This window comes from Loxodonta africana, chromosome 4 (assembly GCF_030014295.1).
Source record: "Loxodonta africana isolate mLoxAfr1 chromosome 4, mLoxAfr1.hap2, whole genome shotgun sequence".
Classification (NCBI taxonomy): domain Eukaryota; kingdom Metazoa; phylum Chordata; class Mammalia; order Proboscidea; family Elephantidae; genus Loxodonta; species Loxodonta africana.
Genome location: NC_087345.1, coordinates 151,661,236 through 151,805,414, shown reverse-complemented (window position 1 = coordinate 151,805,414; position 144,179 = coordinate 151,661,236). Strand labels below are relative to the sequence as shown.

The window sequence follows — 144,179 nt, the reverse complement described above, 5'->3', positions numbered from 1 at the left end:
TTATGTGTTCGCTCTCTTTCTTTGTGTCCCTGTCTCTGTGTGTGTGTGACTATGTGTCTCTCTCATTGTCTTTCTGGCTCTCTCTCTTATTGTCTCTCTCTTCCTCTCTCATTGTCTCTGTGTATCTTGCTCTCATTGTCTCTGTGTATCTTGCTCTCATTGTCTCTGTGTATCTCTCTCATTATCTCTGTGTATCTCTCATTGCCTCTGTGCATCTCTCATTGTCTCTGTGTACCTTGCTCTCATTGTTTCTCTCATTGTCTCTGTGTATCTTGCTCTCATTGTCTCTGTGTATCTCTCTCACCGTCTCTGTGTATCTCTCATTGTCCCTGTGTTTCTCACTCTCATTGTCTCTCTGGATCTTGCTCTCTTGCTAACTCTCTTACTCTCCCCACACCTCACCCCTGACAAAGTTCTGTATTGACCCAGGCCCCAAAAGACATTTTACAAAATTCAGGTCAGTTCTCCTGAATGGACTTATATCGTTGACAGAAAGCCACTCTCCTCTCCCCAAGTGCCATCTGAGAGAAGTGTCACCTTCCGCACCCCACCTGGCCTGACAGAGGAGCAGCCCGTGGCAGCACTTAGGCTGGCTGGGTGTTTGCTCCATTGATTTTGGCCGAGCCCACCTTTGAGTGAGCGTGGGTGAAACGAGTGGACAGAAGGAGGGGAGGATGTCATGTCCAGTGACCACACAACAGTTTTTTAGTTCAGCGCTGATTTCAAACACTCAGCCCCACTGTTCCCGAAAGCAGCTCCTGGGTGGAGACTATTGATTTGGAAAATGTGGTCAGTGGGGGCAGAGGCCCTCATGCTCCTGGCTTTTGGCTTACTAAAGAAATGAGCCTATCTAAGGATTGAATGGCCTTTGTAGAAGAAGAGCCTTACTCCTGATACCACAGAATCCGTGTCCATTCTTAGGGTCTGCCTTATTCCCTTGGTGTCAGTGTGGGGAATTTAGGTCTGTGCGTCTATGTGTGTGCAGGGGAACATGTGTGTGTGCACAGTAACGTGTGTGTGAGTGTGGCTTGCATGGAAGCATATGTGTGTGTGCATGGGAACATGTGTGCATCTGCATGGAAATGCATGTGTGTCTTTGCCTTCCCCCTACTGGTCCCACCTATGCTTGATATGATCATGAGCTGCACAAAATCTGTTTTAATCATCTTTTGCATCCTCTTTACCAATATCCAAGAAGCCCTGGTGGTGCAGTGGGTTAAGTGCTCGGCTGCTAACCAAAAGATTAGCTGTTCGAACCCACCAGCCACTCTGCAGGAGAAAGATATGGTAGTCTGCTTCCATAAAGATTACAGCCTAAAAAGCCCTATGGGGCAGTTCTACTCTGTCCTACAGGGTTACTATGAGTTGGAATTGACGCAACAGCAATGAGTTTGGTTTGGTTTACCAACATCCAACCCAGATGGAGACAGGATATGTGGATGATGCCCTTTTGATGTGTCTATTCTGAGTAGGGAAACCCTGGTGGCGTAGTGGTTAAGTGCTACAGCTGCTAACCAAGAGGTCAGCAGTTCGAGTCCACCAGGCGCTCCTTGGAAACTCTCTTGGGCAGTTCTACTCTGTCCTATAGCGTAGCTATGAGTCGGAATCGACTCAGTGGCAGTTGGTTTGGCTTTGTGTTTATTCTGAGTAGCCATTTGACCCTGGAAGGCTGAGATGCAGCTTGGCATTGGTTTCATCCCATTACGTGGCCCAGGGGCCTCCCGCCCCACGTGGTAAAGCATTGAGTCAAGGGTGTGACCGCTGGAGTTAGATGACTGGTTTTGTGCCCTGTCTCTGTCATGTGTTGACTCTGTGATCTTGAACGAGTAACTTAGCTCTCTAACCTTCAGCTTCTTCGTCCTTCAGTGGAGATAATGATGGAACCCACGTCACAGATTAATCATGAGAACTAATGGAGATAATCCTCAAAAATTGCTTAACATAATAAAACCTGCCGCATATTCGTCGCCTGTGTCCTGCTACTGATTATCAGTCTTGGGCCTCGTCCCATTGCTCATCCAAGGGTAGGAGTCATGACAAGTCAGTGATGGCTGCTGTAGGTATTACTTGGAATGGAATCAGCACAGTGCATCTATATTTAGACAGTAGAAGCAGTAGAGGTTCAGTGGTAGAGTTCTCGCCTTCCATGTAGCAGGTTTGGTTCCCGGCCAATGCACCTCATGTGCAGATACCACCTGTCTGTTAGTGGATGGAGGCTCGTGTGCTGCTATGATGCTGAACAGTTTCAGCGGAGCTACCAGACTAAGACACACAAGGAAGAAAGGCCTGGTGACCTACTTCTGAAAATCAGCCAGTGAAAACCCTATGGATCACAACAGTCTGACCTGCAACTGAGCATGGGGATGGCACAGGATCTACAGCATTTCATTCTGTTGTGTGTGGGGTTGCCATAAGTCTGGGGCCTAGTCATGGGCGGTTCACGACAACGTGTTCAGACAGGGCCATTTGCTTGTGATGGGGTTCCGGGTCTCGTCAAATTGACTGAGTCAGAAGGACCTGCTTCTGCAAAACTGTGCCTTAGAGGGAGCAGCTTAAATAAGTGGGCTCCATGCCGAGGTCTTCAGCAAACTGAACCCCGCTCCCCTGCCGCCAGGTTCCCAACAAGCCCGTAGACTCCCCAGACTGAAACGTCTCTTGAGGTCTCAGTGATGAATGGCTGCTCTAAACTCAAACAGCCACTGTCAGGAGCCCAGCTGTGTCCCTTCCTCGAGACCCCTGCCCGAGAATTGCACACACTGACCGCAGATGAGCAGCGAGGCCGGCTGGGGGACAGGAAAGAGCAGACCGTGCATCTCAAGGGCCCTGCTTTCTGGGCCTCCGCAGGCCTCTGGTGTCTGGTTTTAACACCTACTACCAGTTCCTGTGGAGCCTGTTTTGACTCATGGTGACCCCGTGTGTGTCAGAGGAGAACTGTGCTCCACAGGGTTTTCAGCGGCCTTTGAGGAAGGAGTCCCTGGGTGGTGCAGACGGTTAAGGGCTGGGCTACTAACCAAAAGGTCAGAAGTTGTAATCCACCCAGAGGCACTTCAGAAGAGAGTCCTGGTGATCTGCTTCTGAAAGGTAACAGCCTTGAACATCCTGTGGAGCACAGTTCTACTCGGAGACACATGGGGTGGCCATGAGTCAGAACTGACTAGACGACAACTGATCTGATTTTTGGCGGAGGAGAGGGGGTGGTGCTTTGAATTCACAAGGCCAGGAGCCATGATGCCATTTCTGGCCTGGCCTATACATCACCTTTTGGGTGGGTCTGCTTCTAGGGCCTCCTCCCTGAGGGTGAAATGACAACAGGGAGTCCAGACAGCCCAGTGAACCGAGACTTAATAAGGAGCAGGAGGTGCCTGGAGCTCAGCAGATGAGAAATGAAAGGTTCCCAGAGGAAGCTGCCCAGGCCGATAATTACAGTGGCCTGAGCTCCCTGCCAGGTCCCAAGAGGGTCACCTCTCTCCCTCACCACCCCACCCTCTCCCTGGGGCTTCACCACCTGCCACAGAATGCGTCTCTCTCCTGGCAAGGGTCCTCAGAATGGAATGTTCTGGAATGAGCAGGCATTTAACAAATACTACAAATGCTGGCTCAGTGATCTCAGAGGGTTGGGGCTGGCCCTGAGCCAGACACAAAGAAGTGACAGCTGACTTTGCTAACCTCAGCTTCCCTCCTTCCTCTCTCTTCCATCTGCTGCCCCTACCTGTCCTGGTCCTCTTTCTTTCTCCTCTCTTCCCCTCCTTAAAACTTTCCTCAGGAAAGGAGAGTGCATTTAGACTAGAGTGTAAATAACTGATAGCACCTCAATGCTCTGTTAGTCCCCTTCCTCTCTGTCTTTTTAACAAGCTTAACATAGCCTGCATCTTGGGCTTTAGAAACTGGAATCATGAATACCTGGGGCTACCTAGAGATGTCTCAGAGGGTAAGCAAAGCTATAGTATAACATGGTGCATCTTCCTGGCACATCAATTTTATTAGATGATAAGAAAAAGTAATCATCTATTAAAACAAACAGGTATGAAACAGAACAGAAAGCAATTGCCCAAACCTTAAAGACAAAACAAAAAGTCTTCTCTCCATATACAACAGTTAAATCTGTTTCCTCAAGGCTTGGAGGAGGGTGGTTCCCACGTGATTCCTCAGCCAGTGACTGTACAAGCATCCTCCGATCACATGACAACCCCCCATCCTTTGTAATTCTGACACTGACAGACAACATACTGGTATACAAGACTTACATGCTTTTCTGAACATTTTCATTATATTTTTGAAATTAAATTTTACATTTCTATAAATGTAAGTCCATATCACCCAGTTTTGAACCTAAAACGGAGCTTAGTGGACATTTACAAAAACATGCATTTCTGAGCATTTAGTTAAAGGCCTGAAAGTTTTAAGAAGGGCAGACATGACTGAACCAGGTGTGAAACTGGGAAGAAATCACAGGGTGGCGGGCCCAGGCTACAAAGACAAACAAAACTCTACAATGATGATAAAAATGAACTGAGAATGTTAAAGAAGAATGTTTGGGAATGAGAAGAGATAAACAACACTAGCAGGTCTCACGGAAGTGCTAGACGGAACAATCAATCAGCCGTGATCAATGTTATTAGAGGGCATGTCATGACTGTGAGCTCTGCAATGACCCCAGAGCCTGTCCTCATTCCACGCACACTTCTTGGGCCATTTGTTACAAACATCCTTTCATATTTAAAGTTCCGTAACATCTACTAGGAGTCCTTGGGTAGCCCAAATGCTTAAGTGCTCAGCTACTAACTGAAAAGTTGGCATTTGAATTCACACAGAAGACCCATGGAAGAAAGGCCTGGTGGTCTGCTTTTGAAAAATCAGGCATTGAAAACCCTATGGAGCACAGTTCTACTCTGACATTCACAGGGTCACCATGAGTTGGAACTGGCTCTCCACAGCAGCTGGTGGTGGTAGGTGTTAAAACGGAACTAGTTACCGTGGAGTTGATTCTGACTCATGGTGACCCCATGTGTGTCAGAGTAGAAGCTATACAGGGTTTCTGATGGCTGATTTTTTCAGAAGTAGATCACCAAGCCTTTTTTTGTCCTGAGGCACCTCTGGATAGACTCCAACCTCCAGCGCTTCAGTTAGCAGTTGAGTGTGCTAACCGTTTGTACTACCCAGGCACTCCCCCTAACATCTATTGTTGTTGTGTGCTGTCAAGCCCACTCACAGCCACCCTATATGACAAAGTAGAACTGCCTCCATAGGGTTTCCTAGGGTGCAATCTTTACGGGAGCAGATAGCCAGGCCTTTTCTCCTTGGAGCCACTGGTGGGTTTGAACAGCTGACCTGTCAGAGAAGGAAAATTCAAATACTTTCCACTAAAGGGGGTGATAGAAAAGTGGTAAGACTGCACCTTGTCAAAGGTGCCCTGTGTGTTAGAAATACTGTCCTCATTTATATGCATGAGGAAACCGAGGGTCTGAGGGATTAAGTAATAATGGTGGCCGATGTTTGTCGAGGGCTTCCTTCTTGCTGGATACTCTGTGTGTCTTATTCCATTTATTATTCCCAGTTTCATTAAAAAAAAAAAAAAATTCCCAGTTTCATTACACAGGCAAATTATCTCTATCTCACAGATGGGAGACCAAGACATGGGGACATCAGGTAACTTCCCATAGGCTCAAGCTAATAAATGTTAAAGGCAGGACTGGAATCTAGACATTCTGACTCCAGTGACCATACATTTAGCTCTCATTGTCTACTGCCCCTCCCAGGTGGCATAGTTATTAAGTACATGGGCTCCGAGTTCCCATGTCTTCTCCCTCTGCCTACACTGCCCTGAATCCTGTGTCTGAGGCTCAGTCACCTTTCCTCAGTACATAAAAAAACCAAACTCAGTTGCCATTGAGTTGACTCCAGCTCATGGTGACTGTGTGTGTCAGAGCAGGACTGTGCTCCATAGGGTTTTCAATGGCTGATTCTTCAGGAGTAGACTGCCAGGCCTTTCTTCTGAGGTGCCTGGGATGGCCTCAAATCTCCAACTTTACTGTTAGCTGCTGAGTGCTTAACCGTTTGCACCACCCAGGGACTCGTAAGATGCTCTAAACCGGTTCAGTTGAAAAAGAAACCCAGGAATGAAGCTTCTAGCCACATGTGCAGCCCGGATCCTCAGCCTGGCCTCTGAAGAAAGGCTTACCCAGCCATTCCTGGGGATCTGCCACCAACACTGGGCCCACTAGTGGGTGAGGATGATCTTTATCTTTTCCTACCTCCCAGCAGTGTTGGCTTGGGTTCCTGCCCACAGCCCAGGCTGCCTCAGCCTCTGCATCAGTGGGCAATGCCGAGGGCTGGCTGATGAACTTGGGGAGTTACCCTTGGCCAAGGGAGGCTCTGTTCCCCTGGAAGCCAGCCTTCTCTGGCCAGACTGAGGGCAGATAAAGTCTTATTGTACACTGGGAGGTGCCCTAGCAGCTTTTCCTCCCCGATGACAGAGCAGAAGGCCAGGGGCCAAGCCTACAGCAGAAAGAACATAAACCAGACAGTAAGGAGAGTGTGGAATGTTAGAGAATTTCTGGTCTGGCTCAGATCCAGCGTGCACTTCTGAGCGAAGAAAATTGGCTCACTGTGTAGACCCAAATATGCAAGGGCTGGAGGAAAAGACGTTCCTGTCCATTCTAAACAGCTAAAATCCACAGTTCGTGTGGCAGAATTTGCTAGTTGATGGCCTCATACACATTCTCTCCCTTTTGCGTGGTATTAGAATTGCTCTTGGAGCCTTGGTGGTGCAATGGCGTAGCTCGGCTGCTAACCAAAATGTTGGCAGTTCGAATCCACCAGCCACTCCTTGGAAAGCTTATGGAGCAGTTCTACTCCATCCTATAGGGTCTCTATGAGTTGGACTCGACTCAACGGCAACAGGTTTGGTTTTTTCGGTTTAGAATTGCTATAACAAGCCCTGGTGGCACAGTGGCTAAAGCACTTGGTTGCTAACTGAAAGGTTGGTGGTTTGAACCTACCAGCCACTCCACAGGAGAAAGATGTGCCAGTCTGCTTCCGTAAAGACATACAGCCTTGGAAACCCGATAAGGCAATTTTACTCTGTCCTATAGGGTCGCTATGAGTGGAATCGATTTGAAGGCAGTGGGTTGGGTTTGGTTTTTAGAGTTGCTCTCCACCACATGTCTGTCAATTTGTTGTACTGCAGTGGCTTGCTTTTTGCTGTAATGCTGGAAGGTTTGCCACCAATACTTCAAGTACCAGCAGATATCCGTGGTGGACAGGCTTCAGCAGAGCTTCCAGACTAAGGCTGACTAGGAAGAAAGGCCTGGCAATCTACTTCTGAAAATCAGGCAATGAAAACCCTATGGATTGCAACAGAACATTGTCCAACTCACTTGCTATGGACACATCATCAGGAAGGATAAATCACTGGAGGAGGACATCATGTTTGGTAAAGTAGAGGGCCAGTGAGGATGAGGGAGAATCCTGATAAGATGATGGGCACAGTAGCTGCAACAATGGACTTGAACATGCCAGAGATCATGAGGATCATGCAGGACTAGGCAACATTTCTTTCTATTGTACATAAGGGCTCCATGAGTCAGAGTCAACTCAATGGCATCTCTCTCTCTCTCTCTATCCCTGTCTATCTGTCTGTCTATCTATATATATATCTATCTAGAGTTGCTCTGTTCTTAGCCTCACTTTAAGTTAGCTGTGACCATGTGACAAAATTCTGGCTAATAGAATGTGAAAGAAAGTAAGATGTGTCCAAATTCTGGGTCACGTTCTTAAGAGAAAGTGGTGTGCTCTTGCCTTTCCCCACCCTGTCCCCCCTTCCTGCTGGCTAGAATGTAAACATGATGGCAGGATCTGAGCAGCCATCTTGAACCACGAGAGGGACGTACATGTTGAGGATGGCAGAGAAAATAGTCAGAGGGCTCCAGATCCCTGATGATTGTGGAGTTGCCATCACCCAGTTGAACTTTACACGACAGACAGATTTCTATCTTGTTTAACTGCACTCCATGGGGTTTTCAATGACTGTAATTTTATGAAAGTAGATCACCAGGCTTTTCTTCCTGGGTGGGTTCAAACTGCCCACCTTTTGGTTAGTAGTTAAGAGCAAACCATTTGCGTCACCCAGAGACCTTAAGCCAATATTATTTGGGTCTCTAAGAAACCCTTGTGGCATAGTGGTTAAGTGCTATGGCTGCTAACCAAAGGGCCAGCAGTTCAAATCTGCCAGGCACTCCTTGGAAACTCTATGGGACAGTTCTACTCTGTCCTATAGGGCTGCTGTGAGTCGAAGTCGATTCGACAGCACTGGATTTGGTTTGAATTTGGTTTTGTTAAGCAGGCCAGTTGACATATATTCTACTAATATAGCTCAAAGCTCCAAGATGGGATCCCTAAGTGCCCTCCTGTGGATGTGATAGTTTTGTAATTCCTGTGTGCATGAAACACACACTGTAGAGGGTCAGCATATCCCAAGCTTCATCTGCCTGGGATCATAGGGAGTAAATTTTGTGATGACTTTTCAGGAAAACAGAAGAAGGCCATTCCCAGCAGCCTCCTTCCCTGTACGCCCATGACCCCTTGCAGGCAGGCTGAGTATTGAGTGCTCCCAGATTGGTATGAAGCCAGCCTTGGCTCTGTTTCATTCAAGCTGAGGTTCTCTTGGTGCAAACACCTGGTGTGGGAGGAAAATCCCTCGAGGGCAGAGAGAAGAGATTGTGTTCTGGTTCTGACAAGGTGGTAACCGAGTCATGAAGTGTCTCTGTACCAGTTTCTCCAGAGGTAAAAGCAGAAATAAAAATGGCTGCTCTCCCCAGGACCCTGTCTCCATTATCTATCCCCTCAGGAGCCTGGGAAAAGTCTTTTTATTCCAGTCTATGGCAGATTGTATTTTCCAAAGATGGCCACCACAACAGATGCCATCCATGCACTCTTCTTACGCTGTGCAAGGGCATTTCTCCCACTGAGTGGTAGGTCTGCATACCCTCCCTCTTGAACCTGGGCAGATCTCTGTGACTGCCTTCGCCAACAGAGAATGGGGGAAGTGAAGCTATGGGACTCCTATGGCTAGATCATAACGATGCCACGCACATCCACCTTGTTCTCTAGAGATGCTCACACTTTTGGAACCCAGCTGCCATTCTGTGAGGAAAACTAAGACACATAGTGAGGCTGAATATCGGTGTTCCAGGTGGTATACCTAGTGAGGTACCCTTCCCAAGCAGTGATGCTGTGTTCTCATTGCATCCTATCTGGATGTGGTTTTTCACACACACAAAGAATCACAAAACTGCCACCCCAAAGAAGGGCCCTTAGGGATCCCGTCTGAGCTTTGGGCTATTCAGTGGAATATCTATCAACTTGCCTGCTCTAACAAGGACACCCAAATAATACTGGCTTAAACAAGATAGAAATCTGTCTGTCTGTCATGTTCCATCTGTTCCATCATTAATGGTGACTTTGACCACTCCATCAAGGTAATATCTGCCAGGCTTCTCCACATAAAGTTATTCTTTTGTCTTTTGTAATTATTAAGTATTTTGTGGGGGAGGTACTTTGAAACTATGTTAATACCCTGTTACTCATCAAGCTTTTAAAAAATTATTTATTTTTTGGACTCATAGTTTCCTATTTTAGTCAATGAGCTATACTTCATTATTATCATTATCTATTTTGAGCTCAAATTGTCCAAGATTTTGTCACTGGGAGACCATTCCAGTTGGCTTCTGTGTCCTTTTGACATCATTCTTTGAATATTTCTTTACTTTCTGGCACAAAAATATGTTCTGGGTTCATTTTGTAGTTTTCCTGCCTGTTATGGATTGAATTGTGTCCCCCAAAAATGTGTGTCAACTTGGTTAGGCCATGATTCCCAATATTGTTTGGTTGTCCTCCATTTTGTGATCTGATGTAATTATCCTATGTGTTATAAATACTAACCTCTATGATGTTAATGAGGCAGGATTGGAGGCAGTCATATTAATGAGGCAGGACACAACCTACAGGATTATGTTGTATCTTGAGTCAATCTCTTTTGAGATATGAAAGAGAGAAGTGAGCAGAGAGGAGAGGGACTTCCTACTACCAAGAAAGAAGAGCCAGGAGCAGAGGGTGTCCTTTGGACCTGGGGTCCCTACACTGAGACACACCAAGACCCCAGGGAAGATTGACGACAAAGACCTTGCCTCAGAGCTGACAGAGAGGGAAAGCTTTCCCCCGGAGCTGGTGCCCTGAATTCAGGCATCCAGCTTCCTAAACTGTGAGAGAATAAATTACCATTTGTTAAAACCATCCACTTGTGCTATTTCTGTTATAGCAGCACAAGATAACTAAGATACTGCCCAATGGAATCAGTCATTAATCTCAGAAGCCCTGATTTTTTTTTTCTTTTCTTTTTTTAGTGAAGAATGAATGGTATTTAGAAGCCAATACTTGGGCACTATGTATGTTCATGGATGTTAGAGTGTCACTGCTCCCAGGTCCCCTCAGTGAACTGTGCTAAGAAACATATGAATATATAAAGATACATGCATACATACACATTTTCACCTACCTCTGTTTATCTCTGTGGATTGAGACTATGAATTCACATTGATAACTGCAATTCCAATCCACCGCCAAAGTGTTTATTCCAGTTTCTTCTCTTTTCTTATTTGCAACCTCTTTCTCAGATAAGGAGAAAGCTGGCTCCCATTATCCTTAATGTATTGACTTATTTGATCACTTCTGCTGTATGTGACTAACTTCTAATCACCAGGCTGCCTCCTCAGTGAGGATACCATCCTCACCCACCCCGGCTCCCACACCTCAATGGGCTGCCCTCCCGTGGGGAAACCCTCCTCAGCACACAGGCCCTGACTCCACTCTGAGCCATGGTGTGCTCTCCCCCACACCCTCAAACACACACACCCACAGACCCTACATCATGGCTCTTAGGCCACACAGTGAGAGGGAGAAGGAAAGGAGGAAGAGCCAATGAGAGCTCTGGGGTGGCACAGAATATTCTAGTCGGTGGCGATAGTGGTTTTTGTCAATTAGAAACCTAAGATGCACCCTATGGCGACACCTCACACTGTTCCCTCAGGACTAAGGCTTTCTGGCCTTGGTCATCTGTGACCCAGTCATAACACTTAAAAAGAAACCCTGGTAATAGCACTCAAGGAGAAGGGTCCCACATACACTTTTACCACATTTGAAAAATAAAGAGCAACTTCCAACCCATGCTTGGGTTAAATTTTGATGATCCCACCTGCTTTGGGTCTGCCCAGAAATCTTTTAGCACTTTTGCCCTGATTACTCACGCTGGGGGCCAACACCTCCTTGTGAATCACCGGCTCCCTCCTGGGCAGCCCCCGGGCCCCACCCATGGCTCCAGATTCCAGTGTTGTGTTAACCTTGAGCTAAGAGGGATGCTGTTCTATTTTTGGATTTCCTTAAGACTCCCACGCAGTTTCCCTTTCTGTTCTCTTTCTCAGAGGAGAGAGATATATGAAGTGCCAGTGGACTGAAAAATACATGTTGAGCACTCACAAAGATGATCTGGGTCTGCGGGTACGCAGGCCGCCCCAGAGATCATCCACGGCCCATTTACCATAAGGCCAAAGAAGCTTAAAATCCAGGGCCCCTCACTTGCATGGGCCCTTTTCAAAATTTGTGCAATTGGTATTCACAGTTTTGTATTCTTTATCTTAAAGAAAGTGCCCCCAAATTGTTGAAGCTTCAGGCCCCACAAACCTGAGCCTTCCCTGGATCTAATGGCAAGGATGCACAACTCCTGGGCTTCTTGTGTACCCTGAGTGGTGGGGAAAGACTATGAACAACGTGCTCTGTATGTGGCATAGCAGTCCATGTCCTGGTTAACAGCAAGACTTAGCAGGTAAAAGTTGCCATGGAGTCGGCTCCAATTCATGGGCCCCCTGAAAGGGTAAGAGTAGAACTATGCTCCCTGGGGTTTTCAATGGCCGACTCTTTTTCAGAAGTAGATTACCATGCCTTTCTTCCCAGGTGCCTCTGGGTGGACTTGAACTTCCAGCCTTTTGGTTAGTAGTAGCTTTGCACTACTCAGGGACTCCAGGAGCAAGACTAAACTCGTTGAAACCAAACTTCTTTCTGTCAAGTTGACTGTGACTCATAGCAGCCCTATTGGACGCAGTAGAATGGCCTCATAGGGTTTCCAAGGCTGTGATCTTTACGGAAGCGGACTGCCACATCTTCCTCCCGAGGAGCGGCTGGTGGGTTCGAACCGCTGACCTTTTGGTAAGCAGCTGAGCGCTTAACCACTGCATTCCAGAACTCCTTAGAGCAAGACTACCTGTGTTCAAATCTCAACTCTGCCATTTATCAGCTGTGGGGTTCTAGAAGTTACCTAACTGCTCTGTGCCTTTGTTTCCTCTAACACTACCTACCTCACAAGGTTGATATGAGGATTAAATAAATTAATATATAGAGAGAGAGGTTGTCCTTAGAACAGCACTTAAATACACTATCCAGCTCTTTATCTCTCTTTACAAAATGCTGCCATAAAAGGCACCCATAGCACAGCCTGAAGAGCTCTTGATCTTCCCCTTTCTTCAAGGCCAAAGATTGTTCCCTAGCCCCTCAAAGTCTTCAGAGCATTTTGATTTTGGAATAGCCTGTCTGGGCTTGTTTGCGAGAGAGCAATTTGACCCCTACAGGCCACACCCGGGTGTGTGCACCGGCCTCTGGCTCTCTCCTCTGAGGGAAGGGACTGCTGTTTCCTGTCTCCATAGAGGAGACAGATGAGAGGATGTGAGGGCTTGGGAGGGATTAAGTTGCGGGATATTTGGGAAGGTGGTTGGGAAAGAGAGATGTAAGTGATCCGGTTTGTGGAAAAAACCATAAACACCAATCTCTGAGGAGACTCTTATCTAGAAGATGGGCTCTGGGCTCTTGGGCCTAGAGTTCTAAGAGTTCTACAGAGAGGCTACCTGAACTTGAGCATGTGAGGAATTTTGACCCCTCTTGCCACCTGTCCTGTGCACCTCTTCCCTTGGAGTCAGAAAGCTGATTGCTAAAACACTTGAATTTTATGTGTTTTTTTTTTTTCTCCTTCTTCCCTAGCCAGCCTTGCGAGACCACAAGTGAGTGATGGACACACCGGCACATCAGGGAATGTAGGGTTTTCTTTGTTCTCCTGGAGAAGGCTAGCCTGCCAAGGCCACTGGTTTTGGAGAGAGAATGCCCACAACTAGCCAGGCCACAGAGCTGAGCTCCTCCCTGTAAAGCCCTTCCTTGGCTCTAGCCTGTTGCTCTTAGAACCTTCCCTTCTTCTTCTGACTTCCCGCTCACCAACCCAGAATTCCCTCCTCCCACTCCCTCTTAAAACCAATGTTCCAGGGACTTTGAAGGGCTGCAGCTCCTCAACTATTATGGAGTGGCTATATAATTTGCAGGGACATTGGTGGTTCAGTACTAAAATTCTCACCTTCTGTGCTGGAGACCCAGGTTTGAATTCTGGCCAAGGCACCTCATGTGCGGCCACCCCCATCTGCCAGTGGAGACTTGCATGTTACTGTGATGCTGAACAGGTTTCAGCAGAGCTTCTAGGCTAAGACAGACTAGGAAGAAAGACCTGGAGATCTACTTCTGAAAATCAGCCAGAGAAAACCCTGTGGATCACAATGGTCTGATGCATAACTGATCACGGAGATGGTGCAGAACCGGGCTGTTGTGAATGGTGCTGTCATGAGTCGGGGCCGACTCCATGGCAACTAACAACAACATATAATTTTCATCAGAAACAGGGTACCTTTGAGAATAAAAAGAGACATCAGGGCAACAGACATAAATTGAGACCGTCTTGCAAGCTAGGCTATCTAGTAACCCTGTTCAAACACTGTTATGTCGTACTTCCCTGGCTCAGATATTGCTGTCCACTGGGCTATGCTGTCCTGCTTCTCCTTCCGGGATAACTCCGGTGCATCCTCGCACTCAGCACAGGCAGACCTTCTCTTACCTGACTCCTCTGACTTCTTCAAGAAGCCTTCCCTGACCTGTCCGCTGTGGTATGCTAGAGCTGGCTTGTACTGGCTGGTCACGCTGATTATTAAACTTCCAGGAATTTTACAAGCCAGTTGTTAAACACGGCCACCACTTTAACGGTAAATTATGTGGCCTTACAATTCAATAAATTATTTCTGAAACAAAGGTAATAAATACTCGAAATTCATCACTTCCTTTAATTACATGTGACTATTTTTTTTTTTTTCTATGCTTTCGATGTTATTTATGTCTGTCGTGTCTATATGGTAGAAATATTATATAATGGTTTACTATTGCACCTCTCTTCCCAACTCTGAGTTCAGTGATGTCAGGTTAATAACTTGAAATTGACCATGGAGTCCTTGGATCGTGCAAATGGTTAATGCACTCAGCTGCTACCCAAAAGTTTGGAGGTTTGAGCCTACCCAGAGGCGCCTTGGCAGAAAGGCCTGGCCTTCTACTTCTGAAAAATCAGTCCTGGAAAACCCTATGGAGCACAGTTCTACTCTGACACACGTGGGGTCGCCGTAAGTCAGAGGCGACTGGTCAGCAACCGGTGGTGGTGGTAAGGAGTATTTACACCGTTGACATTGGCAGTTGCTATAGATCAGGACTTGATTTGTTGTTTTGTTGATTGTCTATACGTCAGGAAGTGATGGACAAAATGTTAACAATGTAGTATTATGTCTGTAGGAGGGAACCTGGTGGTGCAGTGGCTAAGTGCTGGGCTGCTTCCACGAAGACCAGTGTTGTTGTTTGGTGCTGTTGAGTTGATCTCAACACAGTGGCCCAAAGTGACAGAGTAGAATTGCCTCCTAGGGTTTTCTAGGCTGTGATCTTTATGGGAGCAAATCATCAGGTCTTTCTCCCATGGAGCCACTGGGTGAGTTAGAATCACCAACCTTTCAGTTAGCAGCCAAGTGCTTAACCGTTGCTCCACCAGGGCTCCCTGTAAAGATTACAGCCTTGGAAACCCTGTGGGGCAGTTCAACTCTGTAACACATGGGGTCGCTATGAGGTGGAATTTACCTGACAGTAACAGGTTTTTTTTTTTTTTTTGGTTTGGTGCTACTGTCAGGTAAATTCCACCTCATAGCGACCCAATGTAGCCATTTGTGAACAACACAAAACATTGAGGGAATATTTTTCCAATATTTCAAAACTATTATCTGATTCCGCAGTCACTCACTTCATTAACAAATAAGTGAAGTTCCAAAACACATAGTGCTGCAGCTGAAAGAGGTTTCCGTTTAATGACTGTAATTTGCATGAGGATGAGAATTAGTTTACCAGCAGATCACATATCAGATTTAATGACAATAAATTTATTGAAAAAAGAGTTAGCTGAGTGGGATGCAACTCCATTTGTCAAATCATGGTTGAATATAAGAGTTCAGTTAAAAAAAAAATCAATGAACACATTCTGTGAGAATCAGTTGGCTATGTGGAATTTACAGTGGAGAGAATTGTATATTTTAATATTATTTGTAAATCGTATGCTACACATCCTCTGTATCAGTCAAACTTAGCATAAACATAACCAACAAACCACTGCCGCGTAAACATATGTATGTATCTATGTTTTTCCAGAGGAAAAAAAAAAAATGTTTTTCCAGAGAGTCACTACTAAGTGTTCATCAGCACACTCTGCCTGCTGCCTTTGCCCCAGACTAGGTTAGGTGCTTCTTTTTTCTGTTCCCACAATAACCCTTGTAGAGCTGTGTTATGGATTAAATTGTGTCCCCTCAAAATATGTATTGGAATCCTAACCTCTATACCTATGGGAATAGGATTGTCTTTGTTACGTTAATTATATCAACCCAAACAGGGTGGGTTCTAAATCTAATCACTTCTGAGTTATAAAAAGAGTGGATTAGACCCAGAGATACACACATACTGGAGGGTGGGAGTGGGGCAGGGGAGAGACAGACACCCTGTGAGGATTGTATACAAGCCAAGGAAACAAAGAACCCCCAGGATCAAGTACAAGGAAGGAATCAACACTGCCAAGACCCTGATTTGGACATTTAGCCTCCAGAACTGTGAGAAAATGGATTTATGTTCTTTAAACCCCTCACTTGTGGTATTTTTGTTCTAGCAGCACTAGGAAACTAAAGCAAACTACATCACTGCATGTTTTTGTTTGTTTCCCCACTGAACTTCTTGGGGGCAGGGAAATCTTTGTAGCTCCAACAATTAACATAATACCTGGCACATATTAGGTGTACCTCCCAAAATTTAATGAATGAATGAATGGATGGATGGATTTAACAACTGAGTGGGTGAAGATGATGCTATGTGCTCTCTGTTTCATTCCTTCCTCCTGGGAAAATGACATTTCCTGGCCCTCTCGCAGTTGGGCTGTGACCATGTGACTGAGTCTGGTCCAATGACGTGGTAGAAGTGATGTAGCCACTTTCAGATCTGGCCTTCAACTGTATCCCACAAGACCCTCCAGAGCTCTCTTCCTTCCTTTGCTGTAGGGACATCAAAAGCTACATGATGGAAAAGGACTGTCTCACCAACAAGGTGACCTTGATAAAATAAACTTTTATTTTGGTAAGCCACTAAGACCATGGGTTTTTTTTTTTTTTTTTTAAATTACCGTAGCACAATCTAATCTATCCTGATTAATACAGAGAAGAAACTGAAGCTGAGAGATGTGAGATGAGGTGACTTGGGCCAGGTTGCATAGCCTGTTAATGACAGGCCAGGCCAAGAACCATCTTCATTTCACTGCACGTACTGCCTCCTCCCACGCATTTCTTTCCTCTGGAATTCCTCCCAAACACATTTTTTTTTTTTGGAATACAGACTAAAGTGTGAATCCAAGATGGTTTTTGCACAGAGCCCCATTTCAGAGGCTACCTGGTTAGGAGCCACACATGGTGATGCCTCTGCAGGCAGCTTGCCCGGGAGGCACACCCACCAACACCCTCTTCCATTAGAGGAGGAGCAGGTCCGGCTGGTGTCTGGGATCCAACTCTCCCATTAACTGTCATTAGCCTGTTGGAGGTTTCAGCCACAAACACTCATCCTCAGCCCTGTCATTTACCACTTCCCTGAACTTACCTGGACCAGATCTGGTACTTGGACGGAGAGAGAACCAGCTTTGGAAGTGGCAGTCTCAGTATAGAACTAGGGCCCAAGACGCCAAACAGAGGAAACAGGGCTCCTCATTCTCAGCTGAAGGAGTCTTAGCTCAGCTCCACAAACGTGTATTAAGCCTGGATGATGTGTCAGGCAGTACGCTACTTGGGTGTAGAGTAGTACAGTATAGCATGGTATAAGTACTCTTTTTGTTTTGTTCCTTCCTACCCTGAAAGCTTGGATTATCCCTCTTTCTTTGTTTGCAAACTGGGATGCTGAAACCACCATGAGTGATGGAGTGATTTGAGGGGTGAGTTGGCACATTCATTCCTAACCCCTAATTACCTAGTGATGACATCAGCCTTCAACTTCCTTGGCCCCACTCATTCTCTCCTTGTCAAGGAATTCTACCGGGACTGCTGCTTAACCCTCTCTCCGAAGCACCATTTGTTTGTCTGTTTTCTGTCTTCTCCACTGGAGTATAAGCTCCTCATGAGTATGATCTAGCTTTTGTTTCATTTTATTTTACGCTATCCCCAGTGTGTAGAATAGTGCCTAAGTGTTTGTTGAATGGCCATGGACTACAAGGCCACTGTGGGCAGGGACCGTACCTCTGCCTCTGTGGCTCCCACCTCACATAGTACAACATTTTATACCAGAGATGTGGTACCCAACAGCCCCTACAGTGTACCCTCCAGTTCTGATCACACAGCTTTAACTTCTGGCTGCCCGCTGCCTGGAACGCACTCTACTCACCCTCTAGTCTAGCTCCTCTTATCTTCAAGCCTCAGCTTGGCCGTCTTTTCTGATGGGAAGCCTTCCCTGACCGCTGCTCCCTGCTCCATCCCCTTGGTGTTGTTAGGTGCCATCGAGTTGGTTCTGACTCATAGCGACCCTGTGTACCACAGAACAAAACACTGCCTGGTCTTGTGCCATCCTTACAATCATTGTTATGCTTGAGCCCATTGTTGCAGCCACTGTGTCAGTCCATCTCGTTGAAGGTCTTCCTCTTTTCCACTGACTCTGTACTTTAGCAAGCATGATGTCCTTCTCCAGGAACTGATCCCTCCTGACAACATGTCCAAAGTATGTAAGACGCAGTCTCGCCATCCTTGCTTCTAAGGAGCATTCTGATTGTACTTCTTCCAAGATTCCATCCCCTAGCCCTGTAGATTTTATTTCACAGTATTGTCATACCTTATTGTAATTACCTTATTTATTTCTCTGTCTTCTCCCTGGAGTGCAAGCTTGGGGGGGATGGGACTGTGTCTGCCCTGCTCAGTGCTATACCCTCAGCTCCTAAGATAGTACATAATGAATGAAGTGATGAATGGCTGACCACAGCTAGCATGTAACCTCTTGATCCACTCAACGGAGGCCCAGAAGTCATGGAGTGGGGATGCAGGAAGTGTGGTCTGTACCCTTGTCTAGATAATGGTTTCCACTGACCATCCTCCCCAAAGCAACCATAGTCATGACCAAGAGAGCAGCCCAAACCTACTATTTTCTCCCCCTCAAACAGGACTTTTTTTTTTAAATTATGAAAGTAACATACACTCTTTGTAAGAGTTCTGAGCTACTCTTGTTTTTTGTTTAGTGTTCACATAGCTATTCACTTTAAGAGCTATTTATTGAACACCTACATGTGCTGGATCAGCCACATCAGGCAGTGGGGATGCAAAGATAAGTGCGGCGTGGTCCTGGCCCTCAAGGATATTGCAGTCCCACACTTATTCAGCATTTAGGCTGCTTCTCCCAGCTATGCACCTTACAGTAGTCCCTGGGTGTTGTAAACAGTTCAGTGCTCAGCTACTAACTGAAAGTTTGAAGGTTTGGATGCACCCAGAAGTCCCTTGGAAGAAAGACCTGTTGATCTACTTCTGAAAAATCAACCATTGAAAACTCTGTGGAACACAACTCTACTCTGACACACATGGGGCCACCATGAGTCAGAATTAATGCTCCAGCAACTGGTTTTATTTTGTGCACCTTAGAAGGCCTGTTTTATGTCTACTAGCCCAGTGGTTCTCAAACTTGACCGTGCATCAGAATCACAGGGGGGACTTGTCAAAACCCAAATTCCTGGGTCTCATCTCCACAGTCTCACCTTTCTGATTCATTAGGTCTGAGGTGAGCCCTAAAACTTGCATTTCTAGTAAGTTCCCTGATGATGTTTATTGTGCTGGTTGGGGACCACACTTTGAGAACCAGTGCCCTAGACTATCTACTCTTACAGTTTTCAGAATGCTTTTCACATCCACTATCTCATTTAGTCTTTCAAAATCTCTCACTCAGTAAGTTCTGTAAGTGCATATGACTGGCGAGAGCCCAGGTCTTCCTTTGGAAGCTGCCCTCTCTTAGCAGTGCCAGGTGGCAGACGAGCAGTTCCTGATGCCATGGGAATTCTGAGGAAGCTAGGATGGTTCAGCGGGAGGCAGCAGGGTTTGGGCTGCAGGGAAACTCCGTGGAGGGTTTCTCAGAGGAAGGCCCAAGGAGGACATTTTTTAAAAGGAAGGAGGGTCTGCCACTCTGTCCTGGGAGGAGAACTGGCTTAAGGCTGAAGAACAGTAATTTGGAGGGGGAGCCACTGAATGCCTAGAATGCTATAAAGGAAGGTGGGGCGAGCCTGGGAAGGGGGCCCTAATGTATGGACAACTCAAATCACACCACCTGGTCCATTAGGGTCGCTCTGGCTGAAGAGCCCATTGTCCCTCCCTGAGGTCACCACAGCCTTTCAGATCTGTCCCAGCACCTGACCCCCGCCCCAGGGACTTGCTGGGAGTGAGCTGTGTTTGATGATGGAAAGTCTGAACCTGGAGCGCCCAGCCAGCCCAGCTCAAAATAAGCACTTCCTCCTCGCCAGCCCCAGGCAGCCAAGGGGCTCTGGCCGGACAATCCGCCAGTGTTCCCGAGGCTTTTGGGAACTGGGCTGGGCTGAGCAGGCACTTCCTCAACTGGGAGGAGGCCCCGGAGGTGGCAGGGAGAGCCCAACTATGGGAAGAAATCTGCTGAGAATTCCGAATTCTGTGGGGGGAAAGGAAAGGAGACCTGGAAAAGTAAGAATGCAGATGCATGGATTCCTCCGATATTGTGTATCTAAAGAGGAAGCTATGCCTACCCACCCCTAGAGAAGAAAAATAAACTCTGTATAGGTATTTTCAGAAAGTGGGAAAACTCTGTTTCTCAGTAGGCAATACAATTCACATCTAAAACTTGCCTTTTTTTTTTGCTAAAGTAGCCCCTGGATAGTATGTAGGAAGTATGTAGGCCCGTGGTGGCCTGTTGTGAATGTAACTATTTGAGAGGTGTCTGCTTACCCTCCAGGCTGCTGTTCTTGCTCAGAGCAGTTTGGGAAGGTTGGGTGGAATTTGGGGACAGCCTTGTGGTGGCGATGGCGGTGAAGGTGTGTGCCAGGCACAACTGGAAGTACTTGATGTATGTGATCTCATGATTAATCCTTACCAGAGCCCACTGAGGGACATACTGTTTATCCCTCAGAGAGGTTAAGTCACAGCAAATAATCCCTAAGACTAGGATTCACAGTCAACTAAGGCTAAGGTCCTAAGTCGCTGTTACATGAACCAAACGCAAAATCTCAGTGTTGGAAGAAGCGTCATTGGTCACAGTCCAATTCTTACCCCTTTTCTCTTTCTAAGCACTCACCTGGTCTCTGCTTACACACCTTCACAGAGAAGGAGAGCTCACTCCTGTGAACAGCTCTAAATGCTATGATGTTCTCTGTATCAAGCTGAAATCTTTCCATGTCATCTCTGAGGTCATACAAAGTAATTTATTACCACAGCCCTTTAAGCCTTTGGAGGCAGTTTTCAGACCCTCTCGAGACTGTTTTATCTCTAGGTTCAACATGTTCAGCCCTTGAAGCTGTCTCTTCTATGCTCCTCATAAAGTGTTGCAGGATTCAGGGTGGAATCTGAAATCAGGACGAGTACACTCTTTGAGGGTGGATCTGATTTTTAGAAATAGCAAACAGTCCTTTGGAATCAGGACTGGTGTATAAGGGAGATGATTGAGCTGAAAAAAATGTTGGTTTAAAAGAAGATATTGAGCGGTCTTCTTATCTGGCCCAAACTGGCACTGTACGTAGTTATTTCTAGAAGGAATTGCAAAGAATGATGTAAACAATAGCAACATTATTAGACTAGGTGTGGCACCTCCAAAGGGGACTTCTTCAAAGGCAAGGAGATGCTCAGTTCTTTGAGAGTGGGTGCATCCCAATAAAATGGTGGCAAATTCCAACAATGCCACTTACAAATACTGGCAGACTTGGTATAGTTGCTGATAGGACAAGAAGACCCGCCAGCTTGCATTGCACTTGTGTCAGGATTGAAACCTGGCTAGAAATTTAAAATGGTGAAATAAAATTGAATCCCAGCTCCCTCCCTGAGGAGGTTTTCAGCCTGAGCCAGGAAATACCATAATTTGCAGACTTGCACCTTCTTGGTGGACTGCAGGAGCAAGGTCTCGGTTAGGAGTCGGCAGCGTCCGCCCTGCCTCACACGTCTCCCGAGCCCTGCTGTTCAGCTGGAGCCAGGTCTGTGGACTTTCCATTAACAAAGTTCAGTTGCCTTTCCAGTAACAACCATGACTTCCAAGGGCTGCCAAGGAGCAGATTGGGCAACTTCCACCTGGTGAACTCATTTAGCTGTGTGTAGGAGCCTTGCACACAGGGTGTTGGAAACTACACTGGACAATTCTGGGTCCCAGAACCACGGCCTAAGGGGAGGCAGGGAGAGGGATCTAGCCAAAGGAACTGCTTTGAACGAGATTCCCCAAGGCAGAGGTCGTAGGCAACGGATTCAAGGAACCCTGTTCTCTGCTGACCTGGCACCCTCTCCAGCCCAGGCGAGAAGGCTTCAGGGACACTATCTGCTTCCCTTTCCTCCTTCAAGGTCGGGCGCAGTCCATTGGAAAGCTCTTTCCACCAAGCCTGCCCTCGAAATGAGACAGTCTTCATCTGGTCCCTGTTTGCTGAAAGCTAACTGCAAATCAGGGACGAACTGTGGGGGGTGGGGAGGTGGTGGTGAGTGAGGATAGTACAGGAGGTGACTCCATGGGAGACAAGAAAAGCGCCAGAGACACACCATGGCAAAAGCAAGTTTTCCTCCTCTTGACGACACTGAGGAGGCTCAGCCCTCTCCACACAGGTGAAGAGAAGGCTGGAAAGCAATACCCTGGCCCGGCTTTGGCAGCTTTACAGAAGATGGCAGGACTCAGCAAGTTTGGAGTCTGTGCAACCAGGGCAGTGGCCTCCCAAGAGGACCTTGTGAAGAGGAGATTCAGTTTTCTCATCTGTAAGTGGTTATTAAACCCCCCATATTGTAGGTAGTTGTAAGGAATAAATGAGATAATGTTTAACACCACTCAGTGTCTGGCATATAAAAAGTACTGTTAAAGAGAAAAATTAATAACAGGCATCTTGCTTTGATTTTAAGGTTTTCGCTATGAGTCGGCCTCAACTTGACAGCAAAACGAAAAACCAAACTCGTTGCCGTCAAGTCTATTCCGACTCATAGTGACCCTATAGGACAGAATAGAACTGCCCCATATGGTTTCCAAGGAACACCTGGTGGATTTGAACTGCAGACCTTTTGGTTAGCAGTCGTAGCTCTTAACCACTTCACCACCAGGGTTTCCTTGGTTTACCCACAAAACCAAATATGCACTGTAAAGAAATTCCTGACGAAAATTAATCCTGCCAGCAGATTTTCTTTCACCCAAAGTTGCTAATCTTTTCTTGGCTTTTCTCTCACCCAAAGTTGCTAATCTTTTCTTTCCTGTTGGAAGCCAGGCTTACCAAATTTGAATTTCAAAAGGCATGGGTGCAGGTGGGTGTCAGTGACGTGGGTTATATGAGGAATTATGTAATTTTATAAAGGCCACAGAGACCTGAAAGCATCTTTAGTAACAAGGGCAGCCTCTTGCTGCATGTCCCAGTACTCAAAGGGAGTATGTCCACATGCAAGGGAGCATGATCACCAAATGGAATCAGAGAATGTCAAGGACTGAAATCAAACCAGTCACCTAGAGGCAAGTATGCATGACCATGTGAGTGCGTGGCTCCTCTGAAGCCTTTCATGCCTGACACATGCATTCCTTATTCACTCAGCCCCACCCCTGAAAGGTATTTCCAGAATTTAGGTTACTACCCTTGGCAGCTTTGCTTCATACACAAATATTATGAGGTTAAAGTTTATGAAGTGTGACCTGTTTATCAGTGACTAAGTTCCATTAATCTCAGCTTCCAAGTGTGGATTCTTACCTATAGTCAATCATAGCTACTGCCCTCAGTGGTGTCACTGGGGGATTATGGGGGGTGCAGATCACATCAGCGGACACTGTCAGAGAGGGTGACACCAAAATGACAGTCTATAAAATTTCACTCAGTGTTTCAGGAAAATTTTATTATTTTTTATAAAAATATTCCTATAGTTAGTTATAACAACAAAAATATTTTTCGTAAGCACAGCTTACATGTATCAATATACCTACAAGGCTATAACTCTATGCTGATTTACTTTTGTAAACTTCTTGCTCATATGAAAGTTCAAGTTGAAACAAGAAAATTAGAACAAGTTCACGAGAACCAAAGTACAACCTTGAGTATAACCCACCTGAATTTAGAGACTGTCTCAAGAATAGATATGATGCATTGAACACTAATGACTGAAGACCAGATGAGTTGTGGAGTGATATTAAGGACATCATACATGAAGAAAGCAAGAGGTCATTAAAAAGAGAGGAAAGAAAGAAAAGACCAAAATGGATGTCAGAAGAGATTCTGAAACTTGCTCTTGAATGTTAAGTAGCTAAAGTGAAAGGAAGAAATGATGAAGCAAAAGAGTTGAACAGAAGATTTCAAAGGGTGGCTTGAGAAGACAAAGTAAAATATTGTAATGACATGTGCAAAGAGCTAGAGTTAGAAAAACAAAAGGGAAGAACACACTTGGCATTTCTCAAGCTGAAAGAACTGAAGAAAAAATTCAAGCCTTGAGTTGCAATATCAAAGAATTCTATGGGGAAAATATTAAACAGCTCAAGAAGCATAAAAGGAAGGTGGAAGGAGTACACAGAGTCACTATACCAAAAAGAATTGGCCGATGTTCAACCATTTCAGGAGGTAACATATGAGCAGGAACCAATGGTACTGAAGGAAGAAGTCCAAGCTGCACTGAAGGCAATGGCAAAAAACAAGGCTCCAGGATTTGACAGAATACCAATTGAGATGTTTCAACAAATGGATGCAGCACTGGAAGTACTCACTGGTCTATGCCAAGAAATTTGGAAGACAGTTACCTAGCCAACCAACTGGAAGAGATCTATATTTATGCCTAGTCCCAACAAAGATAATCCCCCCAAATTTGGAAATTATCAAACAACATCAGTAATGTCACAATAAAATTTTGCTGATGATCATTCAAAAGTGGCTGCAGCAGTATATCAACAGGGAACTGCCAGAAGTTCAAGCTGGATCCAGAAGAGGATGTGGAACCAAAGATATCATTGCTGATGTCAGATGGATCCTGGCTGAAAGTAGAGAATACTAGAAAGATGTTTACCTGTGTTTTATTGACTATGCAAAGGCATTCTACTGTGTGGATCATAACAAATTATGGATAACATTGGGAAGAATGGGAATTCCAGAACACTTCATTGTGCTCATTTGGAACCTGTACGTAGATCAAGAAGCAGTGGTTCAAACAGAACAAGGGGATACTGCATGGCTTAAAGTCAGGAAAGGTGTGCATCAGGGTTGTATTCTTTCGCCATACGTATTCAATCTGTATGCTGAGCAAAGAGTCTGAGAAGCTGGACTATATGAAGAAGAACAGAGCATCAGGATTGAAGGAAGTCTCATTAACAACCTGCAATATGCAGATGATACAACCTTGCGTGCTGAAAGTGAAGGGGACTTGAAGCACTTACTGATGAAGATCAAAGACCACAACCTTCAATATGGATTACTTCTCAACATAAACAAAACAAAAATCCTCATAACTGGACCAAGAAGCAACATCATGACAGAGGGAGAAAAGATTGAAGTTGTCAAGGATTTCATTTCACTTGTATCCATAATCAGCACCCACGGAAGCAGCGGTCAAGAAATCAAACGATGCATTGCATTGGGCAAATCTGCTGCAAAAGACCTCTTTGAAGTGTTGAAAAGCAAAGATGTCACCTTGAAGACTAAGGTGTGCCTGACCCAAGCCATGGTGTTTTTAATCACCTCCTACGCATGTGAAATCTTGGCGATGAATAAAGAAGACTGAAGAAGAATTGATGCCTTCGAATTGTGACGTTGGAGAAGGATACTGAGTATACCATGGACTGCCAAAAGAACAAATTCGTCTTGGAAGGAGTACAACCAGAATGCTCCTTAGAAGCAAGGGTGGCGAGACTACGTCTCACATACTTTGGACATGTTGTCAGGAGGGATCAGTCCCTGGAGAAGAACACCATGCTTCATAAAGTACAGGGTCAGTGAAAAAGAGGAAGACCGTCAATGAGATGGATTGACACAGTGGCTGCAACAATGGGCTCAAGCATAGCACCAATTGTGAGTGTGGCGCAGGACTGAGCAGTGTTTCATTCTGTCGTACATGGGGTCGCTGTGAGTCAGAACTGACTTGATGGCATCTAACAACAACAACAATGTGCTTCTATCAGAGCCATCATTATTACCCAATTACAATGATGCTTCAAATCACGTGGTTTTGTCTACATGTGCTATAAGCACGAGCTGTTGTTTTCATTGCTTCCGCTGGTGTCTTTATACTCACTGATTTTGTGAAGTTTTCCAATATTTTAGCTACCATATTGTGGTAATTAGTATTTGTGAACTTGTATCAATAACATTTTTGAGACTGAAGTAGTAATTAAAGGAAAAGAAGGAGTGATACATGGGAATTATGACATGAGTAACATTAGTACAAAAACAATTACTAAGGATTCTGTATGGTCTGGTATGGAAGGAGGTCCATGGGGGCAGGGGCGACACCGTGAGTTACTGCACAGGGTGACACCAACCAAAATATTGCTGGGTGGAAACCCCAGGTTTTGTTCAGAGTGACCAGGTTTTGGCCGAGGTGGAAGATTAGAAAGAAACCTTTATTTTGTTGCACAAGGAAAGGAATAGTCGGGGCTGCTGCTTCCAAGACTACTCATCGAGGGCGAGATGGAAGGTTACTTTTATGGGGTTTACAAGCAGGAAGTTCACACAAGCAACTTTCTTAATCACACTATGAAGGTACAATGGGGTTTACATATAACTTCACGCATTGTAAATTCAGAAAATGGTGGCTAAACTCCACCCAGAGGTGGGGAAGTTACTATGTATGAGGTACTCAATGAGCTAAAAACTTATCCAGGATGTCAATATGGCACCAGTGTCTCAGTCATCTAGTGCTGCTATAACAGAAATACCACAAGCGGATGGCTTTAACAAATAAAAGTTTATTTTCTCACTATCTAGCAGGTTACAAGTCCAAGTTCAAGGCATCAGCTCCAGGGGAAGTCTTTCTCTCTCTGTCGCCTCTGGAGAAAGGTCCTTGTTATCAATATTCCCCTGGTCGAGGAGCTTCTCAGGTGATGCACTCTGCTCCTAGTGCTACTTTCTTGGTAGTATGAGGTCCCCCTGTCTCTTTGCTTGCTTCTTTTATATCTCAAGGGATTGCCTCAAAACACAATCTAATCCGGTAGGTTGAGTCCTGCCTCACTAACACAACTGGGACCCATTATCGCTCATTAACATCATAGAGGTAGGATTTACAACATATAGGAAAATCACACAATACCGGGAATCATGGCCCAGCACAATTGATACACACATTTTTGGGGGGACATAATTCAATCCATGACACCCTGTTTCTGCTGATTTCCTCTAGTTTTTGGGCAGCAGTTAATGAAAGGGGAACCAGGATGTTAATATAAAGCTCTGGGGTGTGCCCAGCAAACTGCTTGAGGCAGTGGAATTTTCTGCAGGCTGGGGACCTCTGTCTTACTAGTGATGCCACTGGACTGCCCTTACCTCAGGCAGGGGATAGACGAGGGTGGGTACCCTGAGCTTAGAATTAGCTGGCTCACCGGCTCCTCACCTTCCTCCTAACCCACCAAGTTAGAAGCTCCAGCACTCAGAAAATAGACCCACTACAGTGGGTTTTACCTTCGAAATGCTCCCTGCCCTGAATGAACTTCAGAATTAATGTCCACCCAGGGAAAGATCTGGCTTCAAGGGTTTTAAAGTACGCTAGAAATCAGAACACCCTACGTTAAACTAGTGAAGCAGGTGAGGATTTTTCCTAATGGCTTTGTGTCTAAATCCTAGTATGTCCCCAAAGCAGAGGGCATATGTGGAGAAGATCTAGGGGACTGGGAAGGAACTCCAGAGGCAAATAAGCAATACTGGGCAGGGCATCCCCATGACTAAACAAATTCTCTCTGGAGGCGGGGGGTGGGGGGACACTGCTTCCACTTCTTGCTCTTCAGAGTGATTCATGTTTCTCTTCCCTTACTCCCTAGGTTAGAGAAGGGGGCAGTGGGTGGTTCAGTGGTAGGGTTCTTGCATGGAACACCTGGGTTTGATTCCTGGTCAACGCATGTCATGCACAGCCACCACCCGTCAGTGGAGGCTTGGGGTTGCCGTGATCCTGAGCAGGTTTTTCACTTCCAGGCTTAGAAGGACTAGGAAGAGCCAGGCAGCACTTCATTCCCTTGTGCACGGAGTCCCCACGAGCTGGGGGCAGACTAGAGGGCAGCTAGTAACAGGTCAGAGAGTAGGAGCTTGCCGTTTAGACTCTTCAGGTCAGAGAGAAAGTTTACAGCGTTTAGATGATGAGAAGGACGTCTGAAGTCAATGTTTATACGGCCAGGTTGACAGTGATTTAAGTTTCAATCATGGTCAGAGCCATCCTGGACTGTACCATGTAGGGCAAATTCCACCTGGCTCCTGGGGTTTTCAGGGCCTCCTAGAAGGATAATACCCAGGAAGGAGAGTGAAGTCTGCTTGTGGCTGAAGTGATTAAAATTTCTTAAGCCCTTTGGATTTGGAATGTGTGGAGAGTTTTTTGAAAAAGAGATCTTTTAAAAGGACTTCAACTGTCACGCACAAAGCCTGTCTGTTTTTATGCTAAGGAAGTGTGGGATGGCAAGTGCCCTCATGTCATCACCCTGCTGCCCAGCCTTTTCTCATTCAGACAACTGGATTGTTTTTTTCCCCAACAGTGCTATCACTGTGGAAAAAGACGGTGATTATGGTGGGTAAGGAAAAGGCATGAGCTAGAAAGGACTTGTGGTTAGGTGGGAGGCCAGCAGGTTGAATGGGATTTCTGGCAGTGCCTGTGTGAAGGCAGTCCCCCATTTCAAAATCAATTACAAAGAGTTCCAATTTTCCCAGGACATGGCAGCTTACAGCTCTGTTTTCTCTCTTCTCAGATATTTGAAAGCAGGGCTTGTCCAACTAGTAGATTAGAAAAGGATATGGAACTTGTTCCCCACACTTTAAAGCAGGAAAAAAAAAAAAAAAAAAAAAGCCTTGTTGTGAAGAGAAAACACAAAACCTGTTTGGTAACTTGTCATCTCAGTGAATGCAGGGGCCTTTCACAGGTGCACGTCCCCTGAACATTCCCCCCTCTGCCTTCCATCTCAAAGCCCTGGGGATCATGGGCAGAGGACAAGAAGAAAAACAGAACAAGAAGACCATTGCTCATTCAGATAACACAATTATTTGGTGACAAAAATTTAAGAACCCAAGGGTACAGTTTAGGGAAAAAGTTTATTAAACTTGCCATGTCACAGCGATAAAATACACTCAAAGGGAAACAATGCCTCCATTATGTATGCCTCCACTAGGAAAACATCAGCCCAGCAGTTACACGTTGTTTGATAAGAGTAATTTGTTTTCATATCTTAATTTCCTCTCTTCATTCCTCCTTAATAAATATTAAATAACTGATTTCTTGGATCAGTTGTATAAAAAACATTACCTCTGAAAGTTCAGAATCCTTATAGTTGGAGCTGTGGGAATTTAATAAAATACATTTCAGATTTTTTTAAAGTAAAAGAGTCAATCCTAAGGGTTCCATAAGACCTCATTTATTAACTCTGCTAAGCTCTTCATGAAAGGTAGTTTCAAACGGGCATCCTACACTGTGCTGGGATTTTCAGTGAAGAATCCTATATATTCAAAGTCAGCTGGGGCAGTAAAAGCAGGAAAAAAGAGAAAGACCGTAGCTCAGGCACTGAGCCCTCTGCTTTGTGCACCGTGACAAGACTCAGAGACCTCCAAGTGAACATCCCATCTGGGCCTTTTCTCCTCAACAAGCCTTGTACGAGAATGTGAGCTGGAGGGGGTGAGGGGGAACAAATGTCAAAACTTCTACCAATTTTCTCAAGGTAAGTATGCACACTGGGAACCAAATATCAGCAAGGGGATAAGGAGGTGGAGAGAACTGGAACAAATACTGTTACCTTGGTAAGAGCACAGTATTACTGTTTACAGATGAGACTCTAGTTTGGTCATTTGTATACACCTTCCTCGAAGCAAATAATTTTTTTTCTAATTCTCAGTATTAAAAAGAGTTTCCAAGGAATGGAGACTGATTTATAAGCATCCCATGAAAAGGGGGGAAGAAAAAAAAAAAAAAACTGGGCACTTAAGATTTGTCTTTCTTTTTCATTACAATTTGCCTTTGAAATATGGTCCTTAAAATTCATATGAACCTTTAAAAATGTCATATCACATAGTTATGGCAAGGAAACTAATGTCCCTCAGCAAACTGGTTTTTTGTTAACACAATACATATACATATAGGTTAGTTCAGTAGCATCTTTAATTTGAACTTTATATAGAATTTATGGCTCTAATTACTTAGAATTTGGGGCACAAGAAGTGACCAGAGTAACAGTCAGTGTAATTATCAATAAATACTATAAACTTATTATAAATAAATAGAAGAAAACAATACAACCATTTAAAAGAAATTGAGAATGTAGTATATAATGCAAAAACAAAGTTGCTTATACTTAAGATAAAACTCTAAATGTATTTTTCAAAAATGTCATTATGAGAACAAATATACTAATATACAGTCAAGTCCATCCTACTCACAACGAAATCACAGAATAAGGTAAAAGAAATAATCTTCTTACGTAAAGGATATTTAAAATGTTGGCCATATCAAGACCCTCTACTATTAAACACTGTGTGTGGCATCTCACTTTGTAAAAAGGAAATACAGCTCTCATAAATCCTCTACAGAAATCTGCCATCAACAGAAGTAATTACCTTTAAAAGCTGTAAAATTAAAGCACTTATTTCAATGAAGACCATTAAGAATCTATGAGATTATTTCATGAAGACAAGAGCTGGGTGAGACACTAAATACTGTAGTTTTAAGGAAAAAAAAATTACAATCATTTTATGTAACTTACAAGGCAAGTTGAATATTACGAAAAACGCCCTTCACAGCACATTAAAAAGTTTGAAGTCATACTCAACAGGAAAGAAACAGATTCTGTTACCATGATGGCTAAGACATAATAACAGAAGGGTGTGACTCCTAAGTGTGGCCCTTCCCAATCTATTTTTAGAGGTTTAAGACTCCAGCCTTAAATAGTTTTGATAATAATAATGCTTATGGCTACAGCTCAGCATGTGAGACATAGCCTGGGAGAGAACCGGTTCCTCTCATGGTGTGTAACCTCATTCGATGTTTTTTCTCCTTTTAAATTAATCCTGAGACCTTGCTCATGGAACACACTCAGTCAGGAAGGGATCTCTAAGAGTTTTTTGTTTCCTTCTGGTTCCTCGCTACTTTGGAACACGCAAAACTAAAATTACCTGCTAAATCAGAAGAGATGAACCCTTATGCATGTTCTTCACTACAAAAGGAACTATCTTGCTTACTTGGAAGCAGGGAATATAATTTCAATTGTGAACATTGTTAAGGAAAAAACACTTTTGGTTCCCTGAAATAGCACAGAAATGTGTCCTTAAAGGACTTCCATATTTGGAATTAACAGTTTCTTGTGTCATTCATCACAATGCCGAGTTGGCTGTAACTATCAATAGAAACACATCCTGTAGGGTTTTAAGAAGTTTCTATAGATGTGTAAATGAATGTGAGCGCGCGCGCACATGCGCGCACACACATACACACACACAATTACCTATACCTGTATATATTAACACACATACATCTATAAACATATAAATGTACATATACATACACAACACACTCATACACATATCTCCCAGTAACACAGACTTTGTAATATGAGTCTTTCTTCTCAAAATTACCACCTTTTCTAAACTCAACCTTTCTATTTCCATCAAAATTATAGTAACTCATACTCTTAATGTTTCATTTCAATTTTCAGTGAAAAAGTGATGCAAACTAAACAATATCAAAAATCCAAAATATATCTAGGGCTAAAGTACCATCCTTCACCCTTCAAAAACAAAAACTTACATTAAGACACTACAAAAATTTAACAAGCATTTCTTTTTATTTTCTTAGCAAAGCAGGGGAGAATCGCTTTCTTAGAGGATTGAGTATAAGTGATCTAAACTGGCTTTCATGCCATATACTTGGAATGAAAAGCTGGATTAGAGACTCAGGAGCCCCTCCCAACCGCCCTCCTCCCAAATCCAAAAACCATGTGGCATTTACAAACCACGGATGCCTACAGGTTGCATAGGTTATTCTCTGAGTTCTTGGAAAAAGGAAGACTATGAGATATGGGGCTCCCTGTTCAGATGTGGGATGCGAGGGGGCAGTACTTACTATTCTTTATTCACTTAGCCCAGACTACTGAGTTCTGGCACCTCTAATCTCTAATCCTCAACATGGCACAATAGTTGGGGTGGTTGTTACTACTCTTTAGGTATGTACGTCCATCTTAGGCCAAATAGCTCCTGGATTTGCTGGATGAGACAATTCCTGTATTAATGCTAATATTTCATTTCACCCCTCTTTTTAGGGTGGGAGGGGAAAAAAAAGTGTATTTTAGCCATTCTGCCAGATATGGCCAACGATCACACCTCTTCTAGCTTCCCTCACATATTCTCCATCACAAGTTTTCCTTCAGGAGGCCGAGCTTCCTCAGGGCCTCACGCCGAGCTTCTTCTGTGGAGCCTCGGCCAGAGAACTGAACAGTGATGCCCTGGGGTCTGAATCCAACAGCTCTGGGGAGAGAACCTGACCGCTTCCTAACATCCTGGCTATAGTCTGGCTGCTGGTATTCATAAAAGCTCTTGGTGGCATTCTGGCGTGTAAGTTTATTGGTAAGAGCCGGGTCTGGGCGGAAGGTGATAGTCTTTCCAGTAGAGCCAAAGGGACTAGGCTCACTCTTTAGGACATCATGGATGCTTTGGAAGCCATTGGCCAATGTTGGGGACTGTTCTGTCTGTACACCTTTGGACTGCTGACTACTGGGCTGCCCTCCTGTCCCTGGGCATAGAGCTTCCTTGACAGGGCCTGGCTTGCTTTGGTCACATATCACTTGCTCGGGAGAGAAGCTTCTCTGCTCATTGAGGGCACTCTTTTGGGACCGATCTTCTATTTCTCCCATGGTGAGGAAAGAGACACCATTAATGTTGGCTAAGACCTGGGCTTTACGCTCTTGTACATTGACGGCTGCTTTCGAGATGGTCTTATTGAATTCCTTCCCTGAACTGTTGGTCACGCTAATATTGCTGGGGAAACGGTGAATCTTGGGTGCAGGCTGGGTTACGTGTCTCTGCCAAAGGAAGTGGCCTCCATTTCGAGGGGCTAAAGAAGTCGGTGTCCTCCATTCTCCAGGCCTGCTCTCCTTCGAGGGGGATGTGGGGGAAAGTGCTTCATTTCCTGCCAACTTCTCGGAAATTTTCTGAGCGATAATAAGCGGAGTAGGAACTGAGCGGGGTAGTTTTGGGTGCTGTGCTGGAGGAGAAGGAGGCAGCAGCTCTTTCCTGGGGTGGGCTGGAGTTGAGGTGATAGGCGAGGAAGGTGGCAGAGGAAGGGTCTCTGGAACTGTGGAGTCTAGTGGTGGAGACTTCTCAGCATCTTGCCTCCTGCATTCCAGGACAGGAATTCCTTCCTTTCTGACAGGTTCCTCTTCTGAAAAGGGAGAGAGAATTCTCATAAGCTACTTTTTTTGTTTTTTCACCACATTAGGTAAAAGTAAATACATTACATATCCTATTCACTGAATTTAAAAGGGCCTCAAGGGACTTACTTCAGCTTTGACAGCACCTCCTATAATCTAAACTCTATTTCTATCCCTGTTCCCTGGGATAGTGAAAGAGAATGTAGTATATTATTCTCATAACAATATGGAGAACGAGAACAAATCAGTTAAACTGTGAAAGACTTGCAAGTCAGAGATGGTCAGTACCTAGGAAGCATATTGTACAAGTGGCTTCTAAGGAACTACCATCCTGAGGTGTGTAATACGAGGCAAAGAGCAACTCACCTCACTAGGGGATTTTACAAATTGGGAAACTGAGGCTGGAAAGTTGTGTGGCACACACCAACAACTCCATCAGATCTTTCTAGATGAAAGATATTTAGATGTGTTACATTCCTCTATGAAACAGAAATGTTTCCTGACACACCAGGTAGAATTTCATATACCTGCCTTTGAGCCTTTACTATAGCCTTAATATGTATCTATCACAGGCCACCTAACACTTTTCTGTATGTATTTATATTTACCCACCTGTCTCCCTCTACAAAACCATATGCCATGTCTTATTTATCTTTTTATCTTCAGAATCTCACAAAATGCCTGCCACAAAGTAGGCCCTTAAAAATATGTTATGAAAATGTCATGCCAGAGAATTGATGGGTGGGAGTGGCTTATTTTCAAAAAGTGTTTTCCTTGGCATGATTGTAATTTGACATTTTTAAGGAATAAGCTGGTTCAAATTAATTTTAGGATCTAGATACTTAAAGCAGAAGGGTAACGACAATGGAGATTCATATTAAAGCTCTTCTTTGAAGAGATGGCTGCAAACCAAGCTCCATGTTTGGAATACATATTCATAGTATGTGAAATTCTGAGTAATAAACAACTGTACTTATGAAGTATATACATACACATGTTTCTAGGGGATCACTACAAATAGCAGTTATGTAGTTACCAGAGTAAAAGTATTTTCCCTCCCATTTTTTCCTTATCTTTTCCAATCCTTGTCCCCTGCCCACAATTATTTTCGATCATCTTTTTCTAGTCAGGAAAAAAGTTGGAAGAAACTCTTCTCTTCGTCCACTTCCCTCTAGTTCTATCACAGAACTAAACCCCAAGCTCACTGCTGTGGAGTCAATTCCGACTCTACACAGAGTCCAAGGCTGTAAATCTCTAGGGAAGCAGACTGCCACATCTTTCTCCTGCAGAGCCCCTTGGCTGACCTTTCGGTTAGCAGTCAAGTGCTTTAACCACTGCGCCACCAGGGCACCTTATCGCAGGATTAGATGGACAAAAGCATACCCCTCCTTTGATGCCACTATGAGGTGAGCAAAATGTACAAAAGTAGATGCTAAGCCAAATTTTTATTCTGATCTTTTTCTATTCTCCTGAATCAAGCTGACTTGTCAGTTCATTTACTTCTACTTTGGAAAGTCATGCTACAGAAATGGGGATAAAATCTTGCACAGAAATCCAGATTAAACCTCAAGGGCTAAAATGTAAGTACCTCTCATTTTCTTTGTAGGGTAGAATTATTATGTGGAAACTATTTCCAATTTTCTTCTTCTTTTTTTTTTTTTTTAATACATAATCCATTTGTATGCCTGATTAGTCTCATTCTCTAATCGAGCCTTTCTGGAATTTCCCTCCATGTGTTTTCTAATGTACTATGAAAGCATCTATTTGGTTGGATAATCAAATTACCAAGGTAGTAAGGATGCTACTACCTACAAAAACCTGATAAGTCTCAACAGCTTCTATACTGGCAAAGGGAGGAGAATACAACAAAAAGAAGTGCCTTTTTGTCTTGTACAGCACTAACAAACCAAGTCACAGGTCTGGGGACTTGTGCTTCACTCCTCACCCGGCGTCTGAGTCACATCTGGAGGGCACTCAGGTTCCCCAGCTGCAGGTACCGGCTGCACTAAATCGATGACATCTTCTGGCTCGGAATGACTAGACGTGCTCTCTTCCAGAGATCGTGGAGAGTGGCAGTGTACACCGCTATCACACAGCACTTGCTCCTCAAAGTTCTCCTCCAAGGAATCAATAGTTTCTTCAAAAAACAGGATGACATCCTTTTCCTCATGTGTGAGGTGCTTCAGGCTCTCATCATCCTATAAGACAGGTTTGGGGAATGGGAATGGAAGAGAGGAAACAAACAGTGGTTTCACTGAGGTGGAAAACACACACACATACACCCCAAAACAGGGATCAATACAGAGTCCAGGGTAGAATTCACAGCGCTCTAAAATCTCCCTCTTAGGGAGAGCCTGCCACTTAGGTTGCCCAACTGACAAACCTGTACCAATATGTCCCTCACCATTTTGCCTGCATAAAAAAGGATACTATAAAAAAGATGTTGCAAATAAAGGATCTTAGAACCTATTAACTGCACTAGCCATGGGGGTCAATGACAAAAAAAGCAGTTCTCCTTCAGTATCTCCTAAAGGAAGCTGTTTCCAACTTACTGCTGAAAGCACTATCAGGCACACTTATCTTCCCCATAACAACAACAGGGGGAACTCTTGGTTAAAGCTGATGGATTGAACTTGTATATTTATCTCCTCTCCCTCCAGAAACCCCACTACAACAATAAAAGGTCTTTTTTTTCCCCCCTGAAAAAGGCACACATCGCAGACAAAAATAAGAGGGAAAGAGATGTCAGCAACAAAAGTTGGAAGTTAGTAGCAGAAAGACAGATGGTAACTGACTACAAGACCTAAGAAAGTTGAATTTTAAGTCAGCGGTTTAAGAAAGTCAAGCATCAGCCTGCTGTGGATCGTAGAACCTTCCAAAAGCTCCAAAGTTGGTGATACTGAGTAGCTCTGAAAGTGTGGTAAAGGTGACATTGAAAATAGAAGAAGCAATTGGATTACCCAGCATAAAACTAGACATTTATTCTTAAAGAAGGTAAAAAGATTCTTTGAACTGGGGGACATCAAGCAAAGTTGAAAACGGGAGGAGTAAATGAAGCCAAACTGATGCTCCTCAGACAGAAGATTTTAAGAGTCTTTTCTAGGGAATATGAATGGTCCCAGAGGCCAAAAAGACTGACATCAAGGGTTCCCCAATAAAACAGCTCAGCAAGATCACTCTACAAGTGAAGATCACCATAAACAAATCCCAGCACACAGCTGTCACTGTTTCTTAATGTCTAACTCTTCAGTATGTATAGATAGCTAATGATCACAAGAAAGCATCTGATGAAAATCTGTAACACGAAAGACATACCTAACAACAACAACAAAAAAAGGCAGCTTATAGGAAACAAACTTGCAGACTGATAAATATTTGGAAAAGGTTATCATTTAATATACTTACAGAGATAAGACGAGATACTGAATCCTTAAACAAGAATACAATGCTATTATAAAAAACTACAGGACAAAAAGGAGCTCTTAGAAATTAAAAGTATGACAGCAGAAATGAAAGCTAAACAAAAGCCTAGAAGATAAAGTTAAATAGCTAGAAAAATATAACAAAAAGTCAAAAAATATTTTTAAAAAAATAATAGAAAAAGAAATTAGAGAATAAGTCTCTGAGGGCCAATATCTGAATAATGAGAGTTCCAGAAAGAGAATTCAGAGAAAATAGAGGGCAAACAATTATCAAAATATGCAAATAATACAAGAGAATTTCCCTAAACAGAAGGATACAAGTTTCCAGATCAAAAAGGGGGTATCGCTGTACAACATAATGAACAAAAATAAAACAGACCCATATCAAGGCGCATCAGTGTGCAATTTCAGGACACCGAAGACCAGGGAAAGATCCCGAGTGCTTCCCAGACTGAAAAAACAGGTTACACACAAAAGATCAGGAATCAGAATAGCAACAGACTTTCAACAACAACACTGGAAATCCAAAAACAATGGAATAATAACTTAATGAATTCTGGACTAGATTCTATACACAACCCAATTATTCAACACTGGAAATCCAAAAACAATGGAATAAAAACTTAATGAATTTTGGACTAGATTCTATACACAACCCAATTACTCATTAAGAATAGAATAAAATCAAGATTTTTAAAAAAGAAATGCAAGGTCTAAACAATTGATCTCTCATGTATGTCTTTATCAGGAAGCTATTGGAGGGTAGTGGAGAAGTGAGGGTGTTCCCCTATAACAACGAGTCAACAAGGAAGAAGACATGGGACCCAGGAAATAGGAGAGTCAATGAGAGAAAGTTGAAGGGAATCCCAGGATAATGGTGACATCCTAGGATGTCAGCTGTGCAGTGAACAACCAGTTTAGATCGGAGCAAGCCAGGGGACTACACAGAAAACTAGGCAAGCAAATAAAACCAAGATAATTACTAACCACAGAAAGAACCAAAAGTTGTGAGAGAAAGCAATCTATTCGCAGAAATACACGTATATACATACATACACACAGAGAGATATGTTAATTATATTAGTATTTATAGTAGCAAGAAAACACAAGAACAAGAGAAGGAACAATCTAAAATATCCAACAGTAAGCGTGTGGTTAAACAAATCATAGTACTTTCAGATATTATAGAGCCATTTTAATGGTGTTTTCAAAGAATATAATGTTAAGTGAAAAAACGTAGACAGAATAGAGTTGTTTCAATTCTATTTAAATACATGCATACTTAATACATACACACACAGAAAAAAATACTGAAAGGATATTTAGTAAAATGCTAATGGGGGGAGGATGAAGGTAAATAACAAGTATGAGTTAAAAGTGGTTGCCTCTGGTAAGTAGGAAATGGGGAGGGACAGGGAGGACCGATGCTTTTCATAAACGTTATAAAACAAATTGGCTCTAAACTATGAGCGTAAACTTTGATTAAAAAAAGTATGGTAGAAGCAAAGGTGATTCAGAGCTGATCCATATGGTGCAGAGTAATGGTTTTCATATGCTGATCTGAGAGGTATTCAAACGCCCATCTATCCCAAAGCATCTAACTCCCAGGCCCATCACAGGAAAAGCCACAATTTTTCAGACTTTTCTTTAGTTTAAGGCATAGTATACACTTATTTCTGGAATGATTAACAAAAGAATACATTCAAATTCCTCAAACTAGCCCAGACACATAGCTTAATCCTGAAGGTATGGTAACTTAGCAAAAGAAGAGCTGTCTACAGCTTGGGTTAGGTAAACAGTTACAATAAAATGTTGTCAGGGAGAATGAGCAACATATTCCTGTTGGATACAAACCTATATACAATTGTTGGGTCATAAACTATGTGTTTACTTTGATACATATAGTCAAACCGTTTTCCAAAGTGGTTGGACCAATTTATACTCCCACCAGCAATGTATGGGTGTGATGGTTTCTCTACGGCCCTGCATGATAGGTATGTGGCAGTGTCTCATTGTGAGTTTCAATTTTATTTCCCTGAACACCAATGGTGTTGAGCATTTTTTTCACAATACTTATTGGTCATTTGGAGATCCTCTTTTGTGAAGTGCTTGATGAAGCTTTTTGCCTATTTTTCTATCGAGTTTTTTTTTTGTTGTTTTTTTACTAGTTTGTAGGAGCTCTTTATATATTCTAGATACAAATCCTCTGTTGGATATATTCATTGCAAATATTTTCACCCACTCTGTGGCTTGTCTTTTCTCTCTCTTAATGGGGATTTTTTGATGACTAGTCCTTAATTTTAATATAGTACAATGAATCAATCTATTCCCTTATGGTTAGAGCTTTTGGTGTCTTATTTAAGAAACCATTACATACTCCATGGTCATGAAGATATTCACCTATGTTTTATTCTAGAAGCACTAGTGTTTTTAACCTTTCATATATAGTGCTACAGTTCATCTGGAATGAACTTTTGTGTATGATGTGAAGCCAAGATTTACTGTTTTCTAAAGTGACATCCAATTGTTCCCAAACCATTCATTGAAAAGACCATCCTTTCTCCACTGCAGTGCCTCCTTTGTTGTAACTCAGGTGTTACTACATGTGTCGGTCTGCTTCTGCATTTTTTTTTTTTGGTTCATTTGTCTACTTCCCTATCCACACACTAATAAAACACTTGCTTTAATTATCACTTTATATTAAGTCTTGATATCTGATAGTTAATGCCCTCCAACTCTGCCGTTCTTTAAGTTTGTCCTAGCTTTTCTCAGCCCTTTTTATTTTAAAATAAATTTTAGTATTGGCTTGTCAATTTCCATATGCATACAAATACACACATGTTCTTGTTGGGATTTTGACTGGGATTGCATCAAAGGTCCTTTGAGAACTGACATTTTTACAATATTTTTCCAACTCCATGAATACTTTTCCAATTCACAAAGTGGCCTTTATTTATTTATTTAGATTAGTTGGTCTCAAATGTGGTCCCTGGGCCAGCAGCAGCAGACACTTGTTAGAAATATAAATCCTTGGGCCCATCCCAGATCTACTAAGTCAGAAACTTTGAGGGGTTGGACCTGCCAATCAGTGTTTTAACACGCCCGCTAGATAATTCTGATGCGATAAAGTTTGAGATGCACTGATTTGGCCCTTTAATTTTTCTCAATATCTTGCAGTTTCCAGTGTAGCGATCTTACATATTTTTCCATTATATATTCCTAGGTATTTGATGTTTTTTGATGCTACACTTTTAAAATTTTCTAGTTGTTGTTATATATAGAAATATAAAGTATACTGACCTTATAATAATTTAATAAATTTGCTGTATAATTCTAAATAGTTTATCTGTAGATTCTTTTCAATATTTTACATATACAGTGGTGTCTGCAATGACAGATTTTTATTTCCTCCTTTCTATTCTTTATGCCATTCATTCATTCATTCAGCCTTATACTGGCAGTGTTGTCCAGTCAGCTGAACAGAAACGGCATCTTTGTCTTGTTCTTAGACATGTCAAGGGAGAAAGCTTTTAATATTTCACGATGAAGTATAACGTTTGCATCCCACAATGCATAGGACAACTTTCCACAACAAAGAATTATCTGGTCCAAAATGTCAATAGTACTCAGACTGAGAAAACCTGATATAATGAAGATGATCATATACATTTGCTCCTTTAATCTGTTAATATACTGAATTACAGTGATTGATTTTCAAATATTAAACCAACTTTGCCTTCTGGGGTAAGTCCAACTTGGTTGTAACATTATTATCCTTTATGTATGTCACTGGATTTGATTTGGTAATATTTTGTTTAGAATTTTTGCATTATACTCACAAGACAGATTTGCCTGCAATTTTCCTGTCACTGTAATCACATTTTGTATTCTTTTTTTTAAATGTGATCTTTTGAAACAATATTCCCTAAAATTTTAGTTTATGGCGTATCTTTTTGCTCTATATTTTCTGAGATTTGGAGGGGCGTGGTAAGGAAGCCACACTGCCTTCAAGAATAACTTTTCTCTAGCTGAAATTAAGAATAAAACCAAAAAAACCAAACCCAGTGCCGTCAAGTCGATTCTGATTCATAGCGACCCTGTAGGACACAGCAGAACTGCCCCATAGAGTTTCCAAGGAGCTCCTGGCGGATTCAAACTGCCGACCCTTTGGTTAGCAGCCGTAGCACTTAACCACTACGCCACCAGAAATTAATAGCTTCATATGAACTAAAACCAAAACAAACAAAAAAAAACCCAAACCTGTTGACATAGAGTCAATTATGACTCATAGTGACCCTATAGGACAGAGGAGAACTGCCCCATAGGGTTTCCAAGGAGCGGCTGGTGGACTCGAACTGCCGACCTTTTGTTTAGCAGCTGAGCTCTTAACCACTGCATCACCAGGGCTCCACATGTTAACTAGAGCTCTGTAATTACTTTTCTCCATTTACACAGCTAGCAGTTCTATCATCCCTGAGAATTTCAATGCTCCCTCTAATAAAAGGGCCAGTATGAGGAGCCATTTAAAAAGCTGGAAGATACTACAAGGCAAAACAGATAGAAAGTATCCCTTACTTAACATTTTTTATTTAGCATCGGACCAAGAAAAAGAGGGGAGAAAGAACCACTATTGTAATCATTAGCAGTCCTCTATGTCTACAGAATATATGACTAAGGAAGTCGTATCTTATTCTGCAAACTTCAGAATAAGCTCCTACTACTTTTCAAATTTTGCTTCCTATCACTCCCCCCTTTATACTTTAAAAAAGGGGTGGCAAACTTTTTCTATAAAGGACCAGATAGTAAATATTTTGGGTTTTGTGAGTTTTGCTGATGTAATATGAAAGAAGCCACAGACAATAGGTAAATGAACAAGCCTAGTTGTGTTATACTAAAATTTTATTTACAAACACAGGCTGGTGGCCAGATACAATCTGCAGGCTGAAGTTTGCCAGCTCCTGCTCTACACTCTAATCACATGAAACTATTTGCTATCTCCTACATTTGATTCTATGTCAGCAATGTGCCCATTGCCACATCTTACCTACCCTTCATGGTTAAAGTGAAATGTCGCCACACCTCCAACCTATTCCCATAGGATCTACTGAATCATACATTCAAATATTTGAACGGTGACTAAGCATCAAACAGTACAAATACAACAGTGTAAATACCAATCTTGCTAGCTAGAACTTACTGTCAAATGAGGGTTTCAGATAAGAAAACAGCCAATTACATTACAGTGCAGAAATTGCTATGACAAACTCACCATGGATCACATAGCACGGATGTGGATTGTCACACTTTTGAGGAAGGGGATCTGATTAAGAAAAACATCACAGAGGAAATGATATTATTAGTTGGTGAAGGAAGGGGGTGGGAGTTAAGCAAAAGTGGATGAGGGAGAGGTGGTGTTGTTAGGCACCATTAAGTAAGTTCCAACTCATAGCGACCCTATGTACAACAGAACAAAACACTGCTTGGTCCTGCTAAACTATCCTCACAATCACTGTTATGCTTCAGCCCATTGTCGCAGCCACTGTGACAATCCATCTCCTTGAGGGTCTTCTTCTTTTTCAATGACCCTCTACTTTACCAAGCATGATGTCCTTCTCCAGGGAGTGGTCCCTCTTGATAACATGTCCAAAGTATGTGAGAAAAAGTCTCACCACCTTTGCTTCTAAGGAGCATTCTGGTTGTACTTTTTGCGAGACAGATTTGTTCCTTCTCCTGGCAGTCCATGGTATATTCAGTATTCTTTGCCAACACCATAACTCAAAGGCATCAATTCTTCTTTAGTCTTTCTTACTCATTATCCAGCTTTCACATGCATGGGAAGCGAATGAAAACACCATGGCTTGGGCCAGGTGCATCTTAGTCCTTAAAGGGACATCTTTGATTTTTAACATTTTAAAGAAGTCTTTTGCAGCAGACTTGCCCATTGCGTTGTGTGATTTCTTGACTGCTGCTTCCATGGGTGTTGACTGTGGATCCAAGTAAAATGAAATCCTTGACAACTTCAATCTTTTCTCCATTTATCATGATGTTGCTTATTGGTCCAGTTGTGAAGACTTTTGTTTTCCTCACAGAACAAAAGCGATAGTTAGAAATGTATTTTGAAAAGGTAATGCTGGCATATGTTGAATATGGGAAACAACTGAGGCAAGAGTGAAAGGTCACCTAAACTACAGTAGTGGTTATAAGAATAGAGAGAAGAGAGAGATTTAAAAATGTAGAATCAACTCCTTATATAAAATTTTGTCTTTTACTATAGTTATTCATCGCCCATGTTTTTCACCTCTACTAGATTTTACACTTAAAGCGTCTAGTTAAAGGATTCACGTCTTTAGTCTTTATCCACGGAGCTTAGTGTTGTCTCCCCTTTAGCAGGTAGTCGCTGTAACCACAATGCTAGCTGTCTCCTCACTATAGCTGTCTGTCTATGGTGACCAGAACATGAAACTGCCTTTATCATTTTCATAAGAAATTCAGTCACACTATTCATTTTTTGATTTTTTAAAATTTTACTGGATTTGTGGGATCCTCTGAAGGTTAACAATAAATGTTGTAGAACATTCCTGCCTCATCTTTTCTCCCTATTTCCTGTTCTTGCTGGATTATCCTGTCTCCCACCCACACAGCATTCCTCACAGGTCAGTCTCACTGATCTCATCCCCACTGCTCTCCCAGATTCACCTCAAAGCGTTTCAAACTTTTCTTCTACCTATGCAGAGTGGTTGAGCTCAGTGGTTCAACCCAAAAACCTTGTAAGTCTAATATCATTAGGGCTCTTTGCATAACAAAGTTCCCTCCAGTTAACAATTACAACAACCATCATCAGGATGACATGATAGCAGCCATGAATAAAAAGTCTAGGAAAATAAATTAATGCTTTTTACCTGTTTCCTCCTACTTTGACCTCACCAGTTCAGGGCTTCAATAGGGTTTTTCATGAGTTTTTTTTTTTTTTTTTTTTAAAGAATCTACTTTGGTTAGGTGTAATAATTTCTCTTTGGTTGTGTCCCCCCCACCAAAAAAAAACCAAACTTGTTGCTGTTGAGTTGGCTCCAACTCACAGTGAACCTATAGGACAGACTAGAACTGCCCCATAGGGTTTCCAAGGAACACCTGGTGGATTTGAACTGCCAACCTTTTAGTTAGCAGCCGAACTCTTAACTACTATGCCACCAGAGTTTCTGACAGCAGAATTAAATGGATCCACACAAATGGGCCTGTAACAGACTTTCAGCTCAAGACGCATGCCAATTTCCCACATTAAATGAGGGACAAAAACATGCATGGAGTATATAAAACACACGTGTTTAATCCAACCTCAGAGCAAGCAGTCGCAACATGAGACTTCATGTGGAAAACAAGTTTAGAAAGGGAATTTTACATTCTGTGGCAAATTATAGGACTCAGGCTGATTGATATAGCACAACAGATCAACAGGCCCAGAGACATGAAATGATTTTCCAAGAGTCATATAACTATTTTGTGGAGGGGCCTGGACTAGAACTACTTCTTTATTTGGTTTCTGTTTTGTTCTATTTATTTCCCTTTCTAATCATTCTAACAAATATCAATAGATCCTGCTTATTGAAGAAATAAGTGGTAGGTATCTTTTTTGACAGTTAGGACAATTAATCTGTAGTCAGAAATGTTATCCAAGGGCTTCAGGAGTACAGTATCTATTCTCAACAAATATGCATCCCTGTCATCTTCTCCAATTCTTTACTAAGTCTTGAGAGTGTTTATTCTCAAAGGCAAGTAATCCCAAGACCTTCCTTTTATTTCCTTCAGCTTTGCTCATGAGGTTTTTATTGCCTATCCCTGTAGTGAAATGAGTTTCTTTATGTGCCTTTGCCTTGGTTCTTTGGAAAAACAACTTGGGAGATTTTTTCCTCTAAGCCCCAAGGAGTTACCTTTGCTCTAGTTCTTTGGAGAAGAAACTTGGGGTGGGGGTGAGGGTCCCAAGTTGTTTTCTACCCCAGAAGGTGTGTTACTTTTGTCCAGGCTGAAGGACATTTCCTGAGTAAGCTGTAAACAACCTGATGGTTTGATACTTCTTGCCTAGCCCTGGGTTGCAGTCTGCCCTGTGATTAATCTATATTATATACCTTGTATGGATTGGTAAATTGACTATGCAAATTGAGTGACCTGCAGTCCACTGAGGGGACTGGTCATTTCGTGGTTCTGCTGGGAGGGCCGTGCCTTGAAATTGATAAGTGGCCAACCCACAGAATTTTTTAGAGGCAAGGAAAGAAGGCAGAAGAAGAGAGAGAGGAGGCAAAGAACCTCCTAAAAGAGCTGTAATATGGGTCAAGGGCTGTAACACTGAAGATAGCAAGAGGCCTGGAAGAGGCCCTGTGGCAGAGCTGGTGGTGACAAGAGAAAACTGCTGCTAGAAAAGCAGCTAAGAGATCTGAGCAAGCTGGCACACTGGCTGTGAGCTGCGCCAGTTAGCATCAGAGAGGCTGAAGTTAGTGCAGGGGCTGAGCTGACCTGCCTTTGGCAGTGGCAGATGCCCCAGCTGTGCTGACAGAGCTGTAACCCTAGTCGAGAGGGACTCAGGCCTGAACAATCAGATATTGAAAACCCAATAAAGCACACTTCTACTCTGCCACACAGGGGTCGCCAGGAGTCGGAGCTGACTCACTGCCAACTGGTGGTGGTGGTGGTGGACATCAGGATAAGTCAGCTACTGCACTAATGTCTGCTAATAAATACTAATGGCAACTACTTTGTGAACTACCATGATTAAATTTCAGTGTGGACATGAGAATTAATTTACTGATTTGTTTATAAACTGTTTCAAACACTGAACCATGTAGTGGAATAGAAAGGAAAGAAACACAGTTCTTGCTATTAAAGAGTTCATTCTAGAGAGGGACACATAGAAATAGACAGATAATTAAGAAACAGTTTGACACATGCCTATACATGAACTAAAACCGATGCTTAACATACTGGTAATAGCTCAGGACTCCAAACTCATTTTCGGACTCACAAAGGCAATTCAGGAAAAGGCAACCTTCAGTTACGAGGTGCTGTACTTCAGGAAATACTGATTTGAAGTAGCTTGGGAATAAAGAAGTTCCTAGGGTGGATTTAACTTATCTCAACTGCCCCTTGGTGTAGCCCCCACCACATACTCTGCTCAGAAATTTGTCTTCTTAGTACTAAGAGGCTTTTATTTTGATTGCCAAAAGTAAGATAAGTGACTCTATTTCAAAAACCAAATCTGTTCTGTTCATTTTGATATTGAGCAAAGTTTTTCAAGAAGGGAGACTGCACTGTTTTTATCATCTAACATGGGTATGGTCCTAAAATATACCAACTGTTGACTTATCTTTCCACTCAAATTATATACCAATTGGATCCAACTTTAAAAAATGCTTGTATTGAAAAGTTAGTTCATAAGCCTTTGGAATTTAAAATTATTTTCCTAGAAAAATAATGTTTTAAATGGTGGTAATCAATATTCTAAGGTAACCCTGAAAAGTCTCTATAACTTGAATTCAGTATTGTTTGTTGTTGTTAGGTGCCGTCAAGTCGGTTCCAACTCATAGCAACCCTATGTACTACAAAACTAAACATTGCCCGGTCCTGCACCATGTTCACAATCATTGTTATGCTTAAGCCCATTGTTGCAGCCACTGTGTCAATCCATCTCCTTGAGGGTCTTCCTCTTTTTCACTGACCCTGTACTCTGCCAAGCATGACGTCCTTCTCCAGGAACTGATCCCTTCTGACAACATGTCCAAAGCATGTAAGACACAGTCTCGCCATCCTTGCTTCTAAGAAGCATTCTGGTTGTACTTATTCCAAGACAGATTTGTTCATTCTTTTGGCAGTCTATGGCATATTTAATATTCTTAGCCAACACCATAATTCAAAGACGTGAATTCTTCTTCGGTCTTCCTTATTCATTGTCCAGCTTTTACATGCATGAGATTGAAAATACCATGGCTTAGGTCAGGTGCACCTTAGTCTTCAAGGTGACATCTTTGCTTTTCAACACTTTAAAGAGGTCTTTCGCAGAATTTAGTATACTTGCAATATAAAACCAAAAACCCAAACTGAGTGCTGTCGAGTCGATTCCAACTCAGAGTGACCCTATAGGACAGAGTAGAGTTGCAATATATGATGTAAAAATGTACAGAATACCCTTAGTCTTTTTCATGCCATAAATTATATTGAAATGTAAGAACATATTATTATACTGTAGTTTTCCAAAATGTCACAAACCTAAAATTAAAATTAGATGTTTAAATCAAAGGTTTATGCTTGATAAACACGGGTTTAATTAGATTATTCATTTAGGTTCTCATCTTGCTGGAGAGGGCGAAGGGGACCCTGGTATGGTCAAGGGTTTTAAAGGTCTATGCCACTGATTATAATTTAAGCTTTGAACTTTCCTTGCTCTTGATATAAATATCATTAATTCTATTCTTATTATGTTTACCATCCAAGATCAGGGTTATTTTCTGCCTGAAAAAGGTAATAAGTGAATATATACTACTTTCACGCTGAAGATAATAGAACATTTTAAACAATTACTTCGCATCTATATTCCTAAGCAAGACTTGTACATTTTATCATGGAGTTCTACAGGCTCACAGTTTCTCCTCAGTGTTCTTCCCTGCTCCTGTTTACTTCTTATTTATATAAGACAGAAATTAATTTTAACCAGACTGCTCAGTGATCAGATTTCCAGGTCCTGACAGACTCATGTTCTTGTACTCTCATCCTAGCTGAGTTCTCTCTCTCTAGGGTTACAAGATGGAATATGGGCTGGGTGAGTGGAATGTATTCCCAAGTGCCTTCTTTGTGATCATCCTGGCCTTGAGCCCTGACCTGTGGGGCAGGGCCAAGAACGCTGTGGGCTCAGTTCATTGCCTAATCCCCTAAATGCGAAGCTGCCCTCCAAATGAACCCGGAGTCTGCCTGCACCTGGGAGAAGGTAAAAACAGAGAGAGGGCAACAGGAAGAGAAAAGGAAAAAGGAAAGAAGGGAAAAAAGAATTTCCATTTCATAAATGTGATTTTTAGTGCAGTAATCTGAGTTATGGAGTAAAAGGAACCCCTTTAAGGCTAAAAATGTCCAGACACTAAAAGAATATCTAGAGAACGACCTCACCTTTTTTACCCCACCATGCTGACTTCAGGTATTGGCTACAGGTACCCCTGGGAAGCATCATTTTGCTGCACGAATGTGAGACTGCGTACATTTCTACCCTAATATATGTATCATGATTGGGAAGAAATAACTTCTAATGCATCCAAAACAGAAAACTCAAAATGCTTTATATACTAAGGTAATATAATGCACATTGTACAAGCTTTCCACAAAGAGGCAAACAATGCACTGTGTCTTGCTTAGGTCTATTCATTTCTGCACAAAGATGGCAAAAACAGTGTTTATCTAGTAGTTCCATTTCAGCTCTGAGAAGGACATCCAGACAAAAAGTTGGATGGCTAACTTTTTAAATAAATGCTAACAATAGATACAAAAAGTCAGTAATGCTAGATACACCTACATTAGTACAGATTTGGGACAGGAGTTTTGTTTTTGGGGAAATGGCACAGAGAGAAAAACTTTTGTTTTTTGGTTGAACAAGAAAGATAAGATGGCTTAAAATAATCATACTAAAATAATCCCTACCTAAAAAAACTACTGAACCTTGCTTCCATTAATTATGTTTTTTTTCTTTTGTTTTGCTTTTCTTTTAAACACAGAAATTTAGTTTAATTGCCAACTAAGACTGTGGCAGCTCCTTGTGAGGAAGGAGAAAAAGCATCAGCGGAACTCATTTCTATTCCAGATTTAAAAAAAGATCATGATGGCTAAAAAAATATCTAGAGATAAGCCAAGCATCTCCTAACTACTAGCCTGCTCGGTAGGCAGCCTAGGGTACTTGCTTCGGTAGAGTGTGACTTCATGTTTGCATGTTCTTACAGACACCAAAATTATCTCCCTGACACTTGGGCAATGCTTTGTGGATTTAATAATCTAAATTGATGACAGACCACCGAAAAGCTCAAACAAAATAGGAGCAGATAGAATAAAATAAAAATAAGCCTCTTCTGTAGTTTCCTACATAGCCTTAAAGCTCATGCTTACTTTGGCAGCTTCACAAAAAAGACAGCAAGTGTACGTGGTGCTCCCCCAGTTCCAGTGTAAAGGTCTGATTATGGTCCTTTCTAATGAGTCACCACCCTAATTTTCCATTATCAACTACTTAACCTGCACTTCTGGAGGAAAAAGAAGACAGAAAATAAATCAGTGAGAGATGAGATATTATGTGTCGAGTTTTGATTACAGAACTACAGAAGAATGGCTTTGAGGGATTACAGCTAGGCTCCCTGGCTACCTTAAACTTCTTTAACCTGGCAATATTATAAAGAGATATTGATTAAGATAGAAACATCTTAAGTATATGGCATCATATGTGCTCCTAGACCTTTCATAACCTTGTGTCACACGACTATCTTGTCTTGCCACTAAATTGTAAGCTCCTAAAAAAGCTTAAAACCAGGTTTTATGGCATTACCCAGTCAGTTATTGCACAGACTAGGCATTTACTAAATGTTTATTGACTTGAACCTTTATAAAAGCTATTTAGCTTTGTCTTAAAATAGCTGTTTTGACTAGGGCAGTTTTTGATTCAACCTGGGTAAGAAGCCAGAACTGGCAGGACAGGGTGACTTACTGTCTAGTTTGTTTCTGCCTTTACCACTCTTATGAATCTATTTCTTCTTGAAATAATATAACAAATAGTATATTAGATTCCTAGTTCACTCCTTAGACTTCAGTCTAGCCCAGCCATGAAGAAAGCATGTCCCAGTACTTGTTTTACCTTCTCATTCCGTGACTAATAGGTGAGGCCAAAAGACATCAAATGCCTTGGAGAAGGAAGTTGATAACTCAGGGGCTGACAATCCCTGTCTGATCATGGGCTCATCATGTGACTTTACAATCACAATATTTGTTAACTTGGGGAAAAAGGGAGCTTCAAGACATTTAAGATATTAATGAATTATGAATGTGAATCATTGTTTTTGCTTGAGTTAGGGATAAAAATGAGTAGGAAGTATGCTTGTAGACTGGGAATGTATGTTCACCACCCACCCACAAAGAAGCAGACATATTAAATTCCTTAAGCAGTATGGGTATTAAGAGCGTCCCACTCTTCTCAACTAATCAAATTATATTATTTTCTAGAGGAAGCTCTTGTACGCCTGAAAAGCAGAACATACCTAAGGAATACATTCGGAATAAGAACCTAATACCACATGAGAGAACACTCTGTCCCTGGCAGCAGCAACCACAATGTTTTATAACATGGCATGAACGTCTGAGACATTAACCTCAAGAAGTTAATGGTATAGATAATCCAACACCCAAAACTACCTTTAGTAGCCTTAAACAGCTATCATTTATGAATGTCTTTGAATCCTTCTTTTATCTTGAGTCCACATCACTTCTCAAGGTAATGATTTCCGCAACCATATACCAACTTTGTAAAGTGCTACGCTGCATTTGTAGCAAAGCTGTCCCTTCTAATTTCAAAGGAAAAAATATATTCAAAGGTTATCTCCTTAGTCAAATATCCCAGGATTTGGCTAGTTCGTTCTTGTTCTAGCTACGCCTTTCATTATAAAATGTTTACAGGAAAAAATCCTTACGAGAAAAACAAAATACATACACACATACACACACACACACACACACGCACGCGCGACTGGCCCCTGGAAAAATAACGACTTCCCATGCATCACCTCATACAACAGCCTCAGTCACAATGGGGGCATATGGACAGCCGTAACAATCTTAGTTAAGTAGCTATTTTAATTTTTAACCGGCACTAGCTCAGGAGAAAAGTTTCTAAAGAGCAGGTAACACTTCAACCAGTGCTTGAAAACTTTAGGATACTCTCATTTAACATTAGGCATTAATGTTTTTTCTTCTTATAAAGATAACTTTTGCTTAAAAGAAACACTTTTATAAATCAGAACTAGATTCTTTTACTTAAAGAGCCCTTCAAGAGGTGCATTTACATGTCATACATTTTGGAGGCCTAAAAAATACTATTTACTGAGTCATCTTTTATGATGTGAGCAATTAAAGGATATCAAATGGAGGAACTACTATGGTTGATTCTGATTCTAAAAAGATAAGTCACAAAAAACGACTTAGATGTCTAAGGAAAAAAAAAAAAGATTCCTTTCAAATTAAAAAAAATTTTTTTTTTTTTTTTTTTTAGATATCCAAAAATTCAAATGTATTGTTTCAAAATTTTGTACTATTGTAAGTGATTCAGTCTTCAAAGAGGCCCTGGCTGCTAAGTATAAGTGCTTTGCAAAAATCAAGTATTACATGGTTTAGAAAAAAAAATCTTTAGCTGTTATTTAAAATTAAACATAAAAATTTCTCAGTTTGGAAAGCTTCATAGATACATCTAAACTACCTGAGGGATCAAATTACTGGGCTTAGGGCTGTGCAGACCACGGTCTCGGGAGATATCAGCTCAACTGGCATAACACAGTTTATAAAGAAAATGTTCTTATCCTACTTTGGTAAGTAGTGTCTGGGGTCTTAAAAGCTTGTGAGCAGCCATCTAAGATACTCCACTGGTCCTACCCTGTTGGGAGCAAGGGAGAATGAAGAAAACCAGACACAAGGGAAAGATCAGTCCAAAGGATTAGTGGACCGCAACTGCCACAGCCTCCACCAGACTGAGCTCAGTACAGCTAGATGGTCAACTGCTCTGACAGGGATCACAATAGAGGGCCGTGGACAGAGCTGGAGAAAAATGTAGAACAAAACTTTAACTCACAAAAAAAAGGCCAGACTTACTGGTCTGACAGAGGCTGGAGAAACCCTGAGAGTATATGGCTCCCAGACGCCCTTTTAGCTTACTAATGAAGTGGTTCCTGAGGTTCACCCTTCAGCCAAAGATTAGACAGGCCCATAAATAAAACGAGACTAAATGGGGAAGGACGAGAAGGCAGGAGGGGATAGGAAAGCTCATAATGGGGAACCCAAGGCTGAGAAGGGGAGAGTGTTGCTATGTCATAGGGTTGGCAACCAATGTCATAAAACAATATGTGTATTAATTGTTTAGTGAGAAACCAATTTGCTTTGTAACCCTTCATCTGAAATACAATCAAAAAGAAAAAAACATTTCTCAGTTTGGTAGTTCTAGTTAAGGAAAACACACAACTATGAAGGAATAACAGATGACAACTAAACTTGGTTCAATAATTTTCCATAAAGAAAATTGCTTGAAAACAATCAACAAGCCTGAGTTTATATTACAGTTGTACTGCTATATTGTAATGGAACATATCCTCCATCATACAGTGAGAAATACATAGTACAGTAGTGCATGTGGCTGGATTATGCAATCAAACACACAGCATAGGAATATAATTTATGAATTTAACTATAAGCCTCATAAGAGTGGGATCTATAATGCTGTTTCCACTATTACCCTCCATTATACACAATGATAGGCACTGTGGAGAACACAAAGATGGGTCAAATACATCAAAGTATTAAGATTTTAACAGAAAGCAAAGAACTGTAGATGACTGGCATTCTTTAAATTCAAAGTGATGCTTCATAATAAGATTGGCAGAAGTGAGAAATCTGTGAGATATTGGGGGAAGAAAATGTTTTCCTTTTGCCATCTTATCCTTAGTGTTCAAAATAATAATAATTTAGAAGACTACTGATTAGAGAAAAAGAGATATAAAAGGGAAAGCATGGATCCAAATGAGATGGTGTGGCAGGATGGAGTGCAACTATGTTCAACCCGGAAGCTCACACCCGTTGTCGTGGAGTCGATTCAGGCTCATGGAGACCCTACAGGACAGAGTGGAACTGTCCCATAGGGTTTCCAAGGCTGTAATCTTTATGGAAGCAGACTGTTACACCTTTCTTCCACGGAGCGGCTGGTGGGTACGAATCACCAACCTTTCAGTTAACAGCCAAATGCTTAACCACTGCGCCACCAGGGCTCCTTCAGAAGCTAGTACAAAAAAAAAAAAAAAAACCAAACCTGTTGCCGTTGAGTCAATTTCGACTCATAGCAACCCTACAAACTAGAACTGCCCCATAGGGTTTCCATGGAATGCCTGGTGGATTCGAACTGCTGACCTTTTGGTTAGCAGCCATAGCATTTAACCACTACACTGCCACGGTTTCCTCAGAAGCTAATATGGCACTAGAAAAAGAAAAGCTAGCATTATCAAGCACTGATTAGATACTAGGCCTTTAACTCTTATAATAACCCTTGAGATAGAATTATTATCCTCCCACCTCTTTTTAACTAATGAAGAAAATGATGCTGAAAGTGATTAAATAACTTTCCCAAGGCTGCAAAGGAGTCCAGGAGTTAAATCTGGATTTGAGCTGGCTTTGTCTCCAAAACTATTGTGTTTATTATGATTCTGAGCTGATTTTTAGGATACGGACTAATTAGCAAGGGAGAAAGCAATTGTAAAAACGTATAAGGATTGTTCTGGACTTAAGGGAAATCAGAAATATCTTGGAGACTGTCCTTCTGGTCCCTATCCTTAACTCAATTCCACTACAAAACTTATGCAAGCCAACATTGGGTGCTCAAAGTAACCCTTCCACTACAGGCAGCTAAGAAGCACAATGCTGTTCTCCCTTTACCTTCTGACATTTATAAATGTGATTTATACCCTTTTCTTTAAACCTAATGGAATCGCTAATATATTACAAAAAAAAAAGTCCATGATAAAAAGCTTTAGCACAAGACATTTCTCTTTGTGACTTTACAGCTGAAACTTAATAGACCTTTCAAACACTTGCTTCTGTCTCTGAAGATGTATTCCTGTGTATGACATCTGGACGGAGGCTACAAGAAGCAGGTTTTCCAAATTTGCCAGATGACACCTTAATGTCCCCTTTCCCTGTAGAGTCTAAGAAGAGCTGTATTTTATATGGAAGTATCCTATAAACTCCTTGAATTCATTTTACAGACTTGCTTCTTCTAGCTATGATATCTTGTAGGCTCTCGGACATTCAGAAAATTAAATATAACATTTTGTAATACATTTTTTTCTTGTGGTGAATCAATTAATATTTATTATACACCAAAAAAAAAAAAAAAAAAAAAAACACCCAAACCTGTTGCCATTGAGTTGATTCCGACTTATAGCGACCCTACAGGACAGAGTAGAACTGCCCCATAGAGTTTCCAAGGAGCGCCTGGTGGATTCAAACTGCTGACCTTTTGGTTAGCAGCTGTAGCACTTAACCACTATGCCACCAGGGTTTCCATTTATGACATACTACCATAATATTATAAAAAAAGAAAATATGCAAGTAAGAGTCTATAAAATTCTATCACTGCTATTAACCCCAAAACATACGTACCTTTCCTATAGTTAGCATAATTGGGGTTAATTTTAGGGCTTGGTGTATCTGAAGGAAACTGGTGTTCCCACTGGAAGAAGATAGGCTGTGATGAACTGCAGACCATTATTAGTGAGGTCCAAGGGTTAATTCTCTCCTCTGCTTCCCTCTATGAATATAAAGGCCTCTTCTGAAAGATAAATACTCCAAGGGAAAAACGTATAAAAAGGTCCTCGCTTATCTTTAAAACAGAAGACTTTTATGTAAAAGTTCCCAAAGCTGGCTGATGCTATGCAAGGGTCTGGATTCTGAGAGAAAAAGATACAAAGGCATCTATATTTGTAAAGGAATTAAAAATCTGTTTTAAAGGGAATTTGTTTATCCTGTGAAATTCATGGCATTAGCTCCTTTCGGTCGTAGGAACTGAACACCAGCAGTGCTCCTCTCTGTGTTACTAGCTTCAGGCATGGTCCTTTCTGGGTCTAAGCAGCTAGAAGTTATTGGCTACAGCTAAGGATTTGCTTCACTGCTGTGGGTAGTGCTCTATATATGTGTAAAATTTAAAAGATGATGAAAAATAAGACACCATTTCACAAAACAAATAGAATTTTTAAAGATATTCCTTAAAAAGGTGGGGGTGGGAGGGGGAGGAACAAAAAACAAAACCAACCAAGCAAAGCACATGAAAGCATTAAGGACACCATCACTCACCAACGTGAAACTTCTGGACCGAGCACTGCTACTTCGACTCTCCAGACTGCCACCTCTGCTCAAGTCACTGAGCCTGCAGCTGGGTGACATGTCAGAGTCCATCTCCGAAGGGTCTGATTTCAGGTGGTTTATAGGCATCCCCACAGAAACTTCAGCTCCTGGCCTGATCACAGGAAGTGGGAAAGGGGCCAGTATCCCATTCTGAGGTACTGCATTATTTCTAGAAAGATCAAGCACAAAGTGATAGTGGTTAGTGAGCCTAGACAGTCAAATACCTCCTTCCTCAAAAACGAAAAACTTGGCATCTAGATTCCAAGATCATCTAAGATTCACAGCCTCACAACCGTTAGGACAAAGGTAATCAGGAAACCCTAAGTCAGTTTGGTGGTGCTAGTCCGCATTTTTCCTTTTATTATTATGAAGACATATGAATTATTTTTGAGAACAGACGGATGTACTAAAAATTACTTTGTGCTAGATATCTGATAGAAGAACGTTCTGGCACCTCTTCTTGCACGAAGGGTCCGTACTTTTATTCCTATTAGGTAATTAACTTATTAGACTGAAGACTTTTGGAGGGTTTCACCATAGTTATCTGCACTTCTGAACTGCAGGTTAGTAGTTATTTAGCCAGAACCCTGGTGGCGCAGTGGTTAAGAGCTCAGCTGCTAACCAAAAGCTGGCAGTTCAAATCCACCAGCTGCTCCTTGGAAACCCTATGGGGCAGTTCTACTCTTGTTTTGTAGGGTTGCTATGAGTCGGAATCAACTCGACGGCAACAGGTTTTGGTTTAGTTATTAGGCAGTTTATATAAAATCTGTATGTTGTTTAAGGTTTCATATTATTTAACGTATTTTAAAAATTGTAACATTTCTCAAGTCTTTTTTTACTGCCTAGTTGTAAAAATAGTGGCATATTATCCAATAAGCAAGGTAAGAGCGGGCTTCCTTTGGCTTACTTGCTAATCTGTAGTGGGCAATTTCACATTTTTTCACCACATCATAGACTCTGCTTCTAGGTATGGCAGGCATCTGTCTCTCTCCCAACCCTACAGCACCTTCCTACAGAATCAAAGCCTCTTTTCAAATTTACAACCCCTTACAGGGACAGATGAGCAAGGTAAGTACGGGGCCTACTTGTGTTTACTTACTAATCTGTGGTGAAACCCATGTAAAATTGTTCACTACAGATTATTAAGTAAGCATAAGTAAGCCTGTGTTTACCTTACCTTGCTTATTGGATAATCCACCCGATTTGGGATAATGACAATTTACAAAACGTATACAGTCAGAATCTTCTGGTTCCCTAGCCTTGCTCTTAAATTGCCATTTGACCTGTGTTGGTTCACCTGAAAGTTCACACTCTCCCCAGCGTAAGCTGTATCAGTTCCAATTAATCAGACTCAATAGGAAGGCAAAGGCTCACTTGCAGAGTAAAATCCCCCCAAACGCATGGAAACCATGCTGATACTATCACCATATTCATTCATCTCAAATATATGCCTTTTTCAGTTTAAAAGTATTTAATTCCAGTAAAGTAGTGCTGGAGCCCTGGTACAACAGTGGTTAGAGCCCAGGCTGCTAACCAAAGGGTCAGCAACTCAAATCCACGACAGTGGAAACCCTAAGTGGCAGCTCTACCCTGTGTTATAGGGTTGCTGAGTCGGAATCTACTCGATAGCAACTGATTTGAAAGTAGTACCAAGGAATCCCTGGGTGACACAAACAGTTAAGCACTTGACTACTAGTCAAAGGTTGGTGGCCCAACATCCCCCACCCCCGCCACCCCCACCAGGTGCTTCAGAAGACAGGCCTGGAGATCTGCTTCTAAAAGGTCACAGCCTCGAAAACCCTATGGAGCACAGTTCTACTATGACACACATGGGGTTGCACCGAGTTCGAATTGACTTGATGGCAACTAACAACAGTAAATTAGTACCAAAAGGGGCTTTAATCAAATTGATGTTAAAGTACATATTCTGTCCTCCATCTTAAGTCTGCAGTATGCTTCTTCAAGACCATGTTATTTGAACCTGCTGTGCAAGTTCTGTCCAGGTCCTCCCAGTCTCAGGAGCTTTGGCAGTCTAAGATGTCAAGCTGGTAAAAATCCGGAGGAGTTTTCTAGTCACAATCACTAAATAAATCCACTTACTAGAAGATAACGTAAACTCACACAAATACACGAACTTTACGGGCTAACTTCAGAAGATGCAACCTAGCTATGCTAATGTAATTTAGCTAAGACAAAAGAAATTGAAGGCCACTCGTTTAAAAAAGTGACTTATGCCACTTTCCACAGCTGAGCTTTTGTAAAACTAGCGTTTATAGGTATAGACTCAGGTCTTCCTTGTGCTGTAATTAATCCTAGTCTTTTATGCCTTAAAGGAAAAAAAAACAAAACAAAACCAAATCCATTGCTGTCGAGTGATTTCCGACTCATAGCGACCCTATAGGACAGAGTAGAACTACCCCATAGGGCTTACAAGGAGCAGCTGTTGGATTTGAACTGCCGACCTTTTGGTTAGCAGGCGCAGCTCTTAACCACTGCGCCACCAGGGCTCCTTTTCTGCCTTAGACACCACAAACAGTGCTTCCTTTTCAGTCCCATTACAGTTCAGAATTGAGGTGAGGCGACAAGAGCTATTAAGTTTGACATCTCCAAGATTCTACACTCTTTTGGAAGACATGATGCTATTAAAATTTCTAACAGAAAATACTAAGATACCAAGTATTAAATACTAAGTTAATTACTTACTTACCCAGTGCCGTCGAGTCGATTCCAACTCATAGCGACCCTATAGGACAGGGTAGAACTGCCCCATAGAGTATCTAAGGAGCACAGGAAATTCACCTTTTTCCTTTCAGGAACAAAGGCATTGAAACTGTGCCCTGTAAGCCCCTTAGTTTCATATCCTCTCACCCTTTTAGCGGTAAATGCAGTGCAGCCTCTGAACAACAGACAATTAAGTGGTTTCAACAAAACCTTCTAGAAGACTAATATGGAAAGAGGCTTATATTATGGCAAGTGAAGAGATAGGCATCTCACATCCTTCCTAAACTGCAAATACTGTTAGGCAGCCTTAAGAGTCCTTTTAGGAATACTGAGGGGACACATGAACTAAAATAACCATAGGTACAATTTGGTATGTGTATATAAACATGTCTGCTGTTCTGTTTGTGGTGTGGGGTGGGGTGTGTATGTGTTTAAGAGAAACCTCACCATTTGTGGAGAAAGCCCAATCAACACTGAACACCTTTAGGGGGAACCTGCCATTTAAGACTTCACAGAAAATATTGTGAATACCATCTCAGAGAAATCCTGAAGCTATCTAGGTAAAATAGACTAAGGAAGAAACCGTTCCTCACTCCACATCTGTTTTTCAGGTGAACCAGTACAGGCCAAATGGCAATTTAAAAGCAAGGCTAAGGAGCCAGAAGATTCTGAGTACATATACCCTTTCTAAGTTATCATTATGGAGTCCTAGTGGAACAATGGGTAAGTGCTCAGCAGCACTGCGGGGGGCGGCGGGGGGGAAGACCTGGGGATCTGCTCCCATAAAGATTACAGCCTAGGAAATCCTATGGGACAGTTCTACTCTGTTCTATAGGGTCGTTATGAGTTACAATTGGCTCCATGGCACACAGCAACAAAAACAAATTGCCATTATCCCAAACAATAAAAAGAGACATGAAAAAATGTTACCACTTTAAAATTTATTTGATAATATGAAAGCTTAAACAGTACACAGATTTTATATAAACTGGTTAAATAACTAACAAAGCCAGATCAAACTCGTTGCTGTTGAGTTGATTCCGACTCATAGTGACCCAGTAAGACAGAGTAGAACCAGCCCATAGGGTTTCCAAAGAGCAGCTGGGGGATTCGAACTGCCAACCTTTTGGTTATAATGCTGCCAAACTCTTAACCACTGCGCCACCTGGGCTCTGTCTAAATAACTATTAACCTGCCATTCAGATACCCATGGTGAAACTCTCCAAAGTATTCGGTCTATTAAATGGCTAATATGAATCTAGTATAAACACACACACACGCTGGACGTACTAAGGGGCTCATGACAGTGGCTGCTGACAAAGCAACACAAAGGTAGCTACAAGGCATTACAGCTATATCCGTGGAACCCACAAGTAGCTGGAGCCAGGGTAAGGTGGGAAAGGTTATGCGGAGAAGACAGGATATTTCTTAGATTTTTCCTGATCTGCAGATTCCTACCCACTGACTCAGTTCTAATTCATTCCTGAACTAAATAAATCACAGCTTCCAGGAAAGGAGGAGAAGGTGGGGCGCCAAGTCTTCCCCACATGGGAAGAAAGATGGGAAGTGAAATGCTGATTCACCCCTACATAATGACGGGACCCAGAGGAACTACCTACTCTGTGGGAAACGATCTGGAATTTTACCACAGGACTGGGCAGTGAGAGAAGCACTCTGAGGTCCTTACAGTGTGTTTGGAAGGTGGTAATTTTACCACATGATTTGAGAGTGCACCTTTTTCTTGTGTTACTGTAATTTTATAGAAGTTATTCTGCCACTTTAAAATTATATCTAGACTTTATCAAAATCATTCTCTTGAGAGAATACACGGAAGCTAACCAGAATCTTCCAGAAGGCAAGGTTTGTGAGGGAGAAATGAAAACTTTCAACATCCCTTCACAGGCTCATGATGTCAATCTTTTTTGACCTCCCAAGGAATTGAGAACTAGATAGGGGCTCCCTAGTTTTAGTTCCCTAGGAACTAGAACCAGAGAATTCCACGGGAGTCCACTGTGGGGAGAGCAAAGCTTTCTGAAGGGCAAGGACAAGGACGCAAACTTCATCTTTGGTCTGCACTGGGAAACGTATACAATGAGGAGAAAAAGTACGAGAAAAGAAGCAGACAAGCTTGACAGTAGCGACCACAGCTATGAGTCTGTATGGGTCATTACCACTTTAAATATTTAGGCTCCTTGTTCAGTTAAAAGTTCACATTTTCAGATTTCAAACAGTGCACACTATAAAAAGCAAGACTAGGGTCAGAAACTAAACTGAGTTAGTCCCGCAAATGAAGAAACTAACTTTTACCAAGGAAGGAGAACAAGCTTTACAAAGAGATCATGATAAGCCTAATAGTACAGAAGCAGAAATATTTGTCATGTGTGTTCATTTCTGCTTATTCTTTTCTACTTCCTGTATGTTTCTCATTATTTACTGGTAATATCCTTTTTTGGTAAAGTCTAGTTTATCAGTTGAGTAAAGAGGACATGAACAAAGTCACGAATAGTCTAAAGTCTTAGTAAATCTACATCAGCCAAGCATGACCAGTCAGAACAGCGCTATCCAAGTTGAAGGTTGTCTTAGTCATCCAGGGCTGCTATAACAGAAACACAACAAGAGGATGGCTTTAACAAAGAGAAGTTTACTTTCTCACGGTAAAGTAGGCTAAAATTCCAAATTCACGGTGTGAACTCCAGGGGAAGGCTTTCTCTATGTCAGGCTTGTCCTCAATCTTCTCCCAGACTAGGAGCTCCAGGTCCAAAGGACGTCCTCTGCTCCTGGCACAGCTTTTTTGGTGGTATGAGGTCCCCCTGTCTCTCTACTCGCTTCTCCCTTTCATATCTCAAGAGACTGACTGCCTCAAGACAATCCAATCTTTAGACTGAGTCTTGTCTCACCAACACAACTGCCGCCCATCCTCCCTCATTAACATCGTAGAGGCAGGATTTACAGCATATAGGAAAATCACACAATACTGAGAATCATGGCCCAGCCAAATTGATACACACATTTTTGGGGGGACACAATCCAATCCACGACAAACGTCCTAGAAGATCTGGTGGGGCTATGGTAGGCAGGTAAGTGAACTCCCTGAAGTCAGTGTACCGGAGCCAATGGTGTGAGGCAGCTTCTTTTTATCATCTTCCCCTGCACATTCCAGAATAAGATCTAGAATGACCTAGATGGTCTAAGGCCCTTCTTTCACCACCACCCTACTCCATCTCAGTACCAGTCACTGCCAGGTATATAGAACAGCCCAGGTAACTAGGTCTTTCCTTTACTCACCTGACATCTCTAGTTGCCAACCCCCAAAAGTTGAATTATTCTAGTCAAAGACCCATCCACAGTCACAGTGGCTTTCAACTTCATCACACAAAGCTTTGGAGTTATCTTCGATTCCTCCCTCTTCCTGCGTGCACAATCAACCAGCTTTCAAGCTCTGTTGATTCTTCCTTAGCAATGTCTCCTGTATCTACTTCCTTTTTAGTCCCACTCCTTAGCTCAGGACCATTTTACAACATAACATTATTACAACAGTCATCTAACTGTCCTTGTTTTTCACTCTTCTCTGCACTTCTGCTGCATTCTTTTGCTAGATTAATCTTGAAACACCACTGTGATATCACTACTCGGCTAAAAAAAAATCAACTTTAACGCATTTCCAACAGGCTTCGGAACTGAAGTTTTATCCTATCAATCAAAACCTGCTTGCATTTGAACCTTATCTTCCTTTCTAGCCTAAGCATATTCTTTCAATGTTTCCTGTTTTCCTATTTCACACTGAACAGATTCCAGCAAGACAGGTGAATAAGAGTTACCTCTTAAAAACTCAATGTTGATTTGGTTCTTAATCTAGGCAATGTATTAGAAACATTTTGGGACTCAGCCCCAGATCTACTGAATATATTTTGGGTGTAAAGCCAGAGCATGTGTATTTTCAATAGCTCCACAAATGATTCCGCTGTATAACACCAACTCTAATAGAAGACAGAAACATGTTTAAGCTATGTTTAGTGCCATGATAGTCAATGTGGGAGCACAGAGGAAGGACTGCCAACACTTCCTATAAGGATTCAGAGACTTCATGCAAAGGTGACAACTAGGCCAATCTCTAAAAGATATTGAAGATTTAAGGAGACTGCCTGTTTAAACAAACTGTGGTGGACATTCCAAACAGAGAAAGAACACCCAAAAACCCAAATCCACTGCCGTCGAATCGATTCCGACTCATAGAGGCCCTATAGGACAGAGGCGAACTGCCCTGTAGAGTTTCCAAGGAGTGCGTGGTGGATTCGAACTGCCAACCTCTTGGTTAGCAGCTGTAGCGCTTAACCACTACACCACGAAGATCTCCAGAAAGAACACAGAGGTATGGAAATACATACCCTGTTTCAAAAACAGTGAGTGGATAGAACAAAGCACTGAACTTAGCTGACATCCAAGGTACAAAATGAGTTGGAGAAGGGATAGAAAGAAGTGCAAATGGGAGGATATGGTAAATTGGGCCAGACCATAAAGGCTTTGAATTTTTAATTTCACCCACACATGATGGGGAGCCAGGAAAGATTTATACCCAGTGCAGTGACATGATCAAATTTATAGTTTAAAAAGATAACTTTGGCAACAGTGTGAAGGATGGGCAGGAACAGGGGAAGAACTTAAAAGCAATCAGGATAACTGAGCACTCTATACTGTTTAAAAAGAGACTAAGGGAACTCAGTGATCTCCAAAACATATTTTGTGTGTGAAAAACCCAAGGGAAAGAACAGTGTTTAGAATACTTCTATTTGGATAGGGAGTAAGTAGGAAAATACATATGTATGTGCTTTTATGTGCAGAGAATCTCTCTGGAAGGATATACAAGAAAAATGATAACAATGGGTGCCTCTGGGGATGGAAGAATGGACTACGGATGGCTAGATGACTAGAGTGGAAAAGAGATACGCTTTTACAAAATGATCTTTTGACTGTTACACATATTAACTATTCAATAAATAATTTATCTAAAAGCTAATTAAAGTAGTTATCAAGTTATTTCATGAGTTCACAGAAGAGATGATGAAGATTTCAGATGGCTCTGGCTGTGAGTATAGAAAGAAACAAGAGATGTTGAGAGAGTAAAGAGAAAGAATCTATGGAATTTTAATGATTTATTCATAGTCAGGGGAAGAGAACATTTCAAGAATGAAAGAGGGGTTAACAGTAGCCATGAAAAAGTAAAACAGAATAAGGGCTAAAAACTATCCACTGACTTCATCAACTAAGGTGATCTTATAAAAGAAATTTTCAGTAGAGAGGCGGGTTTGCAATTATACAGCAGTCAGCTAAGAGTGGATGGGCACTGTGGAAACAAACAGTGAGTATAAATTATTCTTTTTAGAATATGGGTTGTAACAGGAAAGAGAAAGATAAATTGGTAGTTACTGAAGACAAGAGAGTTGAAGAAAGGCATTTTGGAGGCATTTTTTGTTTTGTTATTTTGCTTTGAAGAACAGAAGAAGCTTGAACCTAGTCATTATCTAAGGAGAAAGAATGGTGGAAAAGAAAAGGTAAAAGCTCCACTGAAAAAACCTTCTCTTCTAACACTATGGTTGGCTAGATAGTCTGGCTGACCACCTACTGAAATTTTTTAAAATTCTGGATAAAATATGAAAAACATCTTTGACTCCTCCTTCTGCCAATGACTGGCAGATCCAGGAAACTCTATCACCGTAAACAATGACCAGGGCAATTTGAAAAAGAACCAGATAAATCTTTTTGAAATGAAAAATCTAAATAACAATTTAAAAGCTGAATGGATGGGGTAAACAGAAGATTAAATATAGCTGAAAAGAGAAGGAAGGAAAGGAAACAGATCTGAAAAAAAGCCATTATTTATCCAGAATGTAGCACAGAGAGAGAAAGATGTGAAGAAGTAAGAGTTTAAGAGACAGAGGATAGCGTGAAAAGGTTTAATATACATTTAACCAGAGTTCCAGAGGGAGAGAGAGAATGAGGCAGAAGTAATATTTAAAGGGATAATACATAGCTGAGGATTTTCCAGAATCAATGAAAGATATTGTATGAAACATTTTTGGTTTGGCTCCCTCAGATCCATTTTCCATTCCTCTCCAGCCTTACTCTCCTGCTCCAGGAAGTGGAAGGGTATTGCCTTCTGGCTTCATGTTGAGTTCAGCCAATGGGTGACACTGGCAAGAGAGTAAGGCTACATTTACTTCCCCGGTTCTCTCCCTGCCAGCTCTCTGCAGGTTGGTTTGTCCTTCTACCTGAGAACATTTTTTTGCCTCTGCCAAATAGCCCTCTCCAAGTTCTAGTAACTGCTTGCTCCCCTTGTCCCTCTGGGCCTAAGGGTGCTAAGGTTGCTTAACAGCTGCTCAATGCTGCTATCCTAAGCACGCACAATCCCTTGTTGTTTCCCCTAAACTCTACCAGTATTTTTGTAAACAGTCTACTTATAAACCTTCCTCAATTACTCAGCTTGTGTATGTCATCTGTATTCTGCTGGGACCCTGACTGATAAAGACATCAATTCACAGGTTGAGGAATTCCAATGAACTCCAAGTGAATAAATCTTAAGTGTACAACTAGATACATCACAATAAAACCATAGAGCACCAACATTAAGAAGAAAATCTTTAAAGCAGTCACAAGCCTGGTAATATTGTGGGTAACAGGTAGTCTGAGATACTGCTGGTGGGAGTACAGACTGGTATAACCCCTCTGGAGGGCAGCTGGGTAATGTCTATCAAACTTAAAAATACACATATCTATAGGGTCACTATGAGTCAGAATCGACTCGACGGCACCGGGTTTGTTTTTGGTTTTATGCACTTAGCAATTCCACTTATGGGAAATTGATCATACGGATAAATTTTATGGATGCAAAGTGATAGATGTTCAAAGTCATTCACTGCAGGACTATTTGTAATAACAAAAAACTGAAAATAATAAATCTAAGTGTCTACATCAATATGGGACTGGTTAAATATATTATGGTATACCCATGCAACTGAATACAAATCAGCTATTAAAAAATGGGGAAGCTCTCTACGTATGATGAGTAGAGATCTCGAAGTAAATAATTAGGCAAAACCCACATTCTAGGACCAAATATAAAACAGTACGTTTTGTGTAAAAATGAGGGATCATAGAATAGGAATGTATATTATGTTTGTTGTTTATTCATTAAAAAACTTTGGAAGGGCATACAAATCAAGAACAATCACTAGGTGTGAAAGGTGGGTGATGGGAGATGAGAGTTAAATGGAGAGCTTTTAGAAATATAAATATCTTTTTAAACCACATAAATGTATTACCTATTCAAAAACTTCAATAAGTTTTATAAAAACACTAAGAGACAGATCTTTTTCAAAGAAGTGATGATTAGACTGACTTTTCCTAATAGCAGCAACGGAAACCAATCACAGTTGAATTATCTTCAATGTGTGGAGGAAAAAAAACTATCAATCTAGAGTTGTACGTACCATAAAAATATTTTTCAAGAACAAGGGCAAAACCATCTGGAAAATGCAAATTTCTAGGAGTTCTATATTTCATCTAAAACCTAAGATAAGTTAAAACACACACGCACGCACACAGTTGCTAAGGGTTGTAATTGATAAATAATTGTGCCTCTGATTGAAAATTACATTTGCAGGGGAAAAAAAAAAAAAAGAGAGAGGGTTTTACCAAAAGAGTTCTGGAGAGCTCTATCAAAGGGCAAAATATAAATTTTTAGATAAAGAAAAACAGTCTGCCACCAACAGACCCCTATTAAAAATTATAAAGGCTATACTTTAGGAAGGAGAGATTTCAGATGAAAGTGTAAAAGGCAAGAAAGAAAGGCAATTTTTAAAAAGTAGTAAATAGGTGAGTAAATTAAACCAATACCGACTATATCAAACAGCCGCTTTGCTTTCTGGAACTAAAAAGGTAGAAGTAAAACGAACAACAGCACTATCACAGACATTGGAAAGGAGGTGATCTGAGTTTTAGAGGAAGGTAAAAAATATTACCTTTTTAATTTTGAAAGTATGTATGTTAAAATTTTTAGGGAAACCACTAAGAGAAGAGAAACAGAGTACCAATGTCTTAAATACAAAAGTGAATAAATGGAATACGATAAAGAACAATGATGAATTCACGAAACATCTCACATCAAAGAATCTGGAGGGCATTATGCTGAGTGAAATTAGTCAAAAAAGGACAAATACTGTATGAGACCACTATTATAAGAACTCAAGAAAAGGTTTACACACAGAAAAAAGAAAAAACAATCTTTGATGGTTATGAGGGTGGGGAAGGAGGAAGAGGAGAAATCACTAACTAGATAGTAGGCAAGTATCAACTTTAGTAAAGGGAAGGACAACACACAATATAGGGGAAGTCTGCAAAATTGGACCAAAGCAAAAGGATAGATATTTCCTAGACACATCTAAACACTCTGAGGGACTGAGTAGCTGGGGCTGGGGGCTGGGGACATCTAGGTCAACTGGCATACCAGTTCTTAAAGCACATGTTCTATATAACACTTTGGTGAGTAGCATCTGGAGTCTTAAAGGCTTACAAGCAGCCATCCTGTAGGCTTACAAGCAGCTTACAAGACACGTCTATTAATCCCATCCCTTCTGGAGCACATGAGAATAAAGAAGAGGAAAATATTAGCCCAAAGGATTAAAGGACCACATAAACCAGAAGACTCCACCAGCCTAAGTCCAGGAGAACTAGATGGTACCCAGCAACCACCACCAACCGCTCTGACAGGGATTATAACAAAGAGTCCTGGACAGAAACGGAGAAAAATGTAAAACACTATTCAAATCCACTAAAAAAGACCAGACTAACTGGTCTGACAGTGGCCGGAACCCCTGAGACTATGGCCCCAGACACTCTGCTAAATCAGAACTAAAATCACCCCCGACCTCCCAAAGCCCACTTTTCAGACAAAGATTAAACAGGCCTAAACAAAAAATAACACATGTGAGGAACATGGTTCTTACTTCAATCAATATATGAGACCAAATGGGCAACTCCAGTCCAAAACCAAGACAAGAAGGCAGGAAGGGACAGGAACTGGACGAACGGACACAGGGAACCCAAGGTGGAAAGGGGGTGCGTGCTGTCACATTGTGGGAACTGCAACCCATGTCACAAAACAATATGTGCATAAATTTTTGAATTAGAAATTAACCTGAGCTATAAACTTTCACCTGAAGTACAATTAAAAAAAAAAAAAACAACTCAATAATAGAGGAAAACTTCCTAAACATAAGAAAACAATAACAATTAAAAAAAATGAATTACTAGAAACAGTCACAAGATAGTCACTTCCATACGATAAAAGGAAACCCTCGTGGGCTAGTGGTTAAGTGCTATGGCTGCTAACCAAAAAGTCAGCAGTTTAAATCCACCAGCTGCTCCTTGGAAGCTCTATGGAGCAGTTCTATTCTGTCCTATAGGATCGCTATGAGTCAGAATTGGCTCTATGGCAACAGGTTTTTTTTTGGTTTTTCAATATGATAAAAAGTTCCATTCACCTTAACTGTGTAACCTGGCCCCGGAACCTCCCAGCTCCCCTGCTAGGGGGAGACCCCCTACAGCGCGCCTCCACGCCCCCCAGCGCCCCTACGCAGGGGAAACCCTCCTCAGTGCGCCTGCGTGGCCGCCATCTTGCTACTCAGTCACATAAAAGCCCGGGGTCCCTGCCATTATGCGAGTCTGATCTGAGGGTCTGCCTCCCAGCTCATTGCTCTGTGCACTGCAAATAGTCGCTTTCTTCTTCTCAAAGTGTGGTGTCCAGATTATAGGCAGGTCTGAGCGTGCTGGACAAGGATCCACCTTCTGGGTCATAGCACATTAATAACTAGCCTCAAAGATATAATACAAATGAACAAATCCACCATTATATAAATATGAACACAACAAATGTGATTAATCAACATTTATAAAACTCTATATGCAACAACTGCACACTATACATTCTTTCAAGCTCACAGAATATTAATGAAAATTGATGACATACTAGGTCATAGAGTAGTAAATCTGAGCAAACTGGAAAAGACTGGTATCAGAAAATAACATTTTTTTACAACAGTGCAATTAAGTTAGGAATCAGTGACCTAAAAATAACCCGAAGAGCTCATGTGGGTAGTCATTAAGAATTTGTACTTCTAAATAACTCTTAGAAACCATACTAGAAATTAGAAAATAAGTAGTTAAATGATAATAAAAATACTACATATTAAAACCTGTGGGATGCAGCTAAAGCATCAAATGCTTATGACACTAGAAAAAAAGAAAGGCTGAAATTTAGTGAGCCAAACAACTTAAATTTAGAAAGAAAAAAATAACAGGAGAACCAACAAAATTAAATAGAAAAACATACAATAGAGAACAAAAAAAAAATTCGTTTTTTGAAAATACTAAATTGACAAACTTTTGACAGAATCAATCAAGAAAAAAAAAATAGACAATAGTCGGAAAAGTGAAAATGGGGATATAACTAGAGGTGCCATGGTATTGGAAAGGAAGAAACAAAACTCATAATTCAGAGATAATTACTGCCTTTGTAGAAAACTCCAAAGAATATCATGAATTATTAGGATCAACAAGAATTTAACAAAATATATTTACAATGACAAAAAAAAAAAAAAAGTAGCTGCAGAGGCTGCTTATATACAACCTTATGGGATTCGGTTCCTTGGTTTGGAAGTTAAGGGTCATGGCTTCAGGGACATCCCAGTTAACTGGCCTAATATCTTGTTTACTGCTGCTTTTCTACCTGCACAGTGCATAGTGCCTAGGGTCTTAAAAGCCTCCAAGTAGCCATCCAAGTTACAGTTGGTCTTTACTCTCCTGGAGCAACAGAGGAAGAGGGGGCATCAGGAATAGGAGGAGGATATGGAATGTGTGGCTAATTGCTTCCATGAACAACTGCCCCCTATCCCCTGAGACCAGGAGTACTGGATGGTGTCCAGCTACCATTACTGAACATTTTGATCAAAGATTCTATAGATGAATCCTTATCAAAAGGGGGAAAAGGCGGAATATGTTTCAAATTCTCATGGAGTCCAGATTTTCTGGAGCCATGGAGGCTGGATGAACTCTTGAAACTACTGCCCCGAGATAATCTTTAAACCTTAAACCAAAAATATCCCTTAAAGTCTTCTTAAAACCAAACAATAATTTAGCTTAATGAGTAAACAATGTCTGCCTTGAGCAGTGCGCTCTTTTAAAAACCATCTATGTGGGATCAAATTGATAGGAAACTTAGGAGGCAGTGAGTTTATGTTAATGAATGAGGAACAATTCAGAAAAAGAGATGAGAATGGTGGCACAACTTGAAGAATGTAATCAATGTTACCGAATTGTATGTGTGGAGACTGTTGATATTATGTTATGCTGTGTATATTCTCAACAACAAAATAGAATAAATTATATAAAAAAGAATTTAACCAAGTTACTCAATATAAATCAATATAAAAAAAAAAATTCTATATACTAGCCACAAACAGTAACTTTAAAAGGCACCAGTAACATTAGTATGAAAATTATGTATATATTCTATTACTTAAAATAGATTTTAAAAAGATGTATAAACCTTTATGGAAAAAATAACAAAATGTTATCTAAAGCCAACAAAGAATTAATTAAGCACGGAGATAGCATATTCAGGACTGAAAGAATCAATATCATAAACATAAATAACCCCCCCCCCCCATTGCTGTTGAGTCGATTCCGACTCATAGCAACCCTAAAGGACAGAGTAGAACTGCCCCACAGAGTTTCCAAGGAGCACCTGGTGGATTCAAACTGGCAGCCTTTTGGCTAGCAGCCATAGCTCTTAACCACTATGCCACCAGGGTTTCCATTATAAACATAGCAATTCTCATAAAATTGAATTGAACTGAATCTATAGATCTAGGCTGTCCAACATAGTAGCCACTAGCAACATATTTAAATTTAAATTAATTGAAATTAAAAATTCAGTTCCTCAGTCATGACAGCCATATTTCAAGCATTCAAGCCACATGTGGCTAGTGGTTACCAGCACATTTTAGACAGAACAAATATAGAAAATTTCCATGATCTCAGAATGTTCTATCGGATAGCTTTGCTAATAGACCAATCAGAATCCCAGCAGACTTTTTCTTGGAGAAATTCAACAGGCTGATTTTTAAATTTATTTGGGGAAGAAAAGAAAGAAAAAAGACAAAATGTATCGGGCAGAAAGAAGGGCCACAAATAACCATGAAACTCCTAAAGAAGGTAAAGGGACTGGCCTCACCAGATTTCCAGAGTTATTTTAAAGGAGTAGTCATTAAGACATGAGGTACTGGTACTAGAATAAACAGAGCAATGAAACAGACTAGAAAGCCCAGATGTTGCTTGATATAAATTTCAGTTTCTGAAATCAATTTACTGCCTTTGGTAGTTCTGAACATTAATGAAAAAATTATCCATCTTAACCAAGTGATTCGGTACTAATTTTCCTTAGCATGTCTATACTAAAAAGAGAACTGCTCCAACTCATTGACAGTGTAAACTCTTCCCAAAGAAGAGATCGAGGTTAGGTCTTCAGATCCTGAATGCCATGGACTCACAGGTTTACAGACCTTTACCCCTTGTCCAGACACTCACTATTAACCAACAGTGCTAAGATGTAGTCAGCAGAAGCACAGTTTAGCTGGGCAAAGGGCAGAAGCAAGCTTCTTAAAAACATCTCCCTGCCCATGTCAGGCTACACTCAGGCAGGAAAACGTGCAAATCTATAAACTAGGGCAGGATCAATGCTCCACATAAGTCCTACTCTTTGATTGTCTCATTCTCTCCTACTTCCATTTACAGGAATTTTGTAAAGATTTGTTCCAAAGCCTAGAAAAACAATCTTAGGAAAGAAATTAACTTTGAATGCTACATCCTGAGAAATCCCAGTATCATGATGTAACAGTCAACTTTCCCAAAAGATAGGTTTTTACTGACCTTCAAGAGCATTAAAAATGAAAGCACTTCACAGTGGGAACTGTCTCTGAATCACCACAGCTCATTATCATGAGTGGATAAGCAGTGGGTGAAAATAAAGAGAACGCCATTTTTAGTGGAATGTACATGCTCTTAGATGAAATAATCAGTAAATACAGAACAGCTATTGTCCTTAACGACAGTGCCTCCTGACAACATTTGTGCATCTGAACATGTATTGAATGTCTACTATGCGACAGGCGTTTTGCTCTGATTTTACTCTAACAAAGAAGATGGGATTCCTACTTATTTGGTTCTGTGTTAATTTCTGTTTTTATGTAAATAATGTGTGTTAACAAAAATGAGTTTTACAACAAGAAATTAACTATAGAAGATGAGGCTATTAATGATAACAAGACTTACATTGTTTAATTAACCCAATCCATAAATTAAGAGCAAACGGAGTACTGACATTCTTTCTTTTCTATTATTCAACCTAGTTAGGGCTTTAAGAAAATTCTTAGACTACGTTAACCATTTCCTTCTTGCCCCTAAAAGCAATTTATAGACTAATTCCATAAAAGCATGATTTTACTTTAGTTATAACAACATATCTGATAGGTCTGAGCACAGTTCTAAGTTTCATCTCTAACTTTACATACATGTACAAAGTACACTCTCTGTATTCTTCCAACTATCACCACAACAAAGACGCATATACAGACACAAATGTATAGAGCTGACCTAGTACAGAGATAAAGTAGTTAATGGTTTTATGTTTCATATTCTTCCAAACATTTCTACCCTCAAAAGCTTTGTTAAAAATAAAACAAACAGTACAACACTCAGCAGTAAAGTGCCAAGTACTAAATCTTTCTAAAATTCTGGATTACTCTTGGTACCAAGGGCCTGTCAAAGTTGGCACTGTTTTCATTTTCCTAATGGGACCTATTTATAAGAAACAGGGCTTTAAAGCATCCCTTTAGAATCTGAACTGAGCATCTCTTCTACAACATAACCCTTTTATTCACATCAGTTCTCCTTAACGTTGCTGTCAGGTGCCGCTGAGTCGATTCCAACTCAGAGTGACCGTATGTATAACAGAACTAAACACTGCCCGGTCCTGCACTATCTTCACAATTGCTGTTATGCTTGAGCCCATTGTTGCAGCCACTATGTGAATCCATCTCATTGAGGGTCTTCCTCTTGTTTGCTGACCCTCTACTTTACCAAGAATGATGTCCTTCTCCAGGGACTGATCCCTCCTGATAACATGTCCAAAGTATGTGAGACAAAGTCTTGCCATACTTGCTTCTAAGGAACATTCTGGCTGTACTTGTTCCAAGACAGATTTGCTTGTTCTTCTGGCAGTCCATGCTATTTTCGATATTCTTCACAAACACCATAATTCAAAGGTGTCATTTCTTCTTTGGTCTTCCTTATTCATTGTCCAGCTTTGATACACATATGTGGTGATTAAAAATACCATGACTTGGGTCAGGTACACCATAGTCCTTCAAGTGACATCTTTGCTTTTCATCACTTTAAAGACATCTTTTGCAGCAAATTTGCCCAAAGCAATGCATTGTCTGATTTCTCTTTTTTGGATCAAAAAAAAAAAAAAATTTTTTTTTTTTTTGTGTTTTAGATGAAGGTTTACATAACAATTAGTATACACATTTTTCTATGACATTGGTTAACAATCCCATAACATGTCAACACTTTTCCTTCTCAACCCTGGGTTCCCTGTTATAAGCTTCCCTGTTCCCTTCTGCCTTCCAGTCCCTGCCTCAAGGCTGGTACGCCTCTTTAGTCTTGTTTTTTTACATGGGCCAGTTCAATCTTTGGCTGAAGGGTGAACCTCAGGAGTGACCTCTTTACTGAGCTGAGAGGGTGTCTGGGGGCCATACTCTCAGGGTTTCTTCAGTCTCTGTTATGCCAGCAAGTCTGGTCTTTCTTTTTGAGTTAGAATTTTGTTCTACATTCTTCTGCAGCTCTGTCCAGGATCTGACACAGGCAGTCAAGAAACGGTTATTAAGGGTTATTAACCATCCCATAATAATAATTGTTTTTCAGAAGTCTACTCTTGCTACATTTTTGTTACAACTTTTACAGCACTTCACCATGATTGGTTGAATCCCCAGGTTTTTTGTCTTCTCCTGGCAGGAGGCCGAGGCGCTTCTGCACTGACTCTGAATCTACCCGCTATATGACCTTCCTGGAGTGGCAGTAGCGAGCCGTCGCCATTTTTTCAGGGCCGTGTGCAGTATTTTTACAGCTGTGTGCAAAAACCCATTCTCTAAAATTATGTGGACTGCGCAAGCATCACAAGACTGAAGATCCTCCCTTCACTGTTCATGCGTATGTATGTCACTCCCTATAAAAGGAGCAAATCTGCCCTGGTTCAGGGAGCTGGCAGCCTCAGGTCACGAGATCCTGCTTGTCTCCCAGTTCGCAAACCGTGAATAAACCTTTCTATTCTTCCAACCCTGTGTCTGGCTGACTTCAATTCTCTAGTCTGCTTGACAAGAACCTATTAGGTGATGGCTTCATTTGGCACCCCAAATGGGACTCAGTGGAGACTCTGGCTTGGGTAAGTTAGGTCCTGAAACCTCCTCCGAAGGGCACTCTCAACCCTCCATTGGGTCTGGAAGACTTTCCAGGTGGCACCAACCCCAGACGGGACAACCCGTGAGTCTTCCGTTGGAGAACAGAAACATTCCAACAGTGCTGTGAAACAGGTACTTATTTTAAATTTCATTTAGTAGCTACTAGAAGGTGAATTGTGTCCTTGGTGTTATGAGGCCTTGTGGTGGTCTCACTGTGTCCTGAGGCTGAGTTCCCACTTGTATGAGGGCACAGCCCTTGATCCCTGCACCCGGAGGACACCTGGGGAGACTGTCGCTGTGTCCTGGGTCTGAGTCCCCACCTGCGTGAGGGCACAGGTCTCCATCTGGTCTCTTGACTCGGCCCCTACATGTTTTCTGGTCGGGAATCTGGTTAGTATGTCCTGGGGCTGAGTCCTCACCTGCATGAGGGCACAGCCCTTGATCCCTATACCTGGAAGACACCTGGGGAGACTATTGCTGTGTCCCGGGGCTGTGTCCCACCTGCATGAGGGCACAGGTCTCCATCTGGTCTTTGGTCTTTTATCTCAACCCCTGCATGTTTTTTTGGTTGGGATCTGGTTACGGGATGTGGTTAAGAAATCTTGTCTTTGTGTCTTGGGCCCCTGTTTTCTCATGTGTTAGCTAGGAAGACTCAACTGGCTCAAGTCCAGGACCCTACCTGCACGGGGTGGTTTTCTCTCTCTTCTGAGGAGTGTACTAAAACATTCTTTCTAATTTTAGATACTGAGTCTTGTATAAGACACTAACTTAGCTGGAGCAAAATACACACCTTACAAATATTGGCTCTGGAAGGTGTGGTACTTAAATTGCACTGCCTGTTTTCTGAGATTATTTATCAAGGTAACTAACTTCTGCACCTCCGTATGGCCAGGGCCTCTCGAATACATCTTTCCCCTGGCCGACTAATTAGAAGGGATACCAAACCAAAAACCCACTGCCGTCGAGTTGATTCCGACTCATGGCAACCCTACAGGACAGAGTAAAACTGCCCCGTAGAGTTTCCAAGGAGCACCTGGTGGATTGGAACTGCTGACCTTTTGGTTAGCAGCCGTAGCACTTAACCACTACACCACCAGGGTTTCCATTAGAAGGGATAAGATCTATAAATAAGATCGGCGCCGATCAGTCCACCCCTAAACCATTCCCCTTAGAGTGCATCCGGACATTGGGATTTTTTTAAAACTGGTAACACCAGGAGGAAGCGTTTGAGGTTCCCCTGTGGCACCGCTTGGCCTCAATATAACTAAGAAGATCAAGAGAAGTAGCTGGCCAAGGAAAGTTTAAATTATAATGCCATTTTACAGTTAGATTTGTTTTGTAAGAAAACCCCTAAGTGGGATGAACTACCTTATGTTCAAATGTTCACGACTCTATATTATAATCAGGGATTACAACAACAATGCAAATTAATGGTTTTATGTTAATCAGAAGTCTAAACAAGTTCTCGAGGCAGAAGAGTCCTAGGTTGTGGTGGAACTGCCACCCCCATATACTCCTTTTTATCCTCAGATTCCTCAAGTGGTTCCCACCAACCCTGGCTCCAGGGCCTTGGGAGTGGCCCCTGCCTATCCTGGGACCTCAAGAACAAGAATGGTCTCCCCACCTCACACCCGCAGCGGTGCTACATTTGACCAGGGACAGTCCATTCCTCAACTAGCCAGAGTATTGACAAGGAGGGTGATCCAAAAGTGCGCCAATTCCCTTTAAGAGCGGCACTGGCCAGAACAAAAACGGACGAGAGAATTAGGAACACTTTGGTGCATATCCCCTTCACCACTTCAGATTTGTTTAACTAGAAAAATAATCTCCCAACCTACCACCAGGATCCTCAAAAGATGTACAACATGTTTTCTGTCCAACTGCCAGTCCCTGGGGAAGTTCTTCTCTCTTCCAAAGGGAGGAGAATGGTCTTGGAAAAGGTTAGACAGTTTGCTCATAAAGAACGTAAGCAAGAACCCCAAAATCCTGAAAAACCACCAGGCAATAATGCAGTCCCTAGAGCTGATCCAGAGACGGACTACAAATCAAAGGAGGGCATGAGTAGGCTGAGGCTTTATTGAAAGTGCTTACTACGAGGCTTTAAACCTGGGGTACAAACACAGAAAAATCTCTCAAAAATTTATAAAGTAATTCAAGAACCTAAAGAAAACCCCTCTGAGCTTCTTCAAAGAATTTTTCAGGCCTTCAGGAGATATACTGACATGGATCTTGAAACCCTGGCGGTACAGTGGTTAAGAGCTATGGCTGCTAACCAAAAGGCTGGCAGTTTGAATCCACCAGGTGCTCCTTGGAAACTCTATGGGGCAGTTCTGCTCTGTCCTATAGGGTTACTATGAGTCGGAATCGACTCAGTGGCAGTGGGTTTGATTTGTTTTTTGTTGATCCTTTCAAAGAACCAACTTTTGGTTTTGTTGATTCTTTCTATTGTTTTTCTATTCTCTATTTCATTTATTTCTGCTGTAATCTTTATTATTTCCTTCCTTCTGGTGGCTGTGGGCTTCTTTTGCTGTTCTCTTTCTATTTGTTCAAGTTGTGTAGCTAATATGTTTTGATTTTCTTTCTAAGGCGTGTCTCTTGTAAAGAGCATACTGATGGATTCTGTTTTTTTAAATCCATTCTGACACTCTGTGTCTCTTTATGGGTGCATTTAGGCCATTTACATTAGTGTAATAATTGATAGGTGTGAGTTTATTGCTGTCACTTTGTAGTGCTTTTTTTGTGGTGTTAACATTTTCTTTGTTCCTCACTCTCCTGTGCTGAGTTCTCCCCCCCTTTTTTTTAAAATAATTTTTATTGTGCTTTAAGTGAAAGTTTACGAATCAAGTCAGTCTCTCACAAAAAAGCCCATATACACCTTACTTGTTGTTGTTGTTCTTAGGTGCCGTCGAGTCGGTTCTGACTCATAGAGACCCTAGGCACAACAGAACGAAACACTGCCCCGTCCTGCGCCATCCTTACAATATATTAAGTATATACCTTGCTACACACTCCCAATTACTCTCCCCCTACTGAGACAGCCCGCTCTCTCCCTCCAATCTCTCTTTTCGTGTCCATTTCGCCAGCTTCTAACCCCCTCCACTCTCGCATCTCCCCTCCATGCAGAAGATGCCAAAATACTCTCAAGTGTCCACCTGATCCAAGAAGTTCACTCCTCACCAGCATCCCTCTCCAACCCATTGTCCAGTCCAATCCATGTCTGAAGAGTTGGCTTCAGGAATGGCTCCTGTCCTGGGCCAACAGAAGGTGTGGGGGCCATGACCACCGGGATCCTTCTAGTCCCAGCCAGACCATTAAGTCTGGTCTTATGAGAATTTGGGGTCTGCATCCCACTGCTCTCCTGCTCCCTCAGGGGTTCTCTGTTGTGTTCCCTGTCAGAGCTGTCATCGGTTGTAGCTGGGCACGATCTAGTTCTTCCGGTCTCAGGATGATGTAGTCTCTGGTTCATGTGGCCCTTTCTGTCTCTTGGGCTGATAATCGCCTTGTGTCCATGGTGTTCTTCATTCTCCTTTGATCCAGGTGGGTTGAGACCAATTGATGCATCTTAGATGGCTGCTTGCTAGCGTTTAAGACCCTAGACGCCACTCTTCAAAGTGGGATGCAGAATGTTTTCTTAATAGATTTTATTATGCCAATTGACTTAGATGTCCCCTGAAACCAGGGTCCCCAGACCCCTGCTCCTGCTACAGTGGCCTTCAAAGCATTCAGTTTATTCAGGAAACTTCTTTGCTTTTGGTTCAGTCCAGTTGTGCTGACCTCCCCTGTATTGTTTGCTGTCTTTCCCTTCACCTAAAATAGTTCCTATCTACTATCTAATTAGTGAATGCCCCTCTCCCACCCTCCCTCCCTCCCCGCTCTCGTAACCACAAAAGAATATTTTCTTCGCAGTTTTAACTATTTCTCAAGTTCTTATAATAGTGGTCTTATACAGTATTTGTCCTTTTGCAACTGACTAATTTCACTCAGCATAATGCCTTCCAGGTTCCTCCATGTTATGAAATGTTTCAGATTCCTCACTGTTCTTTATCGATGTGTACTATTCCATTGTGTGAATATACCATAATTTATTTATCCATTCATCCGTTGATGGGCACCTTGGTTGCTTCCATCTTTTTGCTATTGTAAATAGTGCTGCAATAAACATAGGTACGCATATATCTGTTCAGGTAAAGGCTCTTATTTCTCTAGGATATATTCCAAGGAGTGGGACTGCTGGATCGTATGGTAGTTCTTTTTTTTTTTTTTAATGGTAGTTCTATTTCTAGCTTTTTAAGGAAGCAGCAAATCGATTTCCAAAGTGGTTGTACCATTTTACATTCCCACCAGCAGTGTAGAAGTGTTCCAATCTCTCCACAACCTCTCCAACATTTATTATTTTGTGTTTTTTGGATTAATGCCGGCCTTGTTGGAGTGAGATGAAATCTCATTGTAGTTCTGATCTGCATTTCTCCAATGGCTAATGATCGTGAACATTTCCTCATATATTTGTTAGCTACCTGAATGTCTTTAGTGAAGTGTCTATTCATATCCTTTGCCCATTTTTTAATAGGGTTATTTGTCTTTTTTGTAGTTGAGTTTTTGCAGTATCATCTAGATTTTAGAGATCAGGCGTTGATCAGAAATGTCATAGCTAAAAACTTTTTCCCAGTCTGTAGGCAGTCTTTTTACTCTTTTGGTGAGGTCTTTGCATGAGCATAGGTGTTTGATTTTCAGGAGCTCCCAGTTATCTAGTTTTTCTTCTACATTCTTAATAATGTTTTGTATACTGTTTATGCCATGTATTAGGGCTCCTAATGCTGTCCCTATTTTTTCTTCCATGATCTTTACCGGTTTAGATTTTATATTTAGGTCTTTGATCCATTTTGAGTTAGTTTTCGTGCATGGAGTGAGATATGGGTCTTGTTTCATTTCTTTGCAAACGGATATCCAGTTATGCCAGCACCATTTGTTAAAAAGACTCTTTTCTCCATTTAACTGTTTTGCGGCCTTTGTCAAACATCAACTGCTCATATGTGGATGGATTTATGTTTGGATTTTCACTTCTGTTCCATTGGTCCATGTATCTGTTGTTGTATCAGTACCAGGCTGTTTTGACTAATGTGGTGGTATAACAGGTTCTAAAATCAGGCAACGTAAGGCCTCCCACTTTGTTCTTCTTTTTCAGTAATGCCTTATTTATCCGGGGCCTCTTTCCCTTCCATATGAAGTTGGTGATTTGTTTCTCCATCTCGTTAAAGAATGTCGTTGGGGTTTGAATCAGAATTGCATTAAATGTATAGATCGCTTTTGGCAGAATAGATATTTTTATAATGTTAAGTCTTCATATCCACGAGCAAGGTATGTTTTTCCACTTATGTAAGTCTCTTTCAGTTTCTTACAGAAGTGTACTGTAGTTTTCTTTGTATAAGTCTTTTACATCTCTGGTAAGATTTATTCCTAAGTATTCTATCTTCTTGGGGGCTACTGTAAATGGCATTGATTGGTGATTTCCTCTTCGATGTTCTTTTTACTGGTGTAGAGGAATCCAACTGATTTTTGTATGTTTATCTTGTATCCCAATACTCTGCTGAAGTCTTCTATCAGCTTCAGTTGTTTTCTGGAGGATTCCTTAGGGTTTTCTGTGTATAAGATCATGTCATCTGCAAATAGAGATATTTTTACTTCTTCCTTGCCAATCTGGATGCCCTTTATTTCTTTATGTAGCCTAATTGCTCTGGCTAGGACCTCCAACACAATGTTGAACGAGGGTGGTGATAAACGGCATCCTTGTCTGGTTCCCGATCTCAATGGGAATGCTTTCAGGCTCTCTCCATTTAGGGTGATGTTGGCTGTTGGCTTTGTATAAACGCCCTTTATTATGTTGAGGAATTTTCCTTCTATTCCTATTTTGCTGAGAGTTTTTATCATGAGTGTTGAACTTCGTCGAATGCCTTTTCGGCATCAATTGATAAAATCATGTGATTCTTGTCTTTTATTTATGTGGTGGATTACATTAATTGTTTTTCTAATGTTGAACCATCCCTGCATACCTGGTATGAATCCCACTTGGTCATGGTGAATTATTTTTTTTTATATATTGTCGAATTCTACTGGCTAGAATTTTGTTGAGAATTTTTACATCTAAGTTCATGAGGGCTATAGGTCTATAAATTTCTTTTTTTTGTGGTGTCTTTACCTGGTTTTGGTATCAGGGATATGGTGGCTTCATAGAATGAGTTTGGGAGTACTCCTTCCTTTTCTATGCTCTGAAATACCTTTAGTAGTGGTGATGTTAACTCTTCTCTGAAAGTTTGGTAGAACTCTGCAGTGAAGCCGTCCAGACCAGGGCTTTTGTTTGTTAGAAGTTTTTTGATTACCTTTTCAATCTCTTCTTTTGTTTTGGGTCTATTTAGTAGTTCTACCTCTGTTTGTGTTAGTTTAGGTAGGTAGTGTGTTTCTAGGAATTCATCCATTTCTTCTAGGTTTTCAAATTTGAGTACAGTTTTTCATAGTAATCTGATATGATTCTTTTAATTTCAGTTGGGTCTGTTGTAATATCGCCCATTTCATTTCTTATTCGGGTTATTTGCTTTGTCTCCTGTTTTTCTTTTGTCATTTTGGCCAGTGGTTTATCAATTTTGTTGATTTTTTTCCAAAAAACCAGCTTTTGGTTTTGCTCATTTCCATTGTTTTTCTGTTTTCTATTTCATTTAGTTCTGCTCTAACTTTTATTATTTGTTTTCTTCCGGTGCCTGTGAGTTTCTTTTGTTGCTCTCTATTTGTCCAAGTTGTAGGGATAATTCTTGATTTTGGCCCTTTCTTCTTTTTAGATGCATGCATTTATTGATACAAATTGGCCTCTGAGCACCACTTTTGCTGTGTCCCAAAGGTTCTGATAGGATGTGTTTTCAGTCTCATTGGATTCTCTGCATTTCTTTATTCCATCCTTAATGTCTTCTATAATCCAGTCCTTTTTGAGCAGGGTATTGTTCAGTTTCCAAGTGGTTGATTTCTTTTCCCTGCTTTTCCTGTTATTGATTTCCACTTTTATGGCCTTATGGTCAGAGAAGATGCTTTGCAATATTTTAATGTTTAGGATTCTGCTAAGGCTTGCCTTATGACCTAATATGTGGTCTGTTTTAGAGAATGTTCCATGTGCACTAGAAAAGATAGTATACTTGGTTGCTATTGGGTGGAGTGTTTTGTATATGTCTACGAGGTCAGGTTGGTTGATTGTGGCATTTAGATCTTCCGTGTCTTTATTGAGCTTCTTTCTGGATGTCCTGTCCTTCACCGAAAGTGGTGTGTTAAAGCCTCCTACTATTATTGTGGAGCTGTCTATCTCACTTTTCAATGCTGATAGAGTTTGTTTTATGTATCTTGCAGCCCTGTCATTGGGTGCATAAATATTTAATATGGTTATATCTTCTTGGTGTATTGTCCCTTTAGTCATTATATAGTGTCCTTATCCTTTCTGATGGATTTAACCTTAAAGTCTATTTTGTCAGAAATTAATATTGCCACGCCTGCTCTTTTTTGATTGTTGTTTGCTTGATATATTTTTTTCCATCCTTTGACTTTTAGTTTGTTTGTGTCTCTAAGTCTAAGGTGTGTCTCTTGTAGGCAGCAACTAGACAGATCTTGTTTTTTAATCCATTCTGCCACACTGTGTCTCTTTATTGGTGCATTTAGTCTATTTACATTCAGGGTAATTATGGATAGGTACGAATTTAGTGCTATCATTTTGATGTCTTTTTTTGTGTGTTGTTGACAATTTCTTTTTCCCACTTAATTTTATGTGCTGAGTAAATTTTCTTTATATATTGTCCTTTCCTCATATTTGTTGTTGTTGATTTTGTTTCTGCTGAGTCTGTATTCTTCCCTTGTATTTTATTTTGATGAGTAGGATAGTTTGTCTCCTTTGTGGTTACCTTATTATTTACCCCTATTTTTCTAAATTTAAAACTAACTTTTATTTCCTTGCATCGCCATATCTTCCTCTCCATATGGAAGGTGTATGATTACATTTCTTAGTTCCTCTTCATTATTTTAATGTTGGCCTTCTTTTATATAATAACATCGCTGTTACCCTGTTTTGGGTTTTTTATATATATATATATTTTATATATATTATATATATATATAATATTGCTTTGTTTTTTTTTATTTCCCTGTCTGGGTTGACTTTTGGTTGCTCTGCCCAGTGTTTTAGTCTTCGGTTGATACCTGATATTATTGACTCTCTAACCAAAGAACTCTCTTTAGTATTTCTTATACTTTTGGCTGAGTTCTTTTTGTGTGGATTTCTTTTGTTTTTGTAGATTTTGTTTTTATTGAGACTATGTTTTTCTTCTTTATTTTGATAAGTAGGTTTGCTAACTTTCTTTGTGGTTACCTTGAAATTTACCCTTATCTTCCTAGGTTTGAGCCAGTCTGTTATTACTTGGTATTGCCTTGCCTTCCTCTCTGTTAGAAAGTTCTATAACTATACCATTTATTACCTCTTTTATTGTTCTGACGTTGTTGTCATTTACAGATTAACCTCTCTGGTTCCCTGTTGTGATTCTTTTGGTTTTGAATAGTCTTTGAGAGTTCTTTTCCTACATTGGTATCTGGCTGGTACAAGCTTGCATCCTGGATTCAGGCAGTGGTCTGATGTTGTTTGTTCTCAGACAGAAGGACTCCCTTTAATAATTCTTTTAGGTTTGGTTTGGTTTTTACATACTCCCTTAATTTCTGTTTATCTGGAAATGTCCTAAATTCACCATCATATTTGAAAGAAAGTTTTGCAGGATATATTACTCATGGTTGGCAATTTTTTTCTTTCAAGGTTTTATATATGTCATCCCATTGCCTCCTTGCCGGCATGCTTTCTGCTGAATAATCAGAGCTTAGTCTTATTGTTTCTCCTCTGTACGTGACCTTTTGTTTTTCTCGAGCTGCTTTCAGGATTTTTTCTTTGCTTTGGTTTTAGTGAGGGTGACTATAATATGCCTTGGTGTTCTTCTTTTGGGGTCTATCCTATACGGGGTTGGTTGAGCTTCTTGGATCGTCAGCCTTTCATCATTCATGATATTAGGGAAGTTTTCTGTCAGCAATTCTTCAGTGATCCTCTCTGTGTTTTCCATTTTCTTCCCCTGTTCTGGAACTCTGATCACTGGCAAATTTTTGCTTTTGATTGTCTCCCACATAATTCTCAGTGTTTCCTCATTTTTCTTCGTTCTTTTTTCTGATTTCTCCTCAAACAGAGCTGTATCCAAGTGTTTGTCTTCAATTTCACTGATCCCGTCTTCCATCATTTCTAACCTGCTCCTCAGCCCTTCTATGATACTGTCCATCTTGTTTATCTTTTGGATTTCTAACTGTTGTTTTTGTATGATTTCTAGTTGTGAATTTATTTTGGCATTTTGTTGCTATATTATTTTCCTGAATTGTTCCATTTTTTCTGTGCATTTTCCATGAATTTGCCTGCCTTTTCCATAAATTTGTCTATTTTTTCCTCATTTTTGTCTGCTTTTTGCTTCAACTCCTGTATAGCTCTGAATATTAGAGATTTGAATTCCCTGTCAGGTAGTTCTACTGCCTTTTCTTCTACTGGAACGTCATCTGATGTTTTATTCTGGACGCCTGCTGGAACCATCCTGTCCTGTTTTTTCTATGTTTTGATATTGTCTGCTGTCTTCGGGACATTCAGTAGTTATTTTTGTTTCTTGATTGTAGATTTGTTTGTTTCGTCCTAGTTTTTTGTCTTATTTGGTTATGTCTGAGCAGGCAGGCTGTGTATTCTTTGTTGTTTGCTCGTCTGTAGTCACGATACTTTTCACCTCCTTTTCCAATGGTTAGGGCCAGTCACTCAGCTATAGTACAGCAGGGCAGGTCCAACGGAAAGGGAGGGGTTGGGATGAGTTGTTTGTGGCACGTACTAGGGCCGACAGGGTGGGCCTGGAATCAGTGTTGGGCAGGTTCTTGTAGGCCATGCCTGTGCTGCTTGGAGGTGTGATGTTCAGCTCACGGTGCATGTAGGCAGCAAAGAGTGGAGAGGTTGTGATGTATGGAGGTAATATGGGCATGAGAAAGAGGAGAGATAAACAGGAGCCAAAAACAAACAAAGGGGAAAAAAAAGTGCAAAGGGAGTTTGCCATTGGAGTGGAGAGATGAGAAACCAAGAAATGGAGAAAGGAAAAAAGAAATAAAAAATAACTAGATAAAAATTTGGAAAAAAGAAAAGCCCCCAGGGGTCCCACCTGTGTGGTCATGAAGATCGGGGAAGTCTCCCAGGCTGTGCAGTATAGCCTGCCTAGAGGGGCTATAGATGTTACACAGCACCAAGTACTCAGGAGACAGGGGAAGAAAGTAAGTATAGACAGATAAGAACTGAGAAATGAAGAAAGACAGAAAGGGAAAAAGAGAGAAGAAAGAAAAAAAAGAAACACTCCTAGGGATCCCACAACGTGGCTGCACAGATTGGGGTAGTGGCTCCTAGGCCTTGCAGTGCAGCCTGTCTAGAAGGGGCTCCGAAGTGCAAAAAGAGAAAGAAAACAAATAAACAAAACAAAATAGAACAAAGCAAAACAAAACAAGCAAAAGAAAAAAGCCCTAGGGATCCTACCAAGGTGATGTTGCAGGCTAAAGGAGTGGTCCCCAGTCAAGTGGGGCTTCACAGCTTTTCAGGAAAAAGCAAAGATGGCACATGGAGCCAGGTGTTTGAGAGAAAGGAGGAGGAGGTGGTGGGAGGCACAGAAGAAACCAAAAGAGATGGAAAGAAGGAACATCAGGTCAGGAATCTGGCCCGTGTGGGTGAGGTGAATCCACGAGGCCCGGGGCGGAAATAGTTGCCCCCTGGCCAGAAGAGTGTGGCTGGCAGGATGCAGAGGAGGCTGAAGGGGGAGAGGAAGAAGGGTAGGGGTTAAGAAAGCATATGTCACTCGTTACCAGGTGCTCTGTCTCCTGCTGGGAGCTTTGTGAAGCTGCTTTCCTGTACTCCCCATCCGCTGATCTGCGATGTGGGTAGGGCAAATCCAAGCGGCATGGACGCTGCACTTCCCAGCTGGCTGAGCCACTGCAGCAAGCCAGGAAGCTCAGAGGTAGAGCAGCGGGGAGAGGATGGGGGTGGGAAAGCGTGTACCGCTGGTTACTGGGTGCTCCTGTCTCCTGCTAGGAGTTCTGTGAAGCTGTTTTCCCATGCTCCCTGTCAGCCAATCTCTGACAGGAGTCCAAAATGGCCAGTCTGTGCTGCGTTAGCTTATAAGGAGCCTCCGCACGTATCTCTACTCGCTCTCTGTCCTCTGTCAGTTTCTTATTCCACTCCGTGTTTGGCTTAGTTCTTTATCTCTTCATTTGACACTTCAGGTTCCATGAATGTTTGTCTCTGTTTAACTTAGTTCTTTTGGGTCTTTGCTGTGAAGGGATGGCGTGGAACTTCTGTCTATGGTGCCATGTTGGCCGGAAGGCCTGTCTGATTTCTTGGCTGCTGGCTTCCATGGCCGTTGATTATGGATCCAAGTAAAATGAAATCCTTGACAAATCAATGTTTTCTCCATTTATCATGATGTTGCTTATTGCCCCAGTTGTGAGGATTTTTGTTTTCTTTACGTTGAGGTGCAATCCATACTGAAGGCTGTAGTCTTTGATTTTCATCAGTAAGTGCTTCAAGTCCTCTTCAACTTCAGCAAGTAAGGTTGTGTTATCTGCATATCACAGGTTGTTAATAAGTCTTCCTTTAATCCTGATGCCCCGTTCTTCTTCATATAGTCCAGCTTCTTGGAGGATCTGCTCAGCTTACAAATTGAATAAGTATGGTGAAAGGATACAACTCTGACACACACCTTTCCTGACTTTAAACCATACAGTATCCCCATGTTCTGTCCGAACAACTGCCTTTTGGTCTATATACAGGTTTCTCATAAGCACAATTTAGTGTTCTGGAATTCCATTCTCTGCAATGTTATCCGTAATATGTTATGATCCACACAGTCGAATGCCTTTTCGTAGTCAATAAAACATAGGTAAACATCTTTCTGGTATTCTTTGCTTTCTGACATCAGCAATGATGTACCTGGTTCTGTGTCCTCTTCTGAATCTGGCTTGAACTTCTGGCAGTTCCTTGTTAACATACTGTTGCAACCACTTTTGAATGATCTTCAGCAAAATTTTACTTGTGTGTGATATTAATGATATTGTCTGATAATTTCTGCATTCTGTTGGATCACCTTTCTTTGGAATGGGCACAAATATGGATCACTTCTAGTCAGTTGGCCAGGGGACTGTCTTCCACATTTCTTGACATAGATGACTGAGCACTTCCAGCGCTGCATCCGTTTGTTGAAATATTTCAATTGGTATTCCGTCAATTCCTGGAGCCTTGTTTTTTGCCAATGCCTTCAGTGAAGTTTGGATTTCTTCCTTCAGTACTATCAGTTCTTGATCATATGCTACCTCCAAAAATGGCTGAACGTCAACCAATTCTTTTTGGTACAGTGACTCTCTGTATTTCTTCCATCTTCTTTTGATGCTTCCTGCGTTGTTCAATATTTTCCCTGTAGAATCCTTCCATATTGCAACTTGAGGCTTGAATTTAATATTCTTTTCAATTGTGAGCCACTTTTCAATAGCTTCCCCTTTCATTCTTCTCCCAGTCTTCGAAGTCTAGCTCAAAAACTATACCAGTCTTTTTCAAACATAGCTTCATGATTTTATTCATCACTGATTTCTCCGCCCAGCTCCTTCTGTACTTAATGTTTATATTCCACCACTTGTTCACTGTACATTACCACCTTTGCACTCAGATACAATTTATCATTAGGTTTCACTTCGCACTTAGGTCTTTTTCCCTCAATTAGACTATAAGCTCCTAGTAGTCAGAGCTCATGTTTTAAAATATAGCCACAGTATTCGGGATACTACTTGCCACAAAATATGTGCTTAATAAATATTTATTACTTAACCAAAATTTATATTCTAAAATCATCTTACAAAAGTAAAAAAAAATTACAGCATCCTTAAAACAGACATTTGATCTAAAAGAAAAGCTTAAACAAGAATAGTTTCAAACATGTTAACATTGTTGTGGTAACCATCCTTTGCCCCTCTATCACATTTATAAACCAAACTCTTCTTAGGAAAAACAATCTCCTTCAATTTATGGAATTCAGTCAAGGGTAAACGGGGGGGGGGGAGGTGAATGAGGGGAGTGACTTTAAAGCACAGCCATTAAAAAAAAAAAAAAAAAAAAAAAGCCTGTTGCCTTCGAGTTGATTCTGATTCATAGCAACCCTATAGGAACAGAGTAGAACTGCCCAATAGAGTTTCCAAGGAGCGTCTGGTGGATTCGAACTGCCGACCTTTTGGTTACCAGCCATAGCACTTAACCACTACGCCACCAGGGTTTAAGCAGCCAGAGGGGAGATGTTTAACTTAGCTTCTCAAATAATATATATTAAGAACTTGGCATCAATAAATACAATAAACACATTAAACCAGTAACACTTTCCAATGTTAACAGGTAACATGAATGCATGTGTGTGTATTTACAGGTGTAATCCATTAACAAAATTAACTTCAAAAATGGGCCTCCATATAAATAAACAGGCCAAGTAAAATAAATATGTAGAAACTACTCTTTAGCTTGGGCTCTTCTTCAATTTCAAGAAAACAAAAATCTTGGAAAGAAAAGAATGCTTTCAAAAATATTCACTCGGCAAACTAGGGCTGTATTCAGGCACTGAAGATCAAAGAAAAATACCCCTCAGGTCAAAACTGGTTGTTGTTAGGAATGCAAGTGGTAGAGAGTTAATTTTGCTCAGGAGTTTCAAAATGTTGATGTGGTCATGCTTCAGCATCTTTTAAATATGATTTTGCTTTTTCTCTGGGTCGGGTTTTTCCATCTGTAATGTCTTCTGTATAAATTTAGGGCCTTAAACTCCTATTGGCACTCAAGGGTATTAAATACACTTAAAAATCAAAAGGCTAGTAATTTTACCTCTCTGGAAAAATTCCCATGCTTTCACTTTGATTTTTTTTTTTTTAAAGCTCTTTCTGAGCAATGTAGAAAAACAAAGTTGACTTCAGATTGGCTCTTTTGTGAATAGTTTCACCTATTAGTAGGAAGCAATAATTTACTTAGGGCCATAAGCCACTTGAAAAGTAATTGATTTGTCTCCACTTAAGCAAACAGGTTTACCTGTAGAGGCCTCAACTAAGTAGGCTGCGTTACCAGGCCCTGACGCAAGATGTTTCTTATAACAGTTAACTATCACCCAATGTATATGAAAATTAGACTCTCCTAAAGTAAAACCTGATGCCCAGGAGTCGATGCTGACTCACAGCGACCCTACAGGACAGAGTAGCATGGCCCCATAGGGTTTGCAAGGCTGCAATCTTTATGGGAGCATACTGCCATGTCTTTCTCCCATGGAGCAGCTAGCTGGTGGGTTTCAACCACTGACCTGAGCACTTAACCACTGCACCACCAGGGCTCCTTCCTAAGGTAAACCTACCTCAAAACAACCCTTGACTAGACTGCAGATTAATTCCTAGTAACAAAAAGTAACGACCCACAGGAAAGCAAACAGAAAAGCATCAACAAAAGCAAAATCTAGCCAAGAAAACAGCTCTATCTGATGAAATATTTACAAAGACAGACACTTTAATTTTTATTCTCAGGTCACATTTAAGAAATTTGACATTCTACATGCCTATTACATTTCTGGATTCTTTGGTAACTTAATAAGAGAAAATTTCAGTTTCAGCTGTTCTTTTGTTTGTTGCTTTCCTTTTTGTTTACTCAGCAAATATGACCAAAGCACTGACTATGTGCTACACTAACGTATTCTACACCAAAAAAAAAAACCCCAGGGCCGTCGAGTCGATTCAGACTCATAGCAACCCTATAGGACAGAGTAGAACTGCCCCATAGTTTCCGAGGAGTGCCTGGTGGATTCGAACTGCGACTCTTTGGGCTGCAGCTGTAGCGCTTAACCACTACGCCACCACGGTTTCCAGTGTATTCTAGGTGATATAAAATATAGTGCTTCTTATCTGGAAATAATAATTATACCATATTGTTTTACAATGCTTTTTTTTCTGAGAAGCTCAATGTTCTTTGCTAAATTTTTCATTTGTCCTCACAACAAAAATAAATATGACATGTTCATTTAGCATTGGTATTTATCATAACAAGGGAGCCCGGGTGGCACAATGGTTAAGGGCTCAGCTACTAACTGGAAGGTTGGAGGTTCAAACCCACCTAGGGGCTTCATGAGAGAAAGGCCTGGCAATCTGCTCACATAAAGATTAACCAAAATCAAAACTTGTTGCCGTTGAGTGAATTCTGACCCATAGTGACCCTAGAAGACAGAGTAGAACTGCCCCATAGGGTTTCCAAGGAGTGGCTGGTGAATTTGAACTGCTGACCTTTTTGGTTAGCAGCCATTATCATTTAACCACTGTACCACCAGGATTCCCCCATAAAGATTACAGCCTAGAAAACCCTATGGGGCAGTTCCACTCTGTCACACGAGGCCACTGTAAGTCTAAAATCAACACAGCAACACCTAATGAGAACAACAATTCATAATACCTGATTAGGTTAGGAGCAGAGGTCTGCCTTATCTCAAGCTGAATAGATTTAAGTCCAAACCTAAAGAGCAAAGCTCACACAAGACCTCCTGCTGAGTTAATCCACTGCATCAAATGTTCAACCTCATCTTCCAAAATTACTTTGCTAGGCCTATTTAGGGAAGATGAATGGGAATTGTTTTTTTTACCTGTGAGTGTATATACAGCTCCCTTCCTTACCCTTGGCTCTTTCTACCTCGTTTAGGAAATCAGTAACAAATCATTCAAATCAATCATTTCAAACTCAGGCTTTTGATCACAAACTCATATCCCAATTTTAACAGGTAAGGAAGAGACAAGAGTTTTTCAGCACCTTTCTCAGAAATGTGGACAACCAAATGTTTGTTCAAAAAAAAAAACTAGATGACTCCAACTAACAGTTAAGAAGTTACTATTTTTAGAAGTTCAAGTATTGCCTGTGAAGCCCTCTGGGAGAAAACAGAGCACCTTTAAGTAGCTCAAAACTAGAGCTTGTTGATACGGTGCAGTCTTGGAAAGCTAGAAACAGAAACGCTACACGATCCAGCAATCCCACTCCTAGGAACAGATCCTAGAGAAATAAGAGCCGTCACATGAATAGACATACGCACACCCATGTTCACTGCAGCACTGTTCACAATAGCAAAAAGATGGAAACAACCTAGATGCCCATCAACAGATGAATGAATAAACTATGGTACATACACACAATGGAGTACTACGAACAATAAAGAACAATGACGAATCTGTGAAGCATTTCACAACATGGATGAATCAGGAAGGCACTATGATGAGTGAAATAAGTCAATCACAAAAGGGCAAATATTATATAAAGCCACTGCTATAAAAACTCATGAAAAGGTTTAAACAGAAAAAAAAAACCAATCTTTGATGGTTACCAGGAAGGGGAGGGGTGGGGATGGAAAAACACGAAATAGGCAATAGATACGTGGTAACTTTGGTGAAGGGTAAGACAGTACACAATACTAGGGAAGCCAGCACAACTTGTCTAAGACAAGGTTATGGAAGCTCCATAGATACATCCAAATTCCCTGAGGGACCAAATTCCTGGGCTAAGGGCTGTGGAGTCCATGGTCTCAGGGAACATCTAGCTCAATTGGCATAACATAGTTTATAAAGAAAATGTTCTACATTCTACATTGGTGAGTAGCATCTGGGTCTTAAAAGCTTGTGAGCGGCCATCTAAGATACTCCAATGGTCTCACCCCATTGGGAGCAAGGGAGAATGAAGAAAACCAAAGACACAGAGAAAGAGTAGTCCAAAGGGCTAATGGACCACAACCACCACAGCCTCCACCAGACTGAGTCCAGCACAACTAGATGGTGCCCAGCTACCACCACTGACTCCTCTGACAGGGATCACAATAGAGGGTCCTGGACAGAGCTGGAGAAAAACACAGAACAAAATTCTAACTCACAAAAAAAGACCAGACTTACTGGCCTGAGGCTGAAGAAACCCCAAGAGTATGGTCCCCAGACACCCTTTTAACTCAGTAATGAAAGTCACGGCTGAGGTTCACCCTTCAGCCAAAGATCAGACAAGCCCATAGGAAAACTGGTAACAGGGAACCTGAAGTTGAGAAGGGAGAGTGTTGACATGTCATGGGGCTGGTAACCAATGTTCCAAAACAATACCTGTACTAACTGTTTTAATGAAAAGCTAGTTTGTTCTGTGAATCTTCATCTTAAGTACAATTTAAAAAAAAAAACCAGACTTAGTGGTCTGACTAAGACTGGAGGAACCCCTGAAGCTATGGCCCCTGGATTCTCTGTTAACCCAGAACTAAAACCATTCCTGAAGTCCACTCTTCAGACAAAGACTAGACTGGACTATAAAACAAAATAACACTTGTGAAGAGTGTGCTTCTTAGTTCAAACAGGTACAGGCCAAAGGGGTGCCTCCTGTCTGGAGGTAAGATGAGAAGGCAGGAAGGGATGGAACTGGTTAAATGGACACAAGAAACCTGAGGTGGAAAGGGGGTGTGTGCTGTCACATTATAGGGATTGCAGCTAATGTTACAAAACAATATGTGTATAAATTTTTGCATGAGAAAGTAACTTTCACCTAAAGTATAATAAAAAGAAAGAAAGAAAGAATGCCTGGTTTGCAAGCGGATGGTAATGATGATTCCACAACTTGGTGAATGTAATTAATGTCACTGAATTGTACACTTAAAAATGGTTAAAATGGCATATGTTTTGTTATGTATGTTTTACCACAATAAAATTAAAACAAAACAAAGAAAAAAATACTAGAGTTTGATAATTACTTAGTTAAGTAACGACAAAGGCTGCTGGCTGCTGAAGAAGTCAGGCTTGTAAACCTTACCACACTGAAAAACAAAAACAAAACTAACAACCCTGATGAAATAAGAATTAACTAAGAAATACAGTACTTAAATACACCATATTTTTAAAGTGAATTTTCAAGTTCACTGACTAAATTCTTATAACGGTTGAAAAGGGAAGCATCTAACAACTGGCCCACAACTCTTAGACTAAACCATATGATGTTATTTGTATAGATCAAAAATAGGTAAATATCAGTAATTTTGTATTGTTCAACCTATTTCTGGAATTGGATTCATAAGTAACACTGTAAAAAAAGTAAAATGTTCTTGAAATAAAATTTTGGTTTAAGTGTGGTTTTACTATATGTTAAAACTAAAATGTTTTCCCTTAGAAGATATCTCTAAAATCATATTGGCAGTCTACAACAAAAAAAGGTTTAATACACAACATATTCACCTCACATACATTTTAAATACATGATTCATAAAGCTGTCTATCTGTGCAGGAGCACAATGAGCAAATCTAGATTGTGTGGAGGACAATTTATCTTTAGCAAATGAGGAAACTGAGCTACAAAGCCTTGAAGTTGATTTGACAAATCAGAGCTGGAGCTAGGTCCTTAGATCTCCATTCTAGAAAAGTACTTTCACATCTTTTCTAAGAGAGTAATTCTATCTGATATTTTTGGGTGCTATTCTCTTGCTCATACCATCCTATCTTTATATAGTGAAACCTGTGAGAGCTGGAACTTGATGGGACTACCTTGTTTTTCCAGGTCTCCCAAGTTTTCTGCCTTTGACAGGATGTAGTCTTACCACTTTTCTATCGCCCATTTTAGTGGGGAACATTTGAGGTTTCCTTCTCTGACAGGCTTCTGCTTCATATAAGTTCTGGCTTTCACAGGTTTTACTGTTATCTTTGTATTTCTAGCCTTCCTTCATCAGCCCTGAGTATTTCATTCACTTCAAATTATCCCCTCAGTATACAAGGCCAAAAAGCCAAAATCTACTATCACAACCTTACTAAAAAACCTTACCGATCAATACTCCAAAATAAAGCCTGAACTCTTTAGCATGATAATCAAAGCCACAATTCTACTATTTCAGTTTAATTTTCCATTATCTTCCCCATGTTGGTCCAGCTTAAATGTTACATTCTCCAGTAGGTGTTCTGACACCTCTGATAGAATATTTTGTCCTCTGGTCCCAAAAGACTTTGTTATCAATTCATACTTGACATTTATTTTATCTCCTTTACTAGATCATGGAGCCCTGATAGTGCAGTGGTTAAGAGCTCAGGCTGCTAACGAAAGTTTGGCAGTTCAAATCTATCAGCCGTCCCTTGAAAACACTATGGGGCAGTTCTACTCTGTCCTGTAGGGTTGCTATGAGTCAGAATTGACCCAATGGCAGTGTTTAGTTTTTTGGGTTACTAGATTATAAGTTTCTTGAGACAGGGAGCATACCCTATTCACCTCTATATTCTTAATTGGTAAAAACTTAAATATTCGCTGAAGAAACTCTTCAAACCCTCTGAATCTTTATAGAAAACGCCAAATGCACCACTGTGGAAGGCAGCAATTGACCAAATTCGTCTTTTTATACTGTGGTGTATAAGATATAAGCGCACAGGCATATCTTTTTTTTTTTTACACAAGAGATTCCCTTTAAGTAATTTGTACAAAATAAAGTAATTGCATTCAGAGAATTAGGTTTATAAAGGAAACCTGTGGCGAATCATTAATTTAGAATCTCCAGTTTCAAGGTCTGAAATGGGTCTGTCAAGTCATTTAGTCCTACCCTAAATTTTACAGACCAGGAAACCAAGTTCCAGAAATTTAAAGTGGTGAACCCTGAAGTCACGCTGGTATTTGGCAATGAAATCTGAGGCAGAATCCAAATTCTCTAGCTTCCAGTTTAGTACTGTTCTTTTTCCCTACGTCAGGCTCCATTAGTCTGTTAATTTAAAAAAATAAAATGTAATCTGTGCACATCAAAAATAGAAGTATAAGACGACTGATGTTTGCCTTTGGATCAGTCAGATAGGATATGGCAGAATAGGAAAAATGTGAGTCGGAACTTATTCAGCCGCAACAGATTAAGTTAATCAGACAACTAAGAGAAGAAGCAGAAACCCTGGTGGCATAGTGGTTAAGTGCTATGGCTGTTACACAAAAAGTCAGTAGTTTGAATCTACCAGGTGCTCCTTGGAAACTCTATGGGGCAGTTCTACTCTGGCCTATAGGGTCGCTATGAGTCGGAATTCACTTGATGGCAACGGGTTTTTTTTTCTTGGGAAGAGAAGGAACAGAGGATAAAACAACAGAAAGGATTGAGAAAAACATAATATACGAACTAAGCCCTATAAAAATAATTTTACTTGCTCACATGTATGATTTTGGTGATATAAAGCCAATACAAGAGAGAATCAAGTCTTCATACTAGAGTCTTCGGAATGTCCAGTGTGAACAGATACAGTCATAAAGACTTATCATACCAAGTTTAAACACAGAAGAAAATATTCTTTGACAGTTACTAGGGTAGGGAGGGAGGGAGAGGGATATTTACTAACTAGGTGGTAGACAAAAATTATTTTATGTGAAGAGATGGGCAACACACAACACAGGGGAAGTCAGTACAACTGGACTAAACCAAAAACAAAGAAGTTTCCTGAATACCACCAAATGCTTCAAAGGCCAGAATAGCAGGGACGAGGGTCTAGGTACCATAATTTCTGGGGATATCTAGGTCAACTGGCCTAACAAAATGTATTAAGAAAATGTTCTGCAACCCACTTTGGTGAGAGGCATCTGGGGTCTTAAACACTAGCAAGCGGCCATCTAAGATGCATCAACTGGTCTCAACCTACCTGGAGCAAAGGAGAATGAAGAATACCAAAGACATATGGTAAAGGTGAGCCCAAGAGACAGAAAGGGTCACATAAATCAGAGGCTCCATCAACCTGAAACCGGAAGACCTAGATGGTGCCCGGCTGCCACCTATCACTGCCCTGACAGGGAACACAACAGAGAATCCCTGATGGAACAGGGGAACAGTGGTATGCAGATCTCAAAGTCTTATAAAAAGACCAGGCTTAACGGTTAGACTGAAATTGGAGAGACCCTGACGGTCATGGTCCCAGACCCTTTGTTAGCCCAAGATCAGAACCATTCCTTAAGCCAAATCTACAGACAGGGATTGGACTGGACTATAAGATAGACAACGATACTGGTGAGCTTCTTGGCTCAAGCAGACACTTGAGACTATGTGGGCAACTCCTGCCTAGTGGAGAGATGAGAAGGAAGAGGGGGACAGGAGCTGGTAGAATGGACACGGGGAATACAGGGTAGAGAGGAGGAATATACTGTCTCATTAGGAGGAGAGCAGCTAGGAGTACACAGCAAGGTATGAGAGACTGACTTGATTTGTAAACTTTCACCTAAAGCACAATAAATAAGTAAAAAGTTATCATACCCCTCTCCAACAAGGCAGAATGCTCTGCTCTACACATTCCTTGCCACCAATTCCAAGAGCAAAGATTATAAAACAAGCACCTACTTAAGAAAAACAAAAAAATACTCTTGGGTTTCAAGACTAATACCGCAAGTCTAGAAGGGGGACAAATGGGTGCAGCTTCACTGTGGTTCTCCATAGAGGCTGTTATTGGTGAATCAACTCTATTGGCACCACTGGCGCAGAGTCACTGTGAACAAAGGCCTTTTCTATAATGCCCAGCAGAACCACTAAAAAAGTCAAGAGGAGAATTCAGCAGCATATCACAGGTAGATTGCCAAGCCCATACTTGTCTGAGCACACAGACACCTATGAAGCCACCACCACTACCAACAGCAAGAGCAATGGAAACTGAAACAAAATGCTGACCCTTCACCATCGAAGCAAAGAGCTCAAGTTCTGGAATACCAGGATCCCTCCACACCTAACAAATAGCTTGATGCCATTGGCGGCTATCCCACAACAATATAGATAAGATGGACTTGAACGTTTTGTTCCAGAGGCTCCTGTTCTTAGCTCTACTCCATCCAAACCTTTCCGCTCTCTCCCTTCAGGTTTCAAGGCTCCACTCCACTTGTAGTTACTTGAGATGATCTTTAGCATCAACACAAGGTACCAACTACAGGTTCCTTGGGTGTCTGAGAACTTTGGAACCAGGGCCAGGTATATCTCCAGGCCTGATGAAGGCTTACTTGATCTGTTTTTAATCAGTTTGGGCCATATGGCTGTCACCTAGATATGTTTGTATGCCCAATGACTACCTCAGCACACTGTGGGTGGTCAGTCTACAAATACCGCAGAGTGAATGGGTGAACATCTCATGCCTGCACCAAAAAGGCAAATCCCCACTGCAAGAAAGGGACCCATGGTAGAATCAAACATAAGCAATTTTTCTTACAAGTATCTCTCTTCTTTCAGGCTTCCCCTAAATTATCACATGAATTCTGGGATTCTGATTTCTAGTAATGGAGAAAATATTGTACTTTTAAATGGTCTGAGTCCAAAATTGCCACAGAAAAGCTTACTTAAAGTGCTGTGACCCAAGGAAGATATCTAGTCACTTAAAAAATGGCTACTACTGGTCTGAGCAAGAAAATACACAAGATTCCATACATCAAGTTTGGCAGGAAAGATTTTAGACAACTTCCATCCCGCCCACCCAATCCCAAATAAATAGGGCATTTGTTTGTATTTCCACATTGGCTGCATGAATGAAAACACCTCCTCCACCTAGAAAAACAATCTGTAACATTCAGACATGGAACTTAGAGGGCAAACTTTTTAGTGCATGCTGGGGCACTAAGTACATAAAAAAAAAAAAATTAAAAAACCGTTGCTGTCCAGTCGATTCCAACTCATAAGGATTCGAACATTTTTCTTGACCTGGTTTGTTGCTTCTATACCTCTCAGAAATATTTTTTAAAACTGTCCTTCATTAAAAGTGAGAGTCCGAAGGAACCTTCTTCCTACAGCCTACAGCAAGAGACCTAAATGTTCCGCTCTGTTTAGAGGGGAAAGAGACACACAAATCATTTTCCTTTACCCACTTTAAGTTTTCTGCTGTGCACCAACTAGGTCCTGGCAAAGAGTTAAAAGTTTTCTGAAGTTAGTTCCTGCGGTTTAAAAAAAAAAAAAAAAAGCTAGCTGCTTAAATTTAGACTCCGTAAAACAATACTGGGAAACTTTCAGAGTCTTGGAGAAACACTGGCTTTTATTTTATCGTCTTTTGTCAAATTGCATCACATTAGCCACGTTTTCTTCACTTTTTAATCCCTCCCGCCCGGTTCCCTGGCAGATCCTACACATTCCCGCACGATTCAGTTACCTGTTGGGGCGGGACAAGGGGTGGCGGCGGACGAAAACCCCCGATGACTGTGCGCAGCACCCTAAATTTAACAGGTGGCTCCGGCTACCTCCTGCTAACGAGACTCACAGCCTCCTCTCCGCAGCGTGAGGGGCAGGTCTCGGGAAGGCTCAGCGCCGCCGCGGGAAGTCGGGGCGCCACGAGTCCCTCGTCAGGGCCCCGGGAAAAGGCGGTGGGGGCAGGGAAGGGTGTTAGGAGAGCCGGGCACCGCCGCGCCCAAGGCTAAAACGCGCCCCCAACCACTGTGCGCCCACAGGAACACCCAGCGTCGGAAAACAACGCGTTTCTCCCCAGCGCCCCAGACCTGGTCTTACACGAACCCCTGAAACTCCAAAGCAGGCCACAAGTTTCTCAGGTATGAAATGCAGGCGGGTCGCCTCGCACTTCCCGACGACTGTCCCCTCAAGGGCTGTGCCAGTCTTCCCTAAGTTCCAGGGGACGGGGGGAAAGGCGATGTGAAGGAGAGGGAGAGCGCACGAGACAAGAGATCGATGCAAGGAGGGACAAGAGAAGCGTGGAAAACGCCGAGATCGGGGTCCTCACCCCTCTTCACCTGAAACCGTGGGAGCCCAGTGCTTCCCTCAACAGACTCCACACACGGCCCCTTCAGGGGACGTCCCAGGCAAACGGACCGGCTGCCAGACGCCCTCCTGTCGCTCTAAACCCAGCCGGAACCAAAGGTCCGCACTCACCTAGCAGGAGCCCCGTCCCCGGGGCCGCAAGTTCCCACGCGGACCAAGACTCGAGCCCTAGCGCCGCCGTCGGGGCAGCCAGTCAGCCCTTCTTCCCTCGCTCGCGCGCTTGGAGGACGGTCCCGGGCCACCCAGCCGCGGGCTCGCTCATGCGCGCTGCACCGCCCCCGCTCGCTCACCCCGCCGCGCGCTCGCCCGTACGCGCTCGCTCGGCCGCGCGCTCACCCGGCCGAGACCCAGCTTCCAAACGCAAACTGCGCGCGCCCGAGGCATTTAAAGGGACAGGCCCCAGCGCCATGGCTGCCCCGCGGCCGCCTCTGCCGAGGCCCTGGGTCTCGGTGTGAGGTTTGAACTGGGGACCATCTGTGTGAAAGTAATCCCTCCTCTCCCGGCTTCCAGTCTCCGAGTACTCACTCGGAGAAAAGCAATAGGGATTTGCGGAGTGAGACGGGACGTGTTTTTGTTTATTAATTACCTTCAGTTTTGAAAGGTTATTTATATTTATGATAATAATAATAACTGCCATTTATTAAGCACTTATTACCCTCGGACAAGATATTTAGCCACATACCTTCATTTAGTTCTTATTTCATTTCATCCTTAAAAACAATCTTTTGATTTCTCATCCCCACTTTACAGAGGAGGAAAACTGAGGTTCAGAGAGCTTTAGGAATTCATCCAGGAGCTTTGACCTCATTGCTCAGTGCTATTTTCTTCTTCACTCTGTCACTGTGGAAATATCTACTAAGCTTTATAGCTGCTTCCGGAAAGAGTTTCGTAAGTTGGTGAGAGTTAAGGTTACCAATGTTTCCATAGTGTGGAGCAATTTTGTAGGGAAGAAGAAAGCAAGAGTTGGAGTGTCATTGATTGTAGGGTTCGTTATACACTCAAACTGCAGACATTATATTCCAAAAATGATGTTTGTCTTTGTACCCATTTTACAGAAAACTGAGGAAGGATATGTGGTTTGTTGCACACAAAGACAATCACTGGCAGCACTCGGGCCTAGCCCTAATTCCTTAGTCCTTAGATCATTTCTCTGCCATCACCAGGAAGTGATACCTGATTAAAAGGAGGAAATTTTTTTCTCTAATAACACATCGGCCTCACCTAATTCCCTGCATCTTTAATTAATGTTTACAAAATACTTTAATCTACCCAACATGCTAGTTAATTAGGCAAGTGTTATTATCCCCCTCTTTCTGAACCAAACCCACCGGGCAATCAATTCCGACAGTTGTTAATCCTTGGTGAATAATGGACTTAAATGTTCTGGTTATGTTTTGTTCTTTTCCTCTTAAGTTTTGTCCCATATTGTGTTAAATATTAATGCATTTATCATGAATTGACTTAATAAAAGTTCAATAATATTAAAGACCTACGGGTGAGAGGAAATATAGGTAACTCCTGTCTTTAAAGAATTCAGGTAAAGAAAAAAAAAGCATTTTGATAAGTGCTTCATATGTATGTATGTTTTTATTATTGCTCTTTTTGCTTGGTTAAACTATTTTCATGTATCTTATAGGTGAAAGAATACATTGAAAGATGATGGGATTTAGGAAGGAATAAGGGGGAAAGGAAAAAGGTGAAAACAGGGGTAGGAAATGAACAGGAAAGAAAATGATACAAAGAAGAAGGTTTCAACGAAAGGGCAGTAGGGGAAAGGAGGAGACCAGGCGCTGCTAGCACGTAACAAATCTTTCTGGGAATTACAAACAAGTGGCCCTTCCTCTGGGCTGGTGCAGACCTAGCCAGGGCCGGCGACTTGATTATCTGAGCACAGACTGGCTTCCAGTCACTGCTGTGCCCCTTGAAACCTTTGGGGCAAGGGAGCATACACAAAGGGACTAAAAGGCAAGAAAGTGGGTAAGAAATAAAAGAATTTAGAAGTGGGATTTAAAGACAGCTTTTTTTTTTTTTTACTGAAAGTATTTAGGCAATGGCAAGGGAGAAAAAAGGAACAATGAAAAATCTGCAAGGTCTTTGTATATATTGTTACTACTTTAAAAACCCATGCAATTTACTGTATTTCACCTTACAGTCATTTGCCTTTTTAATAAATTTCTTCTTGGTCTTTGTGAAGAAAATGCTGGTAACACATGACCATCAAATAGTAGACAATTATTCTTACGAACTTCGTATAAGTTAAAATTTAAAAAATTAAGCTAAAAGTTTTAAGCTAAAGGTGTGTTTTTATAAAAAAGTACCTTACTGTATAAAATTGATTTCAGAAACGGCAATGTCTGTAGTGACCACCAGAGGGAGGCAGACAGGAAGGGGGAAAGTGGTTGGTCAGTAAATTTCAGGAGTTTTCCTTTACTAAAAAAATAGAGAATTTTAGAGCTGAAAAGGGAGATGTCAAAAGACACGATTTCAATTTATGCCCCTTCCACTTTGGAGATGTGTTACCTTGAGCTACTTACTTTACCTTTTTTGAGCCTCAGATCCTCATCTGTACCATAAGGCTATTAACATACCCTGTGAGTCTAAAACAAAATTTATCTGAATAAATAACAGGTGAAAAGAGCTAAAAAATTATGAAAATGAAGAAACATGTGAAGAATTGCCCTACAATTTTTGAAACATAAATATATACTAATTTAAAGCATAATAGTAGAATGTGTCATGGATTGAATTGTGTCCCCCCAAAAATGTGTGTGTCAACTTGGTAAGGCCATGATTTCCAGTATTGTGTGGTTATCTCCCATTTTGTGGTTGTAATTTTATGTTGAGGGGATTAGGGTGGGACTGTAACACCACCCTTACTTAGGTCACCTCCCTGAGCCAATGTAAAGGGAATTTCCCTGAAGTGTGGCCTGTACCACCTTTTATCTCTCAAGAGATAAAAGGACAGGGAAGCAAGCAGAGAGTTGGGGACATCATACCACCAAGAAAGCAGTACCAGGAGCAGAGTGCGTTCTTTAGACCCAGGTCCCTGCGCCTAAGAAGCTCTTCAACCAGGGGAAGATTGAGGACAAGGACCTTCTTCCAGAGTCAACAGAGAGAGAAAGCCTTCCCCTGGAGCTGACACCCTGAATTTGACATGTAACCTACTAGACTGTGAGACAATAAATTTCTCTTTGTTAAAGCCATCTACTTGTGGTATTTCTGTAATAGCAATACTAGATAACTAAAACAGAATTATAATAGATATTAAATGGAATAGATAATAATATGTAATAGATAACCCAGAAAAGGATAGTATAGGTATATTTTAATATGTGATAAAAGGGTCATTGCAAATAAGTGAAAAAGGAATGGATTGTCAATAATGGAATTGAGAAAACTAGTAATTTAAAAAAAATAATCAAAATAAGCCCTTACCTTTCATTATATGCCAAAAGAAATTTAAAACATTAAACAATTTTAAAACTAGGTGGGAATTTACGCATATTTATGTAACTTCAAGATGGGGGAAAAAAGAAATGGAAAAATCATAAAGGGAACAATCATTAGACCAGATTACACAAAATTTTTCAGTTCTGTGGTGCAGTGTGTTTCTCATATGTGACATTTCTGGCTCTGAGTTTGCAATTCTCCCAAGATGATTGGTTGGCTTGCAATTCACCTGAAGTGATTGTTCACTTTGCTATTCTCCTAAGTGGCTTTCAAGGATTGGTCAGTTTGCTACTCGCTTAAGGGATTGATTGATTTAAGATCCTGCTAGGAAAGCCACGCCTTGAAACTGACAATGAGTTTTCCTATGTAAGCACCAATCTCACAGAGGTTTGTGGGGACTACCTGATCAACAAGAACCTGGAGAGGAGCTTGTCCTTTGGTCCCAGAGTCCCTGTGCTGAGAACCTCCTAAAACCAAATAAAAAAGCTGTGATATGTGTCAAGGGCTGTCACACTAAACTGTTAACACTGAAATCCCAGAGCGGCCCAGCAGAATAGAAGACTGGTGTGGCACAAGTGGTGAAAACCATGAGCCTGCAGCCAGCAAGAGTGCACAAGTCAGCCCACAGGGCAGAAGGTGGTTGTGGATGAGTTGGCCCACGAAGCAGAGCTGGGCATCTCTGGGCAGGAGGTCACCAACAGAGCTGGATGCCCTGTAATGAGGAAGCAGCCACAGTCCAGTTCCGTGCAGGCAGACTCCCGAGCAAAGCAAGGGGCAGGGCAGTGTAGGGTCCGAACTGTCCTGACTTTGGCAGTGGTGGACACCCCGGTTGTGCTGAGAGCTGTAACTCTAAGGCCAAGAGGGGGCTAGTCTTAAGAGCCAAGAAAGGGGCTCTCTTGAGGGCTGAGAGGTTAACCACAGAGGCTTGGTCATACACCATATGGGCTTGCCTGTAAAACAGTTTTGCCTCAAGAGCTGTTGTAATGATGGTCTAACCCTGGCACTGCTCCAGGGTTGTGCTAAAGCTGTTGGTTGAGAGCTGGACCATAAGCACAGATCTTCAAAGCCAGCAAAGAAATGCCACAGAGACAGAGAATGAACACAGCTGCGCCACATCTGACCTGAACTGCCAACACACTTGCTGAGAGAGAAAGAGACACCTGTTGACACCTGATCCATGGCATGCCTACCTAGTGACACAGAAATGGACATGGGTAATTTGGGAAGGGTGAGCAGTTCCCCTTTTAGACATAAGCAGGTTCCTCCCCTGTGGTGCTAAGGGTACTTGGAGGGGTGGAGGGGACTAGTTCAACTCAAATCTATTCGTATTGTTTATTCGTATTGTTTACTGGTTGCTTCCTGTAAGTAATCTGTTCCTGTTGTTTACCATCTACAAATAATAATAAAACCAAACTCATTGACATCAAGTCGATTCTGACTCATAGCGACCTTATAGGACAGAGTAGAGCTGCCCCATAAGATTTCTCAAGTGGCTGGTGGATTCCAACTGCTGACCTTTTGGTTAACAGCCAAGCTTTAATCCATTGCGCCACCAGAACTCCGTAAATAATAATAATGGCTTTCAACTGTTAACACTTTGTAAAGTATCTTTGTGTGTATGACCCAACTGGATAGGATAGTAGAGTCCTTATACTAGCAGTCTCATGATTGCTTGGGATTTGGAGTACAACCTGGGTGTATGTACATGCATACATGTACATACACAAATCCTGACAACAAAATTTAAATTTTAAAATATTAAAATTGTTTTGAAAATATTTTTTAAAAAGAGAAGAGACTACAAAACCATAACAAATCTGACAGTAAATCATATCCTTAATTCAAGAGTATACACAAATTGATAAGAAAATTGAGATCTGAATGGAAAATTTTCATCAAAGAGGAAATAAAAATTTTAAAAATGGCTGAAAGCAGAGAACACCAGAAAGATGTTTACCTGTATTTTATTGACTACTCAAAGGCATTCGACTGTGTAAATATAACAAATTAGTGGTAACATTGCAAAAAATGGGAATTCCAGAACACTTAATTGTGCTCATTCGGAACTTGTACATAGACCAAAAGGCGGTCGTTCAAATAAAACAAGGGATACTGCGTGGTTTAAAGTCAGGAAAAGTGTGTGTCAGGGTTGTATCCTTTCACCGTACTTATTCAATCTGTATGCTAAGCAAATAATCCTAGGAGCTGGACTATAGAAGAAGAACGGGGCCTCAGGATTGGAGGAAGACTCATTAACGACCTGTAATATGCAAATGGCACAACCTTGCTTGCAGAAAATGAAGAGGACTTGAAGCACTTATTGATGAAAATCAACGACCACAGCCTTCAGCATGGATTACACCTCAACATAAAGAAAACAAAAATCCTCACAACTGGAGCAATAAGCAATATCATGATAAACAGAGAAAAAATTGAAGTTGTCAAGGATTTCATTTTACTTGGATCCACAATCGGCACCCATGGAAGCAGCAGTTGAGAAGTCAAACAACATATTGTGTTGGGCAAATCTGCTGCAAAAGACCTCTTTACATTCTTAAAAAACAAAGATGTCACCTTGAGGACTAAGGTGTACGTGACCCAAGCCAGAGTGTTTTCAATCGCCTCATATGCATTCGAAAGCTGGACAATGAATAAGGAAGACCTAAGAAGAATTGATGTGTTTGAAATAAGGTGCTGGCGAAGAATATTGAATATACCAAGAACTTCCAGAAGAATGAACAAATCTGTTTTGGAAGAAGTACAGCCAGAATGCTCCTTAAAAGCAAGGATGACGAGACTTTGTCTCACATGCTTTGGATATATTATCAAGAGGTTCCGGTCCCTGGAGGAGGACATTATGCTTGGTAAAGTACAGGGTTAGTGAAAATAGGAAGACCCTCAATGAGATGGATTAACACAGTGGCTGCAACAATGGGCTCAAACACAGCAATGATTGTGAGGATGGCACAGGGCTGGGCAGTGTTTTTCATTCTGTTTTACATAGGATCTGTAAGAGTCGTAACTGATTTGACCTAACAATAATGGTACTAACTATATATATGTGTGTGTGTGTGTGTGTGTGTGTACACGGATATACACACATATACATGTATATATACACGTATATGTATGTGTATGTATATATGCACGTGCATGTGTAATTGCATTTTAAAGTGAGCTATCTAGCAATTTCAAAAATAAATTTAAAACAGTGTCACCTATTAATTAGAAAACATTTTATTCTAATATTCAGTATTAGCAGGAATGCAAAGAATGTGCAATTTTATGTACTGTTAGTGGGAACATAAGCTGATATAACTTTACTGGAGAGCAGTTTTGTGAAACATTTCAAAAGACTTAAAAATGTGTATATTCTGTGACCTTATAGTTCCATTTCTAGGGCTTCTATAGCAATAATCAGAAATAACCACAAACGTTTTGGCATAAAAACATAAACTGTCTCCTTTTTAATGATGTTATAAAATTAAAAGCAATCAAAATATCCAAAATTAGGTGAAAGTTTAAAAACATATTATGCAGCTATTGAAAATGAACAATTTTTCATGAACACAAGAAACTGCCTAAATATATTGTTATGGGGGGGAAGAGAACATTACAGAATAGTATATAAGTTACTATTTCAGCTATAGAAAACGCATACATATGGAAAAACCAGAAAGAAATATATCAAAATCTGTTACTCTTTCTGGCTATAATTATGGTGATTCAGAGCCAAGTTTTTTTGCTGTCAGTATAAATTTTTCTATACATTACTTTTGTGATCAACACAAACAAAATTTTTTTTATACATTACTTTTGTGATCAGCACAAACAAATGTTATTTTTTAGACGAGATAATAAATGCCAATGTGCATAGCATAGAGTCTGGCTTATATCAAACATTTAATAAATATTTGATAGATGGATGGAAGGAAGAAGGAAAAATGATTGAGGCATTTCAAGGGTAACATGAAGGTGAAGTTTCCTGATTTAACAAAAAAGAAATAATCTACTTCTACAGATGAGGAAATTACAGCTTGGAGTTGGTTTTTTTTTGGGGGGGGGGGAGTAGGGAGTGACAAGTTTAGAGAAAAACTATTAAAATATGATAATAAAATGGTTCCACACTTCCTGAAAGCAAATGTATGGCATGCCACCTTGTCCGTATTTTAGGTCAACATTTTAAAAGAGATAAAATAGGAAAGAAAACAGTAAATAAGTTATATTTAAATTTAATGATAAGAACTCTAGAGGAGCAGCAAGACGCCAAAAGATTCCTGGTGAAAAACAAATGTTCTTTGTTTTTCAACAAGTAACGGAGGCCCAGACAGGAATAGAGTTTATGGTGCCCATTCATTCTTCATTCAGAAAAATATTTGCACCCTATTACGTGCCAAGTGTTACGATGGGCAAGGTCTAGGAGATAAAACTGAACAACATAGACAAGCTCCATGTCTACATGGAATTTACGGTTGCCATGAATTAGAATCAACTCGACAGCAACTAACAACAACAGGGATTGGGGAAGATACGGACGAGAATCAGACGATAAACCTTTTATTCACTAATAATCATCATTTAATAGTTTTTCTCGAAACTTGTCACTCCTCCCCTCCCCCCCCCCCAAAAAATAAAAACACAACTCCAGGCTGTAATTTCCTTATCTGTAGAAGTAGATTATTTCTTTTTTGTTAAATCAGGAAACTTCACCTTCATGTTACCCTTGAAATGCCTCAATCATTTTTCCTTCTTCCTTCCATGCATCTATTAAATACCTGTTAAATGTTTGATATAAGCCAGACTCTATGCTATGCACATTGGCATTTATTATCTATTCACTATTATTAGTGAATAACAGGCTCATCAAATAGATAATATAGGTGATTCTGTAAATAAAGACAACAGGTAGGGTGCACTACATCCCCTCAGAGATAAAGCTTGAGGAGAAATTAAGGTAAAAATAAGGCTAAAGACAACTTATTTTGCATCTACTGATCTCTGGCTAGTTTTCAGTTTATAGATGGAGTATGTAAAGCTGATAAGATATGAAAATGGTTTGGGGAATCTTTGGTGCCTGTGGTGGCTGGAGAGATTTCTGGGGCTCAGAGACTGAGGGGATAAGGCAGCTACTGAGGGAGAGACTTTTAAAGGGGTGTTTTAGAAAGTTTCCTATGCAAGGTGCCTTTGAACCTTCTCCATCTCCCCACTGAAACGTCAGTAAAACCTACATTCCTCATGAGTGCTTTTGGAGTTGAAATTTGCTTTTGAAGGTTTAAATATGGGTTGAAAAGGGCTTCAAGTCAAGTTATCAGGTAAGAGCGGTGACCCAGTGAGGCCCTACCCTGTTTGTGTTACCAACATAATGGGCGCCACGCTAGGAAGGAAATATGAGTGTTGTGGGTGGAATAATTGACAGCAATGGGTTTTTAGTTTGTATCTTAGTCACCTGGTGCTGCTATAACAGAAATACCACAAGTGGATGGCTTTAACAAAGAGAAGTTTACTCTCTCAGAGTCCAGTAGGCTAGAAGTCTGAATTCAGGGCACCAGCTCCAGGGGAAGGCTTTCTCTCTCTGTCAGCTCTGGAGGAAGGTCTTTGTCATCAGTCTTCCCTTGGTCTGGGAGCAACTCAGCGCAGGAAGCTCAGGTCCAAATGACACACTGTGCTCCCGGCGCTGCTTTCTTGGTGGTATGAGGTCTCCATGTCTCTCTGCTCGCTTCTCTCTTCTATATTTCAAAAGAGATTAGCTTAAGACACTACCTAATCTTGTAGACCTTATTAATATAATTGCAGCTAATCCATCTTATTACATCATAGTGTCAGGATTTACAACACATAGGGAAATCACATCAGAAGGTAAAATGGTAGAGAATCATACAAGGGAATCATGACCTAGTCAAGTTTACAGATATTTTCGAGGGACTTACGCATATGAAAACTGGACAGTGAATAAGGAAGACCGAAGAATTGACACCTCTGAATTGTGGTGTTGGTGAAGAATATTGAATATACCATGGACTGCCAAAAGAATGAACAAATCTGTCTTAGAAGTACAGCAGGAATGCTCCTTAGGAGCAAGGATGGCAAGACTGCATCTTACATACTTGGGACACGTTGTCAAGGGGAATCAGTCCCCTGAGAAGGACATCATGCTTGGCAGAGTACAGGGTCAGCGGAAAAGAGGAAGACCCTCAGTGAGATGGGTTGACACTGTGAATGCAACGATGAGCTCAAGCATAACAATGATTGTAAGGATGGCTCAGGACCAGGCAGTGTTTCATTCTGTTGTGCATAGGGTTGCTATGAGTCAGAACCGACTCGATGGCACCTACAACAACAACAACAATTCAATCCATGATAGTTTGTTTCATTAAGAAATTTAGAACTTGAAATAAAATAAGTTTGTCAAAGCATTGTCAATAAGGTTTCTTCCATTCTCTTCTTCACCAAATATTGCCACTTGGAAATACAAGTATAGCTCAGTGCTGAGTCTGGTCATGTCTAGGTGGCCGGAACAAGAATTGAGTGTGTGGGTCTGTAATGCAGAGGGGCAGGACTAGACTGACTACGCTAAGTGGCCAACTATCCTACTTGGTGGTTCCTCTATCCTGGCCCTCTAACTGCAATGCCAGGTAAAAAGCTTACTCAAAATTTGGAAAATGAGCATCCTTAAGTTTTGGGTCAGATTAGAGAGGAAGTTATGTCTTGGCTATCTTAGGCTAGGTCCTCTAGAGAAGCAAAACCAGTAAAGCATATAAATACATATAGAAAGAGATTTATATCAAAGAAATGGCTCACTTGATTGTAGATGCTGGAACGTCCCAAGTCTGCGGATTAGGATAGAGGCTTCTCCCAGTTCACATAGCCGCAGGGGCTGGCGAACCCAAGACTGGCAGGTTGGAGGGCAGGGCTCCACCCATGGGCTGTGAAGATCGATGAATCCCAAGATCGGCAGATAAGCTGATAGCTCAAGTCCCAAGAACTGGAAGTCAGAAGAACAGGAGGCAGTGCAGGATCCAGAGTGAGCAAAAAGCCAGAAAGTCTTTTTATATTCGGATGCAGGCCGAAGCCCCAAGGAAACTCCTTTTCAACTGATTGGCTACTTACAGCTGATCCCATTGTGGGAGTGATCACATATAAACACTGAGAATCATGGCCTAGCCAAGTTGACATAGAATCTTAACCATCACAGGTTACAACTGAATTGTATTGAAAATCTCAGACCTCAAACTTAGAAATCTGATATAATAAAATATTTTAACTGAAATGAGTTTAACAGAATTCAACTTAGCAAAGGGACAAAACTACAAATGCTGTTTCTTATCTCTGCTAAACACTCACCTGATTAGATAAGACCCACCCAATATAATCTTCCTTCTGATTAACTCAAAGCCAACTGGTTAGAGACTTTAAGTACATCTCCAAATTCTCTTTTGCCATGTAATGTAACAAAATTACAAAAACGATGTTCCAGCATATCCACAGGTTCTGCCTACACTTAAGGGAGAGGATTACACAAAGGTGCAATACCAGGGAAGTGGGAATCTTGGAGGCTATCTTAGAACTTGCCTACCACAAAAGAGAAGCAAGTAAGGAGTAGAGTTCTAAGACAATCACTCATGAAGATTGAGGATATTGGCATCTCATTCCCCAGCTGGACTCTTGGAAAGGTACAGACCCCGCAGTTACTCTCGGGCTACCGATGAGTTCAACCTGATAAGAGAGGTAATAAGCTGAATCTTATAGGGAGCATTCTGAGAGCCAAGGAGTATGGCACAATATCAGTTTCAGCTTCCTCCCACTGAAGTTTGGGGCATACTTGAAAAACTTGTAATTGCTCTCAGCCTAGAGATTTCACTAGCGTGGCCTATTCCATCAGGGTTTGAAGAGCTGGAAGTACAGTGAGCCTGGGGAGAAGGTAGGGTAACTCCACCCACCGCAGTTCTTCAAGGCTCTCAGAGTGTGTGGAAGAAGACCTTTTTGGTTCCCATGGTGCTACATGAAGATGCATAGAAAGTTATGAGAAGGGCAAAGCCAACAAACTGCCAGGAGGCTGATGAGCCAAGAAATTGAGTTTGAGATCAAAATTTTTTAAATGACTAGGAATGAGTCTTAAAAAATGAGACTGGCCTATTAACCAAAAATGTTAGGGAATTTATTAAATCTGGCAAATGTGATCGCTCATGTCCTGCTACCCTGTGGGAAATGGGAATTCAACAGAGAATAGTTGGGAGCAGATATTGACAACGATGAGCCCATTTCCATTTCATGTTTATACCAACAAGCTGAGAATCCTGAATAAACCAAGTCGCATGAATAAAGTTACAGGTAAAAGAAGGAAAAAAAAATTCTCTTGGCTTTTTCTTAAAATTCTTACTTAACTTTGAAAATATTCCCATAAGAATATAGCAGGCGACATGTATTTATTGCCTTTGTAATTTTATTTTCCATTTATTTCCTAAACTTTTGTTGTGTGGATTCGATTCCCACAACTATTCTGAAGCTATGTTCTCTTTGTCCTTCTCTGATCTCTCAGTCATCTGACAATTTGGGCCGTCCATTAAATCCAAGTATTTTTCCCAAAGGTGAATCTTCAGCCACAGAATTCACACTGCTGTCCTTGAGCAAAAGCATCCATGACCCTTGGCTTCAAATATTACCCCTGTGATGATGACTTGAAAAATCTCTGCCCTTAGGCATTATTTAATTTAACAAGCTGAGAGCCTACTTTGGATCTGGTTGGGAACCTTGTTTGAAACTGCTCAATCTCATTCCTTAAATTCACTCATCGATCCATCACCCCTATTTAGTCATGAAAGGCAAGGCCCTCTCCGTAGAATGTTCTGGATGGGAGAAGCATAGACAAAAAAGTTAAATCATTCTGCATAATATGGAAATGGGAATAATCCATTGGCACCTCCAGAAGAGAATTGGATGCTGAAGGAGGAGATGGAAGGAAGGGCCTGGGGTGAGAGGAGGTCACTAGCACCTGATAGAAGACCAGGGCCTACGGAGAGACATGGATATAAAATATTCTGCATGTGGGAAATGACCAGAGACTTTCACAGTGCAATGGTGTCTGAAGCTAAATCTGAAGTTTTTAAAAATCATGTGGTAATTCCCTTCTGCTACTCCCAAACCTTCAGTAACACCAGCCTGGTGTTAGCTGTTCTTTGCGGGGAATAAAGAAGATATATTCTATGTTTCCAGGAAAGTAAGTAGAAGCAGAAGTAGAGCTGGGAGTAAAGGTTTGGAATCAGAGGACAGCAGACAAACCAGTTAGAGTGTAGATAAGAAAACAACCCTCCTTGTCCCCAAATATAGTAGAGAAATGGGGGAGGGTATTTTAGATTCTACTATCATAACTACTTGAGCCATTTTATTTTTATTTTGAATAAAATGATGATCCCAAGAAGTTGGAGGACATCAGATGTTTGGATTATATGAAATTCACTTACAGGACATTTACCTGTGGCATTAGGTGCCTATTTTTCATATATGTTAAGAGTACTCATTTGGCCACTCATATACGTCTTCCATTACTAAGTGTTGGGTCTCACATTTTGTCTTCCTTTTGGGCTCAAAGTCTTCTATCTGAGACCCATAGTCTTTTTTAGCTCTTTAGAAGGCCGAGAGTCCCTCTTTCTCATATTTTGGGAGTGTAAATAACAATAACACCTTGTATCCTTATAGCATTTCATAGTTTACAAAACTCATTCACACACATTTAATTCTCACAACAGTCTTGGAGGTATTATTATTCCCATCTTACAGACAAAGAAACTGAGGCTCAAACCTCAAGCCCACTCAGATAATACGTAGCAAAGTGGTAATTATCAGCCTACCGCTCTTTGCTTTGCACCAGAGCTGTCTTTCACACGTCTGTGGTCATCTGGTATAGTAGTACCTTTTGAAAAGGGTACATTTTCTCTATATAAAACCAATTAACTGATTTGTGCTCATGCTGTTGCCTATTTTCAAGATTATAAAATTAGTATTGGGAACAAGTACAACCTTTATGAGAGTTTAAGCAATAGTAATAAACAGTAGAAATGTGGAAATCTCATCAGAAATGTGGAAATCTTACTTTATTAAATATTCATCTGAATAGAGTCAGCTGAGGAGTTGCTAAGAGGGAGGGCTATGGGGATAACACAAAATAGTAGCTGCATTTCCCAGCTGAAGGCTGAGAACGATATAAAAATTCCATTAAAATTTTGATGGAAAGCATCAAAACATTTTTCCTAAGTGCTCCCTAAAGAATGACTGAATGCCAAATACAAAGCACTGTTATATATTTATAAAAAAAATTCTGTGCTTCCATATATCAAATAATCCTAAAACAGAAAAATTTCATAAGTAAAACTAATTTATGTAAAGCATCATCTCCTCCCAAGACAGGTAAGCTTCTACCTCCAAAGAAAACTGCAGAAGCAATGAAGAGATAACGCTACAGGATTCATCCTACTCAGGTGTAATTATTTTGTACATCTTCCTTCAGTTTCATTTTGAAACCCTTAGTGAGAGCTGAACAAGAGTCATAAAAAGGGTAAAACCGGTTGCCGTTGAGTCAATTCTGACTTAAAGTGACCCTATAGGACACAGCAGGACTGCCCCATAGGGTTTCCAAGGAGTGGCTGGTGGATTTGAACTGCCATCCTTTTGGTTAGCAGCCATAGATAGCTCTTAACTACTGTGCCACCAGGGCTCCATAAAAAGGGTAGTTGAGGCCAAGCAAGTTGGCACAGAGCTGGCCACGGAACATGGGCTGCTTCGCTCTTTGATTCTCCTAGGTTGAATAGATGGGCCATCCTTGGGAAACGTGTATTATGCTAGCAGAATAATTATTCTCAACGTGGTATTTAAATATACCCATTTTTTAAGCAACTATTTGAAGATAGCAGGGATAATTGATATACAAACATAATTCTATGATAGGTTTGAACTTTGTCTTCTATCAGTCCATTTCCCAAGCTTACTAAAAATAGCAAAATTAACTGATTTAATTTTCATTGTCTTTCCCTTCCCCTTCCTCTCCTGGGAAGAAGTGCTTATGAGCTCCAAAGAGATATAGATCTGGTTAGACTGATAAATCAGATAGTTTAAGCAATTGAAATCCAACTCTAGAGCTAAATATAATGTACTAGAAAGGAGTCATCTAATTTAATAAGTGGAATGACATCATAAATAAGAAGTCATTGTACCTTATATTGAATTAAAAATTACTGTAAGAAGATACAAAGGATTGAACCATTTCTAATAGAGCAAAATAATTTTTCATTTCATAAATGCATTCACTAAAAGGTACCTCTAACTTGTGAACGCCTCTAGTACATTAAGGTGAGGTATATTTGTAGCTCTGGACATAATAGTTTTCATATCTGGGCCTCAAAATATTTTTGAAATGTTTACTCATTAACTAGATCACTTCATACCCCCCCTTTCAGGAGGGAAAACTAGGCTCCCAGAGAACCATGAAAAAAGCACGGCTCCTCATTCCCAATCTGTAGCTTTCTTAAGTAAAAGACGGACATTTTTCTAAATTCAGATACATTTTACCTTACACTAGGTGGTACGAACGGTTAACATGCTTGACAGCTAACCAAAATGTTGGAGGTTCGAATCCACCCAGAGGTGCCTTAGAAGAAAGGCCTGGTGATCTACTTCCCCAAAAATCAGTCATTGAAAACCCCATGGAGCATAGTTCTACTCTGACACACATGGGGTCACCATGGGTCAGAACTGACTTGACAGCAACTGGTTGGTTTACCTTACAGGTGGGATTGCTATGAACACGGTGTATTATTAAAACAAGGCAGAAATAGGGATAAAACACTATGAAATTTGGCAAAGGAGGGTTTAGATAATTCATTGAAAAAAGTCATAAAGATTGGATTAGAAAAAAAAGATATTCAAATATATATATATATGCTTTGTTTTCTTCCCCAGCAAAGAGATGTCTGTAGGGTGGCATTAGCTCGAGATCTTTAAATAAGTGAAAAAGTATCTAGTGACTGAAACAGGAGGATCAGTGTGTGCCAAGGCAGTGTGACATTTCAGCACTAGCTTACGGCTGACCACACTTTCTGGGGTCTGATCACTATCCCCTGACAGCATTGTTTGCTATCTCTTGGGCCTTCCGTTTCATCGGGGTTTGCCTTCCAGGATCAGCAAGTACTGCCCTCCGGGGAAGAAGCCTTATTGGCAGTGGTTTCCAGATGGTGAAGTGATGACCCACTTCTCTTAAAAGTCAAAGCAAGAGAGAGCTGGTAATGAAGGCTTGAGGTGGGAAGGCCCAAGGCTACTTAAATACTGCTGGAGCAGCTCCTGAATCACAGAGAGGTGGGAAGGGCCAGGAAAATGACCTGGCCCTCACTCCGAGATTTCTTTACTTGACACATTTAAAAAGGAAAGAGGTCTGTTTCTGATACTTTTTTTCTTGCAAAATCTCAGAGTTAAAACACCTGACTCTGCTCATATTCTGGTTCAGAAGTCAATCACTCAGCATGAGACTGGTGAATTAGCTCTTTCTTTTCGTTAGTAGAAAAGGCTTAGCATAGAAGAACTTGGTGATATGTTACAGTCATAATGATAACTCCGTTCCTTTGTTACTGGGTGGTGCTGGCGCAAATGGTTTGCACTTGACTGGTAACCTAGAGCCGGGTGGTTCAAACCCACCCAATGGCACTGCAGAAGAAAGGCCTGGCTATCTACTTCCATAAAGATTATAGCCAAGAAAACCCCATGGAATAGTTCTACTCTGTAATACATGAGATCACGAGTCAGAACTGACTTGACAGCGATAGGTTTGATTTTCTCTTCTTTTCTTTTTTAATTGAAATTTTCTTTTGTTACTAATGAATGAACAGGTTAGAATGAAGCCCAAGTTTGTAAGGTGTTACTGCTGCCCGATAAATATTCCTAACAGTGAAGTAAAAAACGTATTCAAAAATATTCAATGACTTACCAAATTTATCCAACTTCTCTAATTCTATATTCCTCTGACCCTCAAATGACCACTCTTACCTCTTGCTTCTTTTCTTGATTAGACACCTGTGATCCTTACTGTTTCCGGAACACTACCTGTGCTTTCCCTTTGCTGGGCCTTTGTTGGGCTATTAGCATGCTGCTCCGGTAAAGATCTTGCTGGTGTTTTGAAGCTCAGCTTAAATGCTACCTCCTCCATAAAGTTTTCGCAAGTGTCTCTCAACCATCTCCCCTGCCTCTTGATTTCTCCCTTTCTCTTTTTATAGTGCTTAGAATGTTCTGTCTGGTAGCATGTCTGTTTGTATACCTGTCTTACTCAGCAACCCCCTCTTCCCCAGTGGATCAGAAGTGCTTTGAAGCCAGAGGCCATCGTTCATGTCTGGTATTTCCCTTAGTGTCTAGCACATGGAAAGTACACGACATTTTTTAAGTGAGACTTAATTTGGCTACCTGGAAGCAAAGTCAAAGGGGCTAAGGAAGAGACTGGAATCCTTGGGTGGTGCAAATTGTTAATGCTTTCAGCGGCGAGGTTTGAGCCACCCAGAGGTACTTCGGAAGAAAGGCCTGGTGATCACCTTCTGAAAAACCAGCCATTGAAAACCCTACGGAGCACAATTCTACTCTGACAAAATGGGGTTGCATGAGTTGGAGCTGACTCGACAGCAACTGGTGCTGGTAAGAAAGAGGATAAGAGGTCAAGAGGTGAAGGCAGAAAGTTTGTGGTGAAATAAGATGATTGCTAAAAAAGATAGCAAGGTTGAGCAACAAGAAATTTCCAGAAAATTTAATGGCAGAGGATGGAATCACTGGGAAAAGAGAGAGTCTGGAGAGAGAGATGCTAAATTCCGAGTCACTGATGAACAGTAATGTTGCTCCTTCAAGGACCCTCAAAAACTCAAGCGACACTCAGTGTGGGCCAGAGCATTAACATGGCAGAGCATACCGTTCTCAGAGGATAGAATACAACAAATAGGTGACTGCAAAGGAAACAGACGGTCCGTATTCTTAGAACAGCTACATCAAAATCTTAGCACAGAGGCTGAAAAAAAAAGAAGTGTCCGGGAAAATCATGACTAAAGGATATGGTTTATGGCCAGTTTCTGGGGAAAATCCCTGTCGAGATGACCATTGCCGTCGTGTCTATTCTGACCCACAGTGATCCTATAGGACAAAGTAGAACTGCTGCATAGGGTTTCCAAGGAGCAGCTGGTGGATTTGAACTGCTGACCTTTTGGTTAGCAGCCAAACGCATAACCATTTGTGCCACCAGGGCTCCCTTTGAGATGACCAGAGCTGTTTAAGCCATTCAACAGGGGGAATTAAGAACCAGAGGACAGCCACCTGCCTGAGCAGACATTCCACTGTGGAGTAACACATTCTCCAACTCAAAGAGATGAGCCTCTAGCCTGTTCTGATGCATTTCCAGAAAAGATTTTACTTCTTCTTTCTTTCATGGGAAATGGGAAAGGGCATTAGAAAGTTTCTATCTTTCTTCCTTTCCATCTTTAGGGGTATGTGGCCTCAATTCAATGGTGATATATAGGGCTGAAGTACAGTCAGGATTCTCCACGAATTAACAGTGAGAAGGATGCTCCCAATTGGAGGACATTCCAGTTTGCTTTGACCTTGGGTGGATGTAATAATATATCGAATTTACCTCGTACTTTCTAGACTCTGAAAAAAGACCAGTAGTGAGGGTGGTTGGGTTGGGGGTGGGTTGGGGCATGTGGGTGATGAGAGACCTCCCTTTTCAGCACTGATGACTGCACCCTGTGTTGTCCAGAACCAGGAAAGGATGGGCTGAAAGACCTTGTGTTGCTCTTCAGAGTGGTGCCTAGGAGTGATGCAATTCCATGAATACCTACAGTATGTGGGAGAAAAGAGCCATAAAAACTCAGTACAAACCCTGACTAAAGGCCATTCTTTTGCAAAGGTATGAAACCCAGGTGATAAAACCTGAAATAGAAACTAAGAGATTATCTCAAATCAAAGATCTGGACTATAGCTGCCTGTTTTGGATTTCTATAATTCAGCCAGGAGAGGAAACAAGGACTTTCGTTTTTATTTCCCTGGTGGCGCAATTTTTCCCTTTAATTCTGAAATGCTTTAATTTACAGTCAGCTGCACTGGTTGGTAAATGCTTAACCAAAACGAATCCACCAGCTGCTCCTTGGAAACCCTGTGTGGCAGTTCTCTGTCCTATAGAGTCGCTATGAGTCAAGATCGACTTGAATGCAACGGGTTTGGTTTTGGTTTTTTTTTTTTTTTTTTTTGCACTGGTTGGTAATTGTTAATGGGAGGGAGCGTTTCATCTGGGTCTAGAGCTTTTCAGAAAATAATAATGTGCCCCCCACCAAAGAGGTCCAAACCAACCAAACTCATTGCCGTGGAGTTGATTCTGACTCATGGCAACTCTGTGTATTACAAAGTAGAACGGCTCCACAGTTTTCTTGGCTGTAATCTTTATGGAAGCAGATTGCCGGGGCTTTCTTCCACAGCCCTGCTGGATGGATTTGAACCGCCAACCTTTCAATTAATAGTAAAACACAAATACTTTGTGCCACCCAGAGATCTTCCAAAGAGGCCTAAGCCAGACTAAATTATCCTGTGGGCAATTCAAGATATCCCATCCAGATCCCAGTTCCAATTCTGACAGAACAAACAAATCCAGGAATTGACTGAGAGATTAGCCTCCAAATTTAAATCAACTGTGGTCTGCCTAAATGTTTTCCAGGAGCACTTCCAATTAGAAAATCTTAGTTGCTGTCAATAAATTGTACACCTGTAAAAAGCTGAATTGACAAAAGTTGTGTGACAAATGTATTTACAACAATGAACAAAAAAGAGTAGCTGCTGAGACTGTTTGTGTACAACCAAACACCTCATGGGACTTGATTCCTTGACTTGGAGGTTTAGGGTTATAATTTCATTGCACATTCCAGTTAATTGACCTAATAACGTGTTTTATCCTTCTGTTCTACTTCCTGGTTCATTGCATAATGCCTGAGGTCTTAAAAACTTGCAAGCAGCCACCCAAGACACAACAACTGGTCTCTATTCGCCTGGAGCAACAGAGGAAGAAGGAGAATCAGAAATAGGAGGAAATGGAATATGTAGCTAATTGCCTTCACGAACAACTGCCTCCTTTGCCAAGAGACCAGCAGAATTAGATGGTGACCAGCTACCATAACTGAACATTTTGGTCAAAGTTTCTATAAGAATCCTTATTAAAAAAGGGAAAATGCTGAACAGAATTTCAAATTCTCACGGACTCCAGACTTTCTGGAGCTGTGGAAGCTGGATGAACCCCTGAAACTATTGCCCTGAGATAATCTTGAAACCTGAAACCAAGAATTATCCCCTGAAGTCATCTTAAAACCAAACAATAAAAAAAAAAAAAAATTAGTTAAAAAAAAAAGATGTTTTCCTTGAGCATTGTGTTCTTTTAAGAACTATCTATATGGAATCAAATTGACAACAGCAACTAGAAAGATTAGATAGGAACCTTAGGGGGCAGTGGATTTATGTTATTGGGGGAGCAACAACTCGGAAAAGGAGGATGAGAATGGTTGCACAACTTGAAGAATGTAATCAATGTCAGTGAATTGTATATGTAGAGATTGTTGAATTGGTATATGTTCTGCTGTGTATATTCTCAACGACAACAACAAAAATTAGAAAATCTTGCCTCAAAGAAACCTTTGAAGAAGATTCATTAGAAACTGATTTAAGGGCAGTGTTTCAGGAAAGGAAGTGAGGGCCTAGAGGCGGCTCTTTAAAGTGAGGTGCCACTGAGGTGTGCCTGTCAGGGAAGCAGGACAAGGCCTGGCAAAGGGAGGCAAGGATTTGAGACTGAAGGAATGTTCTGAAATGACAGGAACTTAAGGGGACTGTTCTTGATTAGGGAGAAAGACTCAGAAGGGTGGAGAATGAGAGATAATTGTAAGGAGGGCTGGATTAAAATGGAAGTAATAATTCTCCTCTATCCTCCTTCACTTTTGTTCCCCTGTCCCTCATACCCTTTTCACAGCTACCCAACTTGATTCCCATAGTTCAGGGGCTTAACTGCCTAGACCTTATCAGCCCCTCAGAATTCCTGAGTCAGGAATGTTTGTAATTTATTAGGAAAGCCCTGAAGTTGGAAAACCATCTTGTCCCTCCCCCGATAATCTTTATTGATGGAACTTCAGGATGGTGGTGGCGAGAGTTTTGGTTAAGAGCCTTTCCTAAATGCCCCTCGGATTATATCACTTTAAGGAATACCTGCTATTTTGACTCTTAAGGCTGCCCTGATTGAAGAAGTAAAAGATTTAAGACCACCTCCCACCCCTCCGCCCCCCAAATTATGGACACCGGGATGTGAAAATGAGCTTAAGAAATGAACCAACTCGCCAACATGCACTCATATGCTAGATGGAGTCCAACATCGTACTCAGTCTCAGATCTGATTCCTCTCTTTTTTGTTTTTTTACTACCTTGAAATGACCAACAACCCAACGTAGTTTAAAGATGAGCCAATATCGCAAGTTCTACTATTGAGTTTTACTGTTCCCATAAATGAATTATTTCACTGCTTTGTATCTTGGCTCCTCCCTATTCAAAACAAGGTTGTGTGACCCACTGCCTCCTTTCTCAAAATTCTATCAGGCACATTTAAGCTTAAAAAAAAAAAAAAGCGTTTGGGTTCTCAGTAAGTATTGGATATGTATCTAGCTCCAAATACTTCTCACTATAAATGGGAAATTCCATGACCTGAGGCTTAAGTTCCCTTGTTTAACTTTTGAGATTGGAACCAAAAAAACCAAACCTGTTGCTGAGGAGCGCATTCTGACTTATGGCAACCCCACATGTTTTGGAGTAGAACTTTGCTCCATAGGGGTTTTAATGGCTATAATATTATGGAAAGCAGCCCTGGTGGTATAAACTGTTAAGTGTTTAGCTGCTAACCAAAAAGTTGATGGTTTGAACCCACCATCCACTCCATAAGAGAAAGATGGGGCAATCTGCTTCTGTAAACCCTATGGGGCAGTTCTACTCTACCCTATAGGGTTGCTATGAGTTGGAATTGACTCTACAGCAATGAAGGAGCCCTGCTGGTGCAGTGGTTAAGCATTTGGCTGCTAACCGAAAGGCTGGTGGTTCAAACCCATCAGAGGCTCTGTGGGAGAAAAGACCTGGTGATCTGTTCCTGTAAAGATTACAGTCTAGGAAACCCTATAGGGCGGCTCTACGCTATCCTATAGGGTTGCTAGGATTTGGAATTGACATGACTGTGGACCACAACAACATATACTAAACACATTCTAGATTCTAGGGACATAGTGAGAAACAAGACAAAAAAATTCCTACTCAGAGAGACAGAATTAGGAAACAATGAGAAGTATATAATAATGTTGGGTAATCATATGTAATACAAAGAAGAGCAAAGACGTTTAAGGGAGCGAGAAAGATGTGTTGCTCTTTTTGGCAGTATGATCAGGGAAGGCCTGTCTGGCAAGCTGACGTTTGAACGGAGACCAGAAGGAAGTGAGGAGTGATCCCGGCAGATATCTGGGATTCGGGAAGAGCTCTCCAGGCAGTGTGTGCAAGGGTCTGGAGATGGGAGCCAGCTTGGTGTGCTCTAGGGCTCTTGCGAAGGCCAGGCTGGTGGGCTAGAGTGCAGAGAGTGAGGGAGAGGGCATCGGGAAGGCAGCCAGGAGCGGGGTCTCACATACTACGGCCAGGACTTTGGCTTAAATTCGGAGAGAGATGGGAAATCTGAGGATTTTGAACAGGGCATGTTAAGATCTGACTCAGTATTCAAAAGACCACTGTGGCTGTGTAGAGAACAATGTGTAGAGAGTAAGGTTAGAAGATAGAAAACCAGTAAGGAGGGACTGGCCTTATTTAAAACAAAGAAATCAAGCCAAACCAGTTGCCATTGAGTTGACTCCAAGTCATGGCAACCCCACATGTGCCAGAGTAGAACTGTGCCCCAAAGAGTTTCCAATGGCTGATTTTTCTTTTTATTTATGCACTAAATGTCACAGAATTGTACACCTTAAAGTGGTTAATTCTATGTTACATGGATTTCACTTCAGAAAAAAAAATTCCATAAACACTTCTTTCAAGCTTTGCATTCTATCCCTCTTATGCTGGAGGCTGATTCACTTAACCACACCTTATCCTTGAAGCCCTTTCTAACCACTCCTGCCCCTATGTTTCCTGCCTCCAAAACTGATTGCCCTTACCAATGTTTCACGTGAGGGAATTCCACCTTTCTGGATAGTGTGCACCACATCTTCCAAGGCACCAGACTTTTATTTACTATATATATAAATCGGCCTATACATACATATTTTTACAAATCAGTCTGTATAAATATATATACTTTTCTGAAGTTCATTGCCAGGCTTTTCTTCCAGGATGGACTCAAATCACCAACCTTTTGATTAGCAGCAAAGTGCTTAAACATTTATGCCACCCGGAGATCCTGCCTTACTCCAGCCTTACTCTAGGTGAGAGCCAAGGGTGGCCAGGACTGGGGTGTAGCAGTGGGGATAGTGAAAGGTGGTCAAATTCTGAAGGTGGAGCCCATAATTTGCCATGGATCACGGACTGGATGTGACATGTGAGAAAACGGGAGGAATTAAGGATGCTGCCAAGTTTTTCCCTTAGGATCAAGAGTTCTGTTTCATACATGTTAAATTTGCGATCGTTATTAGACAGACATTCAAGTAGAGCTCTGCTGGGCAGTAGATACGCAAAATGTGGAATTTGGGGGAACATAGGATACAATGATTCGAGTAGCTTCATTCAGTCTTGCCATTGATTATCCTGTCAGTGGAAAAGGAAAAACAACTAAAGTGGACAAAAACTTTGTGAATATTAGAGAACTTTTGTGCAATGTCTAAGATGTAGAGGCTCTAAAACTTCACATGGAACTGCCTAAAGTTAACTAATTCCCTGTTTGATCAAGAAATCATACTGTTGGGGGTATAAAACATGGATGAAATGAAAATCCTTTGAGAAGCACTCCCTGCATGGCCTGACGCTGATTCAAACTGGGCTGCAATGTAGCTTGCACCAGTAACCTTCTGAATAGCAAAAAAGACAGACGGGAAAGAGGACAGCACACGATGTTCTTCTATTTCAGCTTTCTTCCCCAAAGTCCTTTAGCAATGTAGATTCCATCCTTCTGCCTCTGCTGCCACTTCCCCTGTTAAGTGACTTGGGAGCTGCTAAATACAGCAGTGGTGATGGGAGCAGGTAATTCTAGAATTGCCTGTGACTTTATGAAATGTCACGGTCCCTACCCTGGGTGCTTGGTAACCTCTGTTCTTCTAACCTCTAGGTCTATGCACCATGTTGTTGGGTGCTGTCAAGTCAGTTCTGCCTCATAGCGACCCCATGTGGGGAGTTCCCTATAGGGTTTTCTTGGCTGTAATCTCTGTGGGAGCAGATTAGCAGGTCTTTCTTCTGCAGAGTTGCTGGGTGTGTTTGAACAGCCAGCCTCTTGGTTAGCAGCCAAGCACTTGACCCTTGAGTTACCAGGGCTCTTATTATGTAACATAAGCAGTTTTAACTAGAAACCAAGGGCCATGTTGGCCCATAGGACTTTGAAGCATTTAGTCTTGGCACAGGAGACCCCGGTGGCATAGTGGTTAAGTGCTATGGCTGCTAACCAAAGGGCTAGCAGTTTGAATCCACCAGGCTCTCCTTGGAAACTCTCTGGAGCAGTTCTACTCTGTCCTATAGAGTCGCTACGAGTTGGAATTGACTCAATGGCAATGGGTTATGGGGTTCTAGGCGTGGCACAGTTGTCAGTAAGATATGTTTATACCTTAGCCCTTGAGGGGATTCTCTGTAAAATGACTTAGGTTTCAAAATGAATACCAAACCTAAATATTCTGGAAATTCAAATAAAAATGTTCATGCAACATAGCTGAGGAAATCCTGGTGCGCAGTGGTTAAGAGCTATGGCTGCTATCCAAAAGGTCAGCAGTTCGAATCAACCAGGTTCTCCTTGAAAACTCTATGGAGCACTTCTACTTCATCCTACAGGGTCACTGTGGGTCAGAATTGACCCAGTGGCAATGGGTTTTGGTTTTAACCTAGCTGAATTGCTTCTCCACTTTCCAAAAGGGAAAGGGGAAAAAAAGAAGGGGCATGGAAAGAGCATTAATAATTCTTCAGACCATCTCTGAGAACTCTTTCTATTGACCAACTAAAGGTTCCCCTGAGGCATGCAGTCCAAAAGGCACACCCCCTCCCCCGCCGCCGTAGTTTTACGATCAAATTAACTAATGAGATAAGCTTGCCGTTTGAGTTTCCTGTGTTTGGTTATAATTGCTGTTGCAGCCTTATAATCGTTTCCTGCACGGTTTTCACTTCTTTGGCTATGATAAATATTAATGCCTTAATTTGCCATCCTCTTCTGGGCCTGGGATTCTGTTAAGGGTGAAGTTTTCTTGGTCTCCAGACCACATTTCTCAGCAATTTTTGTTTTATTTTTATAACAGATTTTTCTAGGTCTAGTTTTTAATTTAGATTTTCACTTTATTTATTGTTATTCTTTTGACTGCTCTACAAAGAATGAGAAGCTTGCAACAACCGGAGCTGAATTCAAGAATGGGAAGCTCAATGCAGTCTCTTTTTCATTGTTTTTTATCGAGTGTCCTTAACCTGGGCTTCAAAGTGTCAATTCCTTGATTATATGCGAATTTTTGTATGTATAGGAGCGCGTACCTTCTTTTCCCAGATAAAGATACACTTTTATCAGGTTTTCAAAACATTACGTTAAAATAAATTAAATTCAAGAACTTTAAGTAACATTGCTTAAGTACCCCGGAGATTAGGGCTCATGGATTGCTTTGAGCAACTCTGGTGATCAAGCCTCACCAAATGTAGTAAAAAAAAAAAAAAACTAAAAATTCCACATTTGTATAGCTATAGCAAGGAAGTTACCTCCTTCTCTCTTAGAACCACAGAGCATTTGAACTAAAAACGATTTTCCCTTTCACACCGCCTTCTTTTTCTACAGACGTAGAACCTGACTTCTCAACGTGGTAGATGGTCTGCCCAAAGTCACACCATCATGCAGTTGCAGAGCTAGAACTAGACTCCCAGTGTCTTGGCTCCTGATTCAATCAGCAGCCAAATGACATCTTCACGAAATTCAGCACCCCAAATTCTTTTCTCTTTGTTAGGGTGCACACATTCATTCTCTCTAACTGAAGTAACTTCATTGCAAGTATCTTCATTCCAAAAGTATGTTCATTCCAAAAGTACCTATTTCAGTGAAAAGAAACCTTCCCAGTCACTCAAAGGATCTGTATGTCATGAACTTAAGAAATCACTTCTTGTCCTGCCCAGCCTACAGAAAACATTTTTGTGCTTATCGCATAGTTTAGGCACTGTATCGCTAGTTATCTCTTTGTGTCCATGCTTCTCATTTCCCCAGGATTTTATGAGCCTTGAAGACAAGGACCTTGTTTTTGTATCCGAGGTGATCTAGCTTAAAGGCCTTTCAATAAGGCAAACGTTTATGGAAGAATTAGCATTATTTACACATTTCATTATACTTTTAGGACAATATCTAGGCATTATCCCTGTGGTCCATGGTTCATAAACTCAAATGCCTTCAATGGCCAGACAGATAATGTAAATTAATGAAGCCAATAGGACTGGTGGAAACAGTGATAAACTGGGAGATTCTTCCCCCAACTAAAATCCTGTTGCTGCCCAGCCAATTCCAACTCATAGTGACCCTGTAGGACAGGGAAAAAGTGCCCCCATGCTGTTTCCAAGGAGTGGCTGGTGGATTTGAACTGTTGACCTTTTGGTTAGCAGCGAGCTCTTAACCACTATGCCACCAGGGCTCCTTCCCCCAACTTCAGAAAACCAAACCTGTTGCTGTCAAGTCAATTCTGACTCATAGCAACTCTATAGGGCAGAGTAGAACTACCCCATAGAGTTTCCAAGGAGCACCTAGTGGATTCAAACTGCCAACCTTTTGGTTAGCAGCCGTAGCTTAACCACTACGCCACCAGGGTTTCCTATCTAGTGATGTCTAAATTAAAATTATTTAAAAGCCCTTCTTCAGAGGTGGAACTTTCAGCTACGGGGGTGTGAAAGGTCAGCAAAACATCTTCCCCCAAAAAACAAGTATAAAACTGGACAAAATTTCAAAAACAACCTTTTCAGGGCTCTGGAATTTGGCCAAACACTAATTGAGAGACATTTATTCATGAAAAATAGCTAGAGCTTCAGGGAAGAACAAAAGGAATCTGCCGCCTTTTTGTCTAGGTCTGCGCCTATCCCCACTGCTCCCCCAGCTCTGTGAAGTGTTTTATCAGTAGGGATTGACAGGAAAAAATACCAGCTTTGCTGCCAAAGGGGCCCACTTGATTTTGAGCAGAGGGCAAAAACCTGAAATGTTGACAGTAAAACAGAGAACTCAGCAGGAAAATCCACAGCTTTGAAATTCTGAAGTAGTGGGCCTGGTTGAAGCAGGTAGTGGGCTAGCCATAAATTTAATGGGAAAATTTTGAAACGAGAAAGCCATTAGAAGGGCTGAGACGAGCTCTTCACACATCCTTGGCTGACTGGGAAACTGCACACGTGTTCAGGAGAGAACTAAGAGAGTCCAGTAGAAAGCGAAAATCAAGACAGACTTGAGAACCGACTGAACTTTGAATGCCCTTCGCAACACCACACGTATGTATTCACAGGGAGTGGAAGCTTTATAGGCTTGAGGTGTTTGAGAAAAACTTCTTCCCAGATCATTGGCTGACCAATAAGCTACACAGGCCCAGAGATAATTCCTCAGAAGTCGGGCTAAAAAATAAAAATAGGAATAAAAAACCTCATTAGAGACATCACTGGCAACACACTATGGGAAAGACAAATTCTGCAGTTCAAGTTAAAAAAAAAAAAAAGAAACCAAACCCATTACCCTTGAGTTGATTCTGACTCATCACGACCCTCTAGGACAGAGTGGAACTGCCCCATAGGGTTTCCAAGGAGCAGCTGGTAGATTCAAACTGCCAACTTTTGGTTAGTAGCTGAGCTCTTAACCACTGTTCCACCAGGGCTCTGGTTCAAGTCCAGACAAGTTAAAAATAAAACACTCAGAAAAAATTAATCAGAATCCAGAGCTTCTAAAATATTTAGTTTTCAACAATAAAAAAATTATGACATGCTAACATAATAAAAAGAGCCTGTTGGTGCAGTGGTTAAAGCAATCGAGAGCTAAAGGTTGGCGGTTCAAAACCATCAGCAGCCCTGTGGGAGAAAGATGTGGCAATCTGCTTCCATAGAGATTTACAGCCCTAGAAAACCTATGGTGTCACTCAGTTGACATGGACTTAACAGCAGTGGGTTTGGGTTTGGTTTGGTGGATGGTATAGTGGTTAAGCTCTCACTTGCTAACCAAAAGATTGGTGGTTTGAATCTACCAGCCACTCTACGGGAGAAAGACATGACAGTCTGCTTCCATAAAGATCACAGCCTTGGAAACCCTATGGAGCTGATCTACTCTGTCCTATGAGTTCACTATGAGTTGGAATGAATCAACTTGATGGCAACAGGTTTGTTTTTTTTTTTTTTGTTTGGTTTAACATATAATAAAGTTTGACTCAAAAGAAAAAAAAAAAAAGCAGTTAACAGAAACTTTCTGTGAATAGTTTTAGATGTTGAATTTAGTGGACCAAGACTTCAAATCAGCTATTATAAATATGTTCAAAGAAATATAGGAAGCCATATTTAAAGAATTAAAGGAAAACATGATGACAATGATTCAATAAATAGGGAATTTCAAAAGAGAAAAAGAAACTATAAAAAGGTACCATATGGCAATACTAGGGTTGAGAGATAAAATAATCAAAGTGAAAAACTCATTATATTAAGACAGAGAAGACAGAGGTCCCCAGGCTGTGGAAAATTCCACTGCCTCATGCAGCTTGCTTGGCACGCTCTGCAGCTTTACATTAGAATCCTGGTTCCTTTCCTTGACAAGCCCCACAGCTTTACATTAAAATCCTGGTTCCCCTCTCCTTACCTGCTTCCCCAAAACTAGAGGAAAATGACAGAAACCAATTAGGTGTTATGTTGACATTCAGCATAATCTTTTGGACCTCATACATAGTAACTTCCCCATCTCTGGGTGGAGTTTAACCACTGTTTTCTGAGCACACGATGCATGAAGTTATATGTAAACCCCATTGCGTCTGCGTAGTATGATTAAGAATGTTGCTGATGTAACTTGTATGACCTTTCTACTTGTAAATCCCCTTAAAAGTAACCTTTCCCCTCGCCTTCGATAAGCAGCCTTGTTGGCAGCTCCAACTGTTTCCTTTCCTTGTGCAACATAATAAAGGCGTAATACCCTCCTACCTTGGTGTCTCGTTTAATGACTGAGACGAATCACATTGAGAAGAACCTGGGATTTCCACCTGGCAACAGTTCGGGCCCAAAAGCAGGTTTGAGATGAAGGAAGAAATAATCTATTAACTTGAAGATAGGTTAATAGAAATTATCCAATCTGAAGAAGAGGGAGAAAAACAGAGCTTCTGAGACATTAAGCATACCAAAATATACGTAACAGAGGTCCCAGAAGGAGATGAGAGAAACGGGCAGAAAAAAAAAATTTTTTTAAGAAATAATGACTGAACTAGCTACAAAAGGCTAGATAAATTAGTCTTCACCAAAGTAAAAAGTTTTATTCACCAGAGGACTTTAACAACAATGTAAAGAGACAACATGAGCACTTAACTACTGTACCACCAGAGCTCCACTATTCAACAACAAAAAGGAACAAATTACTAATAGAGGCAACAACATAAACGAACCTTGCAGCCACTATGCTAAATTAAAGATCTCAGACACAAAAGACTACATAAGATATGATTCAATTTTTTAAAAGTGTTTAGAAAAGGCAAAACTAAAGAGACAGAAGATCAGTGGTTGCCTGGGGTGGAGGTGGGAGCGAGGATTGACGGCAAACACATACAAGATAACTTTGTGGGGTGGTGGAAGTGTTCATCTACAACTGGATTCAGTGATGGTTGTACAACTGTGTAAATGTACTAAAAATCATCAAAATGGACCCTTTCATGGGTGAATTTTATGATATGTAAATTATACTTCCATTTAAAAAAATGGAGGTAAGAAAAGCACTTCATCTTTCAAATGCAAGTTCATCAACTAGCATTTCAAAGTCTGTAGTCTCTTGTAGTGTGATTGTGTAACATTTTGGCTGTTAAAAACCTAAATTCCAATGATTACTGGTGATACAACATTATTAATGTAATTGATGTCACTAAATTGTACACTTGAAAATTGTTGTATTGGCAAATATTGTGTTACATATCTTTTTACAACAATAAAAAATAAAAAGCCAAATTTCCCCAGGGCAAGTATCTAGGATCTAGAACAATATGAAGTGTGTTTTTGTATTGTTTTCATTGTCTCATTCCTGAACACCTCTTGTATCCTTATCCTTGTTTTTCTCATTTATTTTTATTTATTTATTTATTTTACCTACTTCTAATTTTAACACACTTGATCACTTTCTCCTTCTTGACATACTTTCTTCTGTGGACCTCCAGAGTACAGTTCTCTTTTGGCCCACCTCCCATACCTCTGGTCAATTTTCAGCCTCCTATATTAGTCTGTCCTCATCTTCCTGAATATTGCAGTTCTCCAGGCTCAGTCCCCAAGTACCTTTTCTCCTCTTTATCTGCCTAAGTGACCTCACCCAATCCTATGGTTTTAAATATTGCCTGTACACTGACAACTCCAGGTGTATACCTCCAGCCACACCTCTTAACTGAACTCTAGAGAGACATTGCCAACTGCCCATTTGGCAGCTCTAGTTGCATGTCTGGTGTACATTTTAAATTTAACATGTCCCAGACCAAAAGTTTTATTTCCTTAAATCTCTCCCTCCCAAACCTGCTCCTCCCTGAGTCTTCCTGATCTTAGTAAATGACTGCTGTATCCTTCCTATTCCTCATGTAAAAAAATCAAATAATTTTGACTGCTCTCTTTTTCTTGGGAGTCCCTGGGTGGTGCAAATGGTTAACACACTCAGCTATACTAACTGAAAAGTTGGTGGTTCCAGTCCACCCAGAGGGACCTCAGGAAAAGGCCTGATGATCTACTTCTGAAAAATCAGCCATTGGAAATCCTATAGAGCACAGTTCTACTCTGACACACATGGGACCGCCATGAGTCCGAATCCACTAGACAGCAACTGTTTTTTTTTCTTTCTCTCACATCCTACATCCAAACTGATAGTAAACCCCCACATATGTGTTCACAGAAAGTAGAAGTTTTACAGGCTTTGAGAAAAACTTCTTTCCAGATCATTGGCTGACCAGTAAGCTACACAAACCCAGAGATAATTCCTTTTAAAAATATCTCGAATCTGACCACTTCTCAAATCCTCCACGGCTGCCACCTTGGTGCCTGTTTCCTCCAGCTCTCCCCTGGAGCACTGCAATAGCCCCCTACCTGGTTTTCCTGCTTCCATCCTTGCCTCTCAATAGTTTATTGTCCACGCAATATCCTTGATGATCAGGTGTGATAAATCAGATTATCTTCCTCTCCTAATCAATCCCTCATTGGAACCCCATCTCACAGAGTAAATTCCAAAATCCTCACCACATAAGGCCCTACATGACCTATTCCATCACCTCTGCAACCTCATATCCTACTTCTCTCCACCTTGTTCAGTCACGCTGAATCCCTTGCTGCTTCATAAATACTCAGAACTCTCTCATCTCAGGGTGTCTGCACTTGCCTTTCAGTCCACTGGAATGTTCTTACCCCAGGTATTCACATTACTCTTTCTTCACTCTTTCACTTTCTTCAGGTCTCTCCTTTTCAGAGAGACCTTTCTTGACCAACCTATTGAAAAATAACTCACTTGCTTCCTCCTCCCAGTTTATCACTCTCTATTCCTTGAAAACACCAGTTGCCCTTTAGCTGATTCCCACTCATGGCGACCCCACGTATATCAAAGTAGAATTGTTCTCCAGAAGGTTTTCAGTGGCTGATTTTTCAGAAGTAGGTTGTCAGGGATTTCTTCCTAGGCTCCTCTGAGTGGACATGAACCTTCAAACTTTCAGTTAGCAGTAGATCACATTAACTGTTTGCACTGCCCAGGCACTCCCTCTATCTTTACCCTGTTTTATTTTTCTTTCTAGCACTTAGTATCACTTGACACATGTATTTATTTGCTTCTTTGTTTTCTCTCCTCCCTAACTAGGATGTAGACTCCATGGAGGCAGGAGCAACATGCATTTTGTTCCTGATGTTTCCCCAGCATCTAGCACTGTGCCTGGGACGTAGGAGATGCTCACTATATGTTGAATCATTACATATTTTGCTGTATGTAGTGTACCTGTCTATTGTTTTTGATACGTGTCATCCAGTCCATTTCGACTCATAGTGACACCACGTGACAAAGTAGAACTGCCCCATAGGGTTTTCTAGGCTGTAATCTTTACAGGTCACCTCGTATGCGTGTAAAAGTTGGACAGTGAATAAGGAAGACCGAAAGAAGAATTGACACCTTTGAATTACAGTGTTGGTGAAGAATATTGAATATATCATGGACTGCCAGAAGAACGAACAAATTTGTCTTGGAAGAAGTGCAGCCAGAATGCTCCTTAGAAGTGAGAAGGGCGAGATCTGGTCTCCCACACTTTGGACATATTATCAGGAGGGACCAGTCCCTGGAGAAGGACATTGTCTCAGTTATCTAGTGCTGCTATAATAGAAATACCACAAGCAGAAGGCTTTAACAAACAGAAGTTTATTCTCTCACAGTCGAGTAGGCTAGAAGTCCAAATTCAGGGTGCCAGCTCCAGGGCTTCGAAGGCTTTCTCTCTCTGTTGGCTCTTGTTACCAATATTTCCCTGGTCTAGGAGCTTCTCTGTGCAGGAACCCTTGGTCCAAAGGACACAGTCTGCTCCCGGCACTGCTTTCTTGGTGGTATGAAGTCCCCATCTCTCGGCTAGCTTCTCTCTTTTATATCTCAAAAGAGACTGACTCAAGATAAAACCTAATATTGTAGATTGAGTCCTGCCTCATTGACATAATTGCCTGTAGTCTTGCCTCATTAACATCATAGAGGTAGGGTTTATAGCACATAGGAAAATCATATCAGAAGACAAAATGGTGGACTATCACACAATACTGGGAATCATGGCCTAGTCAAGTTGACACACATTTTTGAGGGACACAATTCAATCCATGACAGAAATCATGCTTGGTAAAGTAGAGGGTCAGCAAAAAAGAAGCCCCTCAAAGAGATGGATTCACATAGTGGCTGCAACAATGGGCTCAAACATAGCAATGATTGTGAGGATGGTGCAGGACAGGGCAGTGTTTTGTTCTGTTGTACATTGGGTCACTATGAGTTGGAACCGACTCAAAGCACCTAACAACAACAGCAACGACAATCTTTATGGGAGCAGATTGCCAGGTCTTTCTCCTGAGGAGCAACTGATGGGTTCTAGCTGGCAACCTTTTGGTTAACAGCTGAGCACTTAATTGTTGTGCCACCAGAGCTCCTTCATTTCTATGAGTTATCTTAAACAGTTTTTGGAACAAGACAGGATATAAATAAATTGATTAAAACCATACTATTATTAAATAATATCATATGCTGGCAGAGGGTTCAGGAGAAAAATGGTATGACCTGAGAGTCTGGTACATAGGTGAGTGTTCAGGGAGACATGAACACAGACATGGCAACGGACAAAGCATTTAACCACCTGGAACAAGCTCTTTCCCTGACACCATAAATACACAGGACTGGCTATTGGTGCTGTCTCAATGCAGGCTGATTCCTCTGTATTGAAGTCTTTCTTAGGAGAAAAATGTATGTTATGTGCTTAACACAGTGTTGTCAATGAGAAAACACTCAGTGAAAATTGTTGCTGTCAGGAATGGTGCAAGATTTTCTGGTGATGTCTATCTTGGTCCCAATTTCATGGCACCACATCATTCTGCCAGAAATTAGAAATATGAATGGAATATAATTAGGAATGGTAAGATACATCCTCCATCTTCAACTCTTGGCCTGCAACTCCTTGGAGAATGCAAGTAAAGCCCATATTTTTCTTAATCATTAGACCAGAAGGTTACTCAGAACTGGGTCATTAATTCAGCCTGGACTTTTCTAGACAGAAGGCTGACTCCATGTGTGTTTTGCTGCTCAGGTCTTATATTATGACTAGAAACAGGTCTTCTCTTGAGCCTGGACTAGGGCCCAGAAATATGTGAACATTTTTGTACCTTACGTTGGCACGAGTCACTGATGACCCCGTCTCAGTTTCCTGTTGCTGCTGTAGCACAAAACCAGAAGCTGGTGGCTTTCAAGAAAAGAAATTTCTTTTCTCACCATTTAGGAGGCTAGAAGTCCAAATTCAGGGCATTAGCTCCAGGCGAGGACTCTCTCTCCTGGCTCTGGGGGAAGATCCTTGTCTCTTTCAGCTTCTGTGGCCCCAACATTCCTCGGTTCCTTGGTGTTCTTCAGGCGGCATCTATCTTCTTCTGTTTCTCCTTGCTTGTCTCTGTCTATTCCTCATTAACATAACAAAGAAAACACTATTTTCAAATCAGATTTTGTCCATAGGTATAGGGGTTCAGATTACAACACATATTTTGGGGAGACACAATTCAATCCATAACAACCCCCAAATACACACTCTCCTTCCTTCTGCAAGGTGCATTGACTTCTATTCACAAGGAGGCAATGGAATCCCCAGGAGAAGAGACATCTGGTTGTAATACCTGTAGAAAGAGTACAGTCGCCAGACCCCTAAAGATCAGCGCTACCCTCTTCAAGTTACTTCCTGATAAACACTTTTTAGTTACTTTAGGCAGCATAGATTTGCCTGTATCCAAGAACCATAGTTCTGATGATACCAGGTAACAGAGCAGGCAGGTGCAGCTTACGGCTGTAACTTACTTGGCAAGATTGGAAGAAAAGAAAAAATACTATGTTCATATATAGTATCATATCATATATATGATACTATATTCAGGCAGCTGTCCAAGATGCTTCATTTGATGTAATCTTCCTTAACCTTCACCACTACCCTGTAAGGAAATTATTCTTAATCATGTTTTTTATAGTGTTGTTTTCCTTTCCCTCTTTGTTTTTTTAAAAATCCTATTCTGATAGTGGTGATTGAGTCTGTTAAAGAACTTAAGTAACCAAGTGTTCAAACTAGTTTTAAAGTTCAGCTCCTGCCTTGAGTTCGCTGAGTCATGCTAGAAACGTATACGAATCTATCTGCTGAGCACTAAATTAACTCTCCTGAAATGTGTTGCTACGCTCTTCAGTGTCTCTAAATGATGGCCTGATCCCACCTCCATGCCATCAAACTTCAGTGTGGTGTGACGGGTTGGGCGGGGGGGAAATCCTGGTGTGTACGTCTGTGTCTGTCTGGGTGTGTTTGGGGGTGGGGGGAGGGAGGGCAGGAAGGACTTCTCTGCTGCGTTTTGTCTGACTTAAGGCGTGGATTAGAAGTGTACTTGTAAAATGAGACTCCAAGCATTTTATTGTCTTCTTAATCCTTAGTCCTACACAAACAAATGTATGAGGTACCTGCAGGACCAGCCACATAATTGGCAGGGCCCGGTGCAAAATGAAAAGGCAGGTACTTTTGTTCAAAGTTATTAAGAAGTTCAAGCCGGTCACAGCAGAGCATTAAACGAAGCACAAGGCCATTCTGAATGGGGGAACGGGGGACTGCTGAGGTCACACACCCATGAAGCTGGGCTTCTGACCCTGTCAGTTTCTCTCTTGAGAGTGTACTGAAGAGAACCCCTCTTAGTTAATTATTATCCCCCTTCTGGATGACTAAATTATCTTCATTTTAAGATCCTCACCCCCACCCCCCCACCATTAATCTCTAGTTATCATCAAACCTTGTCTCAACTGGATTAGTCAGGAGACTTTTTCTAGGTAATCAGGAAAATCTGACCTTTGTCCACAGTTACTTTTGTTAGTTTACCCAGGGCTGGGGAGGTAGGGGTGAGGTTTGGTTCAGCAGTAATAGTTAACACACCTCTGTTATCCCTTCTTTCCTCTGGCTTCTTCTCTCTGAGGCTGGCAGCCTTCCTGGTCCCAGCTTGTTGAGGTAGAGAAATGGTGGCACCTGGGAACTGTATCATCCCTGCAGTGGAGGAAGAATGACTCAGGGGCAAACTCAGCATGGCTTGCAGGAATTCCTGGTGTGTGTTTCTTTGGTCATCCCTGGGTGGTGCAAAGAGTTAATGTGTTCAACTGCTAACTGAAAAGTTGGAGATTTGAATCTTCCCAGAGATTCAAAGGAAGGGCTTGGCAATCTACTTCTGAAAAATCAAGTGCTGAAAACCCTATGGAGCACAGCTGTGCTCTGACACATATAGGGGCACCATGAGTTAGAACCAACTCTGTAACAACTGATTGGGTTGGGCTGGTTTTTTTGGTCAACACTCCCTTGTGTTTCTTCTCCAGTCAATCAGACTTGGCTTAGTAGGCTCTGAATGGTACATCGAGATAACTCTGTGTCTGGGCAGTGTCAGGTGCTGGCCCCTCATTGTTCTGGGAGCCCTAGGTCCACACTACCTCCCTTGTCTTGGTCTCAGATAGAACTTCTGACACCATCAGTTCAGCTGGCTTCTCTCTTCCTTACTCTTATCAACCTGATGCCCTTGTTTGCTGGTTTCTCATCGACATGGCAGTGGTCATTTGTACTAGCCCTTGGGTTACTTCCAGGATCTCGTAGATATTGGGGTGCTTCATCCCAGTATAATCAGGTTCCCAAGAGGGACATCAGAAGGTAAGCACTAGAATCTTTGTTCCTGGTTGAAGAGTCTACCTCCTAACCCTTTTCAGTGAACCACTAAGGTGGATCCTGAGTTGAAGGGAAACTCACTTACTTCTGAAGAGTTAGGGGTATCTGAGGAGACCAAGAAGATGAATAGGACAGTGAGGACCTGGAAGTTGTTGGGATACCTGGGTTGGTAGTCAAAGAAGTTAGTTCTGGCCGTATGTGGTAGGCAGAATGATGGTCCCCCAAAGAGGTCCATGTTTTAATTCATAAAATATGTATGTTACCTTAATGGTAAAAGTGATTTTGCAGATGCAAAGTTACAGTTCTTGAGATGGGGAGATTATCCTGGATTATCCAGGTGGGCCCAATATAATCATAAGGGTCCTTATAAGAGTGAGACAGGAGTGTCAGAATCAGAGAATGAGATGTAACAATGGAAACAGAGGTCAGAGTGATGTGATTGTTGGCTAGGGCCAGAGGTTTCACTGGGCAGACTCTAGAAGCTGGAAAAAACAAGGAAATGGATTCTGTCCTTAGCCACCTGAAGGAACACAATCTGCAACACTTTCATTTTAGCCCATTGAAGCCCATTTTGGACTTCTGACCTTCAGAAGTATAAGATAACACATATGAATTGTTTTAAGCCACTAAGTTTGTGTTAACTTGTTACAGCAGCAATAGGTAAGTAATACATCCTATATCTGTTATTAAGGAAATATTTGGCTCTTGGGTAACTCATTCTTCTTTCTTGGCCTAAGGTACTTAACTTTATTTTGAAAAGCATTAGACTACACAATGGTTTTCAAGGGCTGAAAAAATTTTTTTTTTAATTAACAAGATACTTCTATCAATTAAGGATCTCTGGTGGCACAGAGGTTAAAGTGCTTGGCTGCTAATCAAAAAGTCGGCAGCTCGAACCCACCAGCTGCTCTGTGGGTGAAAGACATGGTAGCCTGCTTCCATGAAGACTTACAGCCTTGGAGAGCCTATAGGGCAGTTCTGCTCTGTTCTGTAGGGTCACTTACGGGTTGGAATTGACTCAACAGCAGTAGGTTTGGTTTGATTTGGGTTTTATCATTTGAAAGCATATATGGAAGCCCACTATAAAACAGGTGAAAGTAGAACTTCTTGGTGAAGTTTGGAACTCATTGAGTTATGATATGACACTCTGTTTTAACAGTTTAGAGCAGACAGAGGTTGCTCTGGCAGAGCTGAAGTTGGATTCCCGGGCTGTTGCTATTGACTTCCTCTTTTAGGGGAAGGTGGGCACTCTGTGAATTTGATTGGTTGGCAACTTCTGACAAAAAAGCTCATTGGAATTGAGTAGAATTTAAATTGCTATTATTAATGAAGCTTTGTAAGTGTATTTTACATTAGGTACATTATACAACTCATAGAACTACTTGTTTGTCAGTTTGTTGTACTGGGGTGGCTTGCATGTTACCGTGATGCTGGAAGCTATGCCACTGGTTTTCAAACACCAGCAGGGTCATCTCTGGTGGACAGGTTTCAGTGGAGCTTCCAGACTACAGCAGACTAGGAAGAAAAGCCTGGGATTAACTTCTGAAAATTAGCCAATGAGAATCCTATGGATCATAGAATGTCGTCCAAAACTTCAACTTGTTTACTTTAGGAATGTCTTCAGTAGGGATGGATTGCTGGAGAAGGACATCATGTTTGGCGAAGTGGAGGGCCAGCGAAGGTGAGGGAAACCCTCAGTGAGATGGATTGACACAATGGCTGCAACAAATGGACTCAAAAGTACCAACGATCATAAACATGATGCAGGACCCGGCGATGTTGCATTCTGTTATAGGTAAGGTTTCCATGAGTCGGAGCCAACTTGATGGCACCTAACAACATACAACTCAGAAGAAGAGATTTTATTTCAAGGCATTTCTATTTCTACCAAGATCCTCATTTCAAATCCCTTCCCCATGAGCTTAAGCAGGGAGGTAGCGTCCATCCTCTCGTATGAATAGCCATTAATAAACCTAATCTGGCTTTAGCAACATCTAAAAGTCAGAAGTGTATCTCTTTCCAAAGAACCACGGCTGGTTTTTCCTTGTTTTCAAAAATGATTTTTGTAGTTTCCCACCATCATCAAAGTGTCCTTAAGGAATGTCCTTTCCTTTCGAGCTTTCCTTCTGATTTTCTTCTGTCACTGCTGAAGTTCAAACTCATGAAACTCTATGCAACTCTGAGTTTTAGATGTCTAAAGTTGGGAACAAATGAGCCCCGGTGGTGCAATTGTTAAGCACTCAGCTGCTAACCAAAAGGTTGGTGGTTTGAGCCCATCCAGCAGCACCATGGAAACCCTGGTGGCTGCTAACCAAAAGGTGCTGTAGCTGCTAACCAAGAGGTTGGCAGTTTGAATACACCAGGTGCTCCTTGGAAACTCTATGGGGCAGTTCTACTCTATCCTAAAGGGTCGCTATGAGTCCGAATTGACTTAATGGCAACAGATTTGGTTTTTGGTTTTGGTTTTTAGCAGCTCCACGGGAGAAAAGACCTGGAGATCTGCTCCTGTGAAGACTGTTGTTGTTAGGTGCTGTCCAGTTGGTTCTGACTGAGAGCGACTCTATGTACAACAGTATGAAATACTGCCCAGTCCTGTGCCATCCTCACAATTCTTGCTATAGTTGAGCTCATCCCTGTAAAGATTACAGCCTAGAAAACCCTATAGGGCAGTTCTACTCTGACCTATAGGATTGCTATGAGTCAGAATCGACTTGAGAGCACACAACAACAAAGTTGGGGAGGCCATAGGACAGCATGCTCAAGTATGGAAGGGATAAGTAAGGAGAGCAACAGACGCCCCAATTTTCTTATCAGCACTAAATCCTCTGGGAGAATGCCAAGGACAATATAAACAGCCTGACTGTAAAATCAAAACATCATTTCAAAAGCAAACAAATAAACGTAATGGGCTAGAATGACAACTCCCTTATTAAAAGCAACTGTAGAACTAGACAAAACAAACACAAAAGTGGAGGCAGATTATTAAATGTGAATTAGTCCATGCTGTACAGAGATTTTTTTTAAACTTGGTTATTCCAAGAAGAAATACATATAGCAATATGAAAATAAACTCCTTTTTTCCCTTAGTGTTGATTTAATACACAAGGATTAACAGAGGAGCTTGTTAAAAATGTAAATGCCTGCATTCCCCAAACCCAGGGATTCTGTTTCAGCAGGTCTGGTATGTGACATTCCAGGTAATTCCAATATGGACAGTCCCAGAAGGAAATTTTGACCAGACCTATAAACCAAACCCACTGCCATCGAGTTGATTCTGACTCATAGTGACCCTATAGGACAGAGTAGAACTGCCCCATAGGGTTTCTGAGGCCATAAATCCTTACGGAAGCAGATTGCCACATCTTTCTCTGGAGCAGCTGGTGTGTTCCAACTGTTGACCTCTCGGTTAGCAACCGAGCGCTGCGCCACCAGTGTTCCTATTTTGACTGGAACCAGTGGCTATATCTGAGCTACCAAAGGGAACTCAGGAGGTTGTCCAGGAATTTAAATTCACTCTTGGAAACTCTTTAATGACAGGAACTCTCCTGTATGGAGGCCTGGTACTGCACTGGTTAAGAGCTCGCCTGATGACCAAAAGGTTGGCAGTTTGAATCTACCAAGCACTCCTTGAAAACCCTATAGGATTGACTATGAATTGGAATCAACTCAACAACAATGGGTATCTGTCCCACTTACCTCTTTGTCTTTCCTGCAGTGCCTTCCTTCCCTCTAAAAAAATGATAGTAGTTCTCTAATAAAACAAAAGTAATTATGATGGTTAGTGCCATGCTGAAAAACTCCAAGTATATTGTAACCCGATTAAATCATTAGATTTTTCTTCCTGAAATGAATAAAATTTCTGTTCTCTCTGTTCATTTAAAATTATTTGAAGAGTCAAAAGTTCATGTGCTCCCTCCAACAGCAGAATATATAAGGTCTGAAAGATTCAGGAGAACAATTGAATTTATTTGCTCATCTCTTGAATATTATAGGGCATTTCCTTTTATTGGTCCATTCAGCATTCTCCCCTGTCCCCTCCACCCTATCAGACTTCAACCCTCCAAGGCTACCCTCTCATCTCTCAGAGGAGGTCAGACAAAACTCTCATTACTGCTGGCCCCAACACTAATCGTCAGTTGCTGTCAAGTTGCCTCCAATTCGTGGCAACCCCATGTGTGTCAGAGTAGAACTATGCTTTACAGAGTTTTCAAAGGCTGATTTTTTAGAAATAGATCACCAGGCCTTTCTTGTGAAGTGCCTTTGGGTGTACTTGAACCTCCAACTTTTCAGCTAGCAGCCAAGCATGTTAACTATTTATATCACCCGGAGACCCTGGCACCAACAATACTGATGCCAAATTTGGAATTTGGAGCAAGACTCTTACCTCCTGGTAATAAGTTTTGGTCACCACAGGAAAAGTCAGCAAGTTCACTCCACTCCTGCCTCCCATTTCTTGTTCTCTCTGGTCTGGAGTCTCTTTTTGCTCTGCACTTTCTCCCTCTCGTTCCTTGCCCCATTGATCCCCCATTTCTAGGACTTCTACTGGCCTGTATGGGTGGGAGTATTTGGGTGTTACAGAATGGACCACTCTGCACGGAGTGCCTGGTCACATGGTGCTCCTCCTGGGGCAGATGCAGCCTTGTAGCAGGCCAGGCTGACTCACACGCATATACACGCACACACACTCAGCCAGGTGTGTCTGGGCAGTGCACAAATTGTATATCCCTAGCCTTGCCTGCTTCCAGAGCTTTGAACTGCTTCATTCTAATTGAACCCCCTGCTGAGAATTTTCATTTCCACCCAGGTATACTGGATCAGAGTCTGCATTTTAACAAGGTCCCCTGGTAACAAAGTCTTGTTAAAATGGAGATTCTGATTCAGTATGTCTGGGGTAGAAAAGAAAATTCTCAGCAGGGGGGTTGAATCAGAATGAACCGGTTAGAAGCCCTGCCTGCTTCCCAGCCCTTTGCATGCCTCCCTCTGAAACTTCTCTTCCAGTTATTTGCATCCTCCTACATTCCCATCGGAAACTCTGGTGGCATAGTGGTTAAGTGCTATGGCTGCTAAGCAAAGGGTCGGCAGTTTGAATCTACCAGGCGCTCCATGGAAAGTCAATGGGGCAGTTCTACTCTGTCCTATAGGGTCGCTATGAGTCGGAATCGACTCGATGGCACTGGGTTTGGTTTTTGGGTTTTGTTTACATTCCCATCCTAGTTCCAGGCTGTCTCTACCTTCTTGGTAGGAAAGAAACACAACTCTTCCCTGAGAATATTGCTTCCTGAATAACGTTCTCACGAAGAGGGGCACGTTCTCCTCCTCACCGGTGGTCTTCAATCTCACTTTCAGAGCATTCCTTTTTTTTTTTTTAATATTTATTTTCGTAATGTCTAATTTGGGTATGTGATAAAGTACAGGAGGTTCCAAGATATGAAATCGTTCATTCATGGAGTTTAATGTCATCTTTATTTGTGTTTATGGATTGAATTGTGTCCGCCCAAACTGTCTGTCAACTTGGCTAGTCCATGGTTCCCAGTGTTGTGTGATTGTCCACCATTTTGTCATCTGATGTGATTTTCCTCTGTGTTGTAAATTCTGCCTCTATGATGTCAATAAAGTAGGATTAGGAGCAGTTACGTTAATGAGGCAAGACTCAATCTATAAGATTAGATTGTGTCTTAAGTCAATCTCTTTTGAGATATAAAAGAGAAGTGAGCAGAGAGACTTGGGACCTCGTACCACAAAGAAACAGGAGTTAGGAGATTAGCGTGTCCTTTAGACCCGGGGTCCCTGCACTGAGAAGCTCCTCAGGCAGGGGAAGATCGATGACAAGGACAACCCCTGTTCAGGGCCAGCAGACGGAGAGAGCCTTCACCTGGAGCTGGCACCCTGAATTTGGACTTCTAGCCTCCTAGACTGTGAGAGAATAAATTTCTCTTTGTTAAAGCCATCCACTCGTGGTGATTCTGTCATAGCAGCCCTAGATGACTAAGACAATTGGTATCTTTTTGTAAATATACAATCAATTCTCTAAGTGTACTTCGTAAATCCTTCCAAAGAATGACGTTTCTACCTGTGAATATAAACCACATCCTTCTGAGGCTTACTCCTCCAGTCATGTCACTCTTGACTCCTCCTCCTCACCGGCAACTAAAAGGGGCAGTGTGAGAAAGAGAGAGAAAGAGATCGTAGGGACCTAATCTCCCGAGTATTGTAGCATTGTTTTTACATGGCTTGCATAGTTAGCCTTTGCATACCCTGGTGATTTTGTGATTTGTGGTTTGTTTCCTCCCTTCCCTCTCCCATTCGCCATGATTCTATAAAGTTTAAGATTAACCTATGTTCCTCTTGAACAAGCAGAACAACGATCAATAAGATCAGGGACAAGACAACCAGACAATGGGGGCCCATCTTGTGATGAAAACCAGAATGGCATCAGAGGACCTCTAAAGAATACCCACAGAAGGTCAACATGTCTGAAATGTAGTCAACATGCCACTCCCCTCAAAGGGGAACTGCCATTCTTCAGACTCTTCAGGCCTAAGCCCTAACCCTATAAAACCCTCTGGTCAGTCTCCGACAGACAGACAGATTTTGGAGGAGCCCATTCCCCTCTGCCTTGTATACCGGTCTACAATAAAGCCCTCTTGTTGCTAACCTCACCACTGTCTCAGTATTGCCTTTGTGGCAGGCGGCTTGAATCTGTGTTTTGTGATAACACAACGACCACCTGCCTGGCTGCCCTCGCTTGTGGGACCTGATATATAGTCTTTCTTCCCACTTCTACTCCCGTCCTAATTACAGAAGATTGCAACACCCATAAAGACAACCCATTCAATAAACTCTCTTCTATACTCCTGAATTCCTTACCTCTAATGACTTTTACTTCCACCACCCCACCTCCAGGGTTACACCCCAGTCATATCATCCCCTAGAACTTCTCTGCCTGAGAAATTCAGACCAGCACATCACACTCTCTAGTCACATGGTTCTATTGTTCTGGCTCTCTCGGGCCTACAATGCCTAATGCATCTGGTCTTTGACCTCAGAGAGTATGCCAAATTGTCCCATTTTCTTGTGACATGTTAGCCCCAGGCTGGACTATCTTCTGTCCTTGCTTGGTCTGAACTCCTGGCTGATCATCAGAATTGCTGCCTTACAAAAAAAAAAAAAAAATCCGTTGCCATCGAGTGGATTCTGACTCATTACCAGAGCCTTTAATTGCCTTACATCTCTCCTTGGGGAGTCCCCATCCACTCAAACTCCAGCTCCGGATCAAACAGCAATCCACTTCCATTACTCCCGTCACTGAGTGGCTGACCATGCTGGAGAAAAATCTCACAACCAGGCTGGACTTGTAAAATATGTTTATACATTTTAGAACTAAATTATACACAGGCAATCATACAAAGCATGAGAATATATATACATATGTATTATGATAAAAGTCTTGCCACATACAGTTGAAATTACAAATGTATGTCAAGTGGAATTTTTGAGTTCCTGTGCTTCATCCTTTCTTCTTTGTGTCTTCATTCTCTCTTCCATTCCTCATTAGGAATTCTTTCTTCTTGGCTTTGATTCTCTTCCTGGTCCTCTTACTGACTCTAAAGAGCTCTCCATGTAAAGGAGGGAGTTGGTGAACTAAGATAAAAAGCCTTCTCCTACTTACAGAGAGCTCGTTCATTCATTCATTCCACAAATAGTTGTGGAGCACCTGCTATAGGCCAACCTTGTCCTTACAACTAGGGATACAGAGATGAACAAGAAAGATAAAGTCCCTGCTCTCATGCAGCTTATATTCTGGTGTGAGAAAATAGGGAAGGAAGAAGGGAGGGAGGAAGGGGAAAGGAAGGAAGAAAAGAGAGAAAAGAAAATCAAAGTTTTAAGTGCTATAAAGAGAATTAAAATAAGATAATGAGGTGGAGTGACCAGATGACTTTAGATTGGGTGGTTAGGGAAGGGCTGTCTTAGATTAAATATCTAAGCTTTGAATGTCAAGAAATCATTAATGATAAACTAACATCAGAAGGAAGAGTACTCTGGGGAGAGGGAGTATGTGCTCAGGGAATATAAATTTGTCTTAAGATCAGACCAAACAAAATATAATTAGCAGTATAATTTTGTGCCCTCTTGCCCCCTCTAATTTATGCTATTTCTTTATCTCAGTCAACGTGGACTAAGGAGCCCTGGTAGCACAGTGGTTAAGTGCTTGGCTGCTAACCGAAAGGTCAGTGGTTCAATCCCACAAGTGGCTCCAAGGGAAAGAGACATGGCAATCGGCTTCCGTAAAGATTACAGCCTTGGAAAACCCTGTGGGTCAGTTCTACTCTATCCTTTAGGGTCACTAGGTGTCAGAATTGACTCAATGGCAATGAATTTTGATTTGGTTAACAGGGGCTATTCAGAGTTAACTGTGGAGAAAAATAGCTTAGCAGCGAACAGATGTTAAGAGAGGCAAACAGATGATGAGGGACATTAAGCTGATTAATGGAATAGGCCATTCTGACTGAATTTCTTTCCTAGGCAATTAGCTTGCCACCTGTCATGGATCAAATTGTGTCCTCTCAAAATACGCGTTGGAATCCTAACCTCTATACCTATGGATGTAATCCTGTTTAGAAATGGGGCTTTCTTTGTTGTGTTAATGAGGTCATATCCGTGTGGGGCGTGTCCTAAATGTAATCACTTCTGAGTTATAAAAACAGCAGATTAGGCACACAGCACATACTAAAGAAAACAGATGCCATGTGAGGATGGTTTATGAGCCAACGAACCAAGGAACGCCTAGGGGTTCCAGCAAGGAAGAAATCTACACAGCCAGGCTCTGGTTTGGACTTCTGGCCTCTAGAACTGTGACAAAATGAATCTTGATTCTTTAAAACCACCCTCTTGTGGTATTTCTGTTATAGCAGCCCTAGAAAACTAAGATACCACCTTTCCTAGGCAGGAATTCTACCTCATTCTGTTCTCAGGCTAGGAAAGAAGAAAATCAAACCAAACCAATTCAACCCAAACCCAAAACATCCCACCTTACCCCAAACAGAAATAATTTCTATTACTCACCGATTCCACCGGTAATATACTGTCAGAGTAAAACATCATTATATTCTGCACTAATTGGAGCAAAAGATCAGAGAAGCAGACAGGCTTTGGAAAGAATATTCAAAGAACTGCATCCTTCCTCCATGATTGTTTAGAGCAGCCTTGCAATCAAACACTAAAAATGTATCACCTATAAATTGTATTACCAACTCACCTTACCTCTAGCCGGTACCGAGATAGTGTAGTAAAACGAGTGAAGATGCTTGACCCCCACCCTCCCAACCCATTCAAGTGTTGGAAAAGTAGCTAATGAAGTCTTGGTGGCTCAAGGATTTAGTGTAGTATTAAAAAAAAAAAAAAAACTCTATTTTTCATGGCTTGGAATTAATGTGTCATTTAAGCCAAATGTTTAAAATTTTACTTTTTTCATTTATAGTAGGCCAATTAAAATGTTTGTTGAGTGAATAAATGAATATGTATGAAAACGATACCACTGACCCTATAATAGATAACATCTGTGCCTTAATTTTTTTTCATTCTAGTAAGTATTGAGGTTGTTGTTGTAAGCTGCTGTTGAGTTGGCCCCTGACTCACGGGGACCCCAAGCACAACAGGATTGGACCATTGTGATCCATGGGGCTTTCACTGGCTGATTTTTCAGAAGTAGATCACCAGGCCTTTCTTTCTAGTCTGTCTTAGCCTGGAAGCTCCCCTGAAACCTGTTCAGTATCATAGCAACATGCAAGCCTCTACTGACAGACAGTGGTACACTGGTCAGGAATCATACCCAGGTCTCCTGCGTGGAAGGTGAGAATTCTACCACTGAACTACCAACGCCCTACCAAGGCTCGTCATATATCAAGTGGCTGCGTATCAGCTATACCCTGATCCAAAAGTCCAATGATCAAGGCCTCACAAGAACGACAGTGGGTGGTAGGCATGTTTGCCTTCATGAGTCCTTTGCTCCATAAAAAAAATTAAAAAGTATACTTTGGCTGCATTCTTTTGGTTTTAAAAGAAATGGACATTAACACATTTTTGTGAACCCTTAAAAGTATCATGAGCCTAAGGCTTTGGGCCTTCTATGCCTAATGGATAAGTTGGCCCTGACAAAGGCTAGACCTCTGTTTCTGGAGTCTGAATCACTACTAACTATGAAATTTAGAATAATTACTTAACATCCTGAGCTACAAAAATGAAATGAATGCAGATGTAACAATATAGAGAAACTCCTCTTTCTTAGTAAGAGACTTGTTTTATTGTTTATTTGATTCGTTTCTTGGGGTGGAATGTGCTTGAGGACTAACAAAATCATTTTCATTCTTTGCTCTGTGAGATGTGCAGGATGAGCTAAGGAGCTGGAGACAATACAGTTCATTTTCCCCCAGAGGCTGGAGGCCTGGTAAAGGAATTTGGAGAGTCAACAACAGAAATATTAAAGGGAGAATCTCATTAAGAATCTTTTCTTCTTCTGTGCCTGAGAACATCTTTAGTAATATATCCTCTCTTTAAAGCTTTCTGGGAGTTGGGTCTATTTTGGGAAAGCCTCCAGGTGCTGAGTTCTGCTCCAAGGTAGACTTGGTCTGAGAACAGGAGAGACCAGCCATGTCTGAGTCAAAGCTCTAAGCCCAGTGCCTGAAAGCTATCATTAAAGGCTGCCTTTTAATATTAACAGCCCAAGGCAAGATTGAAAGCATGTTTCTGGCCTGATTTATACAATCTACACAATATTTCAGGAGCCCTAACTGCTCCACTGCTAACTGAAGGGTTGGCAGTTGGAACCCACCCAGCAGCTCCTCGGGAGAAAGATTTGGTGATCTGCTTCTGAAAAGATTACAGCCAAGAAAACTGGGGCAGTTCTACTCTGAAATATGAAGTCACTGTTGTTGTTATTAGGTGCAGTCAAGTCGGTAGCGACTCAGCAACCCCATGTAC

General features: G+C 41.4%; 1 protein-coding gene across 4 annotated transcripts; it reads right to left on the bottom strand.

The window, feature by feature from the left end:
- Nucleotides 1-31,595: 31,595 nt before the first annotated feature.
- On the bottom strand, nt 31,596-97,145 carry PROSER2 (proline and serine rich 2). Of its 4 annotated transcripts, none has more exons than XM_010590734.2 (4): nt 97,036-97,145; nt 54,723-54,942; nt 35,141-35,393; nt 31,596-33,206 (listed from the first exon to the last, which is right to left on the bottom strand). In XM_010590734.2, the coding sequence occupies exons 2-4, from the start codon at nt 54,858-54,860 to the stop codon at nt 32,179-32,181; spliced, it is 1,419 nt and encodes a 472-aa protein (XP_010589036.1). In that variant the 5' UTR covers nt 54,861-54,942; nt 97,036-97,145; the 3' UTR covers nt 31,596-32,178. The 4 variants fall into 4 exon arrangements, with proteins under 4 accessions (XP_010589036.1, XP_023404688.1, XP_010589039.1 ...); XM_023548920.2 differs by lacking the exon at nt 97,036-97,145 and adding an exon at nt 96,305-96,430; XM_010590737.2 differs by lacking the exon at nt 97,036-97,145 and adding an exon at nt 41,887-41,937 and having other exon boundaries at nt 54,723-54,830.
- Between the last annotated feature and the right edge of the window lie 47,034 nt (nt 97,146-144,179).

Coding starts and splice junctions, on each gene's coding strand:
- PROSER2 (XM_010590734.2), bottom strand. CDS start 54,860: ATGCCTATAAACCACCTGAAATCAGACCCTTCGGAGATGGACTCTGAC. Junction 35,394..54,722: donor GGTCCAGAAGTTTCACGTTG/GTGAGTGATGGT, acceptor CCTGTCTTATAG/GATGATGAGAGCCTGAAGCA. Junction 33,207..35,140: donor AGATGTGACTCAGACGCCGG/GTGAGGAGTGAA, acceptor CTCCCTTTTCAG/AAGAGGAACCTGTCAGAAAG.